Consider the following 106,979-nt stretch of genomic DNA (forward strand, 5'->3'; position numbering starts at 1 on the left):
AAATAATAAAACATGAAAACCAACTGCAATTTGACTTAGAATATCCCTCTCTACATAATACGAAACGTTTATTTGAAGGTGAACAGCCCCTTTAAGAAACATAAAAGTGAAAGTCCAATTTTTCTCCCAAAAAACTTGCATGGAGCTTCTTTAAAGGGATGGGTCACCTTTAAGTTAACTATGAGTATGTTATAGAATGGCTAAATCTAAGCAACTTTTCAGCTGGCCTTCATTTTTTGTTTTTTTATAGGTTTTAAATTATTTGCCTTCTTCTTCTGACTCTTTCCAGCTTTTTAAATGGGGGTCACTGACCCCATCTAAAAACAAATGCTCTGTAAGGCTACAAATATATTGTTATTGTTACTTATTATTACTCATCTTTCTATTCAGGCCTCTCCTATTCATATTCCAGTCTCTTATTCAAATAAATGCATGGTTGCTAGGGGAATTTGGACCTTAGCAACCAGAATGATGAAATTGCAAACTGGAGAGCTGCTGAATAAAAAGCTAAATAAGTCAAAAAACACAAATAATAAAACATGAAAACCAACTGCAATTTGACTAAGAATATCCCTCTCTACATCATACTAAACGTTCATTTGAAGGTGAACAACCCCTTTAGTGAAATTCTAATTTTTCTCCCAAAAAGCTTCCATGGAGCTCCCTTGAAGGGGTAGGTCACCTTTAAAGGAGACATATAGGATACGTGAAAAAACCCTAATTGTGTAGGCAATTATAAGTAATATATGGTGTTGCTTTTACATGGTGCTAAATATTAATATTATCTTTAAAAATAGTCCCTTTATTAGAGCTCCCTGTAGATGTTCTCTGGTCCCTGTCTGTGTTTAAATGAGGGGTGGGCGTGTCCTAACAGTCCCTGCAAGAAGCACAGTAGGAGGGGGACAGCCAATCACAGCCCTGCAGTCACACAAGCACAGACAGGCTTCAGTTCCCTATCAGGTCCTGCTAGCTGCTGATTGGTTCCTGTCCTACAGTGCAGTGAGCTGAGTGCACAGTCTGGGAATTCAGGGAGCAGGAAGTGGAAGAGAAGGGAGGGATTATTAGGGTTTTTGCAGAAATATTCAGTAAATCAGCCTGAAACGCTACTTTTTAAAGCTCAATTCTTCTATATCTTAATGAGTGTAACACACTGGTAAATTCTTATTTTTTACACAAAATGTCTCCTTTAAGTTAACTATTAGTATGTTATAGAACGGCTAATTCTAAGCAACTGGCCTTCATTTTTTCTTTTTTATAGTTTTTTGAATTATTTACCATCTTCTTCTGACTCTTTCCAGCTTTCAATTAGGGATCACTGACCCCATCCAAAAAACAAATGCTCTGTAAGGCTACAAATGTATTGTTATTGTTACTTTTTATTCCTCATCTCTCCTATTCATATTCCAGTCTCTTATTCATATCAATGCATGGTTGCTAGGGGAATTTGGACCCTAGCAACCAGACGGCTGAAATTACAAACTGGAGAGCGGCTGAATAAAAAGCTAAATAAGTCAAAAACCACAAATAATAAAACATTAAAAACCAATTACAAATTGTCTCAGAATATCCCTCTCTACATCATACTAAAAGCTAATTTAAAGGTGAACAACCCTTTTAACAACATTAAGGCTGATGTAAATATTAAGGAATGCTGGGAAATGTAGTCCAATCAGCATGTGGGGAAGGGAAGTAACATCCAGTTTATCCTGGGAGCGAATTGTCGGCGCAGTGTCGGTGCGTGACCTCCAGCTTTCATTCAAACTCCTTCCGCCACTCAGTCCCCGCCCCGTGACGCATGATGTTCAGGAACCAACCAATGGCGAAGCGCCTTCCGGCCAGTCTGACAAACTCAGGACTAGTTACTGGTTGGCCGATACCCGGCAGCGCGTACCAAAGCGAACCTGGAGGGGTGTTCTTACAATATCGCAATTAAATTATGTCGCTTTCACGAGTAGCAGCTTTACAGCTCTTAGTACATGAAAGAAACATTAAATACTGTTTTGCTCCAGAACTTTTTGAAGGTTTCTGGTACTCAGAAAGTAAAGGCGAATTTCCATAACATTCCAATACCCCCATTTCCCGAGGTGCATTTGCCGGCTGGTCACGTGACCTCCTGTCCTTGGCCGGCGTGCGCTGTGTGAACATCATGTCTGCGCTTCTTGCTGGTGCTCGTCTTCTCCTGCGCCCGGGTCTGCGCGCTCTCCCGACCCCCTGTGTGAGACTCAGCCCCGCGCAAGGAAGGTTAGTGGCACCAGAGAGCGGCTGTACCCGGGGTCACTGTGTGTTACTGTTCTATCATATTATGTGTCACTAATGGGCTCTGGAGAAGTGCCACTGGGGATCTTGTGCTGATGTCGGGTTTATGGCAATTATCAATGTTTCCTCTGTACTGGGTGTTCTGGGGACGTGACAAGTATAATAGGCCTGTACCATCCTCTTCCCAGGGGCACATTAGTATAATAGGCCTGTACCATTCTCTTCAGAGGGGCACATTAGTATAATAGGCCTGTACCATTCTCTTCCCAGGGGCACATTAGTATAATAGGCCTGTACCATTCTCTTCCCAGGGGCACATTAGTATAATAGGCCTGTACCATCCTCTTCAGAGGGGCACATTAGTATAATAGGCCTGTACCATCCTCTTCAGAGGGGCACATTAGTATAATAGGCCTGTACCATCCTCTTCCCAGGGGCATATTAGTATAATAGGCCTGTACCATCCTCTTCAGAGGGGCACATTAGTATAATAGGCCTGTACCATTCTCTTCCCAGGGGCACATTAGTATAATAGGCCTGTACCATCCTCTTCAGAGGGGCACATTAGTATAATAGGCCTGTGCCATTCTCTTCCCAGGGGCACATTAGTATAATAGGCCTGTACCATCCTCTTCCCAGGGGCACATTAGTATAATAGGCCTGTACCATCCTCTTCAGTGGGGCACATTAGTATAATAGGCCTGTACCATCCTCTTCCCAGGGGCATATTAGTATAATAGGCCTGTACCATCCTCTTCAGTGGGGCACATTAGTATAATAGGCCTGTACCATCCTCTTCAGAGGGGCACATTAGTATAATAGGCCTGTACCATCCTCTTCCCAGGGGCACATTAGTATAATAGGCCTGTACCATCCTCTTCCCAGGGGCACATTAGTATAATAGGCCTGTACCATCCTCTTCCCAGGGGCACATTAGTATAATAGGCCTGTACCATCCTCTTCAGTGGGGCACATTAGTATAATAGGCCTGTACCATCCTCTTCAGAGGGGCACATTAGTATAATAGGCCTGTACCATCCTCTTCAGAGGGGCACATTAGTATAATAGGCCTGTACCATTCTCTTCCCAGGGGCACATTAGTATAATAGGCCTGTACCATCCTCTTCCCAGGGGCATATTAGTATAATAGGCCTGTACCATCCTCTTCAGTGGGGCACATTAGTATAATAGGCCTGTACCATCCTTTTCAGAGGGGCACATTAGTATAATAGGCCTGTACCATCCTCTTCAGAGGGGCATATTAGTATAATAGGCCTGTACCATCCTCTTCCCAGGGGCATATTAGTATAATAGGCCTGCACCATCCTCTTCCCAGGACCACACTGGTATAATAGGCCTGTACCCAGGGCAGCCCTCAGGGGACAGGGGGGAGACTTGTAGGGGGCCCCCATCTTTCTCAGTGCTGCTGACTTCGGGAAGGCATGGACGTTTAAGGGACCCTTGCCACCAATTTTCTTATAATGGGGGGGGGGGGCTGGCCACCAATAATTTTTAATGGGGGGACCTGGCCACAAATGTTTTTTTATTGGGGGCCAGACCATCCATATCTTTTGATTTTTTATTAACATGTGGGAACCCTAGCCACCAATCTTTTTTTTTTTTTTTTTTTACTGTGGGTTCGGGAGGGCGGACCTGTAGGTGCCCAGCGGGCCCAGGAAATTTTGTTGTATGGGGCCCTGTGATTTATGATGGCGGCCCTGCCTGTACCATCCTCTTCCCAGGGGCACACTAATATAATAGGCCTGTACCAACCTCTTCCTAGGGGCACACTGGTATAATAGGCCTGTACCATCCTCTTCCCAGGAACACACTTGTATAATAGGCCTGTACCATCCTCTTCCCAGGGGCACATTAGTATAATAGGCTTGTACCACACTCTTCCCAGGGCCACACTAATATAATAGGCCTGTACCACCCTCTTCCCAGAAACACACTTGTTTAATAGGCCTGTACCATCCTCTTCCCAGGGGCACATAGTATAATAGGCCTGTACCACTCAAGAAAATTGTCATATCTCCATTACTTTTAGTAAATATTCATTTTAAGGGAGAATAGTTTTTTCATACGTTGATGTTTTTAAACCTATTGAGTTTCAATTGCCTATTTGGGCCAACAGCCATTTTCCCCCAAAGGGATTTAGTACAAAGTTTGATTTGTGTTACATATAAGAGTAAAAGAAGGAATAACCTTTAAACTCAACAGTGGCGGATATCTGAGATCTTCTGGGAACAATACAATATTGCGTAGTAATGATTGTTGCCATGTGCAGGATTCACCTGTAATTTGATGACATATTTATCCATTATTTTCGGCAGATACCTGAACAATACACCGGGACATTTTGCAGTTGCCGCTCAACAGAAGGGACACATCCATGAGGAACCAGTGTCTGCAGTTCGGGCCAGGCAAGCGCAACAGTTTGATTGGGCGCTCAACAAATTAGACAGCTCTGTTAGAAGAACCGGACGCATCACAAAAACACTTCTGCTCAAAATCTTCCATGATGTCTGCCGGACAGGTAAATGTTTCACTGTTTCTATTATGTGGCCATTTCCACAGTCCGTACTTATCCTTTTGGGTTCACTGGCTCAAAGCTGTCTTGTCTGGAGGATTAATCATTTTAAAAGTTCTGCTTGTCCCAATTAAATGTGTAAATATAACGTGGATCTCCATTTGTTGCTGAACTATTTCCCAGCACACCCCATAACGTTGATCAGTTGGGCACTGCATGTTTTGTTGGGGCATAAATAACAATAACACTCGCTGCTGGCAATGTCAACATTATGTCTGTCTTATAATATCTATCAGGAAGGGACCTGAAATTTGTTTTGGGCAATGGTCCAATAAATCACTAGTTATTTAATACTAGTTACTTTGTATTAGTGTTGATCTTACTAAACCTCAACAATAAAAAATTTGAATAACAATAAAAAAAAAAATTACTAGTTAGTACTTCTGCCGTGTAGTAGTCATTGTATAGGATCTTTTATCCAGAATACTTGGTACCTGGGGTTCCCCCTATCAGGAATCTTTCTGAAATCTGGATCTCCATTCCTTATGTCTGATAAAAACACAAAAAACCCAAATATGATTGTCTTTCCCCCCAATATGAACTCTTGCAGCTTAATTTCCCTGAAACACAAGTTACTGTTTTATAATACAGAGAAAAAAGAAATAATCAATCGGAATTAATATGTTCTCTGTAGGAGAAGGCCTTTCTGTTGTTAGGTTCTTTCTGAATAAGGGATCTCGTACACGAGAGCCCAGATGTATTGTTCTGTATTTCTATTTGATGATGTGTGTGTTCATGTTCTTTTTTTTGAGAAGTAGTCAAACTTGAGGTTGCAGTTTAACCATACAACAGGTTTCTTTTATTTAGCAATTTTGGTTGGATTGTGATATCCCCAAATTGTTCCATAAATTATATTTTCATAGAACCATATGACTTAGATCTTACCAGTGTTGCCCACATAGAATTTTCAGGCTACACCTGTTTAACATAATCTAAGCATGGTTCTTCTGGAACAGGTATGGGACCTGTTATCCAGAATGCCCAGGACCTGCCATTTTCTGGATAATGGATCTTTCTGTAATTTGGATCTTCATACCTTAAGTCTACTAGAAAATCATGTACACATTAAAGGGGTTGTTCACCTTCAAATACCTAGTTGTTTTCAGATAACGGCTTTTTCCAATTACTTTCTATTTTCAATGTGTGACTGTTTTTCTAATATTGATGTGTAAAGTGTTATTTTTCACCTTCTAAAGCAGCTCTGGGAGGGAGGGGGTCGCTGACCCTGTAAACTGTTCTAAATTGATACATTTAGTTGATACATTTCTTGTGTGTCCCTTCTTAGTAGAATCCCTGAGTTTCATTACAGGCGGCTGTTAGAATTAATACAATAGTTGCTGATATTCCAGAGATGCTGCTGAGAAATGGATCAACTAAATGTTGTAAAATTGTAACAGTTCAGAATCTGCACCTGAATTACTGAGCTGCCAGACTCAAACACCTGAGACACCAACATTCAACTTTAAACTCAGATTTTGAAAAACAGTAAAAAATAAATAATGGAAAGTAATTGAAAAAAGTCTTTATTTCTGGGGAACAATCTGAAAACAACTGAACTGAAAAAAGTGTTTAGAAGGTGAACAACCCCTTTAAATAAACACAATAGGCTGGTTTTGCCTCCAATAAGGATTACAGTAGAACCCCCATTTTACGTTTTTCAGGGGACCAGAAAAAAATTGTGTAAAATCAGGGAAATGTATTATGAATAATATATAGTTGGGACCACAAAACAACAATGTAAAATGAGGGGAAACTTATAATCAGGGGACGTAAAATTGAGGTTTCACTGTAATTATATCTTAGTTGGTATCAAGTACAAGCGACTGTTTTATTATTACACAGAAAATTTTTTGGAGTCTATGGAAGATGGTATTTCCATAATTTGGATCTTCATACCTTAAGTCTACTTGAAAATCATATAAACATTAAATAAACCCAATAGACTGGGTTTGCCTCCAATAAGGATTAATTATATCTTAGTTGGGATCAAGTACAAGTGACTGTTTTATTATTACACAGAAAAATTAAATAATTTTTTAAAGTTTGGATTATTTGGATAAAATGGAGTCTTTGGGAGATGACCTTTCCGTAATACGGAGCTTTCTGGATAATGGATTTCCAGATAACTGATTCCGTACCTGTATAAACTGCTTCACCCGAATAAAGTCAAAGGGAAAATGGCCGCCGGATGAAAGCTGCTATTTGTTTTAGTAAAATGTGATGGCGCCGGCAAATGGAGGGGGTATATGCAGTACAAATAATGTATCTTAGGTGGGGAAGATATGCCCAACTTATATACATGAAGGGAAAAGGTAGGCTTTACATGTCCTTTAAGGTCATGCCAGTATCATAGTATAGGTATGGGATCCGTTATCCAGAAATTTCAGAACTACGGAAAGGCCATCTCCCATAGACTCCTTTTTTTATCAAATAATCCAAATGTTTAAAAATAATTTCCTTTTTCTGTGTAATAACAGTAGCTTGTACTTGATCCCAACTAAGATATAATTAATCCTTATTGGAGGCAAAACTATTGGGTTTATTTAATGTTTAAATGATTTTCTAGTAGACCTGCCTTGCCAGCTGCTGGAGCGGTTTTAGATTCTATTGTGCCGGCTGATGGAGGGGATTTCGTTTCTACTGTGCCGGTTGGTAAAGGAAATTTAGTTTCTACTGTGCCGGCTGGTGGAGGGGATTTAGTTTCTACTGTGCCGGTTGGTGGAGGGGATGTAGTTTCTACCATGCCGGTTGGTGGAGGGGATTTCGTTTCTAATGTGCCGGTTGGTGGAGGGGATTTAGTTTCTACTGTACCGGTTGGTGGAGGGGATTTAGTTTATACTGTGCCGGTTGGTGGAGGGATTTTAGGTTCTACTGTGCCGGTTGGCGGAGGGGATTTAGTTTCTACTGTACCGGTTGGTGGAGGGGATTTCGTTTCTACTGTGCCGGCTGGTGGAGGGGATTTCGTTTCTACTGTGCCGGTTGGTGGAGGGGATTTAGTTTCAACTGTACCGGTTGGTGGAGGGGATTTAGTTTATACTGTGCCGGTTGGTGGAGGGAATTTAGGTTCTACTGTGCCGGTTGGCGGAGGGGATTTAGTTTCTACGGTGCGGTTAGTGGAGGGGATTTAGTTTCTACTGTGCCGGCTGGTGGAGGGGATTTAGTTTCTACTGTACCGGCTGGTGGAGGGGATGTAGTGTGTAATGTCAGCTGGTGAAGAGGATTTAGCATAGTAAATAAATTCCACCGGCACACGTGTCTTAGTTTCAAGCAGGGACAACCCTTGCTGTGTTTAATTTGCGTGATGCAATGTTTCGGGGTGATCCCCTTTGTCAAGCATGCTTGACAAAGGGAATCACCCTGAAACGTTGCATTACGCAAATAAAACTCAGCAAGGGTTGTCCCTGCTTGAAACTAAGGCACGTGTGCCGGTGGAATATTTTTACTCTGAAATCTGGAGGTTTGCGAAGCCTTCTTGGCCGGGCACATACGAGTTGGAGAGCCAGGGAGTGCAAGCTGGTAAGTATACTTGACTTCGAAGAGGGTTTAGCAGCCATGTTGGTTGGTGGAGGGTTGGTAATGGAACTTTGGCTGTTCGGCAGTGATCAAGGCTTTTTACAAGTAGCATCTTTCATTTTTCATCAGTGTCACCCTGGTTTTCTCGAGTATCGCAATGTCCTTGAATTCACTTTAGTAAAATGAGCTCCCTTTGCAGGTTACCCAAGCAGCAACCAGGCCTTGCTTTTGCTACGGAGTTGCGGCTCTTTGCTGCCAGAGCTCCAGATGTCTGAAAGAACAGAAATGGCTCACAGGATCTGGGACAAGCTTCAGGAATTGGGTAACGTATCATTCATATATACAGAACTTATTCAAGATTCTCATCTAATTACCCTGCAACGTGTTATTTTCTAGATCTGTCTTTAGTGTTTCATAATGTGCTTTACATGCCGTGTGATTGCGTTTTTTTTAAAAAAATTTTGTCTCTCGGCCCCTGAAAAAAAAAACTAAAAGATAAAGTAAGGCATATCACAATCCTGATGGGATTTATTTGTTTCTCTGTCGCAGCTCTTTAATGCATAACGCTCAATAAGTGATAACTCCCCGCTGAGCCTTTTTCCCCCCTCTCTTCCTCTTTTTTTCAAATTCTGTTTAATTTGATAGATTTTATGCAGATTTACTCCCAACTGCCAGCAAATTCATTGTATACATTAGCCTGGCCGCAAGCTTGTGTAGCATAAAGTAAGCAGTCACCCAGAACATGATTGCCGGTGTTATAGGATGAATACAACTCCCTCTTGGAATATATATATGTTGCATCTCTCTAGCAATTATCTGCAAGTCCGCATTGCTATTCCATTGTGATTTCAAACCGTACCAGGTATTATGCTAATGCCTGTTAACCCTTGTCTTCCTAGGAGCTGTCTTTGATGTGAGCCATTACAATGCTCTGCTAAAAGTCTACCTTCAAAATGAACAGAAGTTTTCACCTACTGAATATCTTTCAAAAATGGAGGCCGCCAACGTTCAGCCTAATCGGGTAGGTGCACAATGCAGCAATAAGTCGGCTGTTTTTTCTTCTCCGCTTCTGTCCCTAACATTATTGTACAGTAATTACAGAAAAACAATATATGAACTCATATTTCCTTGTTTTTTTTTTTTTAGGTTACTTATCAGAGGCTCATTGCTGCCTATTGCAATGAAGGTGATATAGAGGGAGCAAGGTAGGTATTTGAAGCCTTTTTTTAGGGATGCACCGAATCCAGGATTCGGCCTTTTTCAGCAGGACTCGGATTCAGCCGAATCCTTGTGCCTGGCTGAACCGAATCCTAATTTGCATATGTAAATTACGGGAGTGTTGGGATTTGGGTTCGGTATTCGGCTGAATCTGTTATTTTCCTGGTTGTCTGTTGCACAATCTATAGGTAGACGGAAAATCATAGTTGGGTTATTGTGCCTGATCTGTTCAGTCTCTAGGCTGAGCTCTTTTGCACTATTAAGGGGCATTTCATTTGGTAATACAGGTATGGGACCTGTTATCCAGAATGCTCAGGACCTGCGGTTTTCCGGATAAGGGATCTTTCTGTAATTTGGATCTTCATATCTTAAGTCTACTAGAAATCATTTAAACTTTAAATAAACTCAATAGGCTGGTTTTGCCTCCAATAAGGATTAATTATATCTTAGTTGGGATCAAGTACAAGCGACTGTTTTATTGTTCCACAGAAAAAGGAAATCATTGTTAATAATGTGAATTATTTGGATAAAATGAAGTCTAAGGGAGATGGCCTTCCTGTAATTCAGAGCTTTCTGGATAATCGGTTTTCAGATAAATGATCCCATACCTGTACTAAAAGAAATCTTCGTGATACACAATGAAATACATTCTTAAAATACACGAGCCATGAATATTCTGTAAATTATAGCCTTATAATACACAAAAGCCATGAATATCCTGTAAATTATATCCTTATAAACGGTGACTAGTGATGTCATCAGTAATAAACAATGAGTAGCGATGTCATTTTAGTCACATGTCTCACTAAAAGTTGTGTGTGTGTTATAATAAATAAAGTACCTAATATGAGGATATTAGAAGTAACCTCCGAGTTCCATGACCTGTATAACAGGACTCAGCCTTCGGCCTTGTACTTTTAAATGGTCATTGAACTCTTCGGTGACTTATAATATCCTTATATTTTACAATAGGGGGTACTTTATTCACTATATAAACAGTGCTCAGTGATGTTTTCAGTTATAATCACAGCTTAGTGATGTCATTTGTCACATGACTCACTGAAACTTGTGTATTATAATAAAGTACCCCCAGTTGCAAAATATGAGGATATGAGGTGACTTATAATATCCTTATATTTTACAATAGGGGGTACTTTATTCACTATATAAACAGTGCTCAGTGATGTTTTCAGTTATAATCACAGCTTAGTGATGTCATTTGTCACATGACTCACTGAAACTTGTGTATTATAATAAAGTACCCCCAGTTGCAAAATATGAGGATATTAGAGGTCACCTTCAGATTCGTGGTTTTATATGATCATTGGACTCCTTAGTTGGGATCAAGTACAGGCTATGAGAGTCTGAGAGACGGCCTTCCCGTAATTCGGGGCTTTCTGGATAATAGGTTTCCGGATAACTGATCCCATACCTCTACTGCATTATTCAAATGTCGCAATGTAGAGACAAGCAGTTATTGTTTTTCAAGCCTTGTGCATGATTATCGGTACTTACTTAACTTTTTTTTTGTTCGCCCTCATAGCAAAATATTAGGTTTTATGAAGAATAAAGATCTGCCTATAACAGAAGCAGTGTTCAATACTCTGGTGACTGGTCATGCAAGAGCAGGGTAAGGCTCCAGATATTCTGTATTTCTTCAGATCAGTAAAAACAATGTATCAAGTGGTTTTGTTCTTCCATTTATATTTGCAGTGACATGGGGAATGCAAAGAACATCTTGTCCGTCATGAGGAGCGCAGGGATCGAGCCAGGGCCAGAGACTTACGTGGCTCTTTTAACCGCATTTGCCGAGAAGGGGGATATTAACAATATCAAAGAGGTGAGACATTTATTATAAGGAACAACAATTAAATAAAAGTCGTTACCCACAACAACCAAGTGCTGTCGTTATTGTCGCTGCAGTAGACTTGCTGGGGTTTATTAGACTCGGACCAGTGTTTTTTTCCTTCTAAAGACTTCATGGCGAATGCAAGTTATTCTCTCTCTCTCTGTAACTTAGACCTTAGAAAACGTGGAAAAGAATGAAGGAAGCCTCACAGACCGAGATTTGATGCAAGTCATCTGGAGTCTGGCTAAGGCTGGATACCCTCAGTATGTTCAGGACATCATGGAGCGCATGAGATATGACCGAGGATACATACCAGGTGCCCTATTATTTATCATGGGCAGATTTAATGGGAAAGAATTCGTAAAAATAATAAATATATTCAATGAAGGTTTAAGGGGGTGTTTGCCTTTAAACTAGCTTTTCGTATGATGTGGAGAGTGATATTCTGAGACAATTCACAATTGATTTTAATTTTTTTTTTGTGTTATTTAGCTTTTTATTCAGCAGCTCTCCAGTTTGCAATTTCAGCAGGTAACTGGGGTCCAAATTCCCCTAGCAACCATGCACTGGTTTGAATAAGAGACTGGAATATGAATAGGAGAGGCCTGAATAGAGAGATGAAAAAAAGTAGCAATAACAATAAGGGGCCCATTTACTTAGCTCGAGTGAAGGAATGAATAAAAAAAAATTTGAATTTTTTTTTTGGCTACTTCGACCATCGAATGGGCTACTTCCACCTTCGACTACGACTTGGAATCGAATGATTCCAACTAAAAATCGTTTGACTATTCGACCATTTGATAGTCGAAGTACTGTCTCTTTAAGAAAAAACTTCGACCCCCTAGTTCGCCACCTAAAAGCTACCAAAGTCAATGTTAGCCTATGGGGAAGGTCCCCGTAGGCTTCCTAAGCACTTTTTTGGTCAAAGAAAAATCGTTCGATCGATGGATTAAAATCCTTCTAATCGAACGATTCGAAAGAATTTAATCGATCGAACGAATATCGCTAAATCATTCGACTTCGAAATCTGAAGACGAAGGATTTAACTTTGACAGTCGAATATCGAGGGTTAATTAACCCTCGATGTTCGACCTTAAGTAAATTTGCCCCTAGATATGTGTTTTTTAGATGGGGTCAGTGACCCCCATTTGAAAGCTGGAAAGAGTCAGAAGAAAAAGGCAAATAATTCAAAAACTATAAAAAGAAAGAATGAAGACCAATTGCTTAGAAATAGCCATTCTATAACATACTAAAAGTTAACAGAGAGGTGAATCACCCCTTTAATCACCCGCTTGCAGTACCTGACGGCTACACGTAAATATTCTTTACACCCACTGCCAGTGTTCGGGTGTATTTTGGGGATTTCAGATTACCCCCTTGATATCATTCTTTGTGGTTGCTCTCGCATGGAGAGGCAGTTTAAATTATATAGGGAGTAAAGGCAAATTTATCAAAGGTCGAATTTTAACGTTTTTTTATACCTCGAATGAACTCAACTCGAATGGTTTCTAATTTAAGAAAAAACTTGAATGGAAAAAAACTCTATGGTGATTTCGGGGTTAACAACCCGAAGACTCGAATTGAATGAGTTTTCAGCGGAAAAAAACTTGAATCGCTCGATTTGATAGAGTTTTCAGGCAAAACCTTCAGAAAAAAAGTAGAACATCATGAAGGCTAATAAAGGGGTGGTTCACCTTCAATGGCCAGTTCTGCGCAACTTTTGAATTGGTCTTCATTTCTTTATAGTTTTAGAATTAATTGCTTTTTTCTTCTGACTTCTGGCTACAAATATATTGTTGCTGCTACTTTTTATTACTCATGTTTCTATCCAGGCCTCTCCTATTCATATTCCAGTCTCTTACTCAGATCACTGCTTGGTTGCTAGGGGAATTTGGACCCTAGCAAACAGATGGCTGAAATAACAAACAGGAGAGCTGCTGAATAAAAAGCTAAATAACTCAAAACTCCTAAAAAAAAAAATAGAAAATGAAAAACAATTGCAAATTGTCGCAGAATATCGCTCTTTACATCATTCTAACAGTTAATTTAAAGGGGAACAACCCCTTTAACATCTTCAATTGGTTCAAGGGATGTCTGCCATTGACTTCTACATGACCTCGACAGGCTTTAGATGGGGTATTGTCGGATTCAAGATATTTCCAGGGTTGGGCTATAATAAATCTTAAAAAATCATATGTTCAGATTTATGTCCCCTTTAAAACATTTACATCATTAAAGTTGCCTTATATCTAAAAAGGCAACTTTATAAATGCTGGATATGTGTAACGTACACTTTTGGTCTCTCCTAGATGCGATGAACCTCTGTTTGAGTCTGATGACACAAGGTTATGAAGATGTAGCTTTCCTAGTGTTGAAATCCTTCTCGGCTGCCTCGTCAGATTCGCAGAACGGCGATTCTCTACAGCACGGGAACTTCTTCCTGCGTCACTGCGTCAGTTTGAAGCAGGTACAATATTCTCACTCCTTCGTGAATGTCCGGCTTCTGGAAGCTAAACTGGCGCTTCAGACATTATTATTGGATGTTGGTTTTTTTGCTGCTTGTTAGTAATAACTGTTAAATGCGTGTTTTTTATTTCACAGCCAGCAAGTAAGGTCAAGCAGTTCTGTGATGGTTTGAAAGAAGCCAATTTGCATTCGGCACCTCTGCAGTTTGCTCTGTACTGTTCTCTGGATGCCAAAAAAACAGGTATGAACTTCTGGGCCGACTGAAGCTATTTTGTTAGTACAGGTATGGGATTCGTTATCCGGAAACCCGTTATCCAGAACACTCGGAATTACAGAAAGGCCATCTCCCATAGACTTCATTTTATCCAAATAATCCATTTTTTTTAAAACTGATTTCCTTTTTCTGTGTAATAATAAAACAGTCGCTTGTACTTGATCCCAACTAAGATATAATTAATCCTTATTGGAGGCAAAACCTATTGGGTTAATTTAATGTTTACATGATTTTATGTAGACTTATGGTATGAAGATCCAAATTATGGAAAAATCCGTTATCCATAAAGCTCTGAATTACAGAAAGGCCATTTCTCATAGACTTCATTTTATACAAATAATCCAGATTTTTAAAAATAATTTCCTTTTTCTGTGTAATAATAAAACAGTCGCTTGTACTTGATCCCAACTAAGATATAATTAATCCTTATTGGAGGCAAAACCAGCCTATTTGGTTTATTTAATGTTTATATGATTTTCTAGTAGACTTAAGGTATGAAGATCCAAATTACAGAAAGATCTGTTAGCTGTACAACCCCAGCTCCCAAGCATTCTGGATAATGGGTCCCATGCCTGTACTTGATCCCAACTAAGATACAATTAATCCTTATTGGAAGCAAAACCAGCCTATTTGGTTTATTTAATGTTTACATGAGTTTACAGTAGACTGAAGGTATTAAGATTATGGAAAGATCCGTTATCTGTAAAACCCCAGGTCCCGAGCATTCTGGATAACAGGTCTTACACCTGTACTTGATCCCAACTAAGATATAATTAATCCTTATTGGAAGCAAAACCAGCCTATTGGGATTATTTAGGGACAAATTTACTAAAGGTTGAATATCGAGGGTTGATTAATTCTCGATATTCGACTGTCGAAGTTAAATCCTTCTACTTCGAATATCGAAGTCAAAGGATTTAGCGCTATTCAAACGATTAAATCCTTTGAATCTTTCGATTCAAAGGCTTTTAATCCGTTGATCGAACGATTTTTCTTCGACCAAAAAATACTTAGGAAGCCTATGGGGACCTTCCCCATAGGCTAACATTGACTTCAGTAGCTTTTAGGTGGCGAACTAGGGGGTCGAAGTTTTTTCTTAAAGAGACAGTACTTCGACTATCGAATAGTCGAACGATTTTTAGTTCGAGTCTAAGTCGTGGTCGAAGTAGCCAAAAAAAAACATTCGAAATGTGAAGTTTTTTTTTTCTTCTATTCCTTCACTCGAACTAAGTAAATGGGCCCCTTAATATTTACATGATTTTATGTAGACTTAAGATATGAAGATCCAATTCATGAAAAGATCTGTTATCCAGAAAATCCTAGGTCCCAAACATTCTGAATAACATTTCCCATACCTGTGTATGAAATATGAGCTCTCCTTTTTTATGCTTTAGATTTAGCTCTAGATCTCATGAAGTTGCTAAAAGAAGAAGGATTGCCTGTCAGGCCACACTACTGCTGGCCTCTGCTGATCAGCTTCCAAAAAGAAAAAAATTCAGAAGGTCAGTCATTTTTTAATGTGCAGTTCTGGTCTATTATGTGTTACTTACAACTGTTTTAAATCCCCACTTGATTTCAGGGGAAGTTACAAGTCCTTCAGCATTTTTTTTGGTTTTTTTTTGACAATGCACCTCTCACTAACAGCAATTTAGAAGTTGCTGTTAGTGAGTTGCTGGCATATACTCTTTGAATCTCTATTATCTGTGCTTTTGCAACTGTTTTTAAATTGTATAATATTAGCAGTTTTTACTAAGCTTAAACTGAGCGCCCCCTGAAGTTTGAGTAGGGCAAAACAGCAAAAGTTATTTTACTTAAAGGGATCCTGTCATCGGAAAACGTGTTTTTTTTTTCAAAACACATCAGTTAATAGTGCTACTCCATCAGAATTCTGCACTGAAATCCATTTCTCAAAAGAGCAAACAGATTTTTTTTATATTCAATTTTGAAATCTGACATGGGGCTAGACATTTTGTCAATTTCCCAGCTGCCCCTGGTCATGTGACTTGTGCCTGCACTTTAGGAGAGAAATGCTTTCTGGCAGGCTGCTGTTTTTCCTTCTCAATGTAACTGAATGTGTCTCAGTGGGACATGGGTTTTTGCTACTGAGTGCTGTTCTTAGATCTACCAGGCAGCTGTTATCTTGTGTTAGGGAGCTGCTATCTGGTTACCTTCCCATTGTTCTTTTGTTTGGCTGCTGGGGGGGGGAAGGGAGGGGGTGATATCACTCCAACTTGCAGTAAAGAGTGATTGAAGTTTATCAGAGCACAAGTCACATGACTTGGGGCAGCTGAGAAATTGACAATATGTCTAGCCCCATGTCAGATTTCAAAATTGAATAAAAAAAATCTGTTTGCTCTTTTGAGAAACGGATTTCAGTGCAAAATTCTGCTGGAGCAGCACTATTAACCGATTCATTTTGAAAAAAAAAAAAGTTTTTTTCCCATGACCATGACATGTCCCTGCTCAGTTCTATAGCTTTTGTGACTGAGCGATAGAACTAATGAACGTCATGCTGGTATGAAGTTATATGTAGGGTATATGACCCCTTTAATTCACAGCAAATTGATGAACAGGATTGTACAGATTTACTTTCACTAATGAATTAGAAGTTGTTTACTAGAGCAGCCATCGCTGGGAAGCCATTTAAAGCATCAGGTGTCAGTCTGAACAGGTTAAATCTTTTTAACTGAATAAAAGATGGAATTTCTTTTTTTCTTTCACATTTCCATTTTTTTTGATGAATTGTGCTAAAGCAATACCAATAATGAGTGGCTCCTGCCAAATCTCTGATCCTACCTAGACGGGCGTGACACTAAAAACTTCAGTCTTCTGCAATGTGAATTGAGTTTGGAGCATTTAGGAACACTTTCCTCGGTCCACAGGGGACCCTGCAACAATGGCAGTGCTTATTACACAAATGTTACTTTTTAAAAAAGTGGGGGTATCTCATTCCTTGGCTTCTGTTCTAGGCAATTCAGGAGAGTAAACTCTTAAAAAGCTGCTTTTAACAGAAGTACTTCCCCCTCGGGAACCCAAACAACGTCGTCTTTATCTTATTTCGCCGTATAATGTGCCGCGAATTGAAATGCAAAGTTGTTAGTGTGACACCGGGTGACAAACAAAATGCATAAACCAAAAAAAATATTAAAAAAAGTACTTTTAGCAGACTTTTTCAAATGGCAGTTTTAGCTCAAATATACGTCGACATTAGAGATTTGAAGATGGAGTAGGTGCAAGTATTCCCTAATTGCCCTTGGCTATAACACTCAAAAAACATTTTAGGAGCTGCTTTGTGAAAGCAATATATAGGGACCTTAATATTTGGATGCTAATAAGTTGTATGCAGCCCGGGAGTTGCTTCCCCAGGGGTTCTGCTCCTTTTTTTCCCTCCGTCATGCATATTACTTTGGATGGTGCCAGAACAAAGTTATTTGGCTGCCTTTGTATTAAGGATTGGCTTATGGCTGACCAGTCATTGTTTCAATATGTTGATCATAATTTATCATTTTTCTTGCAGAGCTCCATAAACTCCATTACTTGTTCAAAGGCAAGCACAAAAAATAAATTCATCTAAACCTGGTCCTCTGAATTCTTTTCCATTGCCCTAACACTCTATTAACCTCCTATACATGTCCTGTATTCAGGACTGCAGAATCACAGAAACTGCTAAAAAATGGAATATTGAAGGGGTTGTTCACCTAACTTTTCGTATGATGTAGAGAGTGATATTCTGAGACAATATGCAATCGGTTTACATTTCTTATTAATTATGGTTTTTGAGTTACCGTATATACTCGAGTATAAGCCGAGTTTTTCAGCCCCCAAAATATGCTGAAAAACTCTACATCGGCTTATACTCAGGTCAAGCGCAAAAACGGTCGCTGTCGTCTAAGAATAGTTGCCGGCGTCTAAGAATAGTTGCCGGCGTCTAAGAATAGTTGCCGGCGTCTAAGAATAGTTGCCGGCGTCTAAGAATAGTTGCCGGCGTCTAAGAATAGTTGCCGGCGTCTAAGAATAGTTGCCGGCGTCTAAGAATAGTTGCCGGCGTCTAAGAATAGTTTCCGGCGTCTAAGAATAGTTGCCGGCGTCTAAGAATAGTCGACGGCATCTAAGAATAGTCGACGGCGTCTAAGAATAGTCAACGGCGTCTAAGAATAGTCAACGGCGTCTAAGAATAGTCAACGGCGTCTAAGAATAGTCAACGGCGTCCAAGAATAGTCGCCGGCGTCCAACAATAGTCTCCAAGAATAGTCGCCGGCATCCAAGAATGGTCTTCGTCGTCCAAAAACGAGATGCCAGCACCTCCAATTGGAGTATGAAACCCTCAATTTTTTGATTGAAACTTACCAGAAGCTGCTGCATTTCTCACCCTAGTTTTATAGTCGGCTTATACTCGAGTCAATAAGCTTTCCCAGTTTTTGGAGGTAAATTTAGGTACCTCGGCTTATACTCGAGTATATACGGTATTTAGCTTTTTATTCAGCAGCTCTCCAGTTTGCAGTTTCAGCCATTTGGTTGCTAGGGTCCTAATTCCCCTAGCAACCATGCATTGATTTGAATAAGAGACTGGAATATGATTAGGAGAGGCCTGAATAGAAAGAGGAGTAATAAAAAGTAGCAATAACAATACATTTGTAGCCTTACAGGGCATTTTATGGGGTCAGTGACCCCCATTTGAAAGCTTGACAGTCAGAAGATAAAGGCAAATAATGAAACTATTAAAAAAATGAATACCAACTGAAAAGTTGCATAGAATTAACCATTGAGGGGGCCAATTTACATTTACATCAATTGACTTTTTGGGTTTAAATCCCCTTTTAAATGGGTTACTTAATTCACGTGCCAGGGTCTCACTAAAATTTGCTAATAAAATACAAGTTCAAATCTTGATCACATGGATGCACCAAATCCAGGATTCGGTCTTTTCCAGCAGGATTCGGATTTACGTGTCTGGTCGAACAGATTCCTTAAAATCACATGACTTTTTTTTTTTGGTCGCACAAACAAGAAAGTGAAAACATTTAACCATGCGCCCAGCGTGCCTTTCCCTTTAATCCATCCTGACCATATGATTCAGTTTAGGGTTTGGCTGAATCTTTGATGAAGGATTCAACAATCTGTGGAATCCTAAAATAGTGTGTTCCCCGATTCCCAATCATGATTAGAAATACCTTTAAAAAAAAAAAAATCTAATGTAAACACTTGCCTCCCTAAATGTGTTCCTATTCATGCTTACAGGCCAGGTCAGAAGAATACCAGCCAGCTGGTCAAGGAACCAGACAAGATATATGGATCATTTTGGCCTTTCAACTATGTTTTGTAACTAGGTAGTCCAAGTCCTTTCCTAAATTTTGAAGACCTCAGTTCGTAGCATTTGACTTGAGAAAGGGATACTTCTAGAAATGTCTTTCTCTTGGCAAGACGTAATGATAGTCGATGGCTTTTCTTCTTAATTGGCCTCATCTCCATTGTTGTGGATATCTTTTTTGCAAGAGAAAGCCTTCTCATAGGGGTCTTCTCTACACTTTCACTTTGGATTCATAGTAAGAGAACCCTCATCTTCTTCTTCTAACAAGAAGCCCAATGTAGTTATTGTTCCTAAATTTGCATAGGAGACATACAGCCATTTCTCAAGAATCTTTTATCTGCGAGGGTCTCTTTATGGGGACTCTTTCCACAAATGTGCTACTGTCCCTGTTGGATAAGAAAGATCTCTACCTCAAAAGTTGCCCTCAGGTCCCCTTTGGAAGAGCTGTTGAGTAAAAATTAGGGTAATTCTATCAATCTTGCAAACTAAACAAACCTTCCTTCACAACCAACTTTAACGTTTAACTTTAAACGTTAACTTACCCATACTTCCCCATAGGCTAACATTGAGTTCGGTAGCTTTTAGATGGCGAACTAGGGGGTCGAAGTTTTTTTTAAAGAGACAGTACTTCGACTATCGAATGGTCGAATAGTCGAACGATTTTTACTTCGAATCCTTCGATTCGAAGTCGATGGTCGAAGTAGCCCAAAAAAAACTTCGAAATTCGAAGTTTTTTACCTTCGAATCCTTCACTCGAAGTTAGTGAATCGGCCCTTTAGTCAAAGAACAGAAAGGGATAAACTTTTTAAAAATTGCTTTCAGTTGCAATTACATTTATTAATGTTTAATTCAGGATGTATTTGCTTTTAGCATCTAGAAACCTTGTAACAACTTCACAAATTCCAGTTTTAGTGACCCGGCCATTACAAAGTAGAAGTCCCAGTAATTAAATCTTTGTCGTCGTTTTGCCGATCCCTGGGCCAGATGAAGCAGGGATTTAGTTTAAGGCAAAGTCGAGCAGATGATGGGACTTTAATTCAGTGTGACTTGCCTGCATGTATTTCTAAGTGCTCAGAGGGAATTCACATCTGATTAATTGCACCGTGGTGCACCACATAAAATATTCATGGAAGTGTCACTTTTCCATAGGTGCCACTGCAGGGCACGGCTAGGGACTCGGGCAACTTTTGCATTTAAACAAAACGGAAAGTTCCCAAATCCGAGAAGCTATTTTAAGAAAAAAAAACATGTTGTGTCCTGCGCCTCGGCCAAAGTCATTGCCTTTCCCCTTTGTACCGGCGGCGTTGTCAATACCTGTATAAGTTGTGACATAAGGAAGTTAACTGTGTGTAATGACATGAAAGCAAAGTCCTGTAAATATTATAGATTCAGCTGTCGCCCCTCCAGCTCCGCAGTCTTAATGCTTCAATGGCCTCATGCAATCTCTTTATTTGGAGCCACTTCTCTTCATGGATTTCCTGTCCTTATTTCATTCTACATTCTATTGTTCATTTTACTTTCACTAGTTAGTCTCTGCTCTTTATTCATTCATTCTTTCTCTTTCTTTTTCTCTTTCTTTTTCTCTCTCTTTCTCTTTCTCTCTTTCTCTTTCTCTCTTTCCTTCTTTCCTTCTTTCTTTCTTTCCATCTTTATTTCCTTCCATCTTTCTTTCTTTCTTTCTTTCTTTCTTTTCTTCCATCTTTCTTTCTTTCCTTCCATCTTTTTCTCTTTCTTTCTTTCTTTCTTTCTTTCTTTCTTTCTTTCTTTCTTTCTTTCTTTCTTTCTTTCTTTCTTTCTTTCTTTCTTTCTTTCTTTCTTTCTTTCCTTCTTTCCTTCTTTCCTTCTTTCCTTCTTTCCTTCTTTCCTTCTTTCCTTCTTTCCTTCTTTCTTTCCTTCATTCTTTCTTTCATTCATTCATTCCTTCCTTCTTTCTTTCCTTCTTGCTTTCTTTCCTTCCTTCCTTCCTTCTTTCTTTCTTTTCTTCCTTCCGTCTTTCCTTCCTTCCTTCCGTCTTTCCTTCCTTCCTTCCTTCCGTCTTTCCCTCTTTCTTTCCTTCCTTCCGTCTTTCCCTCTTTCTTTCCTTCCTTCCGTCTTTCCTTCTTTCCTTCCTTCCGTCTTTCCTTCTTTCTTTCTATCCTTATTTCTTTCCTTCCTTCCGTCTTTCCTTATTTCTTTCCTTCCTTCCGTCTTTCCTTATTTCTTTCCTTCCTTCCGTCTTTCCTTCTTTCTTTCCTTCCTTCCGTCTTTCCTTCTTTCCTTCCTTCCGTCTTTCCTTCTTTCTTTCTATCCTTATTTCTTTCCTTCCTTCCGTCTTTCCTTATTTCTTTCCTTCCTTCCGTCTTTCCTTCTTTCTTTCCTTCTTTCTTTCCTTCCTTCCGTCTTTCCTTCTTTCTTTCCTTCCGTCTTTCCTTCTTTCTTTCTTTGTACCTTTCTTTTTATCTATCCTTTTTATCTTTCCTTCTTTGTATCTTAATCTTTTCTTCTTTTAGCTATCTTTATTTCTTTCTAAATGTAAACGTAGGAATGTTAAATATTTATAACATTTTAACTTTTTATGATCCATGTTCTGCAAACCCCACACCTGTGACACGTTTTGTGCATTTTTTGATTAACAAGTATTTTGCAATAAATCTGCAGAATTATGTTACAGATTTACGCTTTAATTTTTACTTTATTGATGTTACTGTTCCTTTAATTCATTTGATGGGTAGATATTGGCATTACACCAGTCTCTGGGCCTTTCTCTGTTGATATCCATTTAATAAGTTGCATATTCTCCAATTAAAGACATTTCTTTCAGTGCTGAGTTTTGTGCAATTGGAAAAGCCTGTGTAGACAAATACTTGTGTTTGCTGCTATAATAATGGTAACACTTCTGTGTTATTTGTCCTGCAGGTACCATTAAAGTAATTAAAGCGCTGTCTGAAATGGGAGTGGAGCTAGACGTTGAGACCTACTCCAACTATGTCCTGAGTGTGTTTAATGATGTACAGACGGCTCGTGCACAGCTGCAGGTGTGTATATTGTATATTTTATAAAGTTTGTCCAGGCACAAGAATTCAGCGGAAACCAAATCCTGCTGAAAAAGGCTGAATCATGAAACAAATCCTGGATTCGGTGCATCCCTAAAATACATCTATATTATGAATTTTTCATTGTCTTGCATACACCGTTATTGGCCATACTATGCAGGTCGTTGTGCAAGCTGCTGGGGGGATTACAAAAGTGACTCTCCATTATGACTGTCACAGGCCAGACTGTAACTTCAGCTCCCTCTGTGTATGTTTATTTGCTCAGGAGAAAGGCTGCCCAGTGGACTCCAGTTGGTTTAACTTGTCTGAGCTGAGACACGAAGCTGTTTCTGGAAACCTGGAGCAAGTGTACTCTCTCTGTAAGTATCTGCATCTGGTCTTAGTGATGTGCGGGCGGCTCCATACCTGCGGGTGGGTCCGGGTTGAGCTCTACTTCCTGTTCTCCCCGCTTGCCACCTTGCACTCCGGCTTCCGACTTCCTTTTCTTATAGACAAGCGCCTTATCGCCCTGCCCCTTTTTATGATGTAATCGGTGGGGGCGGGTCTATAAAAGCTACCCAAAAGGCACGGGTGGAGGTAGAGCAGTTTAGGGTCAGACAAAACCAGACCCACAAATCACTATCTGGTATCTGTGCATCCCAGCTTGGAATGTTGCAAGTCAGGCAATTAGTTATTGCCATACTACATATCGTTTGTACAAGAGAAAAAAAAGGCATAAGGGTCAGTTGGCTATTTTCTCCCATTAAATGAATCTGGAGGAACATCATATGCAGGTGTGATCGAATTTCTCTGACAATATACAGGGTTAATTTCAATGGGAATTTGCTGTTCTTTCAGTATCCTCCGCAAGCTTTCCTTCTGTGGATCTGGGGCAGTTTAGAGGCAGTCTCATCACAGCATTTAAAAGGTAAGACCTTATTATTATTATTATTATTATTATTATTATTATTATTATTAATATTATTAGCCTTTAATAATTTAAGTGGTATGACTCCTCGCCATGTACTAAACTTTGGAAAGGTGGATTCTGATTTATCTTTCCATACTTTCCTGTAAAGGGAATGGATATAGTGATAGTGGCTTACTGTCATTTAATTAAAGCACTGGATTAGGCAGTAGATGTGGCTCAAGATTTAACGAGGCTGGTCAACTTTGCGCTAACTGTTAGTATGACGTAGAGAGGGATATTCTGAGACAATTTGCTATTGGTTTTTATTTTTTATTATTTGTGCTTTTTGACTTATTTAGTTTTCTATTGAGCAGCTCTCCATCTGGTTGCTAGGGTCCAAATTACCCTAGCAACCATGCATTGATTTGACTAAGAAACTAGAAAATGAATAGAAGTTGAGTTGAGTAGAAGAGGAGTAATAAAATGTAGCAATTTGTAGCCTTACAGAGCATTTGTTTTTAAAGGGGGTCAGTGACCCCCATTTGAAAGCTGGAAAGAGTCAGCAAGAAGAAAGCAAATAATTAAAAAAAAAAAACTGTGGAAAACAAAAAATGAAGGCCAGATGTAAAGTTGCTTACAATTAGCCATTGTATGACATAGGAAAAGCTAACTTAAAGGTGAACCACCCGTTTAAATGGAGAATAGCAGAATTAAAGTAAGTTATTTATTATGACATGTTCAATTACCAGTAAGATCAAAAAATTTTTTTTAAAAAATGCGTTGGTATACATTGAAAAAAAAAACCCACTAAGATTAATTAAACTTTAAAATCGCAAAACCTTTATTATTAATTATTTAATTATTTATTAAAGCCTTTTTTAATAACTTACCGAAACTGCGCATGCGCTCCTCTTGAGAAAAGGCGTCAGGGCGGCAATCCATTGTGCGACGCTCAATTTCTCCTCCCTGGCTATCTGACCTATAAGGAAGGCTGGGAGGAGAAATCGAGCGCCGCACGATGGATCGCTCGATCGCTTTCTGAAGAGAAATTTCGGTAAGTTATTTCTTAATAAAGGCTTTGCGATTTTTTTATTTGTCCTGGTGTTTGTTTGTTTTTTTTCAATGTTTACATTTTTTTGATGTTACTGGTCCTTTAATGTGCTTTTGGGAAGAGAGAATGAAATGTTCTATAGAGACAATGTCACAATGTTTGTCGGCAAACGCCCTGGAAGGGTTAACTGTTTCATGTGATTATTTGTCAGGTTAATGTAGAGTTGTTGTTATTCCCCTTATTAGCAGAGGTTCGTTTAAAGGGATACTGTCATGGGAAAAAAAATGTTTTCAAAATGAATCAGTTAATAGTGCTGCTCCAGCAGAATTCTGCACTGAAATCCATTTCTCAAAAGAGCAAACAGATTTTTTTATATTCAATTTTGAAATCTGACATGGGGCTAGACATGTTGTCAATTTCCCAGCTGCCCCAAGTCATGTGACTTGAGCTCTGATAAACTTCAATCACTCTTTACTGCTGTACTGCAAGTTGGAGTGATATCACCCCCTCCCTTTCCTCCCAGCAGCCAAACAAAAGAACAATGGGAAGGTAACCAGATAGCAGCTCCCGAACACAAGATAACAGCTGCCTGGTAGATCTAAGAACAGCACTCAATAGTAAAATCCAAGTCCCACTGAGACACATTCAGTTACATTGAGAAGGAAAAACAGCAGCCTGCCAGAAAGCATTTCTCTCCTAAAGTGCAGGCACAAGTCACATGACCAGGGGCAGCTGGGAAATTGACAATATGTCTAGCCCCATGTCAGATTTCAAAATTGAATATAAAAAAATCTGTTTCATGTTTTCCGATGACAGTATCCCTTTAAGCTTAATGTAACAGGGATCATTTGTCGGCGCTTTCTTTAAGAGCAGGTCGATCGCCCCTTTCAGACAGATGTTTCTTTATGAAAACACTTAACAAACGTTTGCACTTAGACGTAACGTGTCACAGTGGAATGTGTTTTACATGACAACTTTTTATGCATTTTAAGCAACGGTACAAGGTTTCATTTTAGCCCTCTGTTTTCTTATCCTCTGCTGCCACCTACAGGTCAAATAATTTAGAACTCCAGGCTAAGGTAAGTGTCTTGTCAAATTCCTTTTTTTTTTTTTTACTGTTGTCAAATTTAGTTAAAGTAACTTTGATCCTGTCCAATTTAATAAGACCCCGGCGGATCTGACGGTTTCGTCAATTTGCAACTGGCATGGTTCAGATATATCCAACGCCTGGCTCTCTGTTGTGATATACAATTAATTCCTTCTGCCTCTACTCGACCGATCTTATTCTGGTCGCTATAAAGGCCGGTGCCCCATCTAATGCTACAGAATGTCTTAGAACTCAGCGACATTCTATATTGTTAATGTATGGCCGGTAGCAAGGTATGACATATTAACATAGTAAGTAGGGAGGCACCGAATCCACTATTTTGGATTCAGCCGAACCCCCGAATCCTTAGTGAAAGATTCTGCCGAATACCGATCCGAATCTGAATCCTAATTTGCATATGCAAATTAGGGCTGGGAAGGGGAAAACATTTTTTACTTCCTTGTTTTCTGACAAAAAGTCACGCGCTATCCCTCCCTGCCCCTAATTTGCATATGCAAGTTAGGATTAGAATTCGGTTCGGCCAGGCGGAAGGATTCGGCCGAATACGAATCCTGCTGAAGAAGGCCTTATCCTGGATTCTGTGCATCCCTAATAGTAAGTTAGGTTGAAAAAAGACACATGTCCATCAAATTCATTCTTAAGTCTTTATATAACTTGCCTAACTGCCAGTTGATCCAGAGGAAGGCAAAAAACCCTTTAAACCCTTGCCAATTTGCCTCAGGTGGAAAAAATTCCTTGCTGGCTCCAAGATGACAGTTGGATCAGTCCCTGAATCAACTTGTACTAGAGTCCTGCGCAGGCCCGGATTTGTGGCGAGGCCACATAGGCCCGGGCCTAAGGCGGCACATTTTTGGGGGCGGCATGCCGCCCAGCCGCCTGTGCTCCCCAGTGCTTCGGCGCTGGCGCTTTTGCGCCAGCGTGTGGTAGTGTGGGCGGGAGCTAGGACCGCGTGGAGCGCGCGGCCTAGGGACGCCCGCCCAGCGAATCCGGCGCTGGTCCTGCGTGGAACCAATTTATTAAAAACCGCAACCAGCATAGTTACCCGCTTGGATCAGCTAACCGACCCACAAGTACCTTATCCACAACCCAATCCGCTAACCATCAAGAAACAGGAAGTGTTGTCATTGTAAACCGGAAGTAACATCATTGGAAGTTGGCGTGATCAGAAAAAAAGGAGTAAAACTCGCTATTGAAGTCCCGCGACCCAGAGAACTGCTGACCCGCGTCTATACCCGCTCCCGAAACTTCTATATGCACCCTGCAGGGTACTGCAAGTTTTTGCAGGTACCCAACCCTCTGTAGGACTCTAACTTGTACTATGAGCTATCTTCCATATCCCTGTATTCCCTCGCTCACTAAACACCAGCCAACCCCTTCTTAAAGCTATCTAATGTATCAGCCATTGAGATACAGAAAGATGTTTATAGTCGGCCTATTCTCTAATCAGGAGAACTACATGCAGATTTGCTGGGTGGTGATGGGGATCAAATACATAAGTGCCATTATCCTCTCTGCGAGAGCAATGGGACACATTTCGGAGCCCGGCTCCTGTATAAACGTTTATAGCTGTTGACTGAGCATAGTGATTTCCCCTCCCGACGTCCCCATTCTGTGTTTATTTTCTGCCGGAACCAAATTGCTAGGGTGCCGCATGGCAGTCAGGTGGGGGAAGATTTATTATTTTCAGAATTGAATTTCGTTTGCCATTTGTCCTCGCGGGCGGCTCCTTGGCTGTAATACACCGTTATTTTGTCTTCACAGATAACGGAGCTGCTGTACAAAGACAGGAGATACTGCCAGGCACCTTCCTCACCCAATGGTAACGTTTCAATATCTGTCGTATGTAGTGAGTCTGGGCGGCACGGATTATGGCAGTAAATGCCGATTGCTTCTTTTTTAAGGCTAAAATGCTCATATTCCTGCCCCGTCTGCATATTTCATTGTTCAGTTATAGATGACTTATTCTATGGTGGGGCATAGTTCATCCAGAAACAGAACTCCAAATAACTGATAATTATATCATTTAGCTTTTTTTATTTTTTATTATTCCTCCTTTTTCTGCTGCTCTGTAACCTTGAATTTAATCTCCTGGTCGGGTCACTGACCCCAACAACCACAACGAAGCTCATTGAATGTATTAGTAATCATTTAGGTTAATATATTGCGCACACCTAAATCCTTCCTTGCAGCCCACCCTCCTTTTAATCATTTTCTAAATCTAGTTACACAATAGAAATATCACTAGTGATGAGCGTTCTCGGCGAATTTGTACGTTTCGCCAACGGCGAATAAATTCACTAAATTGCAGAGAATATTCGCCATCATCAAAGTTTTTTTTGACAATTCCAACGTCAATTTGGATGCCAGCGACAATTATACCGACACCTATTGACTTTAATATGCGTCAAAAGTTGTCGGCGTCTAAACAGTTTTGACGCTCCGCGAATTGTTGCCGTCGTCAAAATTTGCGTTTCGCAAACTTTTTATCTGTTTTGTGGGAAATGAGTGAATTTTCGTGGCGAAACGGGACAAATTCGCCAATCACTAAATATCACAAATATTACAAATTAATTTTCACGAGAAGTTATGTATTTTTTTTGCTGAAGTTCCCTTGTACGGGAATGGGATCTATTATCCGGAAACCTGTTATCCAGAAAGCTCCGAATTACGGAAAGGCCTTCTCCCATAGACTCCATTTTAATCTAAAAAAATCCAAATTTTAAAAAACGATTTCCTTTTTCTGTGTAATAATAAAACAGTCACTTGTACTTGATCCCAACTGAGATATAATTAATCCTTATTGGAAGCAAAACCAGCCTATTGGATTCATTTCATGTTTACATGATTTTCTAGTAGACTTAAGGTATGAAGATCCATGTACAGAAAGATCCATTATCTGGAAAACCCCGGGTCCCATAACAGGTTCCATACCTGTAGTTGGTGTTGGCTGCCTTTCTTTGATAAGGACTACTGTGGTCCTGCTTTAGGATTTGCAAAGGATGCATTTGCAGAATTTTTTATTATATAGGGCTGCTATTCCTCACACCCCGACTAGTACCCCTGTGCCATTTATTACTGTCCTCGTAACCCCCCAATTAACTTTACCTGCTCCTCTAGTGCAGCCCCCTGCCCTGGGGGAACTTGTGGTTGTCCCGCTAGGCGATCATGGCTGTTAAACCTATGAGCCGAGCCAAAATACTGTCGTCAACACTTAAAGGATGGGAATTCACGGCAGCCATCTTCTTTGCTTCGGTAAATTTCGGAAGCAGAGCAGAGTTTCGGCACATGCTCAGTTGGATAATCTTCTGGTCTCGAACAACTGCGCATGCGCAGAAGGTCACGTAAAAATTTTCAGAAATTTTCGTGACTTTCGGCGTATGCGCAGTTGTTTGGGATCAGAAGATTACTCCAACTGAGCATGTGCCGAAACTCTGCTCTGCTTCTAAAATTTACAGAAGAAATGAAGATGGTGGGCGTGAACTCCCGAGGACAGAATCTGCACGGGTACCAGGTAGGCTGGGGGGGAGGAGGGAGGTGAGTCTAGGTAGGTTTGGGGGGTAGGAGGTTTTTAAGGTTTGGGTTGAATTCTCCTGTAAGGAAGTCAAGTAAACGATAAATGATGGTTCAGCTCACTATTTCCATTAGGTAAATGCACCGGAGCAGTTAAAAAAAAAATATGGCCGCTGTCCATGGGAAGCAGCAATGCCTGTGCCAAGTGTTACCTCTTCACTGGACCCTCCGGAAATCAACATATTGACTAGGAATGCACCGAATCCGGGATTCAGCTTTTTTCAGCAGGATTCGGATTCAGCCAGATCCTCGTGCCTGGCCAAACTGAATCCAATCCTATTTTTTCATATACAAATTAGGGTTGGGAAAAGAAATCACGAAAGAAAAAAAAATGTATTCCACTTTTTCCCATCCCTAATTTGCATATGCAAATTTGGATTTGGTTCAGAATTCAGCCAAATCTTTCATGAAAGGATTCGGCCGAATCCCAAATAGGGGCATCCCGAATATTGATACACAGTTTTATTTAGAATCCAATTAAAAGGCTCCACTAAACCGGTGCAGCGTTTATGCACATTTATTGCTCTGTGTTTAGTTTAAAGGTGTTGGATAAGGTCTGCCTGTGCCGTTCATGAGACGGCCGCATATCTTTGTGGGGTGCTCTGTAATAAATCTCTATTGCTGGTATGTGTATGCAAGGTCTTTAGGCATTACCCCAAACACAAAAAGAAAAAAGTAAAAAGTCAGAGCTGTGACAGGTGTGAAATGAATTTTCCTTTAGCCACATCGTCTCCATGCCTCACTGATCATTGTTGCCTTTGCAGAACCTCTCATCAGACTGACATCTCACACCAAAATGATTTCTTATAAATTAATCCTGATAACATGACAGTGGCAGTAATTTCGGAGGAATAACGTTTTTTTCTCCGTTTTGTCTCCCGCCCCTCGTTCATGCAGAAGCTGTTGGCTATTTTCTTTATAACCTGATTGACAGCATGAGCGACACAGAAGTACAGGCCAAGGAGGAGCATCTGAGACAATACTTCCATCAGCTGAAGAACGCGGTACCTCATTTTTTTTTTATTTCCCCCCCTCTACTCTCCCCTCCTTTCTCTCGTTTTTTATCTTCCTTCGACATAATGCCCGTCCTGCCTGACATGTATCTATTAGGTTGCAAATTGCTGCTTTTAAGTCAAACCAGACCACTTCTCAATGTCATGGCAGGAGCTGAGACTTAAATTATGTCTGAGATAATTCCAGTAAGACGGATTTCGTTTTGTCTCTGTGTTTCAAAACTAATATTATTTTTTTTTAATCCCCCCTCCCCACGTTCCCAATGCAGAACATCGCAATCTCCGCAAACATATACAGGGGGATCCGTAACCTTCTGGACTCCAGTCATGTTCCGGAACTGATTAAGGTTTGTCACTTACACCGGTGTTTTGTGGGCTGCTGTCAGGCTTCCTTTCTGGCTTTCACATTAAAATTCTATTTGACGGCATCGTTGAAAAATCATTAATCCGCAGCGCTGATCGTTTTCGTGACACACAACCAAATGTTTTAAAGAGCTTTATCACTTACTGGTGCTATGTAAATAATACCAGCATTAAACGGGTGGTTCACCTTAACGTTAATCTTTAGTACGTTATAGATTGGCCAATTCTAAGCAACTTTCCAATTGCTCTTTTTTTTAAGTTTATTTTAATTTATTGCCTTCTTCCGACTCTTTACAGCTTTCAAATGACCCCATCTAAAAGGCTACAAATGTACAGTTATTGCTACTTTTTATTACTCATCTTTCTATTCAGGCCTCTCCTATTCATATTCCAGTCTCTTATTCAAATCAATGCATGGTTGCTAGGGGGATTTGGACCATAGCAACCAGAGTGCTGAAATTGCAAACTTGAGAGCTCCTAAATAAAAAGCTAAATAAGTCAAAAACCACAAACAATAAAAAAAAAAAGAAAGCCAATTGCAAATTGTCTCAGAATATCACTCTCTACATCATACAGTTAACACAAAGGTGAAAAACCCCTTTAAAGGGAATATCAACCCAAAAATGATTTCACCTAATAAAAGAGAACCTAATTCTAAGCAACTTTCCAATATATGTTTAGTTCCCTTTTTCTATGATTTTTAATTTATTTGTATATGTATTGCTATTGGATATATAGAGAGATATATAGACAGAGATATGGAGAGAGAGAGATATGGAGAGAGAGAGATATGGAGAGAGAGAGATATGGAGAGAGAGAGATATGGAGAGAGAGAGATATGGAGAGAGAGAGATATGGAGAGAGAGAGATATGGAGAGAGAGAGATATGGAGAGAGAGAGATATGGAGAGAGAGAGATATGGAGAGAGAGAGATATGGAGAGAGAGAGATATGGAGAGAGAGAGATATGGAGAGAGAGAGATATGGAGAGAGAGAGATATGGAGAGAGAGAGATATGGAGAGAGAGAGATATGGAGAGAGAGAGATATGGAGAGAGAGAGATATGGAGAGAGAGAGATATGGAGAGAGAGAGATATGGAGAGAGAGAGATGTGGGGAGAGAGAGATGTGGGGAGAGAGAGATATGGAGAGAGAGAGATGTGGAGAGAGAGAGATGTGGAGAGAGAGAGATGTGGAGAGAGAGAGATGTGGAGAGAGAGAGATGCGGGGAGAGAGAGAGATGCGGGGAGAGAGAGAGATGCGGGGAGAGAGAGAGATATGGAGAGAGAGAGATATGGAGAGAGAGAGATATGGAGAGAGAGAGATATGGAGAGAGAGAGATGTGGAGAGAGAGATGTGGAGAGAGAGAGATGTGGAGAGAGAGAGATGTGGAGAGAGAGAGATGGGGAGAGAGAGAGATGGGGAGAGAGAGAGATGGGGAGAGAGAGAGATGGGGAGAGAGAGAGATGGGGAGAGAGAGAGATGGGGAGAGAGAGAGATGGGGAGAGAGAGAGATGGGGAGAGAGAGAGATGGGGAGAGAGAGATGCGGGGAGAGAGAGAGATGTGGAGAGAGATAGAGATGTGGAGAGAGAGATGTGGAGAGGGTGCGATGTGGAGAGAGAGAGAGGGAGCGATGTGGAGAGAGAGAGATATGGAGAGAGAGAGATGTGGAGAGAGAGATGTGGAGAGAGAGAGATGTGGAGAGAGAGAGATGTGGAGAGAGAGAGATGTGGAGAGAGAGAGATGTGGAGAGAGAGAGATGTGGAGAGAGAGAGATGTGGAGAGAGAGAGATGTGGAGAGAGAGAGATGTGGAGAGAGAGAGATGTGGAGAGAGAGAGATGTGGAGAGAGAGAGATGCGGGGAGAGAGAGAGATGCGGAGAGAGAGAGAGATGTGGAGAGAGAGAGATGTGGAGAGAGATAGAGATGTGGAGAGAGAGATGTGGAGAGAGGGAGCGATGTGGAGAGAGGGAGATATGGAGAGTGATATTACACATACGATCCATGATAATGTTTCAGGTTATATTTAAAGTATGATGAAACACTATATGGAATTATGTATTTCAGGATGTTATAGTGTTGGTCGATTCGCAAGAAACATTATCCTCATCAGATATTGTAAAGGTAAGGCTGCTAAAAAAAACCTGTATGCAGAAAACCTGTAATCCATCATTCTGGATTCCTTCTGTGAATAAATATTAAAGCTCTTTAATGAGGGTCACATGCCTCCTGAAAACAAGCACCGCCTTGCACCCATATTTGATTCATTATCAATGATATTTTGGTCTTCAATTAAATTTTTTAAGGAGATGTCTGCTCTCGAATAGGATACACTAAGGGGCAATATATCAAAAATTTAGTTTTGGGCGTTTTTTTTTTTTTTTTTGCACAATTTCGAGAAAAAAAGCAGTAAAAAAAAATACAATTACAAATATACTCGAGAATATTCTTTCTAACCACGAATAATCTGCATTTATTAAAGAATAAAACCACAAAAAGTCACCAGTGAAAACTCGGCAAGTAAAAGCTGTCGGATAGAAGTCAAGGGGAATGTTCTTGGACAACTTTATTTATTTTCCCAACATTTTCAGTCTCATTGAAATTGAATGGGACAATGAGATTCTCACACGCATGCTACTTTTTTCCAGAAAAAAATAAGCTAGCATTCGAGAAAAAAAGTCAAAAGTTTTCTGTTTTTTTTTCCCCTCATCCAGATTTTGATAAATTTGCCCCTATAATGTTTAGTTCCCAGTTAACTTGTATTTGTCACCCTTAACTCCTGCAACCTACAACCAAAATCCTCCTGTTTCATAGATTGAAGTGGATTTTTTTTGCTTATTGTCCGTCTTTCCTTTCTAGTCTGTGGAGTTAAAGGCTTCGTCTTTAGAAGAAGAGATTGAGACCCTGAAAGCTGAGAACAAGCCTTTTGGGGATGTGTTGAAGCAGCTTGTGATGGTACTTTGCTCTGAAGAGGTATTGAAACAGTTCAGCTTCTTTAACTTTTTATCTTTTGTAATTGATATTCGTTCTATTTTTCTTTAGATTTCATGATATTAGCAATTCTGCAGTTCTGTTGGGCTGGGGGTGGCGGGCAGAAAGGCAAATGCTTAGTTTCATGGAGCGATCAAAGAGAATCCTCTCTTTAATGGATACAGATAAATTCAATTAAAATCAAACCTGACCTCTTACTACTTGAAGCGCATATTATTAGACTAAAGTGGTCTTATTTTGGACATATTATTTGGGAATTTGTTGTAAATTTTATAGGGATGCACCAAATTCACTATTTTGGATTTGACCAAACCCCCGAATCCTTCAGGAAAGATTCAAACGAATACCTAACTGAATCCAAATCCTCATTTGCATATGCAAATTAGGGGTGGGAAGGATAAAACATATTCACGCTAAATCACGCGATTTCCCTCCCTGCCCCTAATTTGCATATACGGTTTAGGTTGAGCTGGGCAGAAGGATTTGGCCAAATCCGAAACCCGCTGAAAAAGGCCGATTCCTGGCTGAATCCCGAACCGAATCCTGGATTCGGTGCATCCCTAGAAATTTTCACCTATGCATGGAAAAGTAGAACAACCAATAACCAGATGGTTAGAATCAATCACACGCCACTGAGAAGCCTGAAGAGTCAAGTACAAGAGAAAACATTTTGAAGAAATAATATCCATGTGGTCTCCAGGAGTCAAAATTGACTTTACCTAGTGGAAAGATGCCCGAGCTTAAGTACCCCAACTCACTATCTCTAGTAGAGATACCACTACGTAAAGATTAGCTAGGATTTGCCCCAGGGTCTCGGATCAGTGTCCCAAGTGCCTCAATGCTGTGGATACCTTCCTCCATGGCTTTTGGGAATGCCCAATAATATCGAGATTTGGGCAAGAGGTACCCCATTATGCTGAAACCACCTTAGCACTCCCAAATATATTGTCAACCAGCCTCTGTCTTCTGGGCATTGCGCAGACCCCTGAGACCCCCGGCTAAATGATTAAACTTATAGTTAAACTAATAGATAGAACTAACCCAATTAACCCAAGCTGAAGCCCCAGACCTTTAGCTCGGGGAGGCAATTAATGCAAATAGATAATAGTAAAGGGCTGGCACATACCAGACCACATTTTGAAAAAAAAGGTTTTATTGGAGCAAAACCATCACAGCAAAGCCTTATGCGTTTCGTGCCTTAGGGGCACTTAGTCTTAGGCTAAATTGTGTCACTTGCAATTGTTCTACTATACAAAAAAGGCAATAGGGCCCACTGTGTTAAACTTCTGGAAAAAACTACTTAACTACCAATTAAAAATAATTATAAACAAATTACTCCCTACTCAAGCAGAAACATATATACCAGGCCCAGGGATGCCCTGATAAATTTGAACAGTTCCGCAGAAATCCGAAAGAAATGCATGACTGATGCAGTAGGAATATCTATGTATAGTTCCCAACTTGGCAACTTCACTCGCCTTTTCTCCTCTGTTCCGTTTGCCTTTTCTCTTTTTAACTAAAGGGGCAATAATACTCTGTATTGTGAAAAACTGAAATGCAAAATAAAAACTTTATTGACTTTCTTATACTCAATAAGAATCTAAATCGGTGATGGGCAACCAGTAGCTTGTCATATATTGATACGGTTCCCAGTATCTCCAACAAACCTTGACTTTCAATCTGAAATGCAAAATCTGTTCCATTCCTGGATTTAACAGTCTGATCTTCGTATGTCTTTGATGTCTCCCAGCGTAGGCAGCTTTTAAAGGAGAAGGAAAATCAATTACCAAGTGTTAGGCACCCCCAAGTGATTTTATTGACTTACCTGAAGCCCCGGCCAGTGCTCCGATCAGCAGAAAACGGCACCGGCCGGGGTTATACCAGTGAGCACCACAGAGTGATCTTCTTCCGTCTTTTCTCCTTTTTCGTGCGGTTGCACATGAGCAGTAGAATGAAAAGCCAAAGTAGAACTAAAAAGTCGATATTTCGTTAAACTGCGCATGCATTTGCCCAGGGAAATATGAAGAAAGAAGAAAACGGAAGCGGATGACTCTGTGGTGCTCACTGGTATGTGACCTACCTGAAACACAAATGACCACATTAAAGTTCCCTTATTTGGGATGTCACATGACACGAAAGAATAAAAAAAAAACAAATATGCATGGAAATAAAAAAGGAACCACCAACAAAATGGTTTGAACTATTTACAGCAGTAATGAACTTGCCATGGGGAAGACACAAAGACATTTTGGAGAAACTCTACCCAAATGGTCTCCTGGAGTTAACATGGACTCCTCAGCCCTCGGCGGGTTACCTACATGCCTTCTTGTTAGAGTTACAGTGCAACAAAAATTGTCGGTGGGATGTTGGCAACAGGTGACTACTGATGGGCGAATGTATTGATGGATTTCCACGTTTCACCGCCGGTGAATAAATTCGCCAATTGCAGCAAAAGTCCGCCAGCGAAGTCAGTTTTTCGATGCCGGCAACAATTCTGACACCTGGCGACAATTAACCGCACGCCTATTGACTTTGGGAATTGGACAAAATAGGAATGCGTCAAATTGTTGCCGGCGTTGATTTTAACACCCATGAATTGACGTCTGCGTCAAAATTCGTGGTAAGCATTTGCCATTTCGCAAATTTCGCATTTTTTAGTGAAGTAAAGCGGCCCAAATTCGCCCATCAGGTGACCCAAGCCTGGACTAGAGGTCCAAGCATGGGTCAAAAAATGTGTTTAGCAAATCTTATTTTCCTTGAATAGCCGAAAACTTTTTTTTTTTCCTGAAATTCAGAATTTCGATCTGCTTTATGTTTATTTATCAATTCTTAATGCAGAGTTTAACCAGCCCATTGAATAGTGAATGTCTATGAGGTTTCTTAACCTGCTTCCCTGAGAACATTTTCAACCTGTTCATATTCAAGCAACATAGCTGCTTAAACCAGATACAGGTATGGGACCTGTTATCCAGAATGCTCAGGACCTGGGGTTTTCCGGATAACGGATCTTTCCGTAATTTGGGTCTTCATGCCTTATGTCTACTAGAAATTCATTTAAACGTGAGATAAAGCCAATAGGCTGGTTTTGCTTCCAATAAGGATTAATTATATCTTAGTTGGGATCAAGTACAAGCGACTGTTTTATTATTACACAGAAAAAGGTAATTATTTTTAATAATTAGGATTATTTGGATAAAATGGAGTCTACGGGAGACAGCCATTCCGTAATTTGGAGCTTTCTGGATATCGGGTTTCTCGATAAGGGATCCTATACCTGTACCAATCCCTATGCAATGCTTTTAGCCTGGGATATTCAACGTATGACTGTACAGCTGATAATGAGATACAGCCCATTTGTTATTGGAAGGTATTGCACTTTAACAATAAACAAATTGCTCTGATTTATAAAACAGCTGACCTCACCTGCTGACTATTTTACTGTATTTATATATTATATTTATTCATTCCAGAATATGCAAAAAGCCCTAGAAGTAAAGGCCAAATATGAACAAGAAAACTTGGCCATTGGAACATATGCAGCTCTCATTCAGCTCTGCTGCCGCCATGATAATCCAGATGAGGCGCTTAACCTTAAACAAGAGCTGTAAGTATCCAGCGTTAGCACTTCTGCCATTTCATCTTCTTTTTCATCACCATTCTGTCAAGCTAGATTTTAATTGAGCGTGTGCTTTAAAGGGGGAAATTCCACTTTCAGCAGTCACAAATATAATATTTATTCTCCCTGGTCACCATAGGGTTAAAGGGGCTGTTCACCTTTGCGTTAACTGTTAGTATGATGTAGAGAGGGATATTCTGAGACAATTTGTAATTGTTTTTATTTTTTTATTATCTGTGGTTTTTGAGTTATTTCGCATTTAATTCAGCAGCTCTCCAGTTTGCAATACAATACATTTGTAGCCTTAATGAGCATTTGTATTTTAGATGGGGTCAGTGACCCCCCATTTGAAAGCTGCAAAGAGTCAGAAGAAATTGGCAACTAATTCAAAAACTATAATAATAATAAAAAAATAATAAAGACCTATTGAAAAGTTGCTTAGAATTAGCCATTCTATCCATTCTATAACATACTAAACGTTAACTTAAAGGGGAACCACCTCTTTAACATTAGCTGCCATGGTTCAGAAAGCAGTCAGGGGTTTGTTTTTTTGTCACCTGTTAACCATGGTACCGAGTTAACATACAGTTAACCATGGCACCGAGTTGTAGCACCTTCAGCAGTTACCGGTATATAGAGTTCTGCTGTGGTCCGGACCTAGAAAATTATCATTTTTATTGGCTTTCAAACCAGACCTTTTATCAAAGGCAGTTGTAGGTAAAAAAACAAAACTTCCAAATGTAGAGGGTGTTAAATCTGAAATTTTTTTTGTTAGTCCTTAATATATTTATTACTGGTTGCAGCCAAGATATTTCACCTGCTCTGAACGGCTAATTTACAGCAAGACTTGTATATTTGTAATATACAGTTTGCATTGGTTCAGTGGGGTTAAGGAAGCATAAAAATACAGGTATGGGACCTGATATCCAGAATGCTCGGGACCTGGGGTTTTCCAGATATTGGATCTTTCCCTAATTTGGATCCTCATACCTTAAGTCTACTAGAAAATCAATTAGTTGGGATCAAGTTAGGGATGCACCAAATCCAGGATTCAGTTCGGGATTCGGCCTTTTTCAGCAGGATTCGGCTGAATCCTTCTGCTTGGCAGAACCGTATCCTAATGGGAATCGTGAGTTTTTGTCACAAAACAAGGAAGTAAAAAATGTTTTCCTCTTCCCACCCCTAATTTGCATATGCAAATTAGGGTTCGGTTCAGTATTCGGCCGAATCTGTCGTGAAGGATTCGGGGGTTTCGGCCGAACCCAAAATAGTGGATTCGGTGCATCCCCAGATCAAGTACAAGCTACTGTCTTATTATTACAGGTATGGGATCCGTTATCCTGAAACTCGTTATTCAGAAAGCTCCGAATTACAGAATGGCCGTCTCCCATAGACTCCATTATAATCATATAATCCAATTTTTTAAAACTGATTTCCTTTTTCTGTGTAATAATAAAACAGTCGCTTGTACTTGATCCCAACTAAGATATAATTAATCCTTATTGGAGGCAAAACCAGCCTATTGGCTTTATTTCATGTTTATATGACTTTCTAGTAGACGTAAGGTATAAAGATCCAAATTACGGAAAGATCTGTTCTCCGGAAAACCCCAGGTCCCAAGCATTCTCGATAAAAGGTTCCATACCTGTATTAAGCCACCAGGTTCACTTAAGACTTTCCAGCCCAGTTGAAATTGCTGAACATTTTATTTTTTAGGGACCGTAAAGATTCTTCTGCTGTTCTGGACACCAGCAAGTACATGTCTCTCGTCAAGGTGTTCGCAAAGAACAGCCGGATAGCAGGTATGTGGGGAAGTATCTACCTACCATAAAAAACAAACATGAGACTTGATATTAATGGTATATCAGGGGCAGGAGAGTGCGCCAGCATTTTGCATACAAATTTGCATGTGAATTCACCCAGAGCTGCTTGGACAGTGCAGCCCATTAGCTTTAATGACTTGCCAGGCTTGTCATTTACATTTGCACAGCTCAGTGCCTTTTGCATTTATGCCGCTCGTTTTTTTTGTTTTTTGTTTTTTTTTTATTAGCATCGCTCTTCCGATTGAGTTTGAAGATCATGACTTGTGGCACAAATTGCCCATGTGCCCCGACTAATGGCTTTGTTTTCGCTTAAGGAGGTCTGAAGGCTGAGCTTAAAACCTATAACTATAACCTTCTTGGGTTGGGGAGAAAATATGCTGTGAAAAAAAAGTGCCAATATCATGAAAACTGGGAAATCTCTTGCCGTAATGAGCAAACATTTCTGGTAGAACGTATACTGACTTTTTCATTTTTTTTTATACATAGACCTAATTAGGCCAAAGTGTTTAGGAAATAAAAACATTTTTCTGACAGTTGCAGCATTTATTCTGTCTATAAGCGTTTTTTTTATATATAGACCTAATTAGGCCAAAGTGTTTAGGAACTAAAAACATTATCCTGACAGTTGCAGCATTTATTCTGTCTGTAAGCATTTTTTTTATATATAGACCCAATTAGGCCAAAGTGTTAAGAAAATAAAAACATTTTCCTGACAGTTGCAGCATTTATTCTGTCTATAAGCGTGTTTTTATATATAGACCTAATTAGGCCAAAGTGTTTAGGAACTAAAAACATTTTTCTGACAGTTGCAGCATTTATTCTGTCTATAAGCGGTTTTTTTATACATAGACCTAATTAGGCCAAAGTTTTTAGGAAATAAAAACATTTTCCTGACAGTTGCAGCATTTATTCTGTCTATAAGCGATTTTTTTATATATAGACCTAATTAGGCCAAAGTGTTTAGGAAATAAAAACATTATCCTGACAGTTGCAGCATTTATTCTGTCTATAAGCGATTTTTTTATATATAGACCTAATTAGGCCGAAGTGTTTAGGAACAAACATTATCCTGACAGTTGCAGCATTTATTCTGTCTATAAGCGATTTTTTTATATATAGACCTAATTAGGCCAAAGTGTTTAGGAACTAAAAACATTATCCTGACAGTTGCAGCATTTATTCTGTCTGTAAGCATTTTTTTTATATATAGACCCAATTAGGCCAAAGTGTTAAGAAAATAAAAACATTTTCCTGACAGTTGCAGCATTTATTCTGTCTATAAGCGTTTTTTTATATATAGACCTAATTAGGCCAAAGTGTTTAGGAACTAAAAACATTTTTCTGACAGTTGCAGCATTTATTCTGTCTATAAGCGATTTTTTTATACATAGACCTAATTAGGCCAAAGTGTTTTCTTGCCAGTTGCAGGATTTATTCTGCCTCCTGGGATTACTGAAAATCTGTGTTGTAAGATTAAAGGGGCAGTTCGGTTTTTAGTATGGTATGTTAGTTGAACAACATTATAATTTGAAAAAGCTGCCTATATATCATATGTTTTTACTAGGAATGCACCAAATCCACTATTTTGGATTCGGCCGAACCCCCAAAACCTTTGCGAAAGGTTAGGCCGATTACCGAACTGAATCCAAATTCTAATTTGCATATGCAAATTAGGGAAGGGGAAAACATTGTTTACTTGTTTTGTGACAAAATGTCACACAATTTCCCTCCACGCCCCTAATTTGCGGCTGAATCTGAATCCTTCTGAAAAAGAATCCTGGCCGAATACCGAACCGAATCTTGGATTCGGTGCATCCCTAGTTTTTACAGTATGCATAGGGATGCATGCATAGCATTAATTCTTGGTTGCATTCTTTACAGAAAAACCTTTTGTACATTTTTTTTTTTTAAATTAAGGCATTTTTAGAAAATAAAGAGGGGTACAGAAAAAAAGAAGGGGACGGGGAACTTCCACGCCATCAATACACATGTACATAATATTTTGAGTATTTTTTTTGCAGCCTGTGGAAATCGTTGGGTATAATAAAGCATTAGAGGCCTTATTCTTTATGCGGTTGACAATTATAAAGTAGACACATTTGCATGGCTGGTCATTAAGACCTTCACAGGTTTGTATGCAAGTGATAAACATCTTAACTGGCAGTTGTTAAGTCATACAGTGTATCCGTTTCATACTTATAAGGTGGTCATACTGGGGCCTCCTGACCAAGTTGGGAGCTTATCAGACCATGAGGCCCTCCCAAAAGCGTTTCATAGACGTTTCATACTTATTATAAGGTGGTCATACTGGGGCCTCCTGACCAAGTTGGGAGCTTATTAGACCATGAGGCCCTCCCAAAAGCTTTCTCAGCTGGGGCTGGATGAAAATCCGATATCTAGCAGTTTGAAAATCCCGACAGGGGAGGACAACATTGGTACATTGATTGAGTCCTCTGCAGACTGGTCTCCGTACACCTTCGGGTAACACTGCTTTGGGACAAAGGGGTGTTATCATGAAACGTTTCAGATCCGCAATTATCTTTGCAAGGGCTTGTCGCTACTTGCACCTGCCTTGTGTGCCAGTGAGCGTTTTCTCCCTTTGGGAGGGTGCCAGTCCCTCCATTACTACCAGACATTCACCTTTGGGAGAGCCAGGGTGTGTGACAATAGACCTATATTATATATCTTCATAGGCGTGAAGCATGACCTGATTGTTGTACAGAGTCAAACAATTGGATCAGCCCAATTTGACTCAGATCATGTGGGACCAAAAACGCATAAGGATCAGCTGATTTGGCGAGGTCTTTAGGTGTATATCCAGATTTAAAGGGAAGGTATGACAATAGCAACTGCAGTGGATGTTGGTGGCCCCTAGGTCAAGAACTACATTGAAAACTTGATTGGGGCAGGGGAACACACAGGTAGGGTTCCTAAGAAATAAAGACAAATTATTGGTTGAGTACATATAGTAAGTTAAAAAAAGACAGATCTCTTGGTTCAACCTTTATTAATTAATTTCAAGCTAAAGAAGGTAGACGTTTCTTTGATATTTGTTAGGAAAATACACGTCCGACTGTGATTGCCTCTACTTTCCTCGTGGTCAAGTCATTTCATAGCAGCCCAATAAGCCAGACATACGTGCAGTGCAGTAGAGCCGATTCCCATTGCATTTGTTTCCGCAAATATTAACCATTAGGCCTTAATTCTGAATTTCCAGCTTCACAAGCGGAGCGTATGTTTCAGTATGTGCTAAAATCTGAACCATGATCCAAATTCAGCAGTATAATAATATTTAAGAATAAGGTGCCAGCAGGATTCCTTGCGCCTTTTCATAATGTCGTTGGCTGTCGCCTCGCATACATTTGCTCGTATTAAAATGTTCCGAATATGCGGCTAAATTCCAATTTTCAAAGAGGCGTCGAAACCTTCGCTAGCGCTCGCCGTGTATTTCATCAGCTGCCTTCCAATATGGCCCTCAGTGGAAACATTATGTGCTTGGTCAAGCTCTCGGAAACAAATTTAGCTTTAAGCTTTCTGTTATTGTTTAAAATATGTACCAGCGTAGTGAAATGTGCAGAACCAATGAGGCAATGCATTGAATATAAATAAGGCAGAAGTAATGCATTCGCCCCTAGCCCTGTGCTGGACGGTCATTGGGAAGGCATTTGCTACGCTTTATTTGCAGAGCATAATCATTTTGTCGACTGTTGCTTTCCTGAAACTTATTGAAAAAAAAAAAAAAACATAAATTACTGTAGCCCATCTGTTTTGCCTGGGCAAAGGAAATAAGTGGGTAAATTATTTTGAAAAATGGGACTCGAGACCTATTGAGACTTGCCGTCCGTATTTCTTTGTGGGGGAAATGTACAGAAAGAATCCTATTAATTGATTAATAAATATTAAAGGGATCCTGTCATCGGAAAACATGTTTTTTTCAAAACGCATCAGTTAATAGTCCTGCTCCAGCAGAATTCTGCACTGAAATACATTTCTCAAAAGAGCAAACAGATTTTTTTATATTCAATTTTGAAATCTGACATGGGGCTAGACATTTTGTCAATTTCCCAGGTGCCCCTGGTCATGTGACTTGTGCCTGCACTTAAGGAGAGAAATGCTTTCTGGCAGGCTGCTGTTTTTCCTTCTCAATGTAACTGAATGTGTCTCAGTGAGACCTGGATTTTACTATTGAGTGCTGTTCTTAGATCTACCAGGCAGCTGTTATCTTGTGTTAGGGAGCTGCTATCTGGTTACCTTCCCATTGTTCTGTTGTTTGGCTGCTGGGGGGGAAAAGGGAGGGGGTTGATATCACACTTGCAGTAAAGAGTGATTGAAGTTTATTAAAGTATAAGTCACATGACTTGGGGCAGCTGGGGAATTGACAATATGTCTAGCCCCATGTCAGATTTCAAAACTGAATATAAAAAAATCTGTTTGCTCTTTTGAGAAATGGATTTCAGTGCTGAATTCTGCTGCAGCAGCACTATTAACTGATTCATTTTGAATTTTTTTTTTCCCACGACAGTATCCCTTTAAGAATAGCAGGTCATAAATGAGTACAGGGTTGTTCTGCTGCCCTATTCTGTTTTCCTTTTCCCCAACACTTCTTCAACTGTAGGCTCAATATGTTTAGGTTCTTACTGGGAAAATATACTTCAAACTATAGAATTTTAAGGTTGTTTGTGTTTTGTGACCAGGACTGGGTTGAGGACATTTAACCTGGACCCCTGGCCTGTTCATTTGTGTACAAATTTGTATTTCTGTAATGGGGCCAACCATCAACTTCAGCTCCCAGAATTCCCAATTGGGAATTCAAGTTCATTATCAGGAGGGTTGCTGGATGTTTGTTCCTCCTGGACATAGTTTTTTCCTTTCTAGATCTTCAGCCAAACTTTAGAAGGACTTGAGCAGGACATTGCTAATTATTTATTTTCCCCCTCAAATCTGGGGAGCCGCCTTGTGTTACATTGACTCTCTTTGCTCAAACAAACCTCCACAACCTTGTTCAGTATGGGATGTATTAGGGATAGAGCCTATGGTATGTTTCCGTGCCACCCTTTTGCTTTAGAAGCTATGTCTTCTTAGTCTATACTGCAGTACTCTCTTTAGGGTTTGAGATTCCACATTGCTAAATATGAAGGCTCCCAAGGAGCACAGAAATTGTAGGACACACACATTTTCTTAAGAAACTCCATTGTTTCTATTGGCCCAGTGTTAAGGATCATTGTCCTGCTGAAAGTGAAGTTTTTTGCCCCAAAAGTGTGGGGCGGATGTGAAGGCAGTTTTAGCTAGGGATGCAGTGGACCCTGCTTTTCAGGGTTCTGTTGAATCCACTTGAATGGATTTGGGCAAACACCAAACCGAATCCGTACCCCTTCTTCTGCAGTAGAAAAGCTGGCTCACAGGCAGACATGAATGATGAACATGTGAATTGTGCAACCATTTTTTCCCCTATTTACTGTATATAGAGTTTGAGTTCACCCAGGCTCTTGGATCCAGCCAAATCCTAATAAAGAAAATAAAAAAAATTAGTTTGGATTCAGCTAAATTCTGAACCAAATCCAGGATTTAGGGCATCCTTAGTTTTTGCACCTCGACCTGTTGGATATTTATGCTCTCAATTGGAAAGCAGAGCCTGATCCTTGCCATCGATGCCAAACTTTACAAATGCTTGTGTGCTTGGAACATTGTGGAAGCCTTCTGGAAAGAGTACAGGCTTTTACATTATTATTAATGAGCAGTTAATATTAATGAGCAATAAGATGTTGGACAAGATTAAGATTGGGGATTTAACCACCCATGTCAAGCAGCTTTTTATGACTTAAGACAGGGTGGATTTAGCTTGAAATTTTGCATTTTTCTATTCCTAAGTGAGGTTAATAAATAAGCATAGCCAGAGGCAATATTTGTCACATATAACATTTTTCAGATGTTTTGTACCCTTTTATATATTGTTTGTATTTTAATATAACCTTCAGTTTCTGCCGCGTCAACCAGCGCCAGTGAGAGGAACTAATGGAATGAGAGTGCATTATTGACTGCCCTCCTATAGATGAATATGCAAGCAATTAGAAGAGTAGAGATATCAGTCCCATTCGTGCTTTGTTCGGTTGCTTCCATCCCTAATATAAAGTGGTCAAAACATTTGCCAGTGTGATAATTAAAAACCAACACAAACTAAATCCCCTTTACTTATCCCACACACCAACATGTTTATTTCTGCCTTCTTAATGAGGCTTAATGAGCCTAATGTTTTAACATGCAGTCTGTTGGAAAGCTTTCATTGGCTCTGCTTGGCTAATTAGTATCGACACAGCAAACAGGCCCTATCGGTATCAGGCCATTAGTCTGGCTCTATGTACACTGTAAACACATCTTTATTATCTGGCCCCGTGACAAGCCATCTGCTGAAGAAACAATGGCGAGATTTAGCAGATGTTGGCATTGAACGATAAAAGCATCCATTTACCAGGATCGCGCCTCTATAGGGCAGACCGTACAGGGTTATGTATTGCAAAGTGGGCACACAGTTGCTATCTGTAATTTGTAGTCACAGTTGCGGGGAAATGATAAACCATGCTATTGTGGATTTATAATTGTAGTCTCGTTTAGAAAATGCAAGTAGTAATTAACTGGAAATCGGCATTATACACCAGAATTTACATTCCTGCTGGGTTTGAAATGCTGTTTTAATAACAGTTTGTTTTCACTCCATGAAATTACCTAAGGGCCCTTTGTGTTGCTTTATTGTAGATGCCATTAACGTTCTAAAGGAGATGAAAGAGAAGGATGTTCCTCTGAAAGATACAACGATCACATCCTTCTTCCACGTCCTTAATACCGCGGCCATTAGAGGTGACGCTGAGACAGCGGAAAACATACACGAGAGCATCGTAACTCTGGGATTGGCCAAACCAACGTCTAACCTTTGTTCGCCCCTGGTAACGGTCCACCTGGAGAAGTAAGTTTATCCATAAAGCCAGCGACATCCTTAAATTCAGTGTTGGTTTCTGGTTTCCAAAAAGCTGCTCTTGATCTCTGTGGGTTCAGTTAATTTGTAGCAGGGTTTTCATCAAACTGAATTTATTCTAGAGAAAGAATAAACTTTATAACTTAGTTGGCTAATGCCTTTCGTGCTTCCTGCTAATGCTTTCTGGTGGCTTGGAATGTCCTTAGTACCCTGTAAATATTGGAAACGTTCCTCACCATATTTTTATTTTTTAAATTCACCTGTTCTAGTCATGCAACAAAAAGTGGACAATTTCACATGTCCAAATTTCATAAAACTCCACATCATGGATGAAATGAAATTCTGTATATTTCAGTTTATTATTGCCACCCTGCCTTTTCCTCTAAAGGTAAACAAAAACAAAATTGTAATACCCAGAATTAATACGGGGAATCCTCTAACACCATCTGACTTGGGTTCCATCACACATGAGTCAAATTACAATCCTGTGATTTATGATAGTATTGTTGATATGCTTTTAAACTTGTGCTGTCATGCTAGTGAACTTTGGTTAAAAAAACCCTGTTTATCTCCTACACTTGTCTGTTTTTATGGTAAGACAATGAAATCTAGGCCTGGGAGCTTTTTGTAGTTATTATAAATGCTGGCTGCCCTCAAACAGAAGCAGGCCTATTGATTTAGCCTTGGCACCCTGTGGTGCAACTCAAACAGCTTCAGTCTGCTCCATGGCATGACTGCAGTTCATTTAACCTATCTTTGCACACTTAGTTGAATGTTTCAGCTTTAGCCGTTACTGAGAATACTGCTTTTGTGGGTCTGTTGTGTAGGAGGTGACAATAGCATATGCCATAGCAGTCTCTGGGGACTTTGTAGCCAGTACCATAATCCTGCACTTTTGTGCAATAAATTATATAATTTACAATATATTTTAAAAGAGAATTCTGATATTTGCCTGCCCATCAACCTTAAAATTAGGCGACCCTTGAATTTTTGGACTTTATTTGGGCCACTGTTGTATCTACATTGACATTCCAGTGGCTGGATGGAACATTGTCAGTGGCTAACAGCCCAAACAAACCAATAGCACAATATCTGACCTATTGGCCCTATATCATGGCGCAACCTCTTGTCACATTATGCATTAACAAAAAAATGTTGCTTATTCCTTTGTCTTTGGGGTCGATATTGTCTCACTTTATATGACTTGTATAGTTGGCTTGCACTTAGCAATTTACAAAGCAATATTGTGTGTCTGATATAAACACTGATACAGAGATTTTAATAAGAAAATCTCAATAAATACAATGAATAAAGAAAAAAAAAAAAAAAGATTAATCTGATTGGTTAAACACTGGCCACTAGATGCTTCTGTCATGGTAGGGTAGATGGGGCGGAAAATGGCAAATCTGGTGGACCTGGCCTGAGATACATAAGCTTTGAAATATTTCAAGGTTGGGCCAACTTCCATATCTTTCTTCAGACCTGACCTCTAGAATTGGCCCTGTTGCTCCCAAAACCAATACCCAACCTCAACAAGTACCAGTGTTGTATACACACTTTTGACCTGTTGTGTCTTGGCTAAACAATGGACTTTTAGCTTCCAATCCTGGTGCAGTTTAAGAAAAATCTGCAATATTTGAAAGACATTTTCATTTAGGACAGAATGGATCTATTTTACCAGTTGGTGGACCCTGGATAAGATGAGGTAAACCAGATCACCACATTTTCACAAAAATATTTTTTAAAAAAAACCATTCATCATTTTGTGATACCATTTCATTATCCACATGACATGGAAACAAATTTAATGGATTCATTGACCCTTATACATAAACCCTGTTTTCTAAGATTTTTTTCCAATTTTTTTGGTTTTAGCTGATTAACAAATGGCAGATGGGGGAAAGAAAGAAATGCTTTGTTTTGACCCGGTTCATTACTCTCACTCTTCGGACTCTCAAGTAACTTAATAAATGTAAAAATTTAAATTCCTGGGGAAATACCAGAAATTTCCAATTCATCATTTAATAAATCCCCCAAATGTCTCATCTGCAGTAAGTCTTTCAGACCCATTATAACCCTATAGGAGAATGAACTGTCTAATAGCTAGATCTAGAAATGGCAAATTAGAAGTCTGTTGGGGTTTTCATGGCCATGTAAAGGCAAGAGGCCTCAATGGGGGGTATTTTCAATATTCAATTTTTTTAAAACAATAGTTTGGGTGAATAGATTTTGATTTCCACCCCAGTATAATGCCACAAATGACTTGCTAAACACTATATACATAATATTTTTACAGGATGATCATGGCTTTTGCCTGTTATAATTATGCTGCAATGAATGGTGAACCCATAAGATTATATCCTTCCTTTAATTTTTGTTTTGATTCCGCAGGCGTGTAATACAATTTGAGGTCCCTGCACAGTGTAGGGGGTTAGGGCTTTATCTTTGGGATGATGAAAGTGGCATGTGGCAGCACCTGACACTATACATTGTGATGATGGTGCAACATATAACATAGGGATTATAAATGCCATCAAGGGCACACAATGCTAAATGCACAAAAACATCTTTCTTGTGTACCACACATCACGTTACTTTTAGACCGCTGCCATTTTGCACATGGGTTTAGACCCATACGAATGTTTGGCATAGGGTATGAATAAAATCTGTTCTTCAATACATATTTGAGTGACAACATCACATTAGGTTTCCATTTTATCAAGGAAAACATACCCTTGACACAATGTCATTCTTCTTCTGGACCACCCCCAAGTTTGGCCATCTAGGTCAGGGGTCCCCAACCTTTTTTTTACCCGTGAGCCACATAAAAAGAGTTGGAGAGCAACATAGGCATGCAAAAAGTTCCTGGGGTGCCTAATAAGGGCTGTAATTGACTATTTGGTGGTCTCTATGTTGACTGGCAGACTACAGGAGGCTCTATTTAGCAGAACACCTGGTTTTTAAGAAACCAAAATTTGCCTCCAAGCCAGGAATTCCAAACTAGGCACCTGCCACCAGGAGCAACATCCAAGGCATTGGAGAGCAACATGTTGCTCGCGAACTACTGGTTGGGGATTACTGATCTAGACTATCATCAACTGAATATGTTGGAATGTTAAGGTGTGCCGTACTTGGGGGGGACTTTAATTGTCCATGACTTGTGATCACTCCACTCATTTGGATTTTGCTATTCTTCCATAGAACAGTGTTGATGTTGATATCTCCTGCTGTAACATTGGTCTTTCTTCTGCACCATCACCTGAACTACACAATTTTACTTGAGCAAAACTTCTATCTATTCTATTTTATAAGTATGTCCTCCGAGTTCCTCTTAATTTTAGGAACTCTTATCTTGCAGCTATAATGAAGGAACCCTTGGCTCTCTTTCGCCTTTATTGCAATTAGGATTAGTACCGGCACCAAAGGACAGAAGCCAATTATTCACCCTAAGGGAACGAGACTAAGATAAGATGATGCTTCGTCAAGGATCGTTAGGTCATAATTAAGTTACATTCATGGCTATTGCTTTTTGAAGGATGATTGTTAAATGACTGGCTTCACATGCTTTGTACGGACACTGTTCGATAGTTTTTTTTTTCTTTTTTTTTTATTTCTTTCCCCCTTTTTTATTCTCTCACTGTCAGAAAATCCTGTTGAGCCTGATAATATAAATGTGGTATTTTTATTCTGAACAAAAGAGCACGGAAATGAGCTATCTTGTCTAATCACTCAGTTGTTTAACACAGACTTCCAGTTTAGACTTAATTGGCTGGAAAGCACTTGACATGTGACGTTAGTGCTATTCGAAATGCATGTTTGAGTAAATTTTAAAATAAGTGACAGCTAAATTGTACCTAGGGAAATTACAAAGCCTTCAACACAGTTGTTCATTTTTTTTTTTTCTCCTTTCCCTTTTTGGGTGAGGGTTCGTTTGTAATTGCAATACTAGTCTCCTTGAAGACTTCTCCGTTCTTGCTGGGAAGAATAGTAGATGATGATAAAATGTTTACACCCCAACAAGACTTTGGATAACGACCCCCCCCCTCCCCCACCCTTTCCATTTCTTCAGTAGCCAACGGGTTAGCCGTAATTTTGCAAATCTGGTTTACGGTTTTGTTTTCACTACATGCCAACATCTGCTTCAGATTTAGTCTGAGGGATTTGTTTAAGATTTGTACCCCCCCCCCAGCCATAGCCCCTTATAATTCCCTTTCTCTCCTCTAGTCATTTGAGGTTTGAGAGCTGCTTTTCAATCAGCAAAACCCTTCAGTAAATTGCTACTTCACTTAATCTTTATGCATAATGTCTGCACACTTCACTCCAATTAAAATCAATGTTTTGGATCATATTTTTATTTTCTATTTTTTGGTGACTTTTTTTTTTTTTTAACTTGAAAAGTTCAGGAGGATCCTAGTTTTTTGGGGTCTATTAAAAATTCAAAAGGCAAGAACAGTAATGTACATATTTTAGCACGGGAAATGGAAATACAAACTTGGGCAAAATGCTTATATGGTAACGTCTAGAATGATGCTCGCTTTGGGGGTGAAGATGCACTTGGAATTCTTTAAGATTTCATGCTGAGTAGCTGGTGATATGGGATAACAAGTGCAAGGTTTGACCCAAGTCTTACAACCCCTTAGCTTTCAATTAACAGACAAGTAAGTGCTACCTGCAGGGTGGTTTCTATGGGTTACAAGAACAATCCTTATTTGGTACCCCCAGGAACTTTTTTCATGCTTGTGTTGCTCTCCCATTCTTTTTACATTTAAACGTGGCTCATGAGTAAAAAAGGTTGGGGACCACTGCCCTAGAGGAATGTCACAACAGCTTTGTATCTAACAAACTGGCTTGTTAGTACGTCTATCATTTGAAAACATACATCTAATTGCTAGGATAAGGGCAAAAGTTGCTCTTGTTACTGTGCCCCATTTATCATTTGGGGGGGGGCGAAAACTAGTCCAAATATTGTGGATCAAGAAGAGCCTAGACCCCGAAAAGTAGAGACTGTTGGGTCACTTGACAGTGTTGTTTTTGCAGTCCCATATAATGGTATACAATGCAATTTAAAATTAAATAACATGAATTCTCCAGTATTTCTTTTGTATGAGTATTTTTCATTGGGCAGTCCTGTTGTTCATAGGCTCATTTCAAGGGTACCTTTCAGCAATTCAGAAGACCCGTTACTGCTAATAAGAGGCCTGTACAGAAATAAACCATTTTTTCTCATCTTCAAAGAAAGGGACCATTTCATAAATTAAACGAGAAAACAAAACACTTTAAGAAGAAAACAAGCTGAATTTGTCATGAAAATGCCTTAATTTTGAAACAAGGTACAGTAGTTTTTTAAATTTCCTGCAATTCCAGGGTGATCTCTTAAAACTCACCACTGAGGTGCCACAGGGGCCTTCAAATTTAGTGGGAAACCATCAAATTAAGGGCTGATTAGTTGAAACCCCTTATGGCCTCTAAGCTTATCCATACTGTATATGGTCTGGATGTGGCCATGAAACGGAGCCCGAGGTAAAAGTGTGTGCAAGTAATGAGCCAAACTTATAGCAAGGCCCCTTTTGTTGGTGACAAACTTGCACCAACCCATTACCCACTGTTGACGACACTGTGCCGATACTTCTAATTTGTAAAATCGTCAAAAGGATCCAGTTGGATTTGGGTTATAAAACAAAGTGTTAGCAATCAGGTGGTTATAGTCCATTTTAAGGAAAGGCAACTTTATATCCTGACAAATTAAATGAACCAGCAGCCACACCAGCAGACCAATAAATGCTCCTTGAACATTTTGTTTGTGAGATGCATTCAAGGTTTTGAGCGACTCTGTGAAACATGAGATGAGCATGTTTGGGTGCAAGGAAGATGGACAGTATATAAAGAAAAAAAGCATTATGTCTTGGCTGAAGCACACAGCGGTTGTACAGTTATTTGCATGCTATCTGCACATCATCGAAGCTTTCATAATAGCTGATCAAAATCCACTTGATGCGTTAAGGCTTTCTTAGATCAACATTTTCTCCCAGAACACACAACTGTTTTGATGTCAAACACTTCAATGGTTTGTCCAAAGGGTGAAAAATGCCACCATATTCAGATTTGATCCATTATCATCTCTCTGCCATTAACTTTTTTTTGCAGATAATGGCATGTTTTGAATTACATGACAAATAGTCCGTGACCAATTTTAGCATGCATCTCCTCTGGTAATCCTAGCAAGTAAATGGCTACCATCTTGATTGATTCTGCATGTGGCTGTTAGACTGGTGACATTTTAAAGTGGGAAAAGCCTTCCAATATGAAGTGTTTATTTTTTTTTTTTTATCCCAGCGACTTTATATCTAGATGCCCACTCTGCACTTCCTGTTTGTTGGAGTTCAGACCCCCTTGAAACTATTTTGACTGTTCCTTGTAGGATTTTTGTCGAATCTCTGACTTATACCAGACCTTCTAAGTCCCTACAGTAGAAGACATTTAGCCACCTATTGCCAAAGTTATGATCATAAAGTTGAAAAGCCACCATACCACGTCAAGGTAAACCCCATATGGCGGTCCCTAACTTGTTTACCTACCAGTCATAGTATTGAGGATCCTGTGTCTCTCTGCATAATAGCATTAGTATAGTAAAAAGTAAAAGTCTGCTAAACCTTGGTTTCTGTCTGAGGGCTAAAACCTCCCCCGCTGCTGAATTGCAGCTTTTAAGAGAGAGTGATTGCCCAAACCAACGGCCATTTTTAAAAAAATGTATAAATATGGTGCAGTTAAAAGCATAGGGCCACTATTAATTAATAGGGGTGGGTATGGGGGGTGCTACAAGCCACAAGAAGCTTAGCCAAAGCTCCAGGCTGTAAGAGCAAATACAAAAGGGGGGTTGTGGGAGCACCCGCATTGCTAAGTAAAAATATAGAAGTATAAGAGAAGTGCTACTGGCATATCCAAATGGGTCAGTGCAAACCCTTCTTGACACCCAGCTTGCTCTGTCCTTTATGGCATCATTATCTCTCCAAGATGCGTTTTGTTACATCCACCTTAATAGACACAAGCCATTAACATTAGGAATTTCTGTCAATATTCCAAACAAAGAAGTGTATTTTATTTATTTTTATTACCCACTCAACCCCACCCACCATACCACCACTGTTATCTGTGCCTTCTAACTCCCAGGTGTGCATTTGATTTTAGTTTTTTCATATATATCTGTGTTTTAAAGATTGATTCATCAATGAAAAGAGCCTTGGAGATGTTAACATATACTGACATTTGAACAGTTTGGTCAAAACATGGTGGACACTGTTGGTTTTGCTACTCGTGCCTTTGGATGGTCCTGGGCATAAAGTTAATTTCATTGGTTTTCTATTAAATCCAATGGCAAAGCATTGAATTGTTCATTATAGGATTCTCCAGTTCTTTGGCTTATTTGAGTTTCTATTTCACTTTTTAATCTTGTAAGTTTCAATGTTTAAAATGCTTTATTAGATGTGTCCATATTGTTTGAGTGTGTTGTTTTGCTCAGCTTTAAAAAAACGTGTTGATGGATTTAGTGCCTTTCCATAATTCAGCTTTTTAATTCACTGATAATTTTCATTCCCTTTTCCCAACGCTGTCAGTTCATTTTCCTTCCCTCTCATTGTGGCGCATAAGCAGAATCTCTCTTGAATCAAGCGTTTTGAGACCAGAGTCAATTAGCATGTCCGTTTGAGTGGCATGGTAATTGTTCATTAATTAAGCGTTTTGACCTAAAACAGTTCTATTCATGCTGTGGGGATTTTGATATAGACAGTTGCGGGGTAATTGTTTTACAGTTCTGAAACGCGAAATTTATTTCTAAATGGGGGGGAAAAAAGCTTCTTGAAGGAGAATGTAATTCTGGCTGTTTGTTGCAATATAACAATGACATGTGATATACTTTTATAAATGTATTTATGGATGTATTCTACACTGTGATCTGGGATAGTTGATTGCACAGTTGGAAGTCAAGTATCACCCCCTGAATGTGGCCTAAATTTTGAGGTTCAAGCAAAACAATAACCTTCCATTCCAAATTGTGGTTGTCAAGAAATATGGCATTATAATCTTAATTTTGCATTTTTATCCAGTACTGTAGAATGGCAACACAACGTTGACTTGAAAGGGTTTCTCTATACAACAATAATCTGTCTCACAGAGTCTGCAGGTTTAGCGAGCGATATCCGCTCGCATTGCTAAAATTAACCTGCAATTTAGTCTTCACCCCAAGTGACATCAAAATCGAATGTCTCAGTGGGGTACTAGAAGATGCACTGTAAACAAAGCTTGCCAATGTGGAAATGAGAGAGCTCTGACACTGATAGGCTTATTGCATCCTTTGTCAGCAGTATCAATGCCACCAAATTAATGTTTCTTCTCCATGTGTATGTGTTTAACTTTTTAGGACAATTTTAAATTGGTGTAAAATAGTTGTTCAGGTTTACAGCAACAGGAATTATCCTGTAATCTACCAAAAATATTAAGCAGCTTGGCTGTAATGTCTAAAAAAACCTTTTGATGGGGTAATAAAGGCACGATTTGCAGGAAAGGTGAACTACCCAATGAAGGTTTAAGGAGAACAATAAAGATAAGAATATCATGCAAGTATCTTGGTTGTGTACAAATGTGTGACCGTATGTAACTATTTTATCAATTTGTTTTAGGGGAGACTTAGCAGCTGCCCTGGAAACACTATTCGCCTGCAGCAAGAAGTACAAGTGCATGCCCCGCTTGCATGATGTCCTCTGTGGATTGGTGGAGAAAGGGGATACTGATCTGCTGCAGAAAGGTACAGGGTACTCAAATATTTAATGTCTCTTCCTACACAAAAGTACGAAATATAAAAATGCCAGACTGTTGGGCTCCTGTCACTTCTGCTCCACTGGCGGAGATGCACACACCTTTTTAGGCCAAAATCTGTCCCATGTGCACACTGACAGAAGGCAATGAGCGTCTCCACTGGTGTAATGGGCCTCCATGTACTTATGTTTGGAAACGCAACTCCTTCAACGCTGTAGATATCCTTTTTTTCTCTGTTTTTTGCAAGTTAGGACAATTTTTAGCTGCATAATCTGCAGATTTTTATTAGCGCCATTGTAAATGACCACAATAATATATAAAAAAAATAAATAAACCTAACATTGCATCTCGTGTTTAAAAATATTCAATGTCTCACCTGCCAGGGCTGGTATTACAGATTAACCAGCAATGTATCAGCCGGTAAATTTCTAATATACTTAAGTTCAGCCCCTGGCTCGTCCTCAATCTGCCCAGAATCCCTGCGGATATTTACTCCTTTCTCTTCCCTGATCCCTATCGAGGCTTCTGTGTCATCATAGCCCCACCCCTTTCATCATTACTTCTCCCCTTTGTTTTTACAGACCGCCCCTTGTCACCGCCCTGCCCCCGACCGGGTAAATTGCTATTAAAAAGGTGGCAACTAGGGATGCACCAATTCCAGGATTTGGGCTCTTACGGGATTCGGCCAGAATTCCGAACAGAATCCTAATTTGCATATGCAACTTAGCTGCGGGGAGGGAAATAGAGTGACTTTTTGTCACAAAATAAGGAAGTAAAATATGTTTAACCCTTCCCACCCCTAATTTGCATATGCAAATTCGGGTTCGGTATTCGGCCGAATCTTTCACGAAGGATTCGGGGGTTCAGCCGAATCCAAAATAGTGGATTCGGTGCATCCGTAGTGGCAACCCTAGTCAAAATCCGCCATCATAGAAGTGTTCCTACTGTAGTAAACCTGCTTTGGCATCTTTTCTGGTGCAACTCATTACTGTTTTACATTCTAGTAAAGGGACACCAATAAGTAATGTGGAATCTGGCCCAAAACCTGAGTTAGGTATGTTGGGGGTCAGCAAAGCACATGTTTATTGGTGGGTCACGGGCTGAACTCTGCCTGCTGCGCCAATGATGTTAGCATTTTTGATTCTTCAAAATCCTTAAGACCTTTGCCCAGTGCAGCTTTTTTTTTTGTGTGTGTTTTTTAACCTTTGTTGCTCTTTGTATGTATATTATTTGTATGTTCTCCCCAAACACCGGGGCTAATTTTCCAGTTCTTCATCTGGAGGGGTTGGCTTGTTTTGCAGATCTTTTCAGAACAAGTGCCTGAGTAGTTTTCCCTATTAGTACATTGTAAGAGGTTATTCCTGCCAATTGAAAGAAGTAGAAATGTCATTTTCATTGTATGGGCCTAACAATGCCTAATTCATGTCATCACACTGCTACTTGGACATATCTAATCTTACATTCACCCCCCCCATGCAAAAAGCCAAGATAAAAGCTTTTCGGTAGCACTTAGAACATTTTGCTAACCTGAGTATTTAATTGCAAGCCTTCCCATAGTGTGGTCTTTTCATCCGTATAGAGACCACGGTTACTTGAGGACTAATGAATGACAGGTATTATGTGTACGGCATTATCTTCATGCCCTCCCATGTTTTTATGGATAATGAATAAACCATAATTAGCCGCCATATTTTATACCGACTCACCCTTCTTTTGATGAACAATCTCTGCTGCTTTTATGTACCTTTTATTTTTTTTAGTGTGTAATTGATCTGTAAGGGAGAATTGGCTTTGCACTTGGATCGTGCACCACTTTTAACAAAATGCCTTCTAATTGCTTCAGATAATATTGCTGTTTTTAGTATCTTTGTATTCATGGACTTGTGTTTACTTTTAAAAAAAATTGTTTTTATATTTCTTTGTAGAAAATAGCCACATAAGTGTGTTTTCCATTGATGGCAGCTGGGTATATGAGATGATTGCCCTGCCACCCTCATAGATATAAGCAGCCGATCAGGCAGCCTTTCCAGTGGAAAGCTCATGTAGTCACCAGTTTTTACACCATACTAGATGCCTATTCTGCTAATATCAAAAAATTACAGGTCAGCTACCCATTACATATAAATAGGTTTTTATTGGCGTTATGCAAGTGTAATGATAAGACACAATTGGATGGGAGCCTGTACGGTGGGGATCCTGGAGTATAACCATAAGTAGCAGAACAGAATCCTGGTGAAGTAAATACAGGATTTAATGAGACAAAGTAACTAAACAGGTGCATGATGAAAATATATAGTGAATAAAGTACCCCCTTTTGTAAAATATAAGGATATTATAAGTTACCGAGGAGTTTCATGACCATATAAAAACACGAGGCCGAAGGCCGAGTGATTTTATACAGATCATGGAACTCCGAGGTAACTTCTAATATCCTCATATTTTGCAACTGGGGGTACTTTATTTATTATAATACACAAGTTTGAGTGAGTCATGTGACAGAAATGACATCAGAACTCACCGTTTATAACTGATGACATCAGAACTCACCGTTTATAAGGATATAATTTACAAGATATTCATGGCTTTTGTGTATTATAAAGAAATATACTAGCCAGAGAATCGGCAGGCATAAACGAAGTCCAGCGATCAGGCTAAAGGTCGGTTCAGGCATCAGACAAATAGAGTCCAAGAACAGGCCGGAGGTCGCAACTGAGAAATCCAATAAGACAAACTTGGAGGGGTGCCCCTACACATGGAGGCTAGAGCCAGTGAGGACATAAATTAAAAAGTGTATTTTGGTGAAAAATGGTAAAATTTCATCAGGGAATCAGGTCCATATGCTCACTCACCAAAAAGAAAGAGAAATTGATGTGCATCTGCATTTCTCCATCTGCTAATTCATCACCCTGGTGTGCCATTACCCTTCAGCTTAGGTACTCTATAATTTAACCATAGGCTCTGTGATTTTGTAAACCAAACTCCACGTTGTGTTTTTATATGGAGAGTACTGCCCTGTTGTATTGCATCTGAACCAAGTAGAACTAGTGGAAGCCAACTGGAAGCAAGGAACACTGATAATTGTTTAATGACTATATGATATTGGCATTAAGTAATCTGGATCCGCCATCACTTAAATTCCTATGGTCTAAGTGAGGATGATCACAAAACATTCACTGTTTGTGTTGCCAGACAACCAGCTTTGGAACCTATGCCTAATGTGCTGATACATGTTCAGGTATTAAACTTAAACATTGTAAAGCCAGTTGGCAGACCATTGACCTATATACAAGCCCAAAAGCTGTGGTCCCCAACCAGTGGCTCACAATGAACATGTTGCTCACCAACCACTTGAATATTGCTCCCAGTGGCCTCAAAGCAGGTGTTTATTTTTGAATTCCAGACTTGGGTGCTGCACTTGGTTGCATGCTTGGGGCTCCATCAGATAATGACCAGGCCACGTGCAAAATTCTATACCACGACAGGTTGAAGATGGGCCTCCACAGCCTTTGTGCACTAGGCTCAACTGTTAACAGATTGCCAACCTTAGGGATAAACACATGGGTCTGCTTCACTTTGGGTCATCACTTGGGCAACAAAAAGATCCATAACTTAGATGGAACCTCCTTCTTCTTGGGTATCCATTTACACTTCACACTTAATCTTGAAACCAACCTCGTATATTGTCTATATTTTTTGTTTTGTATTGTTTTGTTTCCAGTCTGTTCTACAGGGAATATAATAGATATATAAATATACATACATACATTAGTTGGGTGACCTAGACAACTGAGTGCAACTAACCATGTATGGCTGGATTGAAGGGTAAAAATATTTTTCCATTGGTTAAAACAAATGATTTGTGCAGTCAACGTAAATTCCATTCTATGGGTAACACTGAACAAAAGAGATGGCCCCTTAGTCCCCATTCCTTTCCCAGTAAAAGGAGGAGGGATAGCGTTTTATCTATAATCAATATCCCTCACTCATTATCACTTGACTTTTCGATGGTTGAAATCATGGCTCTACCAAGTGAGGAAAAACATTATTTTTAATGGAATGTTTTTTAAAATTCAGTATTTTCAACACAGGCAGCAAATGTCCGTTTACGTTCTTAAAATGTTGTTCGTGACCTCAGTGCTGGGGACAAACCATTCCTGTGTTATTAATCATGAAAGAATTGTGCAATTTACTTTTAACAAAAGCAAAGTGAAGACGCCTAGACAATGTAACGGCTATTTTTTTTTCCCCCTTTCCAACAGCAATGGACCATATAAGTCAGGAGAGGGGGGAGATGACCATGCTCTATGACCTGCTCTTTGCGTTTCTTCACACTGGAAAGTACAAAGAAGCCAGGAAGATCATCGAGGTGCGAATTTAAGTACAGTCCTCTAATCACAATGTCACGTAGTTGCTTAATTGGAACACACTTAATATTTTAACCTTTAATTACACTTCCTCTCATTTAAGTTAATGGAATTCATCTCCAATAATGGGCTTGGGGGGAAAAAAAAGTTATCCAGCCAAAGAAATGCCGCTTTATCAGTATAATTACAGTTTAGAGGAAGCCGTCTTCATCTGTGCTCTCAATCTGTTTCCTTACATTTGTTTAAATATAGTGTTCTGTAAAAAAATATATATATTTGCATACTCAATCTTGCATTGTGGAACAATTAAATTAAACGAGCATTCCTGGGTGTAAAGTTGCTAATCCTCTTTGCCGAGGAATTCTTTGTTGTACTTAAAAGTGCCGGAATTTAATTTGCGGCTGTCCCCGCTCAGATTTATTCATAAAGCTTGTCTTTAAAATCAGCTAAACGGGGCGGCCGACTGCTCCTCTTCGGCATTTTCATTTCTGCTGATTTGTTTCTCCTCGTCTGCCTCTCTGGTAAGCGGCTTAGTGGGAAAGTGGTAGGTGACAAACTTGGTCTGTTTAGGATTAGGATATTTTATCGAGATTCGAATGAGAATTTAGTTGCCTGAAAGTGATCAGTGAAAAGAGCAGCTCAAGACTGCTCTCATGCTAAATCTAATCCGCCCCATCTTTTTTTTTTTTTCTATAATTCTTTTTTCATTTTCCCTTTAACCATATTTGGTGTAGGTTTGACCGGAAATAGTTTTTAGTGTCATTTTAAAAAATTCAGCCTCCGTTTCTGTGGGTGAAATCCATTTCAAGGCACCTTCACTTTTGACGTCAGCTTTAAAGTCAATGGGCGTCCGAATAATGTTGACGTGCCAAGGTTTTGACGCAAGCAGCTTTTCCGATGCGCGTCCACAATTTTTTGACGCTGGCAAATTTTCGTGGCAAGTTTTGCAAATTTATTCGACGAAACGTGGAAATTCACTGCAAATACGCGCCTGTCGAATATATTCGTCCATCAATATATATTAGTTTAAATCTGTAGACTGAGATTGTTGTGATAAATGGCCACCTTAAAATGTTTCCAACATTCTCAGTTTTAAATGCTGGCCGTTATCAGGAAACCCGTTATCCAGAAAACTCCGAATTACAGGAAGGCCGTCTCCCATAGCCTTCATTTTATCTGAATAATCCAAATCATGATTTCCTTTTTTTATGTAATAATAAAACAGTGGCTTGTACTTGGTTCTGTACATGATTTTCTAGTAGACTTAAGGTATGGAGATACAAATTACAGAAAGATCCATTATCTGTAAAACCCCAGCCCTAATATTCTGGATAACATGTCCCATATCTGCACAAACATATACAGGTATGGAATCCATTATCTGGAAACCCGTTCTCCAGAAAGCTCCAAATTATGGAAAGGCTGTCTTCCATAGACTTCATTTTATCATCCCTGCGAAATATGCTGGTGATATATTAATGCTTGTTAATAATAATCCACAAATAATCCAAATGTTTAAAACTGATTTCCTTTTTCTGTTTAATAATAAAACAGTCGCTTGTACTTGATCCCAACTAAGATATAATTAATCCTTATTGGAATAAAAACCATCCTATTGGATTTTATTAATGTTTTTAATTAATGATTTTGTAGTAGACCTTTGGGCAGGTTTATTTAGGATCGAGTTGTGTTTTCAAGGTTATTTTTAGGTCAAAAATCTGTTTTTCTTGTAAAAAAAAAAAAAATTGAATTTTTCTAGATTTATTATTCCCTAACCCTGGAAATAGCTAGAATCCAAAAATACGCCATCTAAAGCCTGTCAATGTAGAAGTCAATGGCAGAGGTCCCTTGAACCATTTGAAGATGTTAATAGCCTTCATGATGATCACGTTTTTTTCCAGTAGGTTTCGCCTGAAAATTTGAGCAATTCATGCGATTCAAGGATGCGGGTGGGCGCGGGCTAAGGTAGGGCGGTTAGGGTCGGGATCACTACTCCCATGGTATTGGCAAAGCACTGCTTCCACTATATGTAAAAAAAATAGAATTTTTCAGAACTTTAATAAATCCAAGTGTAATCGGTGTAAGGGTTTATGGTTCATATACGTATTACAGAAACTTTAAATTACTTTTACCAGATTTAATATCAGAGTAATGCAGAAATCGATCAACCGCTATCTGCATCTAAAGGATAATGCGCCCCCTGCTGCATGTTATAAGGATATTTGAAGTCACCTAATTGTTCTGTCAGCTGTACCATAGTATTTTAATGATTGTCTCTGTAATTGAGAGATTATCTTAACAGTTTTACTTTACCTGATTGAGAGAATATAATGCATTCATAATATCTATACAGATAACTGCGTGTACGTGTCCATGTATATAATCTGCCTCAAAATCCCAAGGTTAAAGATTAAAATTCTCTTATCAAGATTGCTTTTGCATTATATTAAAAGAATTACAGAATCAGCAAGAGACCTTTTTGATGTGTAGGGGGAGGATAAAGAATAATATATCAATGTAAGATTCTTGGTTTGAGATTTTGCAATTTGCCTGTTGGGTGTAAAGGTTCTTAGTAAATGAGTAGCGATGTTCTTACTCCTAGTTCTCTAATAACTGATATTTAATTATAGAAATGTGTATAAATATATAGACAATATTTATAGAAATGGATTTATATTTAACGGATATAATTTGACCTATTATATGAATATTGATATGATTTTTTTTAAGTAAGTATAGAAAAAATAGGGTAGCATTTTAAACGGGTTCTTAGCAAGTATATGTACATGTTAATTAATTCAGGGAAATGCTTACAAGGTTTGGGATACTTTAATTATTATGTTATATAGATACAGTACAAATAATATATCAAATTCAGGGATGGGATCCATTATAAGGAAACCCTTTTTCCAGAAACCTCCGAATTGCTGGATGGCCATCTCCCATGGACTCCATTTTATTAAAAAAAAATCCAAATGTGTAATACTAAAACAGCAGCTTGTACTTGATACCAACTAAGATATAATTAATCCTTATTGGAAGCAAACCAGCCTATTGGATTTTTTTAATGTTTTTAATTTATTGCTTTTTTTAGTAGACCTTTATTTAGGGTCGAGTTTTGTTTTCCACAAAAATTCAAGGTTATTTTTTGGGTTATTTAGTATAAGCACTAAATAAACCCAAGTCTATCAGGTTATTTAGTGCTTACATGATTTTCTTGTAGACTGTACGGTGTGAAGACCCAAATTACAGAAAGATCCCAGGTCCCAAGCATTTTTGATAATCGGTCCCATACCTGTATTTAATTACTGCCCTTATTCGGCACCCCAGGTGCTCCCCTACTCTTTTTACATTTTAATGTGGCTTACGGGTAAATAAGATTGGGGACCCCTGTTATAGGTCCTAGAGCTGCGCAATGTAACGTTTCCATCATTTGAGCTCTACTTAACCCAAATTAAATTACACTTAGGAAGGCAGATGAGTATCATAAGTTAAGCTTGGTTTCTTGAATGTTCTAGATTTTCCTTGCCTTCTCTTTTCGTTCACATGTGCCTTTTTAGCCGTGATGTAGCTGGTTATACTCACATCTGCTGCTTTTTAGGGATTAATAATATAGTATATATATATATATATATATATATATATATATATATATATATATATATATATATATATATATATATATATATATATATATATATATATATATATATATATATATATATATATATAATTTAAATATGATTTTCTGGTATTGCCATTAGCCAAGCCACATTGAGAAAACCCATCATGCTTGTGTGATAACTCAAATCAAAGAGTTCGGGCTTAACCTGAAAACTGTTAACTGAGTTTTCGGCAAACAAAATTGAGTTGAACATCATGAAGGCTATTAAAGCCATACTGTCATGGGAAACATGTTTTTTCAAACACATCAGTTAATAGTGCTGCTCCAGCAGAATTCTGCACTGAAATCCGTTTCTCAAAAGAGCAAAAGATTTTTTTATATTTAACTTTGAAATCTGACATGGGGCTAGACAAATATAGTCAGTTTCCCAGCTGCCCCCAGTCATGTGCGGTGTGCTCTGATAAACTTTAATCACTCTTTACCGCTGTACTGCAAGTTGGAGTGATATCACCCCCCTCCCTTTCCCCGCAGCAGCCAAACAAAAGAACAATGGGAAGGTAACCAGATAGCAGCTCCCTAACACAAGATAACAGCTGCCTGGTAGATCTAAGAACAACACTCAATAGTAAAATCCAGGTCCCACTGAGACTCATTCAGTTACATTGAGTAGGAGAAACAACAGGCTGCCAGAAAGCAGTTCCATCCTAAAGTGTTGGCTCTTTCTGAAAGCACATGACCAGGTAAAATGACCTGAGATGCACCTACACACCAATATTACAACTAAAAAATTCACTTGCTGATTCAGGAATGAAATTTTATATTGTAGAGTGAATTATTTGCCGTGACCTAGACAGGTTTTAGATGGGGTATTTTCGGATTCAAACTATTTCTAGGGTCAGGAATAATAAACCCCCCCCCAAAAAAAACAATTTTTTTCCAAAATAACCATAAAAACTGGAAAGCACAACTTGAACTTTTATAAATCTGCCCCTAAAAAGTATATGTTAAATTATTTTTATATTTAGCTAAATATTACTTTAGTGAGTACAAACTGTATACAGTATTTTTTACTACATCATTTTTTATAGTCCCTATAGCCTACAGTTCTGTTTTCTGTATGATTGGTCTAGATTTTGCCATGTAACAGATTGTCTGCCTGGTGTATTTTCATTTAGAGTTGAACTTGACGGCAAACTTTGATTAGTCTTGTACAGAGTGGATTGCTAGCCAGGCTGACTGTGCATGTGTAATTCACTCAGATGCCGGAGATAAACTACAAATTATGCACGGCCTCCGTCCAAGCCAAGGAGATTTGCTTAATCTGACCTAGATGTTCTTTTGATGATTGAGACCCAGTCTATGGAAAGCAGTTCTCCATAACAAAATGAAATGCAAAGATATCCGTTGTTATACTCGGCTGTCCTTGCACAGACAGTATTTTTCAATCAGTTTGGTACAAGTAGGGATTTGCTATATTAAGCTGTAAGGCTTTCGCTCTTTAGATCATTGGCATTTGAATCGGAGACGATATTGAAAGTTGTAAGTGAATGTTCCCTTTGCAGTTTTATTTTCCTTGTCAGGAAAAAGATTATCCACAAATGTGATTACGTTTGCAGATAGGTCTTGTAGTTCTCTCTGACAGGCATGTGGCCCCGCCATTAATTAAATGTGGGGGTGATCAGATGGACCCAACGGCCACAAGTAGCATTCACAATGGTCTTAAAATTGTTTAAATTAGGGGAAAAAGTAATAAAAATTTCAAGTACGGGTACATCATAGGGTTATATTTCTTGAACAACTTGAGTAGTGTCTGTATCAATAGTGGTGTAACTAGCTCAGTAGGTAGCGATATCAGGTCTGTGTCTCAATTCTTTAGATAGGCGGACAGGTGAACCCCCACATTATCACATAAAGGCTTTTAGTAGTTAGTTGCACCAAAGCTGTTGTGCTTGGCCAATGCTGACCACATCCAGCAGAAGACCATTACTGTGCATTTCCAAAGTAATTAGTAAGGAGCAGAAAGAGACATATAGTATGGGAACATAAAGTAGAACGCCATTGTTTTAATGTTTCAATGATCTAGGGGGTAATTTATCACAGGTCAGATTTTAGAGTTTTTTAGAACTGGTATGAATGCGCAACTCGATTGGTTTCTAATTTAAAACAAAATCTCGAATGGAAGTGATTTTGGTGTTAACGACCTAAAAAAAAAGCCCTCCAAAAAAATAAAAAACTTGAATATCACACAGGCTATTAATATGGTTCAAAGGACCTCTGCCATTGACTTTTACATGACCTCAACAGGTTGTAGATGCTGTATTTCAGATTCAAGTCAGGGGCATAATCTTTTTTTTTTTTTTTCTAATCCGAAAATTTTTTCACGGAAATACAACTCGAAGCTTAATAAATCTGCCACTTAATGTTCTCCTAGAATTGACATATTTTCATGGTCCTAAACAGGCAAACTGTAGTTGCCTAACTGTGCTTGGTGTTTTTGGATTTACCCCAAATAAATGGCTTAATGTGCATAAAATGTGGATATAAGCTTATGTCGCCTTCTCTTTAGACTCCAGGACTGAGAGCTCGTCCTGGCAGATTGCAGTGGTTTGCTGAGAAATGCATTGCGGCAAATCAGGTGAGACCTTTATATCTTTCAGGGTGTGGTGGGATTGCAAGATCACTGCCAAAGTGGTTGTTTTTCATTTTTCATTGTGTGTTGTAGCACCACAAGGAAGGTTCTTGGCTGAAGTTGTCTGACTTTACTCATAATGAACAACTCTGTACCTTCACCGCCTTATAAATAGATTAGTACCATGGTAGTGCCCTTTCAATCACTTTCTTGAGTTTATTTACCCCCACCCTCCTTTTTAAAGGACCAATGTGAATTGGTTCTCCCATGTGGAATAGACTTAACGCCCATTTTACTTATATTGTCCCTCCATGTAGTCCTAGCACAGGGAAGTGGCCACCCTCATTGATTTTCTTTGTACTTGTGCATGAAGTCATGTTTTTAATTGGACATATTGTACCACCTGTCACCAAACATGCCCCTTAAGTTACTTACTTACATGACCCATATCATTGGCAACACATGTATCTTGACAGTATTATAGTGGGAGTTAGAAATTCAGCTCCATATAGTGACCATTATTATTTGCACACTATTTGTCTTTCTATTTGCTCCGTGTCTAACACATCTGCTGCTCCATGGTGAGATGATTAGACTATAGGCAACCAAACATGGCCTTGCTGAAGCACACAAGTGCTGAATGTTACTACAATGCAATTCTACAAACATCTTTCCTAATTCCGAATTTTGTTTATCGTATTTCCAAAATGTATTCTGCAGTTCTCGCGCATTCCTTGCTCTTTTCTAAGCATTTGATAATCATTGTTAAACCTTGGTTGTATCAAATGGGGTGTCAGTCAAACTTACAGAATAAAACACAATTTAAAACAGGGGGGCCACCTATGCAAAAAAACATTGTTATAGCAGCATTACAGAAATCGTTCTACACAGGAGAGATTCTTTTGTGCCTTTAGAAAAGCCTTTGGGAACTTGCCATTCCCCCTTGTTGTTGTCGGAGTTGGAGCCAAGCACATTTAACACCTGCTTATGAAAGTGTAGCCTTGACTGGCGTCGGCAAGTATATTGAAAAAACTGGCAAAAAATAAGCAAAGAGGGCTTGAGACATCTGAAATGAAACAATTAAAAAAATCAGTTTGGTGTGCTTTTGTCGTGCTCTGCTTTGCAACCAGAACTGGTCACCAGAGGAGTGGCTATGTAGCTTGACCTTTAAGAATGTTGTGTTTTGAGTTCTTCTCTTTAAATAAAGCTTATTTTTTTGTTTCTTTAAGCTGGAACCTTTGGAAAACTTAGTAGACATGACTCAGAAGCTCTTTGAGTGTGACAGAGACGACATGTACTTCTATGTCCTAAAACTTTGCAGTAAGTATTTTGTCTCCTCTTATGTAGGACATTTTCACCTAGAACGTTTGTGTCTTCTGCTCTGATGGGTTATTGGTGCATGCTTGTCCTATTTCAGGGGAAAACGATGACTGGAAGAAGGCTGATGCTGTGTGGACTAAAATTCAAGAAGAAAATGTGATACCACGAGAGAGAACGCTGAGGCTGCTGGCTGATATTTTCAGGAGAAGTGGACAAGAAGTCCCCTTTGATGTGCCAGAGGTAATTCTAATGAATTTATGTAGGCGGTTGATGTCTTTGTCCTTCAGAATGATGAATATGCATTGATGGATACTCTATATACACTTTCTGCACTCTCCTTAGTAGCAAGTCAGTGGTCAGCCTTGGGAATTATGGCATGTAGCATCATGGAATACTAAACCTTTAGGAGACACCTACCCTTTCAGTTGCAACTGCAAACATTATTATTTTGCCTTCAAGATCCAGATGGTTGTTGTGGCTTCTTGGCATTTCATTGGGCCATGGAAAATTGTTAGATTTGATATGGCCATTTACACCTAGATGATGATCTTTATCTACTACATATTTATCAAACAAACTGTCAACCTAGGGCCATACATTCTTTGACATCCCACAGGAGCCTTGCAGGTAGTTTGTGGAAGATGAATCATCCTGAGGTCATAGGCTCTATGGGGTTGGCTTAGTCATTGATCTCTCTTCCCTGTGATGAACACGTGACAAACGCTTCAGGCTGATAAACTACAGTTGTACATAGATGACCAGGCTGCTTCCTTGGTCAAACACTACAAGAAAGTAGCCTTTGTGAATGTAGCTTCAATAATCATAAATATATATGTCATAGGATTATTTGAGAACTTTTCTGATGACTCTACAGAATTATTTTCCTCCAGAACGTAGTTTTTCCCCTAGAACAAAAGCTATTTATCAACCATTCTGTAACTCGCTCTAATACTACACAGTTACAACAGCGATTTGCATGTCTGGTTTTTGTTTCCTTTTATATAGACTTGGTATAAAGATGCAGCTGAATCAAAAGTCCCAGCATCTCCCAGTTATGTTGGTTCTCCAGAATTATCCTTCCAGAAGAGAGTTCTAGTTCTCAGTAAAAAGAACAAATCCAAAGGTAAGCCTAATGCGTCTACTCGGCTGTCTAGAGACTGAACCCTGTGGACCCATACAGGGGCATTCTTATTCAATTAGACTTTCCCAAGGTGCCCTAGAGTAGAAGACTGCTTAGTTTTGCTTGGAATATGTATATATTAATGTGTTCTGTCTGCCACTAAAATCCTTGGTATATGGCATTGCTGCAAATGCTCCAAAAGCAGCCTTTACTGGTTTTTCACCCTCACCTCTAAATATAATAACATAAAGCAGATTGCCTAAATTACTTCTTAGGTTCAGAATCTGACCCAAGGAATTTTATAGCAGCAGGATAAAAGAGAGATCCCTAATTGCATTAGGACAGGTAGAGATCATCATAGGCAAGTCTGCTTCCCACCCAATTTATAACATTCAAAAGACTGGTAGGGACCTTCCATTATTTCTTTTAGATGCCTTTGAGCATGTAGAAGAGTTAATGTCACAGTAGAGCCTTTCAGCGTATCGTAGAGCCTTTCAGCATATCGTAGAGCCTTTCAGCGTGTGTAGTTGAGTGAATGGTATAGTAGAGCCTTTGAGCACTTAGTAGAGTGGTTTAGTAGAGACTTTGAGCGTGTAGTAGCGTGAATGGTATAGTAGAGCCTTTGAGTGTGTAGTAGAGTAATTGGTATAGTAGAGGCTTTCAGCGTATAGTAGGGCCTTTCAGCGTATAGTAGAGCCTTTCAGCGTAGAGTAAATGGTATAGTAGAGCTTTAGAGTGTGTAGTAGAGTGAATGGTAAAGTAGAGTCTTTGAGCATGTAATATAGTGGTATAGTAGAGCCTTTGACCATGTAGTAGAGTGATATAGTAGAGCCTTTAAGTGTGGAGTGGTATAGTAGAGCCTTTGAGTGTGTAGTAGAGTGAATGGTGTTGGCATTTTATAGGTGATCTTGAACTTGGGAAACTTGTACATAAAACCCAACAGTTTCTTAATTAATTTACTATCTGTCCTGCAGAATTTCAGTAGGTTGATGATGATGACCTGCTTCCATTGTATCATATAGAAGCACATGTCCTCGTCGAGACGAGAGTGTGGGGGTCGAGAGTGTGGGGGTCGAGAGTGTGGGGGTCGAGAGTGTGGGGGTCGAGAGTGTGGGGGTCGAGAGTGTGGGGGTCGAGAGTGTGGGGGTCGAGAGTGTGTACATGTAGAATAGCAACACATGAGCAACAACAGCCGATGATTTTCTCTAGTAATGGAACATGAGGAGGACATGACATTTTGTGTTGGCACCTTGTCACTTCCCCAGTAGACATCTATACAAGTCATCTGATGAGAAGAAGGTTATGGCAAAAATAAATCATGTCAGCGAGTGTTTACACGTGGGAGGCATTTAACACGGAGTGATGAAAATCAGCGGCGCTTTACATCATAATGATCCAATCTCTTCAATGTGTCACAATAATCTCACTCACATGTTACAGCCATGGACTCTCACCATTGTCTTCTTTATCTCTCATTTCTGCTGTTTTTCCTTTCATACAATAAAGATTTCTCAAGCTTTTTGTCTGCGTTTAGATTGTATAGAAGAGCTCAGCGCAGGTGGCATTTATCAAAATACATTGTTTTTTCCCCTCTGTCTTTTGTTAAGTTGATATAATATGCGATTTATTCAGTTTTAAGAAACCGATTAGCATGCCAGAACAAAGATACAGTGTTCTTACGTTTGTAGCATCTATTGTTTAAATTCAGAACGTGTAAGGATGTTCCTGTCATCTTGCCGTTACATACGTTTTTAGTGGTTTCTGGGACGTTGGCAGTTTTAGACTTCTAATACTGGGCTTTTAGTCCTGCATCCCTCTTCGGAGGTCAGTCAGTTGGTCCAAAGTAGAAATGTACCGAATCCTTGTGCCTGGCCGAACGAATCTTAATTTGCATATGCAAATTAGGGGCGGGTAGGAAAATCATGTGAGCTTCCATCACAAATGAATTGTTTCCACATTTTACTTTCCAGATCCTACTTTGCATATGCAAATTAGGATTTGGTTTGGTATTCGGCCAAATCTTTCACGAAGGAATCGGGGATTCAGCCAAATAGTGGATTCTGTGCATCCCTAGTCCAAAGATTAATGTTTCTCTTAACTCTCAGAGATCTCTTGAGCCATAAAGTTGATAATAACAGTCTAAAACTGCTAATATTCCAGAAACCATAAAAAATAGGGTAAAAATGAGGATCACTGTATATATGTTGTGGGTTTAGATTGGTATTAAACTGTTAAAGTGAGTTATTGATGAAGACCTTGTCTAAGCTTTAAAGGGAAAGCCTATAAGCGTGTCCTCTATTTACTAAAAGTTTTGTAAGACGATGTGCGTTTGTTTCCCTTCTACAGACGCCTACGAATCATTCCTGGAAGCTGAGAATAGCGGCGTCACTATGAGTGCAGCCACATACTCCAGCCTAATCCGGTCACTGCTGTCAGAAGGGATGCTGGAAGAGGCCAAAAAAGTGTTAAATAAGTAAGTTTTCTGTGAATTTGAGATATTTGATGTCTCTTGTGCTGAAACTTTTTGCCCTGCTGTTTCGGAGTCCATGGTACTTCAAGGGAGTAACCATTGGGACGCACCGAATCCACTATTTTGGATTCGGCGAATCCTTCGCGAAAGGTTCGGCCTAATACAGAACCAAATCCTAATTTGCATATTCAAATTAGGGATGGGAAGGGGAAAACATTTTACTTCCTTGTTTTTTGACAAAAAGTCACACAATTTCCTTCCCGCCCCTAATTTGCATATGCGACTGGGCATAAGGATTTGCCCGAATCCTGCTGAAAAAGGCTGAATCCCAAACCAAATAGTGGATTTGGTGCAACCCTACTAGGAAAAGGTTAAAGGGATCATATAGAGATTTTTTTTAAATCATGTAGTCAGTGATAAATAATATATGGACTAAACCTGCTTTTACAAAGGGGAAGGGAAACGGCAGTTCTTTTTCAGGGATGGGCTTCACATCTGTCAGCTGGAGATTGGTTGGCACCCAACATAAAATGCTGGCTCTTCCAATAAGCGTAAACTACTACTACTGCAATGGTGGTTATTAAAACTGTCTTCATTATGTTTGTCCTTATATTGTGTTTCTTAACCTAACTTTTTTTTTTTCTCCTAGCTGTAACCGCACATGCTGTGAGTCACCAACAGATTTCCCCTGATCTCATTGGCTGACTCCAGCACAAGTGAATTATTCTCAGTGCATTACTGACACACAGCATGGGCGAATGTTTTTCTGTGGAGGAAAAAGTTAGGCTGAGGGGCAGACTAATCAACTAAATTTCCTTAACCAGCTCACACTTAAGTAGAAATGACTTGTGTCAATGACTGGACTTTTATTTAACATTGGCTGTTATGAATCCGTCTGTGTATCCAAAACTATAAGAGAGTAGAATTACAGGTATGGGACCTGTTATCCGGAATGCTTGGGACCTGGTTTTCTGGATAATGGATCTTTCTGTAATTTGGATCTTCATACCTTGTCTACTAGAAAATCATATAAACATTAAATAAACCCAATAGGCTGGTTTTGCCTCCAGTAAGGATTAATTATATCTTAGTTGGGATCAAGTACAAGCGACTGTTTTATTATTACACAGAAAAAGGAAATACTTATTAAAATTTTAATAAAATGGGGGACAGCCTTTCTTTAATTCGGAGCTTTCTAGTAGACTTAAGGTATGAATATCCAAATTACAGCAAGATCCGTTATCTGGAAAACCCCAGGTCCCAAGCATTCTCGATAACAGGTCCCATACCTAAACAGGTATGGGATTCGTTATCCAGAAAGCTCCGAATTATGAGAAGGCCGTCTCCCATAAACTCCCATTTTATCCAAGTTTTAAAACTGATTTCCTTTTTCTGTGTAATAATAAAACAGTCGCTTGTACTTGATCCCAACTAAGATATAATTAATCCTTATTGGAGGCAAAACCAGCCTATTGGCTTTATTTAATATTTATATGATTTTCTAGTAGACTTAAGGTATGAAGATCCAAATCATGGAAATTTATCCAGAAAGCCCCTGGTCCCAAGCATTGTGGATAACCGGTCCCACACCTGAACAGGTATGGGATCTGTTATCCAGAAAGTTTTGAATTATGGGAAGGCCGTCTCCCATAGACTCCATTTTAATCAAATCATAATAAATGTTTAAAAATGATGACAATTATAAAATTATGTAGCTCGTACTTGATCCTACTCAAGATATAATTAATCCTTATTGGGGTTATTTCATGTTTAAACAATTTTAAAATTTATTTCTGGGCATGCAAATTATTGAAAGACCCCTTATCCGGAAAAGGCCAGGTCCCAAGCATTCTGCATAACCCTTCCCATACCTGTATAGCGTTGAACATTATCGAATACTATTTGTGAGACTTCACAGGTCACAGGAAAATGTTTTATTATTAAATATTTTTTAAAAGTGTAGAAAATTGCCACAACTTTGTTTGATGCAAAAATGTTATTTCTGATCCCAGTAGCCGATTTATTCCGGCTCTAATGAGAGCGAGAGTGGGAGATATTGAATTGCGAGGTGCGGGCAGTATTGGAATGAAAGATTAGATCTGTAATAGCGGCTAAACATCTATTTAATCACACTGAAGATTGGGGGAAAGTCAATCCAGTGTTACATGTAATTTACAGCCTCGTGCGGGAAACGTTGATTTAAGGGCTTTGACAGATGGGACAAAGGGAAGACGTGGAACTGAGCAATAAGTGCTTAGGCAGGATTAAGAGGATTGCTCAGCACAGGAAGAAAAATCCCCAGTCCAATGACTGTCCCCGGCCCTCCCAGAGGCTGAAAGTGACCCAGAGGATATTCCTATTGTGTGAGCTCCGCAAAGGATTTTCTAGGATTGATGAGAATAATTTAGCAATGACCCTGCTTACTCCCCCCCACCCCACCTCCCAATCTGCTCAGTTCATAAGTTTGAGTAGCTCCGAGTTGGGAGCCTCAAGATGATCTGAGACATTTGCCTTGATTGTTGATCTTCTAAATGACACCGACCTCTCCCCACTCTCACTTGTCCCCCCTACTAGAGGATTTTTGTTTTCCGTTTTAATTAGGAATGCAAATGAATCCACTATTTTGGACTCGTCCCAACACCCAATTCGTCACTAAAGATTTGGCCAAGAACCGAATGGGTGGAACATTTTTTACTTCCTTCGGCCGGGCAGAAAGATTCGGACGAATCTGAATCCTGCTGAAAAAGGCTGAATCCCGACCAAATCCTGGATTCGGTGCACCCCTAGTTTTAATCTAGAAATGTCTTATCTAGAAAAGTTACGCCAGGATTTCATTATCGAAGAATGTCCTTTCCCCGAAGCTCTGGGTCTGTGTTTCCGACACTGAAAACTTACGCTGTAGTAGCGGCAGCTGTGATTCTATTAGGGATGCACCCAATCCACTATTTTGGATTTGGCCAAACCCCTGAATCCTTCACGAAAGATTTGGCCGAATACCGAACCAAATCGTAATTTGCATATGCAAATTAGGGGTGGGAAGGGGAAAACATTTTTTACTTCCTTGTTTTGTGACAAAAAGTCAAGTAATTTCTCTCCCGCCCCGAATTTGCATATGCAAATTAGGATTCGGATTTAGTTCAGCCGAATCCCGATCCGAATCCTGGATTTGATGCATCCCTAGTTTTTAATCTAGAATTGTTTTATCTAGAAAAGTTACACCAGGATTTCATTAGCGAAGAAGCTCCTTTCCCCGAAGCTCCGGGTCTGTGTTTCCGACACTGAAAACTTACGCTGTAGTAGCGGCAGCTGCGATTCTATTACGGATGCACCCAATCCACTATTTTGGATTTGGCCGAACCCCCAAATCCTTCACGAAAGATTTGGCCGAATACAAACCAAATCCTAATTTGCATATGCAAATTAGGGATGGGAAGGGGAGAACATTTTTTACTTCCTTGTTTTGTGATAAAAAGTCAAGTAATTTCCCTCCCTGCCCCTAATTTGCATATGCAAATTAGGATTCCGATTTAGTTCTGCCGAATTCGAATCCCGATCCAAATCCTGGATTCGGTGCATCCCTAGTTTTAATCTAGAAATGTTTTATGTAGAAAAGTTACGCCAGGATTTCATTAGCGAAGAAGCTCCTTTCCCCGAAGCTCCAGGTCTGTGTTTTCGGGACTGAGAACTTAACGCTGTAGTAGCGGCAGCTGCGATTCTATCGATTTTAAAAAAATGAATAACATGAAATATTTTTATTATTTTTGCCTAAAGCTGCCGTCTCCATTCTAGAAAGTTTTTATATTGTGGTGACAGTGATCATCGGGCAAATCATAGAGTCCCGGGAATCAATGTTTCATTTGCACTAACCCCCCATTTCTTAAAAGAATAGATTTTTATATAATAATTACTGCAGACGTAAGTATCCTGCTTATTATTCCCGCCGGGCGAGCCGCTATTTCCGTCGTCTAATATGTCAGCACGGATAAATCCAAAACGGATTGTTTAAAGAGAAATCTTCTCCCTTTTGTTGTTGCCTTTCCAACTTTTGTCATCTGTCAGGGGAGAGAAGAAAGAGCGGGGGGAATAAAATCAGCTTCTCGTTCTGTCGCCATTGACAAGAAAGCACAAAAGCTTGTCTCCAGGTCGATATTTTGCGGCAATATTTTTAACACGGGAACAGTGAGGTTTTTTTTTGTCGTAATTTCACCTTGGGGCCCAACCGTTTATTATCGTATCAGAAGCATGTCAGTAATTCCTTTCTAAACGTCTCCTTCTTTCAGCGCCGAGAACCACATCAAGGGCTTCACGCTGAACGATGCTGCCAGCAGCCTCCTCATCATCACGCAAGTTAGGCGGGATTATTTGAAAGGTATGTCACGATGCTTGACCTTAACGTCACATTAATGTCTCTGCAGACTCTTCTTGCACCGCCCCTTCCAATACTTGGATAAAGGAGTCCATTTAGCAAATTACCTGCTTATCAAGAGCCTTTTGTGGCGGCGGAGAGATTTAAATGATTGTACACGCATTTATTATACCGCTTGAATATGAATGGACTTGTCATTTGACCACTTAGTCCAGTTTCCGTTCCATTTAACATAAGATGGGGGTGTTTTTGTTCCCCCCCCCCACCCTTTCCTTAAGATGAATCAGACAACCAGACATGCAACATTTGTGTCGCAGGTAGCAAGTAAAGGCTTTTCACACCACACAAGCTGCTTTTGATTTGCACAATTAACAGCCTTTAATGCACAGGAAACAATATCTCAGCGGTGGCTCCTCGTCCCCCAAATATCCAACTAGTTAAATTGAGTGTTAAACGCACGCGCTCCCGTCATTCCCATATTGATCTGGACCATTGGGAAAAAGAAAACTGACACTTTTCCAGAGCTCTTATAGCTGCAGCTTTTTAATAATGACGGCTTCCGGCCGGCGATGGGTTTCATTTTAATTAGGGATGCACCAAATCCAGGATTCAGCCTTTTTCAGCAGAATTCGGCACAGCCGAACCCTAATTTGCATATTCAAATTAGGGATGGGGAGGGAAATCACATGACTGTCACAAAACAAAGAATTAAAAATGTTTTCCCCATCCCTAATTTGCATATGTAAATTAGGATTCTGGTCAGTATTCGGCCGAATGTTTTGCGAAGGATTCGGGGGTTCGACCGAATCCAAAATAGTGGATTCGGTGCATCCCTAATATTAATAAACTTCTCGAGCCATTGGACCCACCATTACTGATAAAAGGCTCTTTAAACCAAGTGTATATTTTGATAATATCGGCTCTAACAGACCAAAGCCAACTGGGGGGAAAAATGTAAAGAGGAGGAAAGAGAAATAAAAAGCTTTAAACTGTATAGAGGTATGGGACCTGTTCTCTAGAATGTTAGGAACATGGCATGTTCCAGATGACAGATTTTTCTGTAATTCGGATCTTCATACCTATTCGAAAATTATTTATTTTATTTATTTATTTTATATTACCTATTATACCTATTAGAAAATCATGTAAACATTTAGGATTATTTTGGATTCGGCCGAACCCCTGAATCCTTAGTGAAATAGTTGGCCGAATACCGAACCGAATCTGAATCCTAATTTGCATATGCAAATTAGGGGTGGGAAGAGGAAAACATTTTTGACTTCCTTGTTTTGTGACAGTCACGCGATTTTCCCTCCCCGCTCCTAATTTGCATATGCAAATTAGGATTTGGATTTGGTTCGGCCGGGCAGAGGGATTCGGCCAAATTTGAATCCTGCTGAAAAAGGCGGAATCCTGAACCGAATCCTGGATTCGGTGCATCCTATACACTATAAATAAAGCCAATAGGCTGGTTTTGCCTCCAATAAGGATTAATTATATCTTAGTTGGGATCAAGTACAAGCTACTGTTTTATTATTACACAGAAAAAGGAGATCGTTTTTAAAAATTTGGATTAGATGGATAAAATGGAGTCAAAGGGACTCCGTAATTCTGAGCTCTGTGGATAATTAGTTTCCAGATAACGGATCCCTTACTTGTTCATTTATGAAAATTGAATCGCTTATATGAAAGCACATCATCTACAATTTTTGCTAGAAACATATTCATTGATTATGTGTAGGGATGCACCGAATCCACTATTTGGGATTTGGCCGAATCCCTTGCGAACAATTCGGCCGAATACTGAACCGAATTCTAATTTACATATGCAAATTAGGGGTGGAAAGGGGAAAACATTTTTACTTCCTTGTTTTGTGACAAAAAGTAACGAAATTTCCCTTCCCGCCCACAATTTAAAAATGAAAAACATAAAATTCCATTGTCACACTAAAGGGAGGTCACCAGATGAGCGAACCTCTAACTATAATCTGGTTGGGTTTGGTCCAGTCATTTTTGGAGGTGCTCCTATTGGCAAGGAACTAAATCAACATGGTATGGGATCTGTTATCTGTAAACATTAAATAAAGCCAATAGGCTGGTTTTGATCCCAATAAGGATTAATTATATCTTAGTTGGGATCAAGTACAAGCGACTGTTTTATTATTACACAGAAAAAGGAAATCAGTTTTAAAACTTGGATAAAATGGAGTTTATGGGAGACGGCCTTCTCATAATTCGGAGCTTTCTGGATAACGGATCCCATACCTGTTCAGGTATGGGACCTGTTATCCAGAATGCTTGGGACCATGGGTTTTTCGGATAATGGATCTTTCTTTAATTTGGATCTTCATGCCTTAAGTCTACTAGAAAATCATATAAACATGAAATAAACTCAATAGGCTGGTTTTGCTTCCAATAAGGATTAATTATATCTTAGTTGGGATCAAGTACAGGTATGGGACCTGTTATCCAGAATGCTTGGGACCACGGGTTTTCCGGATAATGGATCTTTCTTTAATTTGGATCTTCATGTCTAAAGTCAATAATTAATCCTTATTGGAGGGAAAACCAGCCTATTGGGTTTATTTAATGTTTATATGATTTTCTAGTAGACTTAAGGTATGAAGATCCAAATTATGAAAAGATCCATTATCCTGAAAACTCCAGCTTCCGAGTATTCTGGATAACAGGTCCCATACCTGTAGTCGCTCATGCCTGTTTTTATCAAATAACCCCATTTACTAGAGTTGCTCTGTACAAAAATGCGCATATAGAGCCTTTTGGCCTGAGTGCTGATCTCTATTGCAGGGAAGGCTCTGACTGATCTGACAGTCGGCTCCTTGGATAGCAGGCACTGCACCATCTACATAACAATATATCATTTTTGATAATTTTTGAAACTGATAGCCGTCGTAGCGGAAATCCTCCCCTTATTTGTGTTTGCAGGAAAATCCTCTGAACCGACCATTAATACAATTTGCCTGGCGTTCAGATTGCTGGTTTGTGCCTTTCAGCGCAACTGCCAGCTGCACGCAGAGTAATTTGCCTCTTCCCTATTGACACGGAGCCCATCACTGCCTTTGTGCGCGCAGTTTGGGACTGTTATCTGCCGTTTAGTTTGTGGGGGGGGAAGGAAAACATTGTGTTCTGCATCCTCAGCAGTGTGATGACTAACTGCCAGTTCCATCATTGAATCCTAGTCTCAAGTAGGCTTGGCAGTTCTCTGCAAGTGCCTAATATGAGAAACAACAGAGACGATGTTAATCACTGGCTTTGCATGTCTCTTTCATTTTAGGAAACCTGAGATCAGCGCTTACTCCGGCTTTTTTTTTTTTTTTTTTTTTACGTATTTATTTTTTCTTTTCTTTTTGAATAGATGCCATGGCCTCTCTGAAAACGATGCTCGAAGGTGACAAGGTGCCCACACAGCTGGCAGTCACCCGTCTGGTCCAGGCGCTGGCACTGAAAGGGGATCTGGAAGGCATCGAAGTCGTCGAGAACATGATGCGCAACATTGGCTCCTCCATCCGCCTGTCTCAAATGCTTTTTGTCAACAATAAAATGTTGGCTTACCTGAAAAAGTAAGTGACTGGGAGAATTTCAGAATTCCACCCAAGGCCTCAAAATGGAAACTCTGCATTTGGGGGAGCAGCTTCTAAAAATATGCAGTCAAAATACTGGGGTAATATAAATTTGATGCCATAATCTTGAAGGTTCAATTTCAAGGTAACTTTTAGTATATTAGAGTGGCCATTTCTAAACAACCTTTCAGTTGGTCTTCATAATTTATTTATATTTAGTTTTCAAATGATCTGCCTTCTTCTTCTTCTGACTCTTTCCAGCTTTCAAAAGGGGGTCACCGACCCCATCTAAAAAACAAATGCTCTGTAAGGCTACAAATGTATTGGCATTGTTACTTTTTATTACTCATCTTTCTATTCATATTCCAGTCTCTTATTCACATCAGAGCATGGTTGCTAGGGGACTTTGGACCCATTATTCTTTCGTTATGCTAAAAGTGTTTTGGGTGCAGTTCCCCTTTAACCAGAATACGGACAGAGCGTCAGCATGGCGGCAAGTCCATTATATTAAACGAGAAAGTTTGGTGGAGGGAAGCCATAGATTTGCTAATGCAGAACTTTATTTATTGTGGGAAGTAGAGCAGCAGATCTGTACTTTGTACATTAGCAGCCAAATGGCCTTGTCATCCCGTGTTACCCGTTACCCCATATTCACAATATACACATAATACACCTACGGGTGCTCGTAATTACCAGCACCCCTCCACCCAGCCTCACAATGAACACATTAGATTTATTATCAGTATGGGAATTAGGGAGGACAGTGCTGAAACAATTTCAGGTAAATATTTTATTTAATATTGCGAGAAATAAAATAATCGTCCTGCCCTTTAATTATTCATACTCTCAGCCTTTAATGCTTTGCCGGTTTCTTGCTTTTATGTTCCTATTTGCCGGCTGCAAGTCACTTTAACTCAGCAAAGCGGCGGCTAATGTCTCCCCTGCTAAACCCTCGCCCTGCTCAGGTCGTATTAAACAATTCCATTCACGTTCAAGGCTTTTTTATTACTTTTCCACTCAGCTGTACATTTCTTGCTCTTCAAGGGGTTCTTTGCCTTTAAATTCACTTTCAGTATGATGTAGAGAGGGATATTCTGAGACAATTTGCAATTGGTTTTCATTTTTTATTATTTGTGGTTTTTGAGTTATTTATCTTTTTCTTCAGCAACTCTCCAGTTTGTAATTTCAGCCATCTGGTTGCTAGGGTCCACATTCCCCTAGCAACCATGCATGGATCTGTATGAGAGACTGGAATATGAATAGGAGAGGCCTGAATAGAAAGATGAGTAATAAAAAGTAGCCTTAATGAGCCTTTTTTTATTAGATGGGGTCAGTGACCCCCATTCGAAAGCTGGAAAGAGTCTGAAGAAGCATTTAATTAAAAACAAAAAACTTAAAGGAGAAGGAAAGGTTAAAACTAAGTAAGCTTTATCAGAAAGGTCTATATAAATACACCAGTAACCCCTCAAAGTAATGCTGCTCTGGGTCCTCAGCACATTTCTTTCCTTCTATTGTGTACTCATGGGCTTCTGTATCAGACTTACTGTTTTCAGCTTAAACCTCCAGGGCTAGGGCTTGAGCATGCTCAGTTTGTTCCTCTCCTCCCTGCTGTAATCTGAGCCCAGAGCTATGAGTGAGCAGGGAGAGACTCCTGCAGGAAGTGATGTCACACCAAGCTAATATGGCAGCTGTTATCCTAAACAAACAGAGAGAACTTCTAGAGCTGTTTACTCCGGTATGGTAAAACATTCTGCAGAATAAATAGTGTTCTCTATTGGCAATAAACTGCTTCGGTAGCTTTCCTTCTCCTTTAAAAAATAATCAATGAAAACCAATTGAAAAGTTGTTTAGTACTGGCCATTCTATAACATACTTAAAGTTAACTTAAAGGTGAACCACCCCTGCAAAGCTGACCGCAGTTGGGATTTTTCTTTAAAAAGAAATAAAAAAAATTTAAAAACATTTTCGGTTGTGTTTCATGCTTTGACATCTCCCTCCAATTCTGTCATTGTGTTTGCAGGGGGAAGATGGAGGAAGCCATTGAGCTGATCGAGTCCTTGTATACAGGCGCAGAGTCCCAGGTCACCAGTATTTCCTACGTGTTCAGGAAGACAATGGAGGAAAAGATGGAGTCGGCCCTGGAGAAACGTGAGTCTCTTTATCACAGCAGGTTGGGGGGGAATAAATCTCTTGCAGGAGCTGGAGCCCCCCCACCCATGTCTTGTCTAGCAATACACCTATATACACCTAATCAGCAAAATAAATAGAAGTTATGCTTAAAATTCTTTACTACTACTACTATAGTTTATATCAACAAGCTACTTTGTAGCCATGGGGGCAGCCATTCAAGCACAGGATACACAGTAGATAACAGATAAGTACTACTATAGTTTATATAAACAAGCTGTTGTGAAGTCATGTTGGGTAGCTTATTTATATAAACTAAAGGAGTACTTTTGTTATCTTAGTACTGTTATCTACTGTGTATCCTGTGCTTGAATGGCTGCCCCCATGGCTACACAGCAGCTTGTTTATATAAACTATAGTAGTACTTATCTGTTATCTACTGTGTATCCTGTGCTTGAATGGCTGCCCCCATGGCTACACAGCAGCTTGTTTATATAAACTATAGTAGTACTTATCTGTTATCTACTGTGAATCCTGTGCTTGAATGGCTGCCCCCATGGCTACACAGTAGCTTGTTTATATAAACTATAGTAGTAATTATCTATTATCTACTGTGTATCCTGTGCTTGAATGGCTACCCCATGGCTACACAGCAGCTTGTTTCTATAAACTATAGTAGTACTTATCTGTTATCTACTGTGTATCCTGTGCTTGAATGGCTGCGCTCATGGCTACACAACAGCTTGCTTATATAAACTATAGTAGTACTTATCTGTTATCTACTGTGTATCCTGTGCTTGAATGGCTGCCCCCCATGGCTACACAGCAGCTTATTTATATCAACTATAGTAGTAATTATCTATTATCTACTGTGTATCGTGTGCTTGAATGGCTGTCCCCATGGCTACACAGCAGCTTGTTTATATAAACTATAGTAGTACTTATCTGTTATCTACTGTGAATCCTGTGCTTGAATGGCTGCCCCCATGGCTACACAGCAGCTTGTTTATATAAACTATAGTAGTAATTATCTATTATCTATTGTGTATCCTGTGCTTGAATGGCTACCCCATGGCTACACAGCAGCTTGTTTCTATAAACTATAGTAGTACTTATCTGTTATCTACTGTGTATCCTGTGCTTGAATGGCTGCCCCCATTGCTACACAGCAGCTTGCTTATATAAACTATAGTAGTACTTATCTGTTATCTACTGTGTATCATGTGCTTGAATGGCTGCCCCCCATGGCTACACAGCAGCTTATTTATATCAACTATAGTAGTAATTATCTATTATCTACTGTGTATCGTGTGCTTGAATGGCTGTCCCCATGGCTACACAGCAGCTTGCTTATATAAACTATAGTAGTACTTATCTGTTATCTACTCCTGTGCTTGAATGGCTGCCCCCATGGCTACACAGCAGCTTGTTTATATAAACTATAGTAGTACTTATCTGTTATCTACTGTGTATCCTGTGCTTGAATGGCTGCCCCCATGGCTACACAGTTTATATAAACGATAGTAGTGTTTCTGTACCAAACACACCCGTTTTACCAGTGCAGGGCAACACTGCATTATATTTTTATTACTTTAAAACACTTTTACTTATTGATATTACTGTTCATTTAAGTCTAACAACCCCCTGATCCCCTTTTTAACCCCCTCTTCAAGCAGAAGTCCTTTATATTTATTAACTGGCACCAGTGGGCCAGTTAAACATTTGCCACTTATCGTCCACCTCAAAGTCAGTGTCCAAACAGTGAACAGCAGCTTCCCATAGAGCGAACTCCCATGGTTGGGCTTTAGAGTCCCAGGCGGTCCAGAAATACACTGGAAAAGCCCAGACTTTTTTTATTTTTTATCTTTTATTGTTTTTATTTTCAAACATTTGTTTTGTTAAATGTTTGTTTCTTTGCCTCATCTCCATGCTTGGCCTGTTCTAACTCCAGCATCAACGCTTTCCTTTGCTTTGCAGTCAGCGGCATGGCAGAGAGACTGGCCAATCAGTTTGCAGTATACAGACCCGTTACTGACCTTTTCCTGCAGTACATCTCATCTGGGAGGAAGAACGACGCCCATTTGCTCTTGCAGGTCAGTTCTAACCCCCATATGTAATAAAAGGCACTACGTTTGCCTCGGAGCAGTAACCCATAGCAACCAATAAGATGTTTGCATTTAAAGGACCAGTAACTTTAAAAAAAATGTTAAAAAATTTGCATACATAGAAGAAAAAAAAACCACCAAGACAAATTAAACTTTAAAATCGAAAAGCCTTCTTTAAGAAATAATTTACCGAAACTCCTCTTTTGCTCCTCTTCAGAAAAGGCATCAAGGGCACGATCCATCGTGCGACGCTTGATTTCTTCTCCCTGACTATCTCTTATAAGGAAGGCAGGGAGGAGAAATGGAGCTCCGCACAATGGATCGCCTGATCGCTTTCTGAAGAGGAGCGCAAACGGAGTTTCGTTAAGTTATTTCTTAATAAAAAAGTGATTTTTAAGTTTCATTTGTTTTGTTTTCGATGAATACTAACGAATTTTTGAAAAAATCTTTTTGATGTTATTGTTTCTTCAAACAGGTGATCAGTAAATGGTACCTGCTGATTGGTTGCTATGGGTTACTGCTCCTGGGCAAACTTAGTGCCTTTTGTTACATGACCCCATAGTGTTTGTCGTGTCTTTTCCTCCAGGATTTCATTCTGGCGCAGGTGGTCTCGGTTTTTGGGATCGGAGAACTCTGATTATATTAAAAATCCATCAGGGCATTTAAACCATGCAGAACATCAGTTAGTGATTATAAGGGGATATTTACCCACCCACAACGAAGCACTTTTGCAAATTACATTAATCACCTGTATTTTACTAATGATATTGGCAGTTTATGTCATTCAGGTAATACAGGGGCGTGCCGTCCCGTTCTGGCCTGGTGTTTCCGCTGAACAGAAAGGCAAGAGCTTAAAAGGATACTGTCATGGGAAAAAAATTTCCCAGCCTTTCCCAGCTGCCCCAAGTCATGTGACTTGTGCTCTGATAAACTTCAACCACTCTTTACTGCTGTACTGCAAGTTGGAGTGATATCACCCCCTCCCTTTTCCCCCCCAGCAGCTAAACAAAAGAACAATGGGAAGGTAACCAGATAGCAGCTCCCTAACACACGATAACAGCTGCCTGGTAGATCTAAGAACAACACTCAATAGTAAAATCCAGGTCCCACTGAGACACATTCAGTTACATTAAGAAGGAAAAACAGCAGCCTGCCAGAAAGCATTTCTCTCCTAAAGTCAAGGCACAAGGCACATGACCAGGGGCAGCTGGGAAATTGACAATATGTCTAGCCTCATGTCAGATTTTAAAATTGAAAATAAAAAAATCTGCTCTTTTAAGAAATGGATTTCAGTGCAGAATTCTGCTGGAGCAGCATTGTTAACTGATTCATTTTGAAAACATTTTTTTTCCCATGACAGTATCCCTTTAACTTACTGATGCAGGAAGTGTCTCCTGATGCTTCTCTGCTCGGTTCTATCATTCCTGTCACTCCGAGTGATGGAACGTATCAGCAAAGCACCAGAAGACGCTTGGTGTATCAGTAAGTTATTAGTAACTGTATCCAGACCCACTTAGATAGAACAGCACAGGACGCTCTAGTTACACCTTCATGATAAGAGCAGTGTACAACTGCTAATAGCATGAAAACTAAAAAAAAAAAAAAGTGCTTAGAAGAGCATTCTTAGCAATTTTATATGAAAAATAGAAGTTTGTGTTGTACGGGGACACGTCTGCTCCTAATAATCCAACTGCGGCCGCCCACTCATGCCTGGTGACAGGGCACACGGATACAAGTAACAAATAGATCATTTCTTCTCTCTGTACAAGGGCTGCCTTTCTGCTCACTGCGTTTCAACTAGACGAGGTCTCGGGCTTATGACATATGAGCTGATTCTGCTGCAGAGCTTTCATCCCTGTGCTGCTTGAATTTGCCGACTGCTCCAGTATTGCCGCCACATTACTACTATTACTATTAACTGTCAGTATGATGTAGAGAGGGATATTCTAAGACAATTTGCAATTGGTTTTCATTTTTTATTATTTGTGGTTTTTGACTTATTTAGCCTTTTATTCAGCAGCTCTTCAGTTTGTCATTTTAGAAATCTGCTTGCTATATTCCCAAATTCCCCTAGCAACCATGCACTGATTTGAATAAGAGACTGGAATATGAATAGGAGAGGCCTGAATAGAAAGAGGAGTAATAAAAAGTAGCAATAACAATACATTTGTAGTTTTACAGAGCATTTGCTTTTTAGTAGGGATGCACATAATCTACTGTTTTGGATTTGGCCGAACCCCCAAATCCTTCGCGAAATATTCGGCCGACTACTGAATCCGAATCCCAATTTGCATATGCAAATTATGGGTGTGGAGGAGAAATCTTTTTTTCTTTGTTTTGTGACAAAAAGTCAGGCGATTTCCTTCCCCACCCCTAATTTGCATATGCGGATTTGATTCGGCTGAATCTGAATCCTGCTGAAAAAGGCTGAAAACCGAACCGAATTCTGGATTCGGTGCATCCCTACTTTTTAGATGGGGTCAGTGAAAGCTGGAAAGAAAGTATCAGATAAAGAAGACAAATTATTCAGAATCTTTAAAAAAGAACAAATTAAAAAGTTGCTTAAGAATTAGCCATGCTATTACATACTAATAAAGGTCAACCACCCCTCACTGTTCAGTAAAATGAGCAGTCGCCAGTGAGGAAAATGGCCCCTCAATGCCAATTTCCCTGCACTAAAGACTGAGCAGGTGCAGGAGTAGCGGTGGATGATGAGTGCAGTGCATATTAACGGGCTCAGACAGGGAATCTCTGGCCGGCAGGTGACAATGCCAGTGATCCTGCAGATTGGTGGGTTAGTGCAGACCCCCCCCTGTCGTAAAATTAAATTAAATTCAAGGCTGTTTTCAATTTCTGACAGCGAATGGCACTGAAATCACTCATAATTAGTGATCGGCAAATTTCTCCCATTTTCGCTTTGCCAAAAAAATTAAGTGAAACGGAAATTGACACCCGCATCAATTTTGACACCGGCTTTAAAGTCAATGGGTGTCCGAATAGTGTTGATGTGCAATGATTTTGGCGCGTGCAAATTTTTTTGACGCCGACGAATTTTCTCTGGATTTCGCAGCGAATTTATTCACCCATCACTACTACTACTACTTATAATGTGTAGCGGCTGGTACCACCAAGTTATGCGACCGCTTCTTTAGTCTCGTTTTATGTCAATACTTGACATTGATTTACATGAGAGAAGCCGCAGAACAGAGGGTTGGGAGCGACTGCCTGTTGCCCATGGAGGGCAGTTTATTCATGTAGACTCTCGGCACATTTTCTGTTGGGAAAGCCCTGGCAGGGGCAGTCGGAGGAGACCGGCGATGGAACGTTGAGACCATTTCAAATGATTTCCTGCAGGAGGCAGAACAGAGCTGAACCCCGAAGGGTTATTAAGTGGCCATGATGGAATGGAAAACTGTTAAAGGAGTTCAATGATAAAAATCCCTTATGTCCGTTATTTTAAACACAAATAAAAAGTACTTGTAGAGGATGAATTCTATTAACAATCTGGTGCGTACAAATTAATGTCACCCCAAACAAGTTTAGCACGTGGCCAAATGCCGTTCGATTTTGCAAGGTTTTGATTCAACGGGATACTTATTAATCAAAATATATCCTCCGTGGGTCAGTTCTCAATTGTGGAACCCAAAAAAACCTGCAGTTTTCAAGGGATGTAGTTTGCCTATAATATAAATGAAGCAATAGGAAGGATTAAATACATCGGTACACAGTTGAAATGAGCTCTCTCTCCTGAAGAGCTTACCACCTATAAGAAAGAAGAGTCTTGAAAAAAATAGTGGAGGGGACAAGTTAGGGGGCTGTAGCAGAGGAACCCTACTTGGTGTAGAACTAAGAACCCCCTTTTAACCCTCGCTCATCTGTTCCCACCAGTACTGCAGTGTTGTAAGGGGTTCCTTGTTTTGCTCTAATCCAAACACTTAAAGGAGAAGGAAAGGTTAAAACTAAGTAAGCCTTATCAGAAAGGTCCATCTAAATATACCAGTAAACCCCAAATGTAGTGCTGCTCTGAGTCCTCTGTCAAAAGAAACATCACATTTCTTTCCTTCTATTGTGTACTCATGGGCTTCTGTATCAGACTTCCTGCCTTCAGCTTAAACCTCATTGCCCTGGGCAAGAGCATGCTCAATTTGCTCCTCTCCCCCCACCCCTCCCTTCTCTATTGTTATCTGAGCCCAGAGCAGGGAGAGACTCAGGCAGGAAGTGATGTCACACCACATTAATACTGCAGCTCCTATCCTAAACAGAGAGTTTCTAAAGCTTTTTATTCAGGTATGGTAAAACATTCTACAGAATAAATATAGCATTCTAGCTTGCACTATTATTGCAGCTAATCTATTGGCAATAAAATGCCTCCTTGCTTTCCTTCTCCTTTAAAGGAAATTTTTTTAGTACAGCTATGTGACCTTTTATCCAGAATGCTCGGGACCTGGGGTTTTCCGAATAACAGATCTTTCCGTAATTTCAGTCATTCCTTAAGTTTCTTAGACTGTCATGTAAACATTAAATAAAGCCAATAGGCTGGTTTTGATTCCAATAAGGATTAATTATATCTTAGTTGGGATCAAGTACAAGCGACTGTTTTATTATTACACAGAAAAAGGAACAATTCTTCAAAATTTGGATAAAATGAAGTCTATAGTAGATGGTCTTACCGTAATTCAGAGCTTTCTGGGTAACCGATCCAGTACCTGTAAGAGTACTTCGCGGAACCAATTTGTTAAACCCGACCCACAACCCGCATACTTACCCGCTTGGACCCGACCCCACAAGTACCTTATCCACAACCTGATCCGCGACCTGCTGACCATCAAGAAACAGGAAGTCATTGTAAACTGGAAGTGACATGATTAGAAGTAGGTGTGATTAGTAAAAAAGCAGTAAAACTTGCTATTGAAAAGACCCCGACCCGCAAACCCGGAGAACCGCTGACCCGCGTCTATAGCCGCTCCCGAAACTTCATCCTGCAACCGGCAGGGTACCGCAGGTTTTTGCGGATAACCCACGAGTACCAGACGCGTTGCAGGACTCTAGTACCTGTATTTCCCTTCCAGATCCATCAAGTCTTGTTTTCTTTGTAATTCCATCTTTCTGCATTTCAGCGCAAAAGGAAAAAAAATATATAAATAAGAATTTTCCTCGTTTGTGTTCAAGAGTAAATGAGACGGGTGATATGCGCCCGGTACAATCTTGTTTCGGCTCCATTGATCCCTCCCCAGGGCGCCGTTGTGGGAGAGACACTTCATTCTCCCCGTTTGGCATCGAAAACTTCTCCTTTCAAGTTTTAACTTTTTTGTCGTCTCTCTCCAGAGAACTGTCTGTTGTGTTTGAAAGGCCCTTTATAAAGCAGATTGAAATCAGTCCCTTTGTTGCGCCTAAGTGTCGGCAATTATACTTGGAAGGGAACTTGCTTTGTACATTTTAATTTTTATAAAGAAATGAGCAGTTATCTCCCTGACACCTTATTAAATGTATAATTAACCTTATGATCCCAAGCACACTTATGAATCCTGGCAGTATAATTGGAGGAGAATAATGTTTTTTTTCCTCTCCCTAAATCTCGTTTCTTGGGGCCGCTCATTTATTCCTCCCCTCCCCTTATCCTTTTAAACAAACCTCAGGCTCGCTGTGCCGGGGACGTATTTATGACAGATTGGCTTGATTAGGCAGCGCGCTGTTACCATTTAATAACCTGCTACTGTTGTTCTTTAGAACCGCTATTAGGCTGTAATATGGGGGTAATGATGCTTTGCTCTGCCAGTCATCTTTATTCTTATCCTTTCACCATTTCTCTGATATTTACCATACATGTAGTAATACTTAGTAAGTTAGGTTGAAAAAAGACACACGTCCATCAAGTTAAACATTTTAAGTGTATATATAACCTGCCTGCCAGTTGTTCCAGAGGAAGGCGAAAAACCCCATTTGAAGCCTCTCAAATTTGTATAAGAGTGGGAAAAATTCCTTTCTAACTCCAAAATTGCACCAGTCCCAGGATCAACTTGTACTATGAGCTATCTCCCATATCCCTGTATTCCCTCACTTGCTAAACACCATCCAACCCCTTCTTATACCTATCTAATGTATCAGCCTGTACCACTGATTCAGGGAGACAATTCCACATCTTCACAGCTCTCACTGTAACAAACCCCTTCCCAATATTTAGCTGGAACCTCTTTTCTTCTAATCGGAATGGGTGCCCTTGTGTCAGCTGGAAAGACCTACTGGTAAATAAATCATTAGAGAAATTATAATATGATCCCCTTATATATTTATACTATTTATCAGAAATTTTTCCATCTTTCAAGACAAACCATATGGAAGTTCATTCATATAAATAAGAGCCAGTGCTTGTTGGACAGTTGTCCATGAAGCCCTTGGAGGTCCAACCTGTAGTTAGGGATATAAAGTGGTGACCAATAAACATTGGAGCGTCTGTCTTTCAGCCATACAGTAGTTGCAAGAACTTCTAGGGCACCCCAAATATCACCGTAGTTGACCTTCAAGCTGGGCTTTTTAAGTTTATCTTGCAGACGGCAAACCATCATTCACTCCAAATCATTCCTAAATTTGCCTTCAGGCTCCCTGCCACTGATGTTCCTAGAACATCAAGGGCTACCCCAAATCTCACCAAAAAAGCAGAATTGGTTTCATCTGTTTATGCCGTTACTATTGGCTTTTGAAATGTTTCCATTTTCAAGACGGACAATATGGATGTCCATTTGTATAAATAAAAAAATAGGCAGTGGTTGTCGGACGGTTTCCGTTCAAGCCCCTCACCTTGGAGGTCCAACTGTTGGTAAGGGATATAAAGTGGTTACCAATATAGGGAAACATTGTTGGTCCGTCCGTCTTTCAACCATAGTTCCAAGAACATGAAGCAACCCCATTAAATTCTAAAAAACGTTCCTACTGAATTCTGCTTTTGGATGCACTCGATTCAGGAAGCAATGATCTTACCTGTTTCCACCTACTTTTTTAATCCTACCTGGCTGGAAAAAACTCTGGGCTTCCCATAAAGCAATTGTCATCAAACGAGGATTTTAGGAAGATACAGTATGTGGAAAACGGAGAACAATGGCGCTCTTGTGGCAAGAATGTAACGCTATACAATAGTTTATTTTAATACAAGTATGGGACGTGTTTTCCAGAATGCACAGACCTGGTGTTTTCCGGATAAGGGATTTTTCTTTAATTTGGATCTCCCTACCTTGAATCTACTAAAAAATCATTCAAATATGAACCAGGAAACATCAAAAAGGGCTGGCACAAGCCGAACCACACCAGGTAGAAAAGCAAGGGCCTGACGCGTTTCGTGTCTACTAGGAACACTTAGCCTATGACTTAAGTGTCCCTAGAAGACACACAATGCGTCAGGCCCTTGCTTTACTTATGGAAAATAAAATGTAAATTTTTAACATCGGACTCCTGCTTTTCGGATAACCAGTTTTTCCGTTTGAAATAGAAAGGGAGGGCAAATAAATGAGGGTTGATAATCATTTTATGACTGTGTCCAAACTACTAAAACTGCACATACAATAACAACATTTATAAACTCTTCCTAAAATGTCTGTTGCTTTTTATTGACGCCTCCTTTTGTTTTTCTCTTTACAGAGGTGCGGTTCTATAGCCGAGCAAACCCCTATCTTAGTATCTTTTATTTCAAGATCTGCACAGGCGCCAGGCCAGGTAACCCACTTACTTGTATATATACGATAATATATAAAAAAAAATATATAAATTTTCCTTTTTGCCAAATGCAAGGTTCTTCCATTTCAGGAATCTGCAGTCTGATAGGCTTGACCATGGATTTTAGCATGTGAAATATCTTATTTTTTATTATCTTTTTTCCAGGCGCAGCTGATCAGTGATCTGCTTGAACTGATCCCTGAATTCACGGAGAAGCAAACGGCCTATTCGTACCTAATGAAATGTTACGGTAAGTGTTCGGCCTTCGTTTGAGTCATGAGCTGTCTGAGCTCCAAATGAACCAACACAATGTTTCCAGGCCTTTTTCATATTCTATGAAATGCCAACAAATGGGGCCGAGGAGGGGATGAATTATTAACCATTAGCAAATGTACTTAAAGGAAGGGGTGGTTATTAATATTACAGCACTAATGCATTTTTTATTTGTGCATCCTACACCAAACAGATACATACGCTAATACTGAAATCAAATCAAAGGAAACTCCTTCTGGATATGAACTCAAGTTGCCTATATAAATGGGAATTTTGATTGCATGGCAGCTAACAAGTTTTGGGAATAACATGTCTCTATGGAGACAGCTTATCACTTTAAAGCAGAAGGAAAGCTACCGACCCAGTTTATTGCCAATATATTAGCCATAATAGTGCAAGCTATAACACTATATTTATTCTGCAGAATGCTTAACCATATCTGAGTAAGCAGCTCTAGAAGTTCTCTGTTTGTTTAGGATAGCAGCTGCCATATTAGCTTGTGTGACATCACTTCCTGCCTGAGTCTCTCCCTGCTCACTCATAGCTCTGGGCTCAGATTACAGCAGGGAGGGGCGGAGGGAGGGGAAGAGGAGCAAACTGAGCATGCTCAAGCCCTGGAGACTTCCTGTTTTCATCTTAAACCTCCAGGGCTAGGGCTTGAGCATGCTCAGTTTGCTCCTCTCTCCCTCCTCCCCTCCCTGCTGTAATCTGAGCCTAGAGCTATGAGTGAGCAGGGAGAGACTCAGGCAGGAAGTGATGTCACACCAAGCTAATATGGCAGCTGCTATCCTAAACAAACAGCTGTTTGCTCAGGTATGGCAAAGCATTCTGCAGTATAAATATAGTGTTATAGTTTGTACTATTGTGGCTAATCTATTGGCAATAAACTGCTTTGGTAGCTTTCCTTCTTTAAGAGAATCATTCTTCACTCCAATTTTTTTTTATAATATTTAAATTACAACTGGGACAAATGGTCTCACAAATCTTTTGGGACATAGGGATGAAGCTATAGATGGAGCTGACTCTGTATTGATATCTCATGGGCATCACAGCATGCCAAAACTTTCTATGTTTGATTAGGATGGAACAAGATGGTAGGAGATCTGATACCCAGCCCATACAGTGGCTGAAATGATATTTAGCATTAGGCCACCCATAGGGTAGTTTGTTAATGCTATAATAGCTTTGCTGGTAACAGCTTTGGGGAAGGTGGGGGTGTTGATTAAGCAGAGCCTCATACAGTTTCATGGGAAGGGTAACTCTAGAACGCACTATTGTATTAGCAGCATGTCGTTTTCATGTAAATCCTTTCCAAATTCTTTCACTGGCACAAATGTAATACGATCCAATGATTTACGGTCACTGCGCCTCAAAAGTGACATTGTATTTAGATTTGGGTGGTAAATCCCATGAGTACAGCTCAGTGCCTCTCTTGAATAGTTCTCACCTCTCAGACTTTCTCACCTCTCAGACTTTGTCGAGTCCAATTTCATTTCATCTCATGACGGTCAGTGTTGAGCAATGAACCAACGGAGCTCTGCCTGCACTTTGTTTGTTTGCATCCAAATTATGATAATCCTAGGCATTCGGCCGAACCCTAAATCTTTCATGAAGGATTTAGCCATAACCAAATCGAAACCATAATTTGCATATGTAAAGTAGAAAAAGGAAGGGGTGAATTTTTTGATCCTCCTTAATCACATGACCGTAAGTTATGTGGTTTTAAGAATTTGGATTCCCTTTGGAATCCTGCTGAAACAGATGGAGCAAGCTTAGTTAATTCACTTAGCACACCATTCATTTTATTTTTAATTTAATTGTATTCCTTTAAATCATTGATCTCCAACCATTGGCTCGAGAGCAACATGTTGCTCACCAACCTTTTGGATGTTGCTCCCAGTGGCCTCAAAGCAGGACCTTATTTTTGAATTCCAGGCTTGGAGGCAAGTTTTAGTTGTATAAAAACCAGATGTACTGCCAAACAGAGTCTCCTGTAGGCTGCCAGTCCTCATAGGGGCGACCAAATAGCCAATCACAGCCCTTATTTGGTACCCCAGGAACATGGTCCATGCTTGTGTTGCTCCCCAACTAGGTGGAAGAGTTAACCGATCTTGCTCAAATAAAGACGAGCTCCCATATTCTGCCCAAATTCATTCTGGGACCCTCTAGCTTCACAGATATTGATTTATAGGATAGCCTAGGATTCACTAATTATTTCCAAAAGTCTCTGGTGATTGGACAGGGGGTCTACCCTACCCAGTAGGTCAGCATGCATTTATTAGCATTGTATTGGGGTGCTCAGTGTCTTTGGCTGGCATATTTAGTTGCAATAACTCTGCCCTGGACTCCGGGAGGTAGAAAGTTGGAGAAGCCAATTTCTCAGCCAGCTCAGCCGGTAGGTCACTATAATAGGACAAATTCAAATTGTGGGGTAGTTGGTGGCTGATTCAGGGCATCTCAGGACCTGATTAGTAGAGATGCACCAAATTCACTATTATGGGATCTGGCCGAATCCCAAACCCTTTGTAAATTAAGGTTCGGACTCGGTATTTGACTGAATCTTTCAAACACAAATCCGGGTTAGGAAGGGTGGTGCGCACTATAAAAAAAATTTTTTTGTTTCCTTGTTTGTGTAATGAAAAGGGATTTTAAGGATTCAGTTCAGCCAGGCACTTGGGTTCGTCAAAATCCGAATCCTGCTGAAAAAGGCCGAATCCTGAATTCGGTGCATCCCTGCTGATTAGTGGGGTGTTTCCCTTTAATCTTATCAAGGGTTGGCATAGCAATCATTTTAGTGGGGAGAAGGCTGTGATCATGTGTGCGAAAGTCATCAGATAATCAATATAGGAAACTCCATCTGTAGTTAATTGATTAGTTCCCTCCACTTATTACAACATCGTTAAGAAGAAGGCAAATAATAACCACCTCCTTCACCAAGTCTGACCCCCGTTTAACATCTGATTTATAAGTCAATTAGAAAGTTATTTTCTCTTCTAAACTGAGAAATGTGATGATTTTGACTGTGAAATCGATTCCTGCTAACGCTTTCTCCTCTTCTTATCTTTGTAACGTGCCGCCACCAGCAACCGACAAAGACACGACGGCGGCCACTGCTCTGTACGAGAAAATGAAGAGCGAAAGTCTGAGTCCGGACGATCTTTTCCTGAAACGCCTGGCAGTCCTTCTGAGAGAAGCCGGGATGCCGGTCCCTTTCAACGAGCCTCCTGTGAGTGTTACCCAATTACACATTTACCTCTGTAGCCTTCGTGGCTCTTCCTTATGTTAATAACCCCCCGAATAAACACCGTGCGCTTAATTACGTAGGGATTAGATCTCAGCCGAGAATTCTCCCAGGGATCCGCACGTGTGAAGTGGAAGGATTAATTTTATTATACTTGTGGGAGCAGATAACCTTCTGCGGATTATTTCATTTAAAAGCCTCCGATACAATCGGCGCATATCTACGGCTCATTTCGGAAGTTTGACTTCACCCCCAGATCCTGCCCAGGCACTTTATCTCTTCTCTTTTCCAGCTTAAAAGCAGACGTTTCAATAAGCCGTTTTTATTGGCCCATAATTGCTTTTGTTTTTTTGTTTTGAGAGAGTGCGTTCAAGGTAAAAAAAGAGAAAACATATCGTGTGCGCAAGTTGCGTTCCCGTTGCTCTGGCCGAACCTTTTTAGTGTTTTCTGAATGTCAGAGCGAATCTCCATCTTTTTGAGTTACCTGTTTAAGGAAATTAAGATAATGCACAGCTTTGCCTCCTTTATCTGCCTAAACGCATTCTCACCTCCGCACATTGTTCTTGTATTTCTTTTTGTTTTCATGTTTTGAAAGAAATGTATTTTACATGGCTGAAATGTCACCCATTTAGCAGAATTGAGAAGCAGAGCAGCGGGGCCCCAGTTAGATTTGTTTAAAGGGCAGGAGAGCGAATACTACAATGAATGTTTATAACAAAGCATATTAAACACATTCAGATTTCTGCTGCTGCTGCAGACGTGGCCTTTTGCTAAAAACACAACGAATAGGGTAAATGTTCTAAATTAGAAAATACGTCAGGCTAGTAAATATCACTTTATTGGGCTGTCCGTTTCCATCCCATCTGGTTGAGTTGTAATGCCTTTATAGGACAATACAATGCGATTAGTTTGTTTTTTACTCATTTCAGGAACAGCAATAAAGGCTGCTCCATCTCTAGTTAGTCCATAAAGTTCAACTCGTTACAGGTATGGGATCCGTTATCCAGATAGCTCCAAATTACGTAACGGCCATCTCCCATAGACTCTATTTTAATGAAATAATTACAATTTTTAAAAATGATTTCCTTTTTCTGTGTAATAATAAAACAGTCGCTTGTTCTTGATCCCAACTAAGATATAATTACCGTATATACTCGAGTATAAGCCGAGGTACCTAATTTTACCTCCAAAAACTGTGAAAGCTCGAGTATAAGCCGAGTATAAGCCTAGGGTGAAAAATGCAGCAGTTTCTGGTAAGTTTCAATCAAAAAATTGTGAGTTTCTGCTCCCATTGGAGGTGCCGGCGTCTGGTTTTTGGATGCCGGCGACCATTCTTGGAGTCTATTCTTGGACGCCGGCGACTATTCTTGGACGCCGGCGACTATTCTTGGACGCCGGCGACTATTCTTGGACGCCGGCAACTATTCTTGGACGCCAGCGACTATTCTTGGACGCCGGCGACTATTCTTGGACGCCGGCGACTATTCTTGGACGCCGGCGACTATTCTTGGACGCCGGCGACTATTCTTGGACGCCGGCGACCATTTTTGCGCTTGACCTGAGTATAAGCCAAGGTAGAGTTTTTCAGCATATTTTGGTGGCTGAAAAACTCTGCTTACTGTATACTCGAGTATATACGGTAATCCTTATTGGAAGCAAAACCAGCCTATTGGGTTTATTTAATGTTTATATGATTTTCTGGTAGACTTAAGGTATGAAGATCCAAATTATGGAAAGACCCCTTATCTGGAAAACCCCTGGTCCCAAGCATTCTGGATAACAGGTCCCATACTTGTACAGCAATAAAGGCTGCTGCATCTGTAGGTAGTCGATAAAGTTCCTCCATTTATTACAACAGATATAAGTTCCATTATCCAGAAAGTTCTGAATTACGGAAAGGCCGTCTCCCATAGACTCCATTTTATCCAATTAATAATTTTTTTTAAAAAACGATTTCCTTTTTCTGTGTAATAATAAAACATTCGCTTGTACTTGATCCCAACTAAGATATAATTAATCCTTATTGGAAGCAAAACCAGCCTAGTGGGTTTATTTCATCTAAATTAAAGAAAGATCCCGTATCCAGAAAACCCCAGGTCCCGAGCATTCTGGATAACAGGTCCCATACCTGTATAGATTTTCCCCTCTATCATTGCATTCATACCTCCCAGCCATGTATTTCGGTCGGACAGTCCCAATTTGTGAATGTAAAAGTCGTGTCTTGAGCGAATGAGAAGCATCTGTATCATCTCTATGATATAAAGAATCAATAACTTCTGTTGTTTTCCTTGTGTTTTTCAGGAAAGCTTTAAATACTATGCAGACAAATTAAAGAAGGACAAGTCAGACTCCAATGAGGATGAACATTAGCGCTAGTTTTTTTTTCTAATTTCTGTAACCGTTGCAAATTATTTTTGTCTTTTTTTTTTATATGTGTTTTGTTTCTGCCCGGGGGTGTTATTAAATCTGACCTGCAAGAGATATTTAATGGGTGGGGAATAAAGCAAAAAAAACAAAGTAGTTGTTTGTGTGGGTTTCTTTGCCTTGGATTTTAGTGCTGGGGTGCAGTTATTCATTGTTTGCCCATTTGGTGATCAACGTGGGCAAAGTTGAACAGGTTTGTATCTGTTTAATAAAAAATGGAGGAAAGCTTGAGTATCGGCTCAAAGACTAAGGAGCACGTTGACCCAACTTTTGGACAATTAAACCCGAATCTCTGTACTCGCCTCTGACTCAATTCCCTGTTTCTAGCAATTCCACCACACCCTGTGGATTACAGCGGGCCTAATTTAGCAAAGCCCTGTGTTCTACATACATAAGGGCAAGGCCAGACGTGGCGTTTTGGCTGCGTTTTTACGTTGCGTTTTTAAAAAAAGAACAGCCAGCTGCACTACCACTGAAACTAATGGAAAACGCACTATGGCAATTCACACAGGGCACTTGGAAGCTGAAATCCGCCACAGGACGCCAGTATTGGCGTTTTTTTAGCAGAAACGCCAATACGTTAAGGAACTACCAAATCAATAGACTCTATGGGATCTGCACTTTTGAAACAACATATGTAAATACGCAACGTATTTTAAATATGGTGTCCAAATTCAATGAGAACACTGAGAAGTGCATGTTGGGAAAAGAATCCTACGTGCTGGAAAACGCATGTTGACGGTTGCATGTGGTTGCAGTAGCGTATTTACGCCTGGCTGTTCTTTTTTAAAAACGCAACGTAAAAACGCCACGTCTGGCCTTACCCTTAGTCTCCTTCCCCTACAAGTCCGGTCAAGTAAATGTCAGCTTTGAGGAACATCTCATAATAAACATCTATTTACGGCAGTTGTGCCAGATCATTGACCAAGTCCTTCTGTCGCTCAGTAGAAGGTATAAATAATCTGCACTTGACAAGTTTTCCTAATATTATGACTAAAGCTCCACACTAACATTTGGGTAGTTTTCACAATGGCGTACGTCTCCTGGACTTACTCAAATGTACAGATCACCTGCAGTTTTTGACCCCAGATACCAGAAGATTAAGAGCTTGAAGGCACCATTAAAGCTGAATGATATAAACAGGTTTTGGAGAAGATGTTGCATTCCAGGCAAGTCTTTTTTAGGCAAAACCGGACGTATTTCAACAAGACAATGCCAAACTGATTTCTTCTTGTGTTACAAGATAATGGCTCCATAGGAAAAAATTCCGGGTGCTAAACTGTCCTGTCTGTATTCCAGACTTGTCACCCACTGAAAATATTTGGCAATTTATGAAAGGAAAAATACAAGGGGCACCCAAACGGTTGAGCAGCTGTAATCCTACATCAGGCAAGAATCGGACAACATCTCACTTTCATAACTATCAGAGTTAATACAACACAGTTGGAAACATACTCATGACCCAACTTTTTTTTTAAACTTGCTGTTGGTATCAAATTGAAAATGAGCATTTTTTTTTAAAGAAAATATTAACATTTCTTGGCCATATGGGTCAATCCTTTCTTGAAACCCAACTGCATACATATTCATTCTTGGTGTAATAATTCTATGAACTAAAAATTGTCACGGGTTGGAATCTCTATTGAATTTTTTTTTTTTTTCCCAGATTTACAACTTGTAAAAGAATAAAACACAGTATAAAGGAGAAAAGCAGTTGAAAGATAGATATCTGCCTCTAAATTATATAACATAATAGATATGAAATAGACATTCCAAACATAAAGGAAGAAAGCATCATTAATTGGACTTCATACAATGTCAATGGGTCATACAGTTTTTATAAAACACTATACCAAGTCTTCCAGTGATTTCCCGTCTTATCCAGATAACTGTGGACTTTAGCCAAGTGTTTCTCACAATAAATACAGATACTTCTTACTTCATGGCATGAGAATCTGGATTTTTTTTTTCAGATTTCCAAAGAGGTGCAATGGAGAACCAACACCCCAAGAGTATATGCAAAAATATATTTTTTGTGAGATATTTTATGGTTGACAAAATGTTTTAAAGTCCTTTAATGTTTTTTAAGTTTATGCAATAGAGTAACCACTTGACCACAAGATCCCCAATATTAGAAGACATATTAGCCAGTTTAGCTGGTGACATATACCATACATATGAGACTTTTTGGTTGAGGTGTAAATGTTCTTTGAATGTCATTTATCTCTCGATAACAGGAGAAATGGTTGGAGTTTTGAGATCAATTAATAAGTTTATAGAATGTACTTACAGGTTTCAAAAGTATGTCAGCTGGCAGTTATGGGAATGCTTCCAGTTGTTTACTTGGAAAAACCTCCACATACCAGAGGCCCCGACCAATTTATGAGCTTAATATATGTGTGTGCACATGGTTTGCTCTATGGTTTCTCAGCCGATTGTGCTTTGAGTTCCTAGAACTAGATAAACATCTAGGGATGAGCACTCTGTATTGTATCTTATGAAAGCTTATGAGAAGTTTGAGGGTGTCTAGGTGCCTTGTAGCTGACCATACCCAAATGATCTCACACCATGCTCACTGATGGTATAGAGAACATTTTTAAAAACACGTAAAGGTCTCTTTAAAGTCCTCATTGACTCAAATAATCTTGTTTTGGGGTTTAGAACAATACAGAAAGTGTATATAAAGATTTTGATTCATCCTGGTCATGATATACAGTATCTAGTAGAAATAAGCCTAAAGCAACTGAACTTTGAGTTTAAGCATTTTTCCACTTGTGAGTGGCTTCTTTAGGAGGAGGACATTTACCTATTGCATGGAAGCAGGTTATCTTGGTTCACAGGCCATTGATATTAGATCCACCAATTCCTGTACAGATCTTGCTTTGTGTATGGGGGAACTATGTTGAAACAGGAAATAGCCTTCCTGAAACTTGCCACCAAGTAGGGAAAAAGGAGTTGCTAGAATGACATTTTACATTGTAGTGTTAAGGTTTGCTTTTTCTGGAACCAACGTTCCTATCCCAAACGTATTCCTCCTCCGCCATTACCTCTGGTACTATACTGTATATTCATGTAGGTAATGTTCTACTGGGGTCCACCAAACCCATGCTTGTACTCCGCGACCAGATTATGAAGCACATTCATCACTCTAAAGAACATTTACTCTACCTGAGCCTAAATCATGAACCAAACAAGCAAGTGTCGGAACTATGATAAAACCAGAAGACCATTTCAAAAGTTTCCTACAACAGATGTACCTAAAGAATACTTTATTAAAGAGACTCTACCAGGTTGGCAGTCTTTAGACTTTTTTTTTGCCATTGGAGTGTTTGTTTATATCTTGTCTAGGAAAACAAATTGTAGGATATTTAGGATAGGAACTAATAACCAGACAAGCGGACCTGATAGGGAACCATGTTTGCTTTTGTGACTGCCTATCGCCTATCCCCTCCTACTGTGATTCTGTCAGGGACTGTTATGAAACGCCCACCGCTCATTTGAAATATAGACCGGGACCATAGCAGATCTGTAGGTAGCTCCAATAAAGGGGACAAGATAATATTAATTAGCCCAAAGTAAAACCAACACCATATACTATTCATTATTGCCTACAAAATTAGGGGGTTTATTTTCTATAGAAACTTGCTGCGCTAGGTGTAGAACCTTTTCATTTGAGTTTGAAAAACTCATTTGGAAAAAAAATTAATAGTTGTGGGGCTTTTTTGCTGTGATTTTCACAAATCGCAAATTTTATTTATCTGTTCTTTATTGTTAGTGTAATTGCAGTTTATTAGATATATCCATTGACGTCGTATAAATATTTACACAATCCGCAAATGATACATCTCTTTTATTGTAAGGCAATGACAGATGGGGCACATCGTTGGCTGGTGGAAATCGCCTCCCTTCACCTCTACTTATGGATCCATTGAAATAGTTGCCTTGGGGCAAATACTTTGTTTTTTTCACACCCAAAATGTGGGAAAAACTGTGCTGTGTTGCCCATAGGAGAGGAGATTCCCAGTAGGCGACAAAGTGCCCTGTCAATCATAGAAGAACTAAATGGCGCCATCTTCCACATCTTTGGTTTTCTTCAGATCCTCTTCGTTCCCTTTGGCCATTTACGGAGTTTCCATTGCAGTTGACGTGAACACCAGCCTGGCACCGGTCTGCGCATGCGCCAAATATCTCCGTGTTGGCATTCCCTTCCAGGAGAAAACCAAGATGTGGAAGATGGCGCCAGGGCCGGAACTAGGGGTAGGCAGAGTAGGCACGTGCCTAGGGCGCAAAGCTGGGGGGGGTGCCAGGCACGTACCTCCTCTGTCGCCTACCCACAGTCTTTGTGGTTTTTATGTCTTCTTGCGCTCCTGCGCATGCGCGCGAATGCATTTCTCTCCGCATCCGCACATTCGCACCAATTTGCGCAAACGCAGAAGCGTAAAAGAAGTAAAAACCACCGCTTTTCTTGCGCATGCGCGCGCACAACACCTTCTGCATGCGCACTTGGGCTAAGCCGGCGCCGCGTCCACATGCTTGCCTTGGGCGCCTGCGCGGCACGGCCCTGGATGGCGCCATTGAGCTCTGCTACTCTGCACAGATACGTGAGTTTCACAATTAGTGGCACATTTTTCACTGATGCACTATGCGGGGCAGAAGCAAGGAGAAGGAGGGGACACTTTGGAGAGTAGTGGAAGGGGCTTTTCACATTAGGGGGTTTAGTTCTCCTTTAACGGTGAAGTTCACCTGAAAGCATTGCACATATGGTAGGAATGGCTGATCATGTGCTTATTTACTACAATTTTTTTTGCAAAGTCCCAGAGGAAAAGTGCCTGGAAATGTTTGCAAAGAATCTTCTTTTTAAATCATTAGCCCAATACCCAAGAGAAATAAAGGGTAACTCATCCTACAATGCTCAGAACAGCACAGAATGTGCTGATTTACTCCCAGAGGAAAGTGTTCAGGCTGCAGATCTTGATGCACATTCCACCTGCGAGCCCTTCATGTTGTGTTTCTGTAACACAGAGTTTAAGTCAGTGGGAAATAACTATCACTTGTAATAGCCGTGAGATGTCGGAATTAGCTGGGCTTCGTGGTGCATAAAAAAAGCATCAGCACAGCTACATTTTCTGCACGTTCAGAGCCTTTCAAGTTCTGGTGGAGTAATCGCGTTGGGCAGTCACATGGAGCTGGAACTGATGTACTGTGGGTGATGTATCCGAACAGTATTTGGTTTAGTGTCAGCTACAATCAAACCTGCTCTGAGGGCGAGAGACTGCAAACTGACAGCACTTTCTGTTTATAACCAGCATGGCACATTGCTAAGCTAATAGGCAAGATACATGGTGAGCAGATGATGGGAATGGATTGTTTCCCAACATCAGCTGGATAAAATGACAGGCAAGGATATTTATTGAAGGTGTTGAAATACAGCTAAAAGTTCTTGGGGGTGCTTGAGGTTAGGATTTTAACGATAGATAGATAGATAGATAGATAGATAGATAGATAGATAGATAGATAGATAGATAGATAGATAGATAGATAGATAGATAGATAGATAGATAGATAGATGATAGAGAGATAGAGAGATAGAGAGACAGAGAGACAGACAGATAGATAGATAGATAGATAGATAGATAGATAGATAGATAGATAGATAGATAGATAGATAGATAGATAGATGATAGATAGACAGATGATAGATAGAGAGAGAGATAGACAGAGAGATAGAGAGATAGATAGATAGATGATAGATAGATAGATAGATAGATAGATAGATAGATGATAGATAGACAGATGATAGATAGAGAGAGAGAGAGAGAGAGATAGATAGATAGATAGATAGATAGATAGATAGATAGATAGATAGATAGATAGATAGATAGATAGATAGATAGATAGAGAGAGAGATAGAGAGACAGAGAGATAGATAGATAGATAGATAGAGAGACAGAGAGATAGATAGATAGATAGATAGATAGATAGATAGATAGATAGATAGATAGATAGATAGATAGATAGATAGATAGATAGACAGATGATAGATAGATAGAGAGAGAGAGAGAGAGAGAGAGAGAGAGAGAGATAGATAGATAGATAGATAGATAGATAGAGAGATAGAGAGACAGATAGATGATAGATAGATAGATAGATAGATAGATAGATAGAGAGAGAGAGAGATAGATAGATAGATAGATAGATAGATAGATGATAGATAGATAGATAGATAGATAGATAGATAGATAGATAGATAGATAGATAGATAGATTAAACCAAATAGGATCGTTCAGCCTTAAATAAGGATTAATTATATCTTAGTTGGGATCAAGTACAAGTTGCTGTTTTATTATTACACAGAAAGGAAATCATTTTTAATAATCTGAATTATTTGCTTAAAATGGAGACATTGTGAGATGACCTTAACCATAATTCTGGATACCAGGTTTCCAGATAATAGGTCCCATACCTCTACTGATCTGTAGCTTTAGACATGTTCAAAAACTGGGTCATAGTACTACACTCTAAACTGTGGGGCCTTTCCCCCTTGGGGACTTGGAGTAGTGGCCAGGTAGGGTGTAAATGGGGAGGAATAGTCATTTGCTCTACTAGTTACCAGCTTGAAGATCATTTAGAGTGAGATATGGGATGAAAATGTATTCGGTGCCCTAGATATTATTGGAACTATGGCTAATACACCTGCATTGCATATCATGAGCTAAGAGGAGCCTGGCCAAAGGATGAAACCCTAAAAGGGAGCCCTGGCCAAAGTCAAGTGGGGCTTGAAACGAAAACATTTGACCATGACTGTTTTCAATGCATTAGGAATTGCTTTCTTTTTGGACAACCAAAAACTTATATACTAGAAGAGTAATTCTCAACCAGTTGCTCGCAGGCAACATGTTGTTCACCAACCCCTGTTGCTTCCAGTGTCTCAGAACAGGAGCTTATTTTTAAATTCCAGGCTTGGAGACAAGATTTGGTTGCATAAAAAACAGATGTACTGTCAAACAGGTTCTAGTCTGTCTGCAAGTCTACATAGGGGCTACCAAATAACCAATTACAGCCCTTACTGGGCACCCCTTAGGAAGTTTCATACTTGTGTTGCTCCCCAACTTTTTATATATTTAAATGTGGTTCATGGGTAAACTAGGTTGGGGACCCCTGTACTAGATCAAAGAAGAGGAGAGCTCTACCTTCTATAATGTACTATATATTAATGGCATTAATGTGCTTCTTTGAGACCTCTGTTAAAGGGTCTGTGTTACTGGATTGTTTCAAGTGACCACCCCTGATGTAAATACTGCCATTAACAGCTGACACATAATATAATACATCCTACGATACCTTCTGCCAATATGGAAAAACCAGAGAGGTATGAGATAAGGAAGATTGAGAAAAGCTCATGGTGAGGCTACAATACATACAGAAGAACCAAACCAAGGTCCAGAGAGGTTATGACGGGACTATGGGGTAACTTAGCAATAATCATGGTCACGTTTTTTGCCAGGAATCATACAAAAAAGGCGACAAAAAACACAACGTTAACCGTGATTGTGATATTCAGCTGCTATTTTGTACAATTTTCTTTTCAAATCACAAAATAATGAAAATGAGTCCACCTTAAACATGTTGAGATGTCATAGAGGTCAAAAGGAAACATCATTAATTCCATTCACCATTTATCAACTTGTTTGAAAATAAATGGCTCAATGCGATAATGAACATAGCTCAGATTTTTCAACATTTTTTTACTTGGGTTTACATCACCTTTAACTCTTTCTGATGTCCAGATGGTCACAGGCCACGTTCAGCCGTCAGAGGAAAATCGAGGGCATTTTTTCTAGGTCTTTCGGGCGCATCTTGCTCTGAGTATAATGACTGAACAATACAATGGGTAGTAAAAAGCCATTCCATTAATAACAATGGGAAGTAAAATTACATTTATATGCGTATAAACCCATTCTTAGCACAGCTGGAACCTCCATTCTTCCTCTAGGGAGCAGGGAAATGTGACAAATGATCTGTAATCTAAATATGCAAGTAAAAAATCTCAAGCTGGGCTTAAAACAAAATATGTTTCAATGTAGGATTTCTGCTCAGCAGCGGAATTAATAGCAAAGAGGTATAACAGGCATTAGCAGTGGAGCAGGTTGTTTTTCCGCAAAAGGCACAGTATTTGGGAATTACACATGATGTCTAACTTAACATTTAAGCAAGTATAATGGTCTACTGCTAAAAACAAATATGTCCTATTATTATATGCAAGTTCCATTGGTGTAAGGGGCAGTGGGACTTTAGTGCCTGTCGGTATGTACACCTACCCGGAAGCCTTTCGAATGCATGGTTTTAATTTCAGCTCTGACCAAGATCAGAAGTCCGAGATCCATGCAGTTTGCTGCACTTGGCTTACAATGCATTGACACATTTCCCACAGGTCTGTCCATTTATGATCAAGTTGAGGGATCAGTTTCAATGGTGCATATACATTTTAGCCAGTGTATGGTTCCTACCAACTGGCCTGCTGATTTCTGGACAAAAATAAGATGACTATCGATTGGGTAGGTTTCAAAATTGTGAAGGTCAATGGACTGCATTGGCACATTGATGCCGTTCTGATATGTCGGATAATGGTTCTATTGTACTCTTCAAGTAGGTGTTAGTTAAAACTCACAAAGGTGTGAAATTGTGAACCAATCAAGGTAAGCCAAACCTCTGTGGGCTCTTTCTCTTTTGGTAGTAAGCTGAATATTGGAGAACTGGGCCTGTCCAGCATTTTCATACAATGTTCTAAATATAATTGGATCTCTGTATGTAGCATGCAGAACCACTTGCTTCAGATATGCCCTATATCCTTTGTATCCTTTCTATATTATTCTCCATGAATGAGATGACCCCATTATTCTTACATGTTCTTCAATATCTACCAGTTCTTATCTGTTTTTTAAAGAAGATCCTTTCTTCTAATTGTATCAGCTGTTTTCTCTAGTACCCACAAGTTCTTTTAATTCTACCAGCTCTTCTCTTCAGTACCCACACACTCTTCTAATTAAAGCAGCTCTTCTCTTCAATACCCACAAGCTCTTCTCATTCTACCAGCTCTTCTCTTCAGTACAGACACACTCTTCTCATTCTTCCAGCTCTTCTCTTCAGTACAGACACACTCTTATAATTCTACCAGTTCTTCTCTTCAGTACCCACAAGCTATTCTCATTCTACCATTTCTTCTCTTCAGTACCCAAAAACTCTTCTCATTCTACCAGCTCTTCTCTTCAGTACAGACACACTCTTATAATTCTACCAGTTCTTCTCTTCAGTACCCACAAACTCTTCTCATTCTACGAGCCCTTCTCTTCAGTACCCACAAACTCTTCTCATTCTACCAGCTCTTCTCTTCAGTACAGACACACTCTTATAATTCTACCATCTCTTCTCTTCAGTACCCACAAACTCTCTAATTCTACCGGTTCTTCTCTTCAGTACCCACAAACTCTCTAATTCTACCGGTTCTTCTCTTCAGTACCCACACACTCTTTTAATTCTACCATCTCTTCTCTTCAGTACCCACAAACTCTTCTAATTCTACCAGCCCTTCTCTTCAGTACCCACATACTCTTCTTATTCTACCAGCTCTTCTCTTTAGTGCCCACAATCTCTTCTAATTCAACAAGTTCTTTTCTTCAGTAAGTGTAAGTGAAGCTGCAGAGGGCATTAAGCATTAATTATAGGAAGTCTTGCAATTAAGAAGAAGAGTATGATTGAAATGAAGTGAGACAATCCTTCTGTCTATGCTTTCTGCTCACAGTGAAGTCAGTAGAGAAACATTTTGTGGATTTACCTTATGTTACTACTTTGCTCTCTACAGTAACATGTACAAAGTAAATCTCAGTAATTGCTGTGAGTGTTTTGTAAGCAACATCAGCCAGAGCACAGAATAAAGGCCCACCTGGCACTTCCATAATGGGCACCGGGCTCCTCGCCGTGTCACTCCGACAACTGACCTTTTCTAAAAGAAATAATGTGTTAGTGAAGCTCTGAGCACTGAATGGGATTAAATATGTTATTATTCTTTGTGCAACCGAGACAAGGACACAACTTGACATAAGAGATAAAGGTTGCTCTTATTTTCTCTGAGGTTAACCGTATTTAGAGACACGTTCCTCGAACTTCTGTGTTCCAGCGACATCTGGTGGCGCAAATATACGGCCTGGTTGTTTGTATCACAGCATTTCTGCAGGGGAAAATGTGAAACCCCCCAAATACCCAATGAATGGAAATATAATTCTAAGCAGCTTTTCAATATACAACTTTTCAATGGTTTTAAAGATATTTAGTAAATGTAATTGCAACCGAAAGCAGAGTTATTCTACAGGCTCTGTCCCTTGATACAATGTAGCAGAAGTCGGCCTTGAATTCTTATTCACGGGACTGTTAATCATCTGGCAACATTGTTTCAAGGGACAGAATCACCGGGGCAGAGACAGAAATGACCAGACAGATACGACTTTTATTACCGATTATATCTACAAATAACATTAAAACCAGGGAAAATCTGTACAGAATTTATATTGGAAAGTAGCTTAGAATGACCCTTACTTTCACCAGGCAAAATTTTATTTTTGGGTTAATATCCCCTTTAAATAGCAACATTAAGGGATAATGGTGGAACAATAAGTAAATATGAGCCACAGTGTATTCCTATCCAGAACCTCCCAGCATCCTCTATTCCACTAGAAGGATCATTTATAGATATTGTTCATGAGTCAGGCATCCCACCTGTTTATAGGAAAGGACAGAAGGGGCAGAAAATATTTTTGCTAAATAAAGCTTATATTCCATGCTATCAATTTTTTACGATTATTGTAACAAATCTGAACCCCAATTTGCACATTTATATCAGAACGATATCAAAAAGGTTTGCTCACACACT

General features: G+C 39.7%; 1 protein-coding gene across 1 annotated transcript; it reads left to right on the forward strand.

The window, feature by feature from the left end:
• Window positions 1–1,866: 1,866 nt before the first annotated feature.
• lrpprc.L (leucine rich pentatricopeptide repeat containing L homeolog) lies at window positions 1,867–96,148 on the forward strand. Its single transcript, XM_018262550.1, has 38 exons — window positions 1,867–2,241; window positions 4,593–4,795; window positions 8,562–8,684; window positions 9,262–9,383; window positions 9,509–9,567; window positions 11,124–11,210; window positions 11,294–11,420; window positions 11,601–11,745; window positions 13,739–13,896; window positions 14,031–14,136; window positions 15,564–15,671; window positions 22,373–22,491; window positions 22,775–22,868; window positions 23,347–23,416; window positions 25,501–25,528; window positions 27,319–27,376; window positions 30,025–30,131; window positions 30,410–30,487; window positions 32,569–32,625; window positions 33,361–33,474; window positions 36,963–37,096; window positions 38,825–38,910; window positions 45,682–45,889; window positions 54,571–54,695; window positions 58,966–59,072; window positions 65,262–65,330; window positions 66,554–66,644; window positions 66,742–66,884; window positions 67,650–67,767; window positions 70,111–70,237; window positions 74,515–74,603; window positions 77,977–78,181; window positions 80,202–80,329; window positions 82,286–82,401; window positions 90,043–90,117; window positions 90,283–90,367; window positions 93,474–93,616; window positions 95,933–96,148. Exons 1-38 carry the CDS (start codon window positions 2,147–2,149, stop codon window positions 95,999–96,001), a joined length of 4,176 nt encoding a protein of 1,391 aa, XP_018118039.1. The 5' UTR covers window positions 1,867–2,146; the 3' UTR covers window positions 96,002–96,148.
• The last annotated feature ends 10,831 nt before the right edge of the window (window positions 96,149–106,979 follow it).

Source organism: Xenopus laevis, chromosome 5L, assembly GCF_017654675.1.
Source record: "Xenopus laevis strain J_2021 chromosome 5L, Xenopus_laevis_v10.1, whole genome shotgun sequence".
Taxonomy (NCBI): domain Eukaryota; kingdom Metazoa; phylum Chordata; class Amphibia; order Anura; family Pipidae; genus Xenopus; species Xenopus laevis.

Coding starts and splice junctions, on each gene's coding strand:
- lrpprc.L (XM_018262550.1), top strand. CDS start 2,147: ATGTCTGCGCTTCTTGCTGGTGCTCGTCTTCTCCTGCGCCCGGGTCTG. Junction 11,746..13,738: donor TGACCGAGGATACATACCAG/GTGCCCTATTAT, acceptor GGTCTCTCCTAG/ATGCGATGAACCTCTGTTTG. Junction 27,377..30,024: donor GGCACCTTCCTCACCCAATG/GTAACGTTTCAA, acceptor TCGTTCATGCAG/AAGCTGTTGGCTATTTTCTT.